This window comes from Apteryx mantelli, chromosome 8, assembly GCF_036417845.1.
Source record: "Apteryx mantelli isolate bAptMan1 chromosome 8, bAptMan1.hap1, whole genome shotgun sequence".
In the NCBI taxonomy this organism is placed as follows: Eukaryota; Metazoa; Chordata; class Aves; order Apterygiformes; family Apterygidae; genus Apteryx; species Apteryx mantelli.
In genome coordinates this window covers 464,422-608,600 of record NC_089985.1, presented here as the reverse complement: position 1 = coordinate 608,600, position 144,179 = coordinate 464,422, and positions in this window count along the sequence as shown.

Here is a 144,179-nt window from a genome sequence, read left to right as displayed (position 1 = left end):
AGTTTTTAGGTCCTAGCCTTTACACATGGGAGGAATTACAATCCATCTTAAGCATATTATTTACAGTGGAAGAAAGGGAAATGATCCGTAGGGCTGGGATGCGGATTTGGGATCAACAACACCAACAAGGTCCCGCGGCAGATATTAAATGGCCCACCCAACGGCCGGACTGGGACAATCAAAATGCTGAGCATCGGACACATATGTCCGATTTGAGAACCATAATAGTTCAGGGAATCAGGGAATCTGTTCCCAGGGGGCAAAATATTAATAAGGCCTTCATGGAACAACAAAAGAAGGATGAGACACCAACAGAATGGCTCGAAAGACTTAGAAAAAATCTGCAACTTTATTCCGGGGTAGACCCCAGTACCCCTGTGGGACAGGCTCTATTGAAAACACAGTTTGTAGCAAAGGCCTTTCCAGATATCAGAAAAAAGCTAGAGAAATTAGATAATTGGCAGGATAGGGGGCTGGACGAGTTGCTGAGGGAAGCTCAGAAAGTGCATGTGCGGAGGGAAGAGGAAACCCATCGGCGGCAGGCAAAGATTCTGGTGGCAGCAGTCCGAGAAGGGCAGAGAGGAATTCAGGCGCAACCCCCTAGGTCGTATAACAGACCTAAGAGAAAGTCACTTCACCAAGAAGGACAACCCAGAGAAGTTGTGACGGGGGACTTGAGGCAGGTTGAGTGTTTTTATTGCCAGAAAAAAGGGCATCTGAAGAGGAATTGTAAGAAGCGAATGCAGGATGAGCAAATGTTCCAAGAAGATTAGGGGGGTCAGGGGCTCTATCTGCTGGGGACTCATAAAGGAACCGAGCCCTTGATAAAACTGAAATTGGGTCCCCAGCGACAAGAAGTAGAATTCCTTGTGGATTCTGGGGCAGAAAGATCTACTGTCCAAACGGTACCCTGGGGGTGTAAACCATCCCCAGAGAAATTACAAGTGATAGGAGCTAAGGGAGAACCCTTTAAGGTCCCAGTAATTAAAAATGTGGAAATAGAATCAGACTCTCGACTAAGTGTTGGATCCTTTTTATTAGTTCCCGAAGCTGAATATAATTTACTGGGCCGAGATATGATGGTTGAATTAGGAGTCAATTTAGAAGTAGAGAATCAAGAATTAGTTATAAAATTATGCACCCTTACTATTGAAGATGAGGCCAAAATTAACCCTGAAGTTTGGTATACCCCAGAATCAGTAGGAAGACTAGATATTGCTCCCTTTGAAGTGAGTATACGAAATCCAGAAATCCCTGTTAGAGTCAAACAATATCCAATGTCACAGGAAGGGAGGCAAGGACTCCGACCAGTAATTCAGAGGCTAATAAATCAAAGGTTACTGGAGCCTTGTATGTCTCCCCATAATACCCCCACCCCATACTCCGTGTGTTGGCTGAAGAGCCTGTCTGCCCCATGTGCGGCTCCAGGCACAGAGCGATGAGACAGCCCCCGCCCTGGCAAGGAGCCCCCTTCCCGCATCAGCCCCTACACCGCCCCGGGAAGGCAGGATGAGACCCCGGCTGCTCCTGGGCTGAGCACCCTGCTTGGGGTCCCAGCAGGCGCTGCGAGAAGTGGGGTGCAGGCTTCCCCCTTCTCCCCGCTGGAGACGCTGCTGCCCTGGCCGGCGGTGGCAGCAGCCCCAGGCCCCCCCCAGCAGGCAGGTAGTGGGGTGACGGTGCCTCCCCCAGCCCAGCACCGCCTGTGCTGCTCCGCGCGCCGAGGCGGCTCGCTGTCTTCCTCTGCTTTAGTCTGGTGCTTGGAGCCGGGGCCCCACCTCAGCTCTGCCAAACAGAGACCTCCACTAGATGTAGCCATTCACCGAGTTAACCCTGGAGACAAGGTTTTAATTAAAAACCTGGAAAGACTCGTCCTTGACTCCCCGCTGGGAGGGATCTTTTCTTGTCTCACTTACCACAGACACTGCTATTCGCACCGCAGAGCGAGGATGGACATACGCTAGCAGAATTAAAGGACCGATTTCGGAATCATCGTGGGAAGCCTTTGGAAACCCGGACAATTTAAAAGTAACCTTCAAGAAGAAACCTGGAATCCTCGATAAGTGAGACCACCTTTTGTAAAACCTAACATAGTATTTGTTATAACCCCACATTGTATTTGTTATCCATTTGTGTGTTATGCATGTAGGGTTTGTGAAGGGAAGTAGTGGACTCATTGTTAGTACGGGTATCTCCCTAGCGGCATCTACCGCCTTTGTTACGACAAAATTGACTTATTGGACATTAAAAGATCATAAGAAAAGATTGGTAGAATGGTGGGAAGCCTTTGTTAAAAGGCCAATATTAAAAACACCAATTGTAGGTGGACCGTGCCGTATGTTGGGTGTCTCTCTTGAAAAAAACTGGGAAGCCTTTCAAATCAGAAAGGCACATAAAGGAGGTTCCCCTGAAGAATACGGCTGCTGTCGAGAAGACGGTACACCCTGCTGCTCTGAGCAAAAGAGTAGGCAGAGGAGACAGAGACGTACAGAAACTGTGGGGATCGAGGCCGACAAGCCACCTCCTAAGCAGGAATACCTAAAATTATAAGACCCAGACTTTTTAAAGTCCCAGAGACACCTGGCATCACGGATCGCCCCTCCAAGGCATTAAGAGTTTGTAAAGTATCCGTTAAACCAAGCCATGGGTCCACTACTCCTCTGGAAGATGATTGTGCTGGGCTTATTAGGAAGACGAATCAAAGGGGAACATAACGTACACCAACCCTTTAAATGGTCATTAATAAGGTGGGAAGATCAAAAAGTGATCCAAGTGCGAAGTGTACCCGGGAGCCCTACATTCACACCTACCTTGTGTGAATTGGTACCCACTGAGCCATGTTTGAGTCGAAGAGAGTTCGGGAAACCGTTTTACTTTTGTCCTAGTTCTAATCCTGGGCGAGGATACTGTAACTACCCAAACTCTTATTATTGTGCTTATTGGGGATGTGAAACTATAGCCTCTGATTGGGCCCCAGGAGCAGGGTCAGATAAGTTTTTATCAGTAAAATGGGGGCCTTCTGGGTGTACCCCCCCCAAAGAGGATTTCCAGCTGGGGTATCGGGGAAATCCCCACTATACCCCCCCGGGAACTTGTAAACATTTAGTGATAAATATCACCCGTCCAGAGGATCCGGGATGGTTTTTGGGAAAGACCTGGGGAGTCCGGTTCTGGGAGTCCGGGACCGATAGAGGTGGATTAATTTTCATAAAGAAAGAAAGTGTGCGACCCACTCCTCAAGCAATAGGGCCGAATCTAGTTGTTAAAGGGGTGGAATCAAGAATCAAACCCACGAGTATGATCATGAATTCGACAAGTATTCCTATGAACCACCCCACCCTGAAAGATACTGTTGTAATCTCGGAAAGTAAAGCCACAGAGAGGGTAGACAATCCTCTGTGGAAGGTTGTGCAAGCAACCTACAAAGTATTAAATGCTACAACCCCTAGTATAACTACCCATTGCTGGTTATGCTACGATATAAGACCCCCTTTTTATGAAGCAATAGGAGTAAATATGACATATACTTTAAGCAGGGATTCCGACTCACATTGTCAATGGGAAGATAAGAAGAAGGGGTTAACCATGGAACAGGTTACGGGAATGGGAATGTGTATTGGCAAGGTACCAAAATCAAAAAGAAAGTTGTGTGGATCTATAACATTGCAAACCTACACCTCCGAAATTGGATGGATTATTCCCACCAAAGGAACTAGATGGATATGCTCAAAAACGGGCCTAACTCCCTGTGTCTCCCTAAAGGTACTCAGTGGGTCCCCAGAATATTGTATACAAGTGGAAGTAGTTCCAAGGATCTTGTACCATCCAGAAAATGTGATGTACGATCATTGGGACACCGCTCACCCAGTCCGAGTAAAGAGGGAACCATTCACCGCAATTACTATAGCCACCTTACTGGGTCTTGGGGCAGTGGGAGCGGGAACCGGAATTTCCTCCTTAGTGATGCAACAGCAGAGCCTTAGCACTCTACGGGAAGCTGTGGATGAGGACTTAGAACGAATAGAAAAATCCATTACAGCTTTAGAAAAGTCGTTGACATCGCTATCAGAAGTAGTGTTACAGAACAGAAGAGGGATGGACCTCTTATTTTTGCAACAGGGAGGATTGTGTGCAGCCTTAGGAGAAGAATGTTGTTTTTACGCGGATCATACAGGAGTTGTCAGGGATACTATGGCAAAATTGAGAGAAGGCCTTGAAAAACGTAAAAAGGAAAGAGAAGCCCAGCAAGGGTGGTATGAATCATGGTTCAGTCGTTCTCCTTGGCTAACAACCTTATTGTCTGCAATAGCGGGTCCATTAACTTTGCTAGTACTCGTGTTGACCTTTGGGCCGTGTATAGTAAATAAAATAATTAACTTAGCAAAAAGCAGACTCGAAGCTGCCCACCTACTGTTGATAAAAAGTCAATATGAACAACTTAATGAAGATGAGAGTAAGCATAACCCTATGCTCTCCCTGGCACAGGAGGCTGTTGCTCGATTTGATGAACAAATTAGAGGGGACCAAAACAAAAAGGGGGGATTGTGATATGTGCTAATTTGTTGCATCAAAGTGAGAAACAGCCTTGGGAACATCTTGTATTGTGGTATGTACTAATTTGTTACATCAGTGAGAAACAGCCTTGGGAACATCTGTGGGAACATCCTACAGCCTGTGGTGGGGGGGCATGTACTCCGCCTGAGAAAATTGAGCTGAGCTAGCGAAGTAGCAATGTTAGTTTAGATAGCCTAATATGGCACACAATGCAGAGGAAGACTCCAGCCTTCATCCCCACGACCACCAGAGGGCTGAAGAAGACCCCCTAGCAACAGCCGGCGCAACCGCAGAAGTTACAGGAGGTGCCCCGTATACCCGGGACTGGAATCGCATATAAGGAGACTGTGAGGGGGGGTTGTGCGCGCCGTTGTTGGTGGAGCAGGAGACTCCCCCCCGGCCGCCCAGCGCTGTTTTGCTTACTTGTGACTTGCTCAATTATTAAATTGGAATTTATGCAACCCGGCCCGAGTGGTTGTCAATTTGTCACGTTTACCTATAACAGGTTACATCCATCTATTTTTCAAATTTGAACAGTTTTTCTTTTTTTTCATTGATTTTTCTTTATGCTCAGAAACTTTTACTACAGCTTGGGGCATTTTCCAGCCCCTGCTGGTTTCTGGTGTACTTAAAGATGCTGTTTTTTCGCATTCGAGGTCTTTTCTTGTTTTCTAACTCTGCCCCTGGGGCTCTTCTCTGCAGAGCCCGATCTCCACCCTGAGTCCTCCTGTGCCTCAGTGCCAGGCAGAGCAGTTATACTGGCCAGGGGGGGCAGAGCGTTTCTCACGGTCTTGTGAGAAACAAGCTGCCCAAGCCCGGTCCTGCTTTCCACCCAAAGCCTCCCCTGCTTCGCTCCCTCTCCTCTTTCACTTCTCTCTTTCACGTCTGTTTTTCTTCCACATGGTGGACTCCGATTGGCTGACAGAGCCGTCAGTGAAATCCAGACCCGCCCCCCTCCTCCTGCCAGCCAATAGGCAGGTCGCAAATCAGCAGCTGCCTATGGGAATGAGCTAGGGGAGGAGTCACAATGTTGCAGCGTCCAGATGGAGTGTTGTAAAGGTGAGGCTACAAACTGTCCATTTAATCGGGGAATGGGGGAACAGAAGAGAGAGCCAGACAGCTCCTGGGGGTCCCGGGCGATGCTGGGGGCCGTGCTGCTCTTGGGGATCTTGGACCAGGCTGGGTTTCTGTACAAAAGTCTGGAAAAGTCTTGATGCAAGCCCCTAGAGAAGAGGGATTTTCCTGAGCACTCAGAGAAACCCATGCAGGACCCAGGGATGTTGAGGGAAACCCATCTCACCCACCCCCAAGCCCACTGCTCTCCCTGGAGACCTTCCTGGATCCTCAGGCTGGGAACAGGAGGGGGTGTGGGGGCACAGCCATGTCCCAGACTAGCCTCCTTCAGGCCTTCAGATTCACAACATGTCACAGCTTCAAATGAGCTCTCTAAAGCAGCACTTCCCATGCCCCTGGTGTGGAGAGAAGACTTTGGGTAGACAAACAGGAGACACGGGAGAGAAAGGGCAAAGACACCAGGCTGCAGAGCTGGGGCTCCCAGCATCACAGAGGGGGTGCCACAGGCTCAAGAAGCAACCCAAAGAAGTAAAGGAGTCCTTCCTTTTGCAGTGACTTGGAAAGCCACATCTCTCACAGTATTCAAGGGGGATGGAGTCTCCCTTCTGCAAGATTTGCCCCAAAACTGTGCAGAGATTAGGAAGAGCAGGAAGGCTGGTTGTAGGGATGTTCTCAAACTTCAGCAGCTGCAGAGCTGGGAGCTGGTCATCTCACAAACTTGGGAGTGAGTCAAAATGCACGTCCTGAGGCATCGCACTGCCTCATAGGCTCTGCACCGGAGCCTGGACAGCAGCACTGCAGTGTGTGAGCATGTCCTGAGAAGCCCAGAGTCATAAAATGTGGGAGATCCAGGATGTCGGGGCTGTACAGACCCAGGAGAGCAAGGGTGCCTTTGGGGAGGAGGGCAGGGGGCTGAGGAGCGTACCCAGGGGAGAAGCACAGCCCCAAGGTGACACTGAAAAGCACAAGGACCAAATGAGGCCCAGGGATGAGAAATGGCTTCCTCAGGCTCAGCCAGAAGGAAAGATGGGCAAACTTCATGGGAAATGGGAAAACTTCCCCACATTTGCTACCTGGCCTCGCCCATGGCTTTGGAGCCTGGCAGGCTCCAGGGTCCTGGATAAGGGCCTCTGGATGACGTGTGTTAAGGCTATGTTTGCTCTTCTCTGGCATAGCATCTCTAGCTCAAGCACTGCCGACTGAGAAACCTTGCTGAGCACTTTTAAAAGCAGAGATCCTGCCTTGGTGCCTAAAGGAGGAAAGCTATGTCCTGTCCCACATTGTCCTGCATCCTGCTTCCACAAAAAGAGGGGCCCACAGCAGAAACCAGTTTTGAGGCTCACCAAAGCATTTCTCAGCCTGTGGCCATGCTTTGTGCTGGTTCATCCCACATGCTTTGGATCCTGTAAAAACGCCAACCCCCAAACCCCAGATTCCTGCACAGGTCTGCCCAGTGCAGTGACCTGTCAGTGCAGGGGCGCAGAAGTGACATCTCCAGTGCCCCATTTGAGATATTTCACAGTCTTTGACACTGTCTGGAGACATTCCTGAAGGATTTATCAGAAAATTATGGAAAATAACTGCAGTGAAGGGAAGTGATGGCTTTCCAGGACGTGAGGGGAAATCTCTCTGCTCTCTCCCTGGCTGTGCCATCTCCATGACGGTGACCTACTGAGCCCCCAGATGACACGAGCTGAGGTCACAATGGGACGTGCCACATCACAGGGAGGTCTCCCCGGTGTCGTGGGCGGGGACCCTCACTTCCCTGTGAGGCCCAGGCACTCCTGGGCACTGCTCACACCCTCCCCACGGCTGCCTTTCATAGTGGCTCCACGGCAAGGAGAGGGGACAGGAGGCAGTGGGACCACGTTGGGGCCCCTCACCAACAGACGGAGGAGCAGGGGCATGTTGGAAAGGAGTTTTGGGTAATGAGATGGGAAGAGCGTCCTGTTTCTCTGGCTGGAGAGGTGAAACGAGAGCAAGAGGGCAAGCGAGATGGAGGACTGCTGGATGGACACCATCAGCCAGGACCACAGCTCCTTGTCCCCTGCGCTCCTGCAGCTCTCCACCGAGGGTAAGGGCTTTGGGAGATCCTTCCCGAGGTGTCGCACAGAGACTGTTAACTGCCAAAACTGCTGTGGATCCCGGGCTGTGGGGGTGCCTGGACAGGGCTGGGGGCTGCTGCGAGAGCCCTGCCTGAGGGTCCCCTCTGGCTCGGGGGACAATGTGGCAGCCAGGACTGCTGGGTCCTGGGGATGGGGCTGTCCTGAGCCCCAAGGCTTCTGTGCGGCCAGCTCCATCGCCTCTTAGGGTGGGGGGGGGGGGCATGGGAATCCATGACAGGTTTCCCTGGGAGTGGGTCCTCTTTGGGGTCTGGCTCTGAGAGGAAAGGGGTCCTGCATCCCAGATGCTGAGGTGGCCTGCAGCTCCATGGGGCTCTCAAGACCCTGCTGGAAATGTCCGTATATGATAATAAAACCTTCACCTTTTAATAACCCCAAGTCCTCTGGGTGTTTGGGAAAAATCTCTCTTCCTTCCCCCTCGATCCTTTTATGCTTCCAGCTTGGCGCAGCATGTTTTGGGCTCAGAGATGCCACCTTCAGATGGCCACAGACCCTGTCTTCCTGCAAATTGGGCTCAAACCTCTGCACCCAAAAGAAAATACATTGGAGAGAGCAGCCTGGAAACAGGCGGAGGTGCAATCCTCATTCAACAGGTCCTGGCTGACACCAAGGTCTTTTCTCTGAGCTGGGTGGGCAGCGCTGGGGTGAGCCCAACACAGCCATCTCCCCCAGCACCCTCACGACCCCACACCACCGCTCCGTAGCCAAGCCCTAGGGCTGCCGTGGGCAGGCGGCCGGGGCAGGAGGGGCGAGAGGACACTGCCCTGCCCTGCCCTGCCCTGCCCTGGGGGCAGGAGGACGCTGCCTGAGGGCTCTGGTGCCACAGCCAGCCCCAGGGCCCCCACAGCGGCACCACGGAGGCCACCAGCACAGGCCCCAGTGCTGCCCCCCCCACACCCCGCACAGCCCCCAGGGCGCAGGGCGGCCAGCAGCCCCGCGGGGCCCCTGCCGCACAGCCCAGCCCCGCCGGGGCAGCGGCCGCACCCCGGGGCCCCGCACTGCCCGCCCACACAGCACCACGCTGCACGCAGGCCCCGCCGCGCCCCGCGCTGCCGCCCACAACATGGCGCCCGACCAAGGGGGAGGGGGCGGAGCTGGCCGCCAGGGCAGGAGGGCCCAGCGTTGCCATGGCATCGCCGCAGTGCAGCCCTTCTATTGGCTGTCAGGAGGAGGAGGGCGGGCATCGATTTCACTGATGGCTCTGCCAGCCAATTGCAGTCCAGCATGTGGGGAAAAAAAAGACGTCAAAGAGGTGGAAGAGGAGCGGGAGCAAAGCAGGCGAGAAGCGAGCGGGCGAGAGCGTTTGGTGGGGGCTGCGGGCGCGTTCAAATGGCGGCGGGTGCCCTCCCGCCGGGGCGGGGCAGCGGTGCTGGCTTTGCCGGGGCTGCTTTGCTGCAGGAGCTGCAGCAGGGGCTGGTGGGGCCGTGAGCAGGGGCCAGAGCGACGTGGGCCAGAGGGGGGAGCTGCCCTGCAGCCAGACGTGGCGGCCTGCCGCGAGCAGCTGGGCCGGGGCGGCTCGGTGGGGTTTGGGGGCAGGAAGCTCTGGCCCTGTGGTGGCTCTGGGATACCTGTTAAAGCATTTTCCTGAGCTGCTGCTGCCAGCGCAGCCCCAGGTGCTGCTTCGAGGTGCGTTTGGGAGGTGCTGGGCAAAGTGTGAGCAGGCTGCTGGTGTCGTCGCGAGGTGCCCTTCCCGATGGTGTCTTTTGTTGTGAAAACTGCATTTCCGAGTGGCTCTGAGAGAGGCTGTGCCCGCATGTGATGCCGTGCCTTAGCCGTTGTTTTTGCTCCCTGCCTCTTGCTTTGCACCGAGACCTGTGAGCCTGGCAGCAGGGTGAAGGGTGTTTGCAGAAGAGCTCTGTAAGTGTGAGCTGTTTTGCTTGTCAGGGGCCTTGAAAGTTGATGAACGGCCATTGCTTGCACTTGCTGTTGTTCTTTCCATGCTCCTAGGTCAGGGTGAAGAGTTGCTGAATTGTGTCTCTGCTGGTTTCACCAACTGAGATGCCCTGGCCTGAGTCCTTCCACGTGCCTCCAGTTGTCAGGGCCTAAAATAGGAGAATGCTTGTTGTCCTGGATGTGTGGAGGATTTTCTGGTTTTGTTCAGCACTGGGGAAGGAACCAGAGTTCTGAGTTGCGGGAAGGCTTCTCCCTGTGCCTGGGACACGAGGCCCTGCTGTCTTCAGTTTGATGATCGCTGCTCCCATGCAATCCTCCCGTTAGAAAATGTTGCCAAGAATTACTTGCAGGCTGTTCTGCAATTCTTAAATTTCATAGGCTAGGTGTTGATAATGCATAGCAGAAGCTAATCTTTTGGTGTAGTAACTGGTAGGCAATGGGTGTTTCAGAGCACTGTGAGTATTATGAGGCCATGATGTGAATCTGTGATGTGATGACACCTCTGTGTGAGCAGCTGACAGGTCAGGGGAAGATGCATGGCTTGGATGCTGGTGGTGAGGTCACTTCTGGGTTTGTTGCGTGTGCTCAGAGGAGGGATTGACCCCTGCAGAGCTCTACAGCAATACAGAAATGCAACTCATTAATCAAGCAGAAGTCGATATTCCACATCATCTGACACAAATTTTATTCCACTCCATCATCATGAGTTAGTACTGCTACATTTAAAATGCAGATGATGTTCTGTGGTGAGCATGGACATGGAGTTGGCCTTTCCACTTGTTGCTAAGTAGAAGCTTGCAGCGTCCTCCCGGTCAGCTAGGGAGTCCAGCTAGACTTTTGAGGCTGCTAAGTGAATGTAGTGCTGGTGTGAGCAGTGGTGTGAATAATCTCTTCTTGCCAGGGTGTGTGTGTGCTTTAGAAGTTGCCCCTGTCAAAAGAGCAGGGAGCTTGTGAGATTTTCCTGCAAGGTCTGCATGCTGTGTCTGTCTTTGAGGTGTCCAGCTGCTTTTATGACACGTTTAGAACTGTAACACTTTAGGGGTCTCTGATTTTCTGTGCACGTATGCAGTCATTGGAGAATGGGTGCAAAGGCTGTTGGAGGAGATGGAAGGAATGTCACCCCCCAAAAAGGGTATGGGCCACATTTTGAAAGAGATTTCTTGTTCAGAGAAGTTGAGGCACAAGCGAGAGGGAAAAGCTGGCCTGATCAGCCGCTGTGAGAGCACTTCTTCTCTGCTTCCTGGTGGGAAGGTGGGAAGTGAGCAGGCCCCGGGCTGTGAGTGGCTGTTCAGAGGCAGAGCCTGTTGCAAGGCCTTGGAGGACTAGAAAGGAATGGAAGGTCTGGAGAGTTGGGCTTTGTGTGTTGTGGGGTGCTTGGGGTGCCCTGTGTGCTGCCGTGTGTGGTGCTGTGGGCTGTGTGTCGCTGATGCAGAGGCGTGTGTTGGTTGCCAACCCTCTGTGAGGTGTGGAGGTACCGGCGTGTTACAGTGCGAGATGCCCTGTGGTGGAGCCGGGTGGTGGCGCCAGTGTTTTGCTGCTCAGCGTGGGAGGAGGTGTCTGGAGAGAGCAGTGCTCTGCTCCCAAGGCCCAGCCTGCCATCACGGTGTCCTTCTGGGAGACGTGGGTGAGGACTGTTGGTGACCGTGTTGCCTCCTTGGAGCATCGTGGTGCGAGGCAGGGCTGCTCCCAGTTTGGTGGTTTGTGTCAGCTGAGGTTCAGGCTTGCAGTTTCGGAAGGGTTTGATGCTTCCGTGAGTCTTTGGGATTTTACCGACTGCTGGCGAGAGTTCTCTTCTCCCTCCTTAAAGGCTTTCTGCTGAATCTGGACCCTCATTGCATCTTCCCATCTCAGACGCTAATCCATTCCAGTCCCTCAGCGAGATGGGTAGTTAATGAAAGCAGTCAGAGGCATTTCTGCACGTTGTGCCTACGCAGAGCCTTGCAGAGAGGGGAGATGCCCCCTCACAAGAAGTCAGGCCTGTGAGGGCGATGGGTGGCTCTGAGACACCTGTCCTTGTTGAGCGGTGGAGGCGGCATCTCCAAAGCCTCTGGTGCCTTTGGCAAGAGTCTCATAATAGCATATTCCTTGAGGCTGCAATGGGGGAGCCATGTGGAGGTAGCAGGGCTCCAACGCCCTGCTCCAGGCAGGTGCCAGTAGAGGAGGTATCTTGGGGCCTTTTCCAGTGAAGTTTTGATTACCTCCAAGGATGGAGATCTGGGAACCTCTCTGGATCCCTGTGCCGCAGTTTGGCCACCGTCACGGAGAAAAAGGTTTCTTCTTAATGTCTCAGAAGCATTTCCCATTGTCCGATTTGTCCCCGTTGCCTCCCATGCTACTAGTGTGCACCTCCAAGAAAATCCGGCTCCGTCTTCTCTGTGCCCTCCATAAGGTAGCTGTGCACAGCATGAAGATCCCCGTTGGCCTTCTCTTGTCTAGGCTGAACAAAGCCAGCTCTCGCAGCCTCTCCTTTTATGCCCCACGCTGCAGCCCCTGACCGTCTTGGTGTCCCTGTGCTGGACTCCCTGCAGTGTGTTAGCGCCTGTGCAGAACTGGAGAGCCCAAACAGGACCTGGTATACAGACATGGTGTCACCTGTGCCAAAAAGAGGGGTAGAACGTCTTGGTGGCCCTGCTGGCTGTGTTCTCACCAATAGAGCTGAGCACAGAGGGGAGACATTTGCCCCTGCCTGTTGCGACTCTGTAAGGCCAGCAGAACTGCCAGTAACACTCCGATTCTTTCTTTCTTTCTAGGTTGCTCCACTCATGGAGGTTCCCAGTGCAGTGCTAGAGGCGCTGAGGATGGAGGCAGGATGCCAGGCTGTGTCCCTGTACCTGTCAACATCTTGGCCAGCGTCGTGAGCCCTCTGTGAAAGCAGCTGCAAGTGACTGAGAAGAGGCTACGTGTGGATGCGAAGGCTTCCATAAATGCGCCTGTCTTCCCTGGGTGACTTGGGTTGTGGGTTCAGCTCCTGGTACCTCTGCTGTGCTGCAAATTCCGCCTCCCACAAGTGCTGTTATTGCCAGCCCGCTCAACAAATGCTACGGTGCCCCCTCCTTTTCCTAGGAGGTTGTGGTGCCATATAGGACGAGTCCAAGACCCTTATAATAGATGCCAGCATGTCTGGAGTGCCTTTGTGTGAGTGCCCCAAAGCGTCCATAGCTTGACCTGTGGAAGTCTCAGAGCTCTTGGGCTGCCGGCTCTGCGAGGGGTGAAGATGTGCCCAGGGCCAGGTTGCCCGTGACACCCAGCCCTCAGTGCTCTGTGAAGGCAGCTGTGGAGCGCGGACTGGTGCTGCAGAGGCTGCGCAGCCAGGAGAGCTGTCATTTCAGCAGCCGTCCAGTGTGGGGCTGTCTCATTGCTTGGGCCTCATTTCAAAGGCTCTGCACCCTTTTTCCCTTCCCCGTCCAAGCTCCTTGTCCAAGTAACTAAAGGAAAGGAAGGGAGGTTCCTTTGGGCTCAGGAGGCCTTCCGGACTCTCAAGTGTTTCTGTGTTGTATCTGTAACTTTTGTATTACTACAGAAAATCCCCATGTCCCCATCCCTAGCAGGAGGTTCGTGAGGGGATGGGGGTGGAAAGCAGCAGCCTGCTGTGCCCAAAGAAAGCAGGATCCTTCCCTCTGAAAAGAGCAGCATCACCCAAGGAGGCAGCTCTGTGCCTGATCTTGTGCTGCTCATTTGCACAGGCCTTGTGAGCCTAGAGTGCCTTGGCCACCTTGTGGTGTTACCGCAAGAGCTTGCCTGAGTGTCTGGATTGAGAAGCCAAGGGAAGGCAGCGAGCAGAGCAGTGGCTGGGGAGTGTGCAAGTGGCGAGTGTCCTGCATGCATCTCTTCTTGCTGGCACTTGGTTGTATCTAGCAGAAGAGGCAGCTGTGCGGGGCAGAGGCAGTGTGTTTGTAGAGTAGGTGGCAGAGCAGAGGTCTGGCGTCAGGTTGATGCCTGGTGCAGTGCCGAGTTGATCTGAGAGTGTCAGAAAGCCTTTGCAGTGCAGCTGCTCCCTCAGCTGATCTCTGTCCCTAGAAATGCACTAGAAATGGAAGTGGCATGCTGCTGCCATTGTGTAGGTGCTGCAGTGCGAAGGCTCCCAGCTCGGACTTGATGGTACTAAAGGAAAAGCGAGACCGATTGTTCCTTTTGTGATTTGTGTGCAGGGTGGCAGAGTGGAGCTGTCGCATGATCTGGAGAGAGTCTTGTCAGGAGATGAAAGCCTTTTGCAGAAGACTGTTCTGTACGGAATGATCACAGCGTAATCAAGGGACGTGCGAGTGGCCCAGGTGAGCTTCTCCTCTGTGAAGGTTTGCACTTTTGAGATCCCTTGTGACTCAGTCAAAGATAGGGCAGCAGCAGGCAGGTCGATGCCATTTGTGCTTGTGAGGTGAGTTGTGCCTCTGAAGCTGGTAGGCCAACAGCATGCCCATAGCTTTGGTGATGCTTGTGTCTCAGTGCCTCCTAAAGGGTGAGCAGGTCCGTTGCTGCTGTTGGTGCTTTTGTGGTGAGTTGTGCATCAGTATGTGACTGGCGATCAGCATGGACATTGCTGCTGTTTGTGCTTGTTGAGGTCAATTGTGCCTCAGTTGCAAAGAGGCCAGGAGCAGCTATTTGGCTTCATGGCTGCCTGTGAGGTCACTTCAGCATGAGCACCTGAGAGTCCACCTTGATGCATATTGCTGCTGTTTGTGTTTGTGCAGTTATTTGGCCTCAGTACCTGCTAGGCCACCAGCAGCCACGTTGCTACTTCTTTGTATCTGTGAGGCCACTTCTGCTGAGTGCTTGATAGGCCAGTGCTAGGTCCAGGGCTGCTGTTTTTGGTTGAGAGGTCACTTGTTCCTCTACTGCCTGATAGGCCAGTGCTGATCCTGTGGGTGGAGTTTGTGGTTGTGAGGTCACTTGTGGCCGAGTGCCTGATAGGCCAGTGCTGGTCCTGTGGGTGCAGTTTGTGGTTGTGAGGTCACTTGTGGCTCAGTGCCTGATAGAACAGTGCTGGTCATGTGGGTGGAGATTGTGTTTGTGATGTCACTTGTGGCTCAGTGCCTGATAGGCCAGTGCTGGTCATGTGGATAGAGTTTGTGGTTGTGATGTCACTTGTGGCTCAGTGCCTGATAGAACAGTGCTGGTGATGTGGGTGCAGTTTGTGTTTGTGATGTCACTTGTGTCTCAGGGCCTGATAGGCCAGTGTTGGTCACATGGCTGCAGTTTGTGTTTGTGATGTCACTTGTGGCTCAGGGCCTGATAGGCCAGTGCTGGTGATGTGGCTGCAGTTTGTGGTTGTGAGGTCACTTGTGGCTCAGTGCCTGATAGGCCAATGCTGGTCATGTGTGTGGAGTTTGTGGTTGTGATGTCACTTGTGGCTGAGTGCCTGATAGGCCACTGCTTGTCCTGTGGGTGGAGTTTGTGGTTGTGATGTCACTTGTGGCTCAGTGCCTGGTAGACCAGTGATTTTCATGTGGCTGCAGTTTGTGTTTGTGATGTCACTTGTGGCTCAGTGCCTGATAGGCCAATGCTGGTCATGTGTGTGGAGTTTGTGGTTGTGATGTCACTTGTGGCTGAGTGCCTGATAGGCCACTGCTTGTCCTGTGGGTGGAGTTTGTGGTTGTGATGTCACTTGTGGCTCAGTGCCTGGTAGACCAGTGATTTTCATGTGGCTGCAGTTTGTGTTTGTGATGTCACTTGTGGCTCAGTGCCTGATAGGCCAGTGCTGGTCATGTGGCTGCAATTTGTGGTTGTGATGTCACTTGTGGCTCAGTGCCTGATAGGCCAGTGCTGGTGATGTGGCTGCAGTTTGTGGTTGTGATGTCGCTTGTGGCTCAGTGCCTGATAGGCCAGTGCTGGTCATGTGGGTGCAGTTTGTGGTTGTCAGGTCACTTGTGGCTCAGAGCCTGATAGGCCAGTGTTGGTCACATGGCTGCAGTTTGTGGTTGTGATGTCACTTGTGGCTCAGTGCCTGATAGGCCAGTGCTGGTCCTGTGTGTGCAGTTTGTGGTTTTGTGTGACTTGTGGCTCAGTGCCTGATAGGCCAGTGCTGGTGATGTGGGTGGAGTTTGTGTTTGTGATGTCACTTGTGGCTCAGTGCCTGATAGGCCAGTGCTGGTCACGTGGGTGCAGTTTGTGTTTGTGATGTCACTTGTGGCTCAGTGCCTGATAGGCCAGTGCTGGTGATGTGGGTGGAGTTTGTGTTTGTGATGTCACTTGTGTCTCAGGGCCTGATAGGCCAGTGTTGGTCACATGGCTGCAGTTTGTGTTTGTGATGTCACTTGTGGCTCAGTGCCTGATAGGCCAGTGCTGGTCCTGTGTGTGCAGTTTGTGTTTGTGATGTCACTTGTGGCTCAGTGCCTGATAGGCCAGTGCTGGTCCTGTGGGTGCAGTTTGTGGTTGTGATGTCACTTGTGGCTCAGTGCCTGATAGGCCAGTGCTGGTGATGTGGGTGGAGTTTGTGTTTGTGATGTCACTTGTGGCTCAGTGCCTGGTAGACCAGTGATTTTCATGTGGCTGCAGTTTGTGTTTGTGATGTCACTTGTGGCTCAGTGCCTGATAGGCCAGTGCTGGTCCTGTGTGTGCAGATTGTGGTTTTGATGTCACTTGTGGCTCAGTGCCTGATAGGCCAGTGCTGGTCCTGTGTGTGCAGTTTGTGGTTTTGATGTCACTTGTGGCTCAGTGCCTGATAGGCCAGTGCTGGTGATGTGGCTGCAGTTTGTGGTTGTGATGTCACTTGTGGCTGAGTGCCTGATAGGCCAGTGCTGGTGATGTGGCTGCAGTTTGTGGTTGTGATGTCACTTGTGGCTCAGTGCCTGATAGGCCAGTGCTGGTCCTGTGTGTGCAGTTTGTGGTTTTGATGTCACTTGTGGCTCAGTGCCTGATAGGCCAGTGCTGGTGATGTGGGTGGAGTTTGTGTTTGTGATGTCACTTGTGGCTCAGTGCCTGATAGGCCAGTGCTGGTCACGTGGGTTCATTTTGTGGTTGTGATGTCGCTTGTGGCTCAGTGCCTGATAGGCCACTGCTGGTCATGTGGGTGGAGTTTGTGGTTGTGATGTCACTTGTGGCTCAGTGCCTGGTAGACCAGTGATTTTCATGTGGCTGCAGTTTGTGTTTGTGATGTCACTTGTGGCTCAGTGCCTGATAGGCCAGTGCTGGTCATGTGGGTTCATTTTGTGGCTGTGAGGTCACTTGTGGCTCAGTGCCTGATAGGCCAGTGCTGGTGATGTGGGTGGAGTTTGTGGTTGTGATGTCACTTGTGGCTCAGTGCCTGATAGGCCAGTGCTGGTCCTGTGTGTGCAGTTTGTGGTTGTGATGTCACTTGTGGCTCAGTGCCTGATAGGCCAGTGCTGGTGATGTGGGTGGAGTTTGTGTTTATGATGTCACTTGTGGCTCAGTGCCTGATAGGGCAGTGCTTGTCACGTGGGTGCAGTTTGAGGTTGTGATGTCACTTGTGGCTCAGTGCCTGATAGGCCAATGCTGTTCATGTGGGTGCAGTTTGTGTTTGTGATGTCACTTGTGGCTCAGGGCCTGATAGGCCAGTGCTGGTGATGTGGGTGGAGTTTGTGTTTGTGATGTCACTTGTGGCTCAGTGCCTGATGGGACATTGCTGGTCCTGTGGCTGCAGTTTGTGGTTGTGAGGTCACTTGTGGCTCAGTGCCTGATAGGCCAGTGCTGGTGATGTGGCTGCAGTTTGTGTTTGTGATGTCACTTGTGGCTCAGTGCCTGATAGGATATTGCTGGTCCTGTGTGTGCAGTTTGTGGTTGTGATGTCACTTGTGGCTCAGTGCCTGATAGGCCAATGCTGTTCATGTGGGTGCAGTTTGTGGTTGTGATGTCTCTTCTGGCTCAGTACCTGGTAGACCAGTGCTAGTCACGTGGCTGCAGTTTGTGTTTGTGATGTCACTTGTGGCTGAGTGCCTGATAGGATATTGCTGGTCCTGTGGCTGCAGTTTGTGTTTGTGAGGTCACTTGTGGCTGAGTGCCTGATAGGCCAGTGCTGGTCACGTGGGTTCATTTTGTGGTTGTGATGTCGCTTGTGGCTCAGTGCCTGATAGGCCACTGCTGGTCATGTGGGTGCAGTTTGTGTTTGTGATGTCACTTGTGGCTCAGTGCCTGATAGGCCAGTGCTGGTGATGTGGGTGCAGTTTGTGGTTGTGATGTCACTTGTGGCTCAGTGCCTGATAGGCCAGTGTTGGTCACATGGCTGCAGTTTGTGTTTGTGATGTCACTTGTGGCTCAGTGCCTGATAGGCCAGTGCTGGTCATGTGGATAGAGTTTGTGTTTGTGATGTCACTTGTGGCTCAGTGCCTGATAGGCCAGTGCTGGTCATGTGGGTGCAGTTTGTGTTTGTGATGTTACTTGTGGCTCAGTGCCTGATAGGCCAGTGCTGGTCATGTGGGTGCAGTTTGTGTTTGTGATGTCACTTGTGGCTGAGTGCCTGATAGGCCAGTGCTGATGATGTGGGTGGAGTTTGTGTTTATGATGTCACTTGTGACTCAGTGCCTGATAGGCCAGTGCTGGTGATGTGGGTGGAGTTTGTGTTTGTGATGTCACTTGTGGCTCAGTGCCTGATAGGCCAGTGCTGTTCATGTGGGTTCATTTTGTGGCTGTGAGGTCACTTGTGGCTCAGTGCATGATAGGCCAGTGTTGGTCACATGGCTGCAGTTTGTGGTTGTGATGTCACTTGTGGCTCAGAGCCTGATAGGCCAGTGCTGGTCCTGTGTGTTCAGTTTGTGTTTGTGATGTCACTTGTGGCTCAGAGCCTGATAGGCCAGTGCTGGTGATGTGGGTGCAGTTTGTGGTTGTGATGTCACTTGTGGCTCAGTGCCTGATAGGCCAGTGTTGGTCACATGGCTGCAGTTTGTGGTTGTGATGTCACTTGTGGCTCAGTGCCTGATAGGCCAGTGCTGTTCATGTGGGTGCAGTTTGTGTTTGTGATGTCACTTGTGGCTCAGTGCCTGATAGGCCAGTGCTGGTCACATGGCTGCAGTTTGTGTTTGTGATGTCACTTGTGGCTCAGTGCCTGATAGGCCAGTGCTGGTCATGTGGGTGGAGTTTGTGTTTGTGATGTCACTTGTGGCTCAGTGCCTGATGGGACATTGCTGGTCCTGTGGCTGCAGTTTGTGGTTGTGAGGTCACTTGTGGCTCAGTGCCTGATAGGCCACTGCTGGTCGTGTGGGTGGAGTTTGTGGTTGTGATGTCTCTTCTGGCTCAGTGCCTGGTAGACCAGTGCTAGTCACGTGGCTGCAGTTTGTGTTTGTGATGTCACTTGTGGCTCAGTGCCTGATAGGCCAGTGCTGGTCATGTGGGTGCAGTTTGTGGTTGTGATGTCACTTGTGGCTCAGTGCCTCATACGCCAGTGCTGTTCATGTGGGTGGAGTTTGTGGTTGTGATGTCACTTGTGGCTCAGTGCCTGATAGGCCAGTGCTGGTCACATGGCTGCAGTTTGTGGTTGTGATGTCACTTGTGGCTCAGTGCCTGATAGGCCAGTGCTGGTCCTGTGTGTGCAGTTTGTGTTTGTGATGTCACTTGTGGCTCAGTGCCTGATAGGCCAGTGCTGGTGATGTGGGTGCAGTTTGTGTTTATGATGTCACTTGTGGCTCAGTGCCTGATAGGCCAGTGCTGGTGATGTGGGTGGAGTTTGTGTTTGTGATGTCACTTGTGGCTCAGTGCCTGATAGGCCAGTGCTGGTGATGTGGGTCCATTTGTTGTTGTGATGTCATTTTCGGCTCAGTGCCTGATAGGCCACTGCTGGTCACGTGGGTGGAGTTTGTGTTTGTGATGTCACTTGTGGCTCAGGGCCTGATAGGCCAGTGCTGGTGATGTGGGTGGAGTTTGTGTTTGTGATGTCACTTGTGGCTCAGTGCCTGATAGGCCAGTGTTGGTCACATGGCTGCAGTTTGTGTTTGTGATGTCACTTGTGGCTCAGTGCCTGATAGGCCAGTGCTGGTCCTGTGTGTGCAGTTTGTGGTTTTGATGTCACTTGTGGCTCAGTGCCTGATAGACCAGTGCTGGTGATGTGGGTGGAGTTTGTGTTTGTGATGTCACTTGTGGCTCAGTGCCTGATTGGCCAGTGCTGGTCACGTGCGTGCAGTTTGTTGTTGTGATGTCATTTGCGGATCAGTGCCTGATAGGCCAGTGCTGGTCACGTGGGTGGAGTTTGTGTTTGTGATGTCACTTGTGGCTCAGTGCCTGATAGGCCAGTGCTGTTCATGTGGGTGCAGTTTGTGATTGTGATGTCACTTGTGGCTCAGTGCCTGATAGGCCAGTGCTGGTCACGTGGGTGCAGTTTGTTGTTGTGATGTCATTTGCGAATCAGTGCCTGAAAGGCGAGTGCTGGTCACGTGGGTGGAGTTTGTGTTTGTGATGTCACTTGTGGCTCAGTGCCTGATAGGCCAGTGCTGGTCATGTGGGTGCAGTTTGTGGTTGTGATGTCACTTGTGGCTCAGTGCCTGATAGGCCAGTGCTGGTGATGTGGGTGGAGTTTGTGTTTATGATGTCACTTGTGGCTCAGTGCCTGATAGGCCAGTGCTGGTGATGTGGGTGGAGTTTGTGTTTGTGATGTCACTTGTGGCTCAGAGCCTGATAGGCCAGTGCTGGTGATGTGGGTGCAGTTTGTTGTTGTGATGTCATTTGCGGATCAGTGCCTGATAGGCCACTGCTGGTCACGTGGGTGGAGTTTGTGTTTGTGATGTCACTTGTGGCTCAGTGCCTGATAGGCCAGTGCTGTTCATGTGGGTGGAGTTTGTGGTTGTGATGTCACTTGTGGCTCAGAGCCTGATAGGCCAGTGCTGGTCATGTGGGTGGAGTTTGTGTTTGTGATGTCACTTGTGGCTCAGTGCCTGATGGGACATTGCTGGTCCTGTGGCTGCAGTTTGTGGTTGTGATGTCACTTGTGGCTCAGTGCCTGATAGGCCACTGCTGGTCGTGTGGGTGGAGTTTGTGCTTGTGATGTCACTTGTGGCTCAGTGCCTGATAGGCCAGTGCTGGTCACGTGGGTGCAGTTTGTGTTTGTGATGTCACTTGTGGCTGAGTGCCTGATAGGCCAGTGTTGGTCACATGGCTGCAGTTTGTGTTTGTGATGTCACTTGTGGCTGAGTGCCTGATAGGCCAGTGTTGCTCACATGGCTGCAGTTTGTGTTTGTGATGTCACTTGTGGCTCAGTGCCTGATAGGCCAGTGCTGGTCACATGGCTGCAGTTTGTGGTTGTGATGTCACTTGTGGCTCAGTGCCTGATAGGCCAGTGCTGGTGATGTGGGTGGAGTTTGTGTTTATGATGTCACTTGTGGCTGAGTGCCTGATAGGCCAGTGCTGGTCATGTGGATAGAGTTTGTGTTTGTGATGTCACTTGTGGCTGAGTGCCTGATAGGATATTGCTGGTCCTGTGGCTGCAGTTTGTTGTTGTGATGTCACTTGTGGCTGAGTGCCTGATAGGCCACTGCTGGTCATGTGGGTGGAGTTTGTGGTTGTGATGTCTCTTCTGGCTCAGTGCCAGGTAGACCAGTGCTAGTCATGTGGCTGCAGTTTGTGTTTGTGATGTCACTTGTGGCTGAGTGCCTGATAGGATATTGCTGGTCCTGTGGCTGCAGATTGTGGTTGTGATGTCACTTGTGGCTCAGTGCCTGATAGGCCAGTGCTGGTCCTGTGGCTGCAGTTTGTGTTTGTGAGGTCACTTGTGGCTGAGTGCCTGATAGGCCAGTGCTGGTCACGTGTGTTCATTTTGTGGTTGTGATGTCGCTTGTGGCTCAGTGCCTGGTAGACCAGTGATTTTCATGTGGCTGCAGTTTGTGTTTGTGATGTCACTTGTGGCTCAGTGCCTGATAGGCCAGTGCTGTTCATGTGGGTGCAGTTTGTGTTTGTGATGTCACTTGTGGCTCAGTGCCTGATAGGCCAGTGATGGTCACATGGCTGCAGTTTGTGTTTGTGATGTCACTTGTGGCTCAGTGCCTGATAGGCCAGTGCTGGTGATGTGGGTGGAGTTTGTGTTTGTGATGTCACTTGTGGCTCAGTGCCTGATGGGACATTGCTGGTCCTGTGGCTGCAGTTTGTGGTTGTGAGGTCACTTGTGGCTCAGTGCCTGATAGGCCACTGCTGGTCGTGTGGGTGGAGTTTGTGGTTGTGATGTCTCTTCTGGCTCAGTGCCTGGTAGACCAGTGCTAGTCACGTGGCTGCAGTTTGTGTTTGTGATGTCACTTGTGGCTCAGTGCCTGATAGGCCAGTGCTGGTCCTGTGGCTGCAGATTGTGGTTGTGATGTCACTTGTGGCTCAGTGCCTGATAGGCCAGTGCTGGTCATGTGGGTGCAGTTTGTGGCTGTGAGGTCACTTGTGGCTCAGTGCCTGATAGGCCAGTGCTGGTGACGTGGGTGGAGTTTGTGTTTGTGATGTCACTTGTGGCTCAGTGCCTGATAGGCCAGTGCTGGTCATGTGGGTGCAGTTTGTGTTTGTGATGTCACTTGTGGCTCAGTGCCTGATAGGCCAGTGCTGGTCATGTGGGTGCAGTTTGTGTTTGTGATGTCACTTGTGGCTCAGTGCCTGATAGGCCAGTGTTGGTCACATGGCTGCAGTTTGTGTTTGTGATGTCACTTGTGGCTCAGTGCCTGATAGGCCAGTGCTGGTCATGTGGGTGCAGTTTGTGGTTGTGATGTCACTTGTGGCTCAGTGCCTCATGCGCCAGTGCTGTTCATGTGGGTGCAGTTTGTGGTTGTGATGTTACTTGTGGCTCAGTGCCTGATAGGCCAGTGCTGGTCATGTGGGTGCAGTTTGTGGTTGTGATGTCACTTGTGGCTCAGTGCCTGATAGGCCAGTGCTGGTCATGTGGGTGCAGTTTGTGGTTGTGATGTCACTTGTGGCTCAGTGCCTGATAGGCCAGTGCTGGTCACATGGCTGCAGTTTGTGGTTGTGATGTCACTTGTGGCTCAGTGCCTGATAGGCCAGTGCTGGTCCTGTGTGTGCAGTTTGTGTTTGTGATGTCACTTGTGGCTCAGTGCCTGATAGGCCAGTGCTGGTGATGTGGGTGCAGTTTGTGGTTGTGATGTCACTTGTGGCTCAGTGCCTGATAGGCCAGTGCTGGTGATGTGGGTGGAGTTTGTGTTTATGATGTCATTTGTGGCTCAGTGCCTGATAGGCCAGTGCTGGTGATGTGGGTGGAGTTTGTGTTTGTGATGTCACTTGTGGCTCAGAGCCTGATAGGCCAGTGCTGGTGATGTGGGTGCAGTTTGTTGTTGTGATGTCATTTGCGGATCAGTGCCTGATAGGCCAGTGCTGGTCACGTGGGTGGAGTTTGTGTTTGTGATGTCACTTGTGGCTCAGTGCCTGATAGACCAGTGCTGCTCACGTGGGTGCAGTTTGTTGTTGTGATGTCATTTGCGGATCAGTGCCTGATAGGCCAGTGCTGGTCATGTGGATAGAGTTTGTGTTTGTGATGTCACCTGTGGCTGAGTGCCTGATAGGCCAGTGCTGGTGATGTGGCTGCAGTTTGTGTTTGTGATGTCACTTGTGGCTCAGTGCCTGATAGGCCAGTGCTGGTGATGTGGGTGCAGTTTGTGGTTGTGATGTCACTTGTGGCTCAGTGCCTGATAGGCCAGTGCTGGTCATGTGGGTGCAGTTTGTGATTGTCAGGTCACTTGTGGCTCAGGGCCTGATAGGATAGTGTTGGTCACATGGCTGCAGTTTGTGTTTGTGATGTCACTTGTGGCTCAGTGCCTGATAGGCCAGTGCTGGTCCTGTGTGTGCAGTTTGTGGTTTTGATGTCACTTGTGGCTCAGTGCCTGATAGGCCAGTGCTGGTCATGTGGGTGCAGTTTGTGGTTGTGATGTCACTTGTGGCTCAGTGCCTGATAGGCCAGTGCTGGTCATGTGGGTGGAGTTTGTGGTTGTGATGTCACTTGTGGCTCAGTGCCTGATAGGCCAATGCTGGTCCTGTGTGTGCAGTTTGTGGTTTTGATGTCACTTGTGGCTGAGTGCCTGATAGGCCAGTGCTGGTCCTGTGGGTGGAGTTTGTGGTTGTGATGTCACTTGTGGCTCAGTGCCTGATAGGCCAGTGCTGCTCAAATGGCTGTTGTTTGTGTTTGTGATGTCACTTGTGGCTCAGTGCCTGATAGGCCAGTGCTGGTGATGTGGCTGCAGTTTGTGGTTGTGATGTCACTTGTGGCTGAGTGCCTGATAGGCCAGTGCTGGTCACGTGGGTTCATTTTGTGGTTGTGAGGTCACTTGTGGCTCAGTGCCTGATAGGCCAGTGCTGGTGATGTGGCTGCAGTTTGTGGTTGTGATGTCACTTGTGCCTCAGTGCCTGATAGGCCAGTGCTGGTCACGTGGGTGCAGTTTGTTGTTGTGATGTCATTTGCGGATCAGTGCCTGATAGGCCAGTGCTGGTCACGTGGGTGGAGTTTGTGTTTGTGATGTCACTTGTGGCTCAGTGCCTGATAGGCCAGTGCTGGTGATGTGGGTGGAGTTTGTGGTTGTGATGTCACTTGTGGCTCAGTGCCTGATAGGCCAGTGCTGGTCATGTGGGTGCAGTTTGTGTTTGTGATGTCACTTGTGGCACAGGGCCTGATAGGCCAGTGTTGGTCACATGGCTGCAGTGTGTGTTTGTGATGTCACTTGTGGCTCAGTGCCTGATAGGCCATTGCTGGTCATGTGGCTGCAGTTTGTGTTTGTGATGTCACTTGTGGCTCAGTGCCTGATAGGCCAGTGCTGGTGATGTGTGTGCAGTTTGTGTTTGTGATGTCACTTGTGGCTCAGTGCCTGATAGGCCAGTGCTGGTGATGTGGGTGCAGTTTGTGGTTGTGATGTCACTTGTGGCTCAGTGCCTGATAGGCCAGTGCTGGTCCTGTGTGTGCAGTTTGTGGTTGTGATGTCACTTGTGGCTGAGTGCCTGATAGGCCAGTGCTGGTGATGTGGGTGGAGTTTGTGGTTGTGATGTCACTTGTGGCTCAGTGCCTGATAGGCCAGTGCTGGTCATGTGGGTGCAGTTTGTGGTTGTGATGTCACTTGTGGCTGAGTGCCTGATAGACCAGTGCTGGTGATGTGGGTGGAGTTTGTGGTTGTGATGTCACTTGTGGCTCAGTGCCTGATAGGCCAGTGCTGGTCATGTGGGTGCAGTTTGTGTTTGTGATGTCACTTGTGGCTGAGTGCCTGATAGGCCAGTGTTGGTCACATGGCTGCAGTTTGTGTTTGTGATGTCACTTGTGGCTGAGTGCCTGATAGGCCAGTGCTGGTCATGTGGGTGCAGTTTGTGATTGTCAGGTCACTTGTGGCTCAGGGCCTGATAGGCCAGTGCTGGTGATGTGGGTGCAGTTTGTGGTTGTGATGTCACTTGTGGCTGAGTGCCTGATAGGGCAGTGCTGGTCCTGTGGGTTCATTTTGTGGTTGTGATGTCACTTGTGGCTCAGTGCCTGATAGGCCAGTGCTGGTGATGTGGGTGGAGTTTGTGTTTGTGATGTCACTTGTGGCTCAGTGCCTGATAGGCCAGTGCTGGTCACGTGGGTGCAGTTTGTGGTTGTGATGTCACTTGTGGCTGAGTGCCTGATAGGCCAGTGCTGGTCACGTGGGTGGAGTTTGTGTTTGTGATGTCACTTGTGGCTGAGTGCCTGATAGGCCAGTGCTGTTCATGTGGGTGCAGTTTGTGATTGTGATTTCACTTGTGGCTCAGTGCCTGATAGGCCAGTGCTGGTGATGTGGGTGGAGTTTGTGGTTGTGATGTCACTTGTGGCTCAGTGCCTGATAGGCCAGTGCTGGTCACATGGCTGCAGTTTGTGGTTGTGATGTCACTTGTGGCACAGGGCCTGATAGGCCAGTGTTGGTCACATGGCTGCAGTTTGTGGTTGTGATGTCACTTGTGGCTCAGTGCCTGATAGGCCAGTGCTGGTCACGTGGGTGCACTTTGTGGTTGTCAGGTCACTTGTGGCTCAGTGCCTTATAGGCCAGTGTTGGTCACATGGCTCCAGTTTGTGTTTGTGATGTCACTTGTGGCTCAGGGCCTGATAGGCCAGTGCTGTTCATGTGGGTGCAGTTTGTGGTTGTGATGTCACTTGTGGCTCAGTGCCTGATAGGCCAGTGCTTGTCACGTGGGTGCAGTTTGTTGTTGTGATGTCATTTGCGGATCAGTGCCTGATAGGCCAGTGCTGGTGATGTGTGTGCAGTTTGTGTTTGTGATGTCACTTGTGGCTCAGTGCCTGATAGGCCAGTGCTGGTGATGTGGGTGCAGTTTGTGGTTGTGATGTCACTTGTGGCTCAGTGCCTGATAGGCCAGTGCTGGTGATGTGGGTGGAGTTTGTGGTTGTGATGTCACTTGTGGCTCAGTGCCTGATAGGCCAGTGCTGGTCATGTGGGTGCAGTTTGTGGTTGTGATGTCACTTGTGGCTCAGTGCCTGATAGGCCAGTGCTGGTCATGTGGGTGGAGATTGTGTTTGTGATGTCACTTGTGGCTCAGTGCCTGATAGGCCAGTGTTGGTCCTGTGGGTGCAGTTTGTGATTGTGAGGTCACTTGTGGCTCAGTGCCTGATAGGCCAGTGTTGGTCACATGGCTGCAGTTTGTGGTTCTGATGTCATTTGTTGATCAGTGCCTGATAGGCCAGTGCTGGTGATGTGTGTGCAGTTTGTGTTTGTGATGTCACTTGTGGCTCAGTGCCTGATAGGCCAGTGCTGGTGATGTGGGTGCAGTTTGTGTTTGTGATGTCACTTGTGGCTCAGTGCCTGATAGGCCAGTGCTGGTCATGTGGGTGCAGTTTGTGATTGTCAGGTCACTTGTGGCTCAGGGCCTGATAGGCCAGTGTTGGTCACATGGCTGCAGTTTGTGTTTGTGATGTCACTTGTGGCTCAGTGCCTGATAGGCCAGTGCTGGTCATGTGGGTGGAGTTTGTGGTTGTGATGTCACTTGTGGCTCAGTGCCTGATAGGCCAGTGCTGGTCATGTGGGTGCAGTTTGTGGTTGTGATGTCACTTGTGGCTCAGGGCCTGATAGGCCAGTGTTGGTCACATGGCTGCAGTTTGTGTTTGTGATGTCACTTGTGGCTCAGTGCCTGATAGGCCAGTGCTGGTCATGTGGCTGCAGTTTATATTTGTGATGTCACTTGTGGCTGAGTGCCTGATAGGCCAGTGCTGGTCATGTGGGTGCAGTTTGTGGTTGTGAGGTCACTTGTGGCTCAGTGCCTGATAGGCCAAAGCTGTTCATGTGGGTGCAGTTTGTGGTTGTGATGTCACTTGTGGCTCAGTGCCTGATAGGCCAGTGCTGGTCATGTGGCTGCAGTTTGTGTTTGTGATGTCACTTGTGGCTCAGTGCCTGATAGGCCAGTGCTGGTCCTGTGTGTGCAGTTTGTGGTTTTGATGTCACTTGTGGCTCAGTGCCTGATAGGCCAGTGCTGGTGATATGGGTGGAGTTTGTGTTTATGATGTCACTTGTGGCTCAGTGCCTGATAGGCCAGTGCTGGTGATGTGGGTGGAGTTTGTGTTTGTGATGTCACTTGTGGCTCAGTGCCTGATAGGCCAGTGCTGGTCACGTGGGTGCAGTTTGTTGTTGTGATGTCATTTGCGGATCAGTGCCTGATAGGCCAGTGCTGGTCACGTGGGTGGAGTTTGTGTTTGTGATGTCACTTGTGGCTGAGTGCCTGATAGGCCAGTGCTGTTCATGTGGGTGCAGTTTGTGATTGTGATTTCACTTGTGGCTCAGTGCCTGATAGGCCAGTGCTGGTCATGTGGGTGCAGTTTGTGGTTGTGATGTCACTTGTGGCTCAGTGCCTGATAGGCCAGTGCTGGTCCTTTGGGTGCAGTTTGTGGTTGTGATGTCACTTGTGGCACAGGGCCTGATAGGCCAGTGTTGGTCATGTGGATAGAGTTTGTGGTTGTGATGTCACTTGTGGCTGAGTGCCTGATAGGCCAGTGCTGGTCACGTGGGTGCAGTTTGTTGTTGTGATGTCATTTGCGGATCAGTGCCTGATAGGCCAGTGCTGGTGATGTGGGTGGAGTTTGTGGTTGTGATGTCACTTGTGGCTCAGTGCCTGATAGGCCAGTGCTGGTCATGTGGCTGCAGTTTGTGGTTGTGATGTCACTTGTGGCTGAGTGCCTGATAGACCAGTGCTGGTGATGTGGGTGGAGTTTGTGGTTGTGATGTCTCTTCTGGCTCAGTGCCTGATAGGCCAGTGCTGGTCATGTGGGTGCAGTTTGTGGTTGTGATGTCACTTGTGGCTGAGTGCCTGATAGGCCAGTGCTGGTCATGTGGGTGCAGTTTGTGGTTGTGAGGTCACTTGTGGCTCAGTGCCTGATAGGCCAAAGCTGTTCATGTGGGTGCAGTTTGTGGTTGTGATGTCACTTGTGGCTGAGTGCCTGATAGGCCAGTGCTGGTGATGTGGCTGCAGTTTGTGTTTGTGATGTCACTTGTGGCTCAGTGCCTGATAGGCCAGTGCTGGTCCTGTGTGTGCAGTTTGTGGTTTTGATGTCACTTGTGGCTCAGTGCCTGATAGGCCAGTGCTGGTGATATGGGTGGAGTTTGTGTTTATGATGTCACTTGTGGCTCAGTGCCTGATAGGCCAGTGCTGGTGATGTGGGTGGAGTTTGTGTTTGTGATGTCACTTGTGGCTCAGTGCCTGATAGGCCAGTGCTGGTCACGTGGGTGCAGTTTGTTGTTGTGATGTCATTTGCGGATCAGTGCCTGATAGGCCAGTGCTGGTCACGTGGGTGGAGTTTGTGTTTGTGATGTCACTTGTGGCTGAGTGCCTGATAGGCCAGTGCTGTTCATGTGGGTGCAGTTTGTGATTGTGATTTCACTTGTGGCTCAGTGCCTGATAGGCCAGTGCTGGTCATGTGGGTGCAGTTTGTGGTTGTGATGTCACTTGTGGCTCAGTGCCTGATAGGCCAGTGCTGGTCCTTTGGGTGCAGTTTGTGGTTGTGATGTCACTTGTGGCACAGGGCCTGATAGGCCAGTGTTGGTCATGTGGATAGAGTTTGTGGTTGTGATGTCACTTGTGGCTGAGTGCCTGATAGGCCAGTGCTGGTCACGTGGGTGCAGTTTGTTGTTGTGATGTCATTTGCGGATCAGTGCCTGATAGGCCAGTGCTGGTGATGTGGGTGGAGTTTGTGGTTGTGATGTCACTTGTGGCTCAGTGCCTGATAGGCCAGTGCTGGTCATGTGGCTGCAGTTTGTGGTTGTGATGTCACTTGTGGCTGAGTGCCTGATAGACCAGTGCTGGTGATGTGGGTGGAGTTTGTGGTTGTGATGTCTCTTCTGGCTCAGTGCCTGATAGGCCAGTGCTGGTCATGTGGGTGCAGTTTGTGGTTGTGATGTCACTTGTGGCTCAGTGCCTGATAGGCCAGTGTTGGTCACGTGGGTGCAGTTTTTGTTTGTGATGTCACTTGTGGCTCAGTGCCTGATAGGCCAGTGCTGGTCATGTGGGTGCAGTTTGTGATTGTGATGTCACTTGTGGCTCAGAGCCTGATAGGCCAGTGCTGGTCATGTGGGTGGAGATTGTGTTTGTGATGTCAGTTGTGGCTGAGTGCCTGATAGGCCAGTGCTGGTGATGTGGCTGCAGTTTGTGGTTGTGATGTCACTTGTGGCTCAGTGCCTGATAGGCCAGTGCTTGTCACATGGCTGCAGTTTGTGTTTGTGATGTCACTTGTGGCTCAGTGCCTGATAGGCCAGTGCTGGTCATGTGGGTGGAGATTGTGTTTGTGATGTCAGTTGTGGCTGAGTGCCTGATAGGCCAGTGCTGGTGATGTGGCTGCAGTTTGTGGTTGTGATGTCACTTGTGGCTCAGTGCCTGATAGGCCAGTGCTTGTCACATGGCTGCAGTTTGTGTTTGTGATGTCACTTGTGGCTCAGTGCCTGATAGGCCAGTGCTGGTCACGTGGGTGCACTTTGTGGTTGTCAGGTCACTTGTGGCTCAGTGCCTTATAGGCCAGTGTTGGTCACATGGCTCCAGTTTGTGTTTGTGATGTCACTTGTGGCTCAGTGCCTGATTGGCCAGTGCTTGTCACGTGGGTGCAGTTTGTTGTTGTGATGTCATTTGCGGATCAGTGCCTGATAGGCCAGTGCTGGTCACGTGGGTGGAGTTTGTGTTTGTGATGTCACTTGTGGCTCAGTGCCTGATAGGCCAGTGCTGGTCATGTGTGTGCAGTTTGTGATTGTGATGTCACTTGTGGCTGAGTGCCTGATAGGCCAGTGCTGGTCATGTGGATAGAGTTAGTGGTTGTGATGTCACTTGTGGCTCAGTGCCTGATAGGCCAGTGCTGGTCACGTGGTTGCAGTTTGTTGTTGTGATGTCACTTGTGGCTCAGTGCCTGATAGGCCAGTGCTGGTCATGTGGGTGGAGTTTGTGTTTGTGATGTCACTTGTGGCTCAGTGCCTGATAGGCCAGTGCTGGTGATGTGGGTGCAGTTTGTGGTTGTGATGTCACTTGTGGCTCAGTGCCTGATAGGCCAGTGCTGGTCATGTGGGTGCAGTTTGTGGTTGTGATGTCAGTTGTGGCTGAGTGCCTGATAGGCCAGTGCTGGTTATGTGGCTGCAGTTTGTGTTTGTGATGTCACTTGTGGCTGAGTGCCTGATAGGCCAGTACTGGTCACATGGGTGCAGTCTGTGGTTGTGATGTCACTTGTGGCTCAGTGCCTGATAGGCCAGTGCTGGTGATGTGGGTGGAGTTTGTGTTTGTGATGTCACTTGTGGCTCAGTGCCTGATAGGCCGGTGCTGGTCATGTGGATAGAGTTTGTGGTTGTGATGTCACTTGTGGCTCAGTGCCTGATAGGCCAGTGCTGGTCACGTGGGTGCAGTTTGTTGTTGTGATGTCATTTGCGGATCAGTGCCTGATAGGCCAGTGCTGGTCATGTGGATAGAGTTTGTGGTTGTGATGTCACTTGTGGCTCAGTGCCTGATAGGCCAGTGTTGGTCACGTGGGTGCAGCTTGTGTTTGTGATGTCACTTGTGGCTCAGTGCCTGATAGGCCAGTGCTGGTGATGTGGGTGGAGTCTATGGTTGTGATGTCACTTGTGGCTCAGTGCCTGATAGGCCAGTGCTGGTCATGTGGGTGGAGTTTGTGTTTGTGATGTCTCTTCTGGCTCAGTGCCTGATAGGCCCGTGCTGCTCAAATGGCTGTTGTTTGTGGTTGTGATGTCACTTGTGGCTCAGTGCCTGATAGGCCAGTGCTGGTGATGTGGCTGCAGTTTGTGGTTGTGATGTCACTTGTGGCTCAGTGCCTGATAAGCCAATTCTGTTCATGTGGGTGCAGTTTGTGGTTGTGATGTCACTTGTGGCTCAGTGCCTGATAGGCCAGAGCTGGTCATGTGGGTGCAGTTTGTGGCTGTGAGGTCACTTGTGGCTCAGTGCCTGATGGGACATTGCTGGTCCTGTGGGTGCAGTTTGTGGTTGTGAGGTCACTTGTGGCTGAGTGCCTGATAGGCCAGTGCTGGTCACGTGGGTTCATTTTGTGGTTGTGAGGTCACTTGTGGCTCAGTGCCTGATAGGCCAGTGCTGGTGATGTGGGTGGAGTTTGTGTTTGTGATGTCACTTGTGGCTCAGTGCCTGATAGGCCAGTGCTGGTGATGTGGCTGCAGTTTGTGGCTGTGAGGTCACTTGTGGCTCAGTGCCTGATAGGCCAGGGCTGGTCATGTGGGTGGAGTTTGTGTTTGTGATGTCACTTGTGGCTCAGTGCCTGATAGGGCAGTGCTGGTCCTGTGGGTGCAGTTTTTGTTTGTGATGTCACTTGTGGCTCAGTGCCTGATAGGATATTGCTGGTCCTGTGGCTGCAGTTTGTGTTTGTGATGTCACTTGTGGCTCAGTGCCTGATAGGCCAGTGCTGGTGATGTGGCTGCAGTTTGTGTTTGTGATGTCACTTGTGGCTCAGTGCCTGATAGGCCAGTGCTGGTCACATGGCTGCAGTTTGTGTTTGTGATGTCACTTGTGGCTCAGTGCCTGATAGGCCAGTGGTAGTCATGTGGATAGAGTTTGTGTTTGTGATGTCACTTGTGGCTGAGTGCCTGATAGGCCAGTGCTGGTGATGTGGGTGGAGTTTGTGGTTGTGATGTCACTTGTGGCTCAGTGCCTGATAGGCCAGTGCTGGTCATGTGGCTGCAATTTGTGTTTGTGTTGTCACTTGTGGCTCAGTGCCTGATAGGCCAGTGCTGGTGATGTGTGTGCAGGTTTGTTTGTGATGTCACTTGTGGCTCAGTGCCTGATAGGCCAGTGCTGGTGATGTGGCTGCAGTTTGTGTTTGTGATGTCACTTGTGGCTCAGTGCCTGATAGGCCAGTGCTGGTGATGTGGGTGGAGTTTGTGGTTGTGAGGTCACTTGTGGCTGAGTGCCTGATAGGCCAGTGCTGGTCACATGGCTGCAGTTTGTGTTTGTGATGTCACTTGTGGCTCAGTGCCTGATAGGCCAGTGCTGGTGATGTGTGTGCAGTTTGTGTTTGTGATGTCACTTGTGGCTCAGTGCCTGATAGGCCAGTGTTGGTCACGTGGGTGCAGTTTGTGTTTGTGATGTCACTTGTGGCTCAGTGCCTGATAGGCCAGTGCTGGTGATGTGGCTGCAGTTTGTGCTTGTGATGTCACTTGTGGCTCAGTGCCTGATAGGCCAGTGCTGGTGATGTGGCTGCAGTTTGTGCTTGTGATGTCACTTGTGGCTCAGTGCCTGATAGGCCAGTGCTGGTCATGTGGGTGCAGTTTGTGTTTGTGATGTCACTTGTGGCTCAGTGCCTGATAGGCCAGTGTTGGTCCTGTGGGTGCAGTTTGTGATTGTGAGGTCACTTGTGGCTCAGTGCCTGATAGGCCAGTGTTGGTCACATGGCTGCAGTTTGTGGTTCTGATGTCATTTGTTGATCAGTGCCTGATAGGCCAGTGCTGGTGATGTGTGTGCAGTTTGTGTTTGTGATGTCACTTGTGGCTCAGTGCCTGATAGGCCAGTGCTGGTGATGTGGGTGCAGTTTGTGTTTGTGATGTCACTTGTGGCTCAGTGCCTGATAGGCCAGTGCTGGTCATGTGGGTGCAGTTTGTGATTGTCAGGTCACTTGTGGCTCAGGGCCTGATAGGCCAGTGTTGGTCACATGGCTGCAGTTTGTGTTTGTGATGTCACTTGTGGCTCAGTGCCTGATAGGCCAGTGCTGGTCATGTGGGTGGAGTTTGTGGTTGTGATGTCACTTGTGGCTCAGGGCCTGATAGGCCAGTGTTGGTCACATGGCTGCAGTTTGTGTTTGTGATGTCACTTGTGGCTCAGTGCCTGATAGGCCAGTGCTGGTCATGTGGCTGCAGTTTATATTTGTGATGTCACTTGTGGCTGAGTGCCTGATAGGCCAGTGCTGGTCATGTGGGTGCAGTTTGTGGTTGTGAGGTCACTTGTGGCTCAGTGCCTGATAGGCCAAAGCTGTTCATGTGGGTGCAGTTTGTGGTTGTGATGTCACTTGTGGCTCAGTGCCTGATAGGCCAGTGCTGGTCATGTGGCTGCAGTTTGTGTTTGTGATGTCACTTGTGGCTCAGTGCCTGATAGGCCAGTGCTGGTCCTGTGTGTGCAGTTTGTGGTTTTGATGTCACTTGTGGCTCAGTGCCTGATAGGCCAGTGCTGGTGATATGGGTGGAGTTTGTGTTTATGATGTCACTTGTGGCTCAGTGCCTGATAGGCCAGTGCTGGTGATGTGGGTGGAGTTTGTGTTTGTGATGTCACTTGTGGCTCAGTGCCTGATAGGCCAGTGCTGGTCACGTGGGTGCAGTTTGTTGTTGTGATGTCATTTGCGGATCAGTGCCTGATAGGCCAGTGCTGGTCACGTGGGTGGAGTTTGTGTTTGTGATGTCACTTGTGGCTGAGTGCCTGATAGGCCAGTGCTGTTCATGTGGGTGCAGTTTGTGATTGTGATTTCACTTGTGGCTCAGTGCCTGATAGGCCAGTGCTGGTCATGTGGGTGCAGTTTGTGGTTGTGATGTCACTTGTGCCTCAGGGCCTGATAGGCCAGTGCTGGTCACATGGCTGCAGTTTGTGTTTGTGATGTCACTTGTGGCACAGGGCCTGATAGGCCAGTGTTGGTCATGTGGATAGAGTTTGTGGTTGTGATGTCACTTGTGGCTGAGTGCCTGATAGGCCAGTGCTGGTCACGTGGGTGCAGTTTGTTGTTGTGATGTCATTTGCGGATCAGTGCCTGATAGGCCAGTGCTGGTGATGTGGGTGGAGTTTGTGGTTGTGATGTCACTTGTGGCTCAGTGCCTGATAGGCCAGTGCTGGTCATGTGGCTGCAGTTTGTGGTTGTGATGTCACTTGTGGCTGAGTGCCTGATAGACCAGTGCTGGTGATGTGGGTGGAGTTTGTGGTTGTGATGTCTCTTCTGGCTCAGTGCCTGATAGGCCAGTGCTGGTCATGTGGGTGCAGTTTGTGGTTGTGATGTCACTTGTGGCTCAGTGCCTGATAGGCCAGTGTTGGTCACGTGGGTGCAGTTTTTGTTTGTGATGTCACTTGTGGCTCAGTGCCTGATAGGCCAGTGCTGGTCATGTGGGTGCAGTTTGTGATTGTGATGTCACTTGTGGCTCAGAGCCTGATAGGCCAGTGCTGGTCATGTGGGTGGAGATTGTGTTTGTGATGTCAGTTGTGGCTGAGTGCCTGATAGGCCAGTGCTGGTGATGTGGCTGCAGTTTGTGGTTGTGATGTCACTTGTGGCTCAGTGCCTGATAGGCCAGTGCTTGTCACATGGCTGCAGTTTGTGTTTGTGATGTCACTTGTGGCTCAGTGCCTGATAGGCCAGTGCTGGTCATGTGGGTGGAGATTGTGTTTGTGATGTCAGTTGTGGCTGAGTGCCTGATAGGCCAGTGCTGGTGATGTGGCTGCAGTTTGTGGTTGTGATGTCACTTGTGGCTCAGTGCCTGATAGGCCAGTGCTTGTCACATGGCTGCAGTTTGTGTTTGTGATGTCACTTGTGGCTCAGTGCCTGATAGGCCAGTGCTGGTCACGTGGGTGCACTTTGTGGTTGTCAGGTCACTTGTGGCTCAGTGCCTTATAGGCCAGTGTTGGTCACATGGCTCCAGTTTGTGTTTGTGATGTCACTTGTGGCTCAGTGCCTGATTGGCCAGTGCTTGTCACGTGGGTGCAGTTTGTTGTTGTGATGTCATTTGCGGATCAGTGCCTGATAGGCCAGTGCTGGTCACGTGGGTGGAGTTTGTGTTTGTGATGTCACTTGTGGCTCAGTGCCTGATAGGCCAGTGCTGGTCATGTGTGTGCAGTTTGTGATTGTGATGTCACTTGTGGCTGAGTGCCTGATAGGCCAGTGCTGGTCATGTGGATAGAGTTAGTGGTTGTGATGTCACTTGTGGCTCAGTGCCTGATAGGCCAGTGCTGGTCACGTGGTTGCAGTTTGTTGTTGTGATGTCACTTGTGGCTCAGTGCCTGATAGGCCAGTGCTGGTCATGTGGGTGGAGTTTGTGTTTGTGATGTCACTTGTGGCTCAGTGCCTGATAGGCCAGTGCTGGTGATGTGGGTGCAGTTTGTGGTTGTGATGTCACTTGTGGCTCAGTGCCTGATAGGCCAGTGCTGGTCATGTGGGTGCAGTTTGTGGTTGTGATGTCAGTTGTGGCTGAGTGCCTGATAGGCCAGTGCTGGTTATGTGGCTGCAGTTTGTGTTTGTGATGTCACTTGTGGCTGAGTGCCTGATAGGCCAGTACTGGTCACATGGGTGCAGTCTGTGGTTGTGATGTCACTTGTGGCTCAGTGCCTGATAGGCCAGTGCTGGTGATGTGGGTGGAGTTTGTGTTTGTGATGTCACTTGTGGCTCAGTGCCTGATAGGCCGGTGCTGGTCATGTGGATAGAGTTTGTGGTTGTGATGTCACTTGTGGCTCAGTGCCTGATAGGCCAGTGCTGGTCACGTGGGTGCAGTTTGTTGTTGTGATGTCATTTGCGGATCAGTGCCTGATAGGCCAGTGCTGGTCATGTGGATAGAGTTTGTGGTTGTGATGTCACTTGTGGCTCAGTGCCTGATAGGCCAGTGTTGGTCACGTGGGTGCAGCTTGTGTTTGTGATGTCACTTGTGGCTCAGTGCCTGATAGGCCAGTGCTGGTGATGTGGGTGGAGTCTATGGTTGTGATGTCACTTGTGGCTCAGTGCCTGATAGGCCAGTGCTGGTCATGTGGGTGGAGTTTGTGTTTGTGATGTCTCTTCTGGCTCAGTGCCTGATAGGCCCGTGCTGCTCAAATGGCTGTTGTTTGTGGTTGTGATGTCACTTGTGGCTCAGTGCCTGATAGGCCAGTGCTGGTGATGTGGCTGCAGTTTGTGGTTGTGATGTCACTTGTGGCTCAGTGCCTGATAAGCCAATTCTGTTCATGTGGGTGCAGTTTGTGGTTGTGATGTCACTTGTGGCTCAGTGCCTGATAGGCCAGAGCTGGTCATGTGGGTGCAGTTTGTGGCTGTGAGGTCACTTGTGGCTCAGTGCCTGATGGGACATTGCTGGTCCTGTGGGTGCAGTTTGTGGTTGTGAGGTCACTTGTGGCTGAGTGCCTGATAGGCCAGTGCTGGTCACGTGGGTTCATTTTGTGGTTGTGAGGTCACTTGTGGCTCAGTGCCTGATAGGCCAGTGCTGGTGATGTGGGTGGAGTTTGTGTTTGTGATGTCACTTGTGGCTCAGTGCCTGATAGGCCAGTGCTGGTGATGTGGCTGCAGTTTGTGGCTGTGAGGTCACTTGTGGCTCAGTGCCTGATAGGCCAGGGCTGGTCATGTGGGTGGAGTTTGTGTTTGTGATGTCACTTGTGGCTCAGTGCCTGATAGGGCAGTGCTGGTCCTGTGGGTGCAGTTTTTGTTTGTGATGTCACTTGTGGCTCAGTGCCTGATAGGATATTGCTGGTCCTGTGGCTGCAGTTTGTGTTTGTGATGTCACTTGTGGCTCAGTGCCTGATAGGCCAGTGCTGGTGATGTGGCTGCAGTTTGTGTTTGTGATGTCACTTGTGGCTCAGTGCCTGATAGGCCAGTGCTGGTCACATGGCTGCAGTTTGTGTTTGTGATGTCACTTGTGGCTCAGTGCCTGATAGGCCAGTGGTAGTCATGTGGATAGAGTTTGTGTTTGTGATGTCACTTGTGGCTGAGTGCCTGATAGGCCAGTGCTGGTGATGTGGGTGGAGTTTGTGGTTGTGATGTCACTTGTGGCTCAGTGCCTGATAGGCCAGTGCTGGTCATGTGGCTGCAATTTGTGTTTGTGTTGTCACTTGTGGCTCAGTGCCTGATAGGCCAGTGCTGGTGATGTGTGTGCAGGTTTGTTTGTGATGTCACTTGTGGCTCAGTGCCTGATAGGCCAGTGCTGGTGATGTGGCTGCAGTTTGTGTTTGTGATGTCACTTGTGGCTCAGTGCCTGATAGGCCAGTGCTGGTGATGTGGGTGGAGTTTGTGGTTGTGAGGTCACTTGTGGCTGAGTGCCTGATAGGCCAGTGCTGGTCACATGGCTGCAGTTTGTGTTTGTGATGTCACTTGTGGCTCAGTGCCTGATAGGCCAGTGCTGGTGATGTGTGTGCAGTTTGTGTTTGTGATGTCACTTGTGGCTCAGTGCCTGATAGGCCAGTGTTGGTCACGTGGGTGCAGTTTGTGTTTGTGATGTCACTTGTGGCTCAGTGCCTGATAGGCCAGTGCTGGTGATGTGGCTGCAGTTTGTGCTTGTGATGTCACTTGTGGCTCAGTGCCTGATAGGCCAGTGCTGGTGATGTGGCTGCAGTTTGTGCTTGTGATGTCACTTGTGGCTCAGTGCCTGATAGGCCAGTGCTGGTCATGTGGGTGCAGTTTGTGTTTGTGATGTCACTTGTGGCTCAGTGCCTGATAGGCCAGTGTTGGTCCTGTGGGTGCAGTTTGTGATTGTGAGGTCACTTGTGGCTCAGTGCCTGATAGGCCAGTGTTGGTCACATGGCTGCAGTTTGTGGTTCTGATGTCATTTGTTGATCAGTGCCTGATAGGCCAGTGCTGGTGATGTGTGTGCAGTTTGTGTTTGTGATGTCACTTGTGGCTCAGTGCCTGATAGGCCAGTGCTGGTGATGTGGGTGCAGTTTGTGTTTGTGATGTCACTTGTGGCTCAGTGCCTGATAGGCCAGTGCTGGTCATGTGGGTGCAGTTTGTGATTGTCAGGTCACTTGTGGCTCAGGGCCTGATAGGCCAGTGTTGGTCACATGGCTGCAGTTTGTGTTTGTGATGTCACTTGTGGCTCAGTGCCTGATAGGCCAGTGCTGGTCATGTGGGTGGAGTTTGTGGTTGTGATGTCACTTGTGGCTCAGGGCCTGATAGGCCAGTGTTGGTCACATGGCTGCAGTTTGTGTTTGTGATGTCACTTGTGGCTCAGTGCCTGATAGGCCAGTGCTGGTCATGTGGCTGCAGTTTATATTTGTGATGTCACTTGTGGCTGAGTGCCTGATAGGCCAGTGCTGGTCATGTGGGTGCAGTTTGTGGTTGTGAGGTCACTTGTGGCTCAGTGCCTGATAGGCCAAAGCTGTTCATGTGGGTGCAGTTTGTGGTTGTGATGTCACTTGTGGCTCAGTGCCTGATAGGCCAGTGCTGGTCATGTGGCTGCAGTTTGTGTTTGTGATGTCACTTGTGGCTCAGTGCCTGATAGGCCAGTGCTGGTCCTGTGTGTGCAGTTTGTGGTTTTGATGTCACTTGTGGCTCAGTGCCTGATAGGCCAGTGCTGGTGATATGGGTGGAGTTTGTGTTTATGATGTCACTTGTGGCTCAGTGCCTGATAGGCCAGTGCTGGTGATGTGGGTGGAGTTTGTGTTTGTGATGTCACTTGTGGCTCAGTGCCTGATAGGCCAGTGCTGGTCACGTGGGTGCAGTTTGTTGTTGTGATGTCATTTGCGGATCAGTGCCTGATAGGCCAGTGCTGGTCACGTGGGTGGAGTTTGTGTTTGTGATGTCACTTGTGGCTGAGTGCCTGATAGGCCAGTGCTGTTCATGTGGGTGCAGTTTGTGATTGTGATTTCACTTGTGGCTCAGTGCCTGATAGGCCAGTGCTGGTCATGTGGGTGCAGTTTGTGGTTGTGATGTCACTTGTGCCTCAGGGCCTGATAGGCCAGTGCTGGTCACATGGCTGCAGTTTGTGTTTGTGATGTCACTTGTGGCACAGGGCCTGATAGGCCAGTGTTGGTCATGTGGATAGAGTTTGTGGTTGTGATGTCACTTGTGGCTGAGTGCCTGATAGGCCAGTGCTGGTCACGTGGGTGCAGTTTGTTGTTGTGATGTCATTTGCGGATCAGTGCCTGATAGGCCAGTGCTGGTGATGTGGGTGGAGTTTGTGGTTGTGATGTCACTTGTGGCTCAGTGCCTGATAGGCCAGTGCTGGTCATGTGGCTGCAGTTTGTGGTTGTGATGTCACTTGTGGCTGAGTGCCTGATAGACCAGTGCTGGTGATGTGGGTGGAGTTTGTGGTTGTGATGTCTCTTCTGGCTCAGTGCCTGATAGGCCAGTGCTGGTCATGTGGGTGCAGTTTGTGGTTGTGATGTCACTTGTGGCTCAGTGCCTGATAGGCCAGTGTTGGTCACGTGGGTGCAGTTTTTGTTTGTGATGTCACTTGTGGCTCAGTGCCTGATAGGCCAGTGCTGGTCATGTGGGTGCAGTTTGTGATTGTGATGTCACTTGTGGCTCAGAGCCTGATAGGCCAGTGCTGGTCACATGGCTGCAGTTTGTGTTTGTGATGTCACTTGTGGCTGAGTGCCTGATAGGCCAGTGCTGGTGATGTGGCTGCAGTTTGTGGTTGTGATGTCACTTGTGGCTCAGGGCCTGATAGGCCAGTACTGGTCACATGGGTGCAGTCTGTGTTTGTGATGTCACTTGTGGCTCAGTGCCTGATAGGCCAGTGCTGGTCATGTGGGTGGAGATTGTGTTTGTGATGTCAGTTGTGGCTGAGTGCCTGATAGGCCAGTGCTGGTGATGTGGCTGCAGTTTGTGGTTGTGATGTCACTTGTGGCTCAGTGCCTGATAGGCCAGTGCTTGTCACATGGCTGCAGTTTGTGTTTGTGATGTCACTTGTGGCTCAGTGCCTGATAGGCCAGTGCTGGTCATGTGGGTGGAGATTGTGTTTGTGATGTCAGTTGTGGCTGAGTGCCTGATAGGCCAGTGCTGGTGATGTGGCTGCAGTTTGTGGTTGTGATGTCACTTGTGGCTCAGTGCCTGATAGGCCAGTGCTTGTCACATGGCTGCAGTTTGTGTTTGTGATGTCACTTGTGGCTCAGTGCCTGATAGGCCAGTGCTGGTCACGTGGGTGCACTTTGTGGTTGTCAGGTCACTTGTGGCTCAGTGCCTTATAGGCCAGTGTTGGTCACATGGCTCCAGTTTGTGTTTGTGATGTCACTTGTGGCTCAGTGCCTGATAGGCCAGTGCTGGTCATGTGGATAGAGTTAGTGGTTGTGATGTCACTTGTGGCTCAGTGCCTGATAGGCCAGTGCTGGTCACGTGGTTGCAGTTTGTTGTTGTGATGTCACTTGTGGCTCAGTGCCTGATAGGCCAGTGCTGGTCATGTGGGTGGAGTTTGTGTTTGTGATGTCACTTGTGGCTCAGTGCCTGATAGGCCAGTGCTGGTGATGTGGGTGCAGTTTGTGGTTGTGATGTCACTTGTGGCTCAGTGCCTGATAGGCCAGTGCTGGTCATGTGGGTGCAGTTTGTGGTTGTGATGTCAGTTGTGGCTGAGTGCCTGATAGGCCAGTGCTGGTTATGTGGCTGCAGTTTGTGTTTGTGATGTCACTTGTGGCTGAGTGCCTGATAGGCCAGTACTGGTCACATGGGTGCAGTCTGTGGTTGTGATGTCACTTGTGGCTCAGTGCCTGATAGGCCAGTGCTGGTGATGTGGGTGGAGTTTGTGTTTGTGATGTCACTTGTGGCTCAGTGCCTGATAGGCCGGTGCTGGTCATGTGGATAGAGTTTGTGGTTGTGATGTCACTTGTGGCTCAGTGCCTGATAGGCCAGTGCTGGTCACGTGGGTGCAGTTTGTTGTTGTGATGTCATTTGCGGATCAGTGCCTGATAGGCCAGTGCTGGTCATGTGGATAGAGTTTGTGGTTGTGATGTCACTTGTGGCTCAGTGCCTGATAGGCCAGTGTTGGTCACGTGGGTGCAGCTTGTGTTTGTGATGTCACTTGTGGCTCAGTGCCTGATAGGCCAGTGCTGGTGATGTGGGTGGAGTCTATGGTTGTGATGTCACTTGTGGCTCAGTGCCTGATAGGCCAGTGCTGGTCATGTGGGTGGAGTTTGTGTTTGTGATGTCTCTTCTGGCTCAGTGCCTGATAGGCCCGTGCTGCTCAAATGGCTGTTGTTTGTGGTTGTGATGTCACTTGTGGCTCAGTGCCTGATAGGCCAGTGCTGGTGATGTGGCTGCAGTTTGTGGTTGTGATGTCACTTGTGGCTCAGTGCCTGATAAGCCAATTCTGTTCATGTGGGTGCAGTTTGTGGTTGTGATGTCACTTGTGGCTCAGTGCCTGATAGGCCAGAGCTGGTCATGTGGGTGCAGTTTGTGGCTGTGAGGTCACTTGTGGCTCAGTGCCTGATGGGACATTGCTGGTCCTGTGGGTGCAGTTTGTGGTTGTGAGGTCACTTGTGGCTGAGTGCCTGATAGGCCAGTGCTGGTCACGTGGGTTCATTTTGTGGTTGTGAGGTCACTTGTGGCTCAGTGCCTGATAGGCCAGTGCTGGTGATGTGGGTGGAGTTTGTGTTTGTGATGTCACTTGTGGCTCAGTGCCTGATAGGCCAGTGCTGGTGATGTGGCTGCAGTTTGTGGCTGTGAGGTCACTTGTGGCTCAGTGCCTGATAGGCCAGGGCTGGTCATGTGGGTGCAGTTTGTGTTTGTGATGTCACTTGTGGCTCAGTGCCTGATAGGGCAGTGCTGGTCCTGTGGGTGCAGTTTTTGTTTGTGATGTCACTTGTGGCTCAGTGCCTGATAGGATATTGCTGGTCCTGTGGCTGCAGTTTGTGTTTGTGATGTCACTTGTGGCTCAGTGCCTGATAGGCCAGTGCTGGTGATGTGGCTGCAGTTTGTGTTTGTGATGTCACTTGTGGCTCAGTGCCTGATAGGCCAGTGCTGGTCACATGGCTGCAGTTTGTGTTTGTGATGTCACTTGTGGCTCAGTGCCTGATAGGCCAGTGGTAGTCATGTGGATAGAGTTTGTGTTTGTGATGTCACTTGTGGCTGAGTGCCTGATAGGCCAGTGCTGGTGATGTGGGTGGAGTTTGTGGTTGTGATGTCACTTGTGGCTCAGTGCCTGATAGGCCAGTGCTGGTCATGTGGCTGCAATTTGTGTTTGTGTTGTCACTTGTGGCTCAGTGCCTGATAGGCCAGTGCTGGTGATGTGTGTGCAGGTTTGTTTGTGATGTCACTTGTGGCTCAGTGCCTGATAGGCCAGTGCTGGTGATGTGGCTGCAGTTTGTGTTTGTGATGTCACTTGTGGCTCAGTGCCTGATAGGCCAGTGCTGGTGATGTGGGTGGAGTTTGTGGTTGTGAGGTCACTTGTGGCTGAGTGCCTGATAGGCCAGTGCTGGTCACATGGCTGCAGTTTGTGTTTGTGATGTCACTTGTGGCTCAGTGCCTGATAGGCCAGTGCTGGTGATGTGTGTGCAGTTTGTGTTTGTGATGTCACTTGTGGCTCAGTGCCTGATAGGCCAGTGTTGGTCACGTGGGTGCAGTTTGTGTTTGTGATGTCACTTGTGGCTCAGTGCCTGATAGGCCAGTGCTGGTGATGTGGCTGCAGTTTGTGCTTGTGATGTCACTTGTGGCTCAGTGCCTGATAGGCCAGTGCTGGTGATGTGGCTGCAGTTTGTGTTTGTGATGTCACTTGTGGCTCAGTGCCTGATAGGCCAGTCCTGGTCCTGTGTGTGCAGTTTGTGGTTTTGATGTCACTTGTGGCTCAGTGCCTGATAGGGCAGTGCTGGTGATGTATGTGCAGTTTGTGTTTGTGATGTCACTTGTGGCTCAGTGCCTGATAGGCCAGTGCTGGTGATGTGGCTGCAGTTTGTGTTTGTGATGTCACCTGTGGCTGAGTGCCTGATAGGCCAGTGCTGGTGATGTGGCTGCAGTTTGTGTTTGTGATGTCACTTGTGGCTCAGTGCCTGATAGGCCACTGCTGGTCATGTGGGTGGAGTTTGTGGTTGTGATGTCTCTTCTGGCTCAGTGCCTGGTAGACCAGTACTAGTCACGTGGCTGCAGTTTGTGTTTGTGATGTCACTTGTGGCTCAGTGCCTGATAGGCCAGTGCTGGTGATGTGGGTGGAGTTTGTGTTTGTGATGTCACTTGTGGCTCAGTGCCTGATAGGCCAGTGCTGGTGATGTGTGTGCAGTTTGTGTTTGTGATGTCACTTGTGCCTCAGGGCCTGATAGGCCAGTGCTGGTGATGTGGGTGGAGTTTGTGGTTGTGAGGTGACTTGTGGCTGAGTGCCTGATAGGCCAGTGCTGGTCACGTGGGTTCATTTTGTGGTTGTGAGGTCACTTGTGGCTCAGTGCCTGATAGGCCAGTGCTGGTGATGTGGGTGCAGTTTGTGTTTGTGATGTCACTTGTGGCTTAGGGCCTGATAGGCCAGTGTTCGTCACATGGCTGCAGTTTGTGTTTGTGATGTCACTTGTGGCTCAGTGCCTGATAGGCCAGTGCTGGTCACATGGCTGCAGTTTGTGGTTGTGATGTCACTTGTGGCTCAGTGCCTGATAGGCCAGTGCTGGTCCTGTGTGTGCAGTTTGTGGTTTTGATGTCACTTGTGGCTCAGTGCCTGATAGGCCAGTGCTGGTGATGTATGTGCAGTTTGTGGTTGTGATGTCACTTGTGGCTCAGTGCCTGATAGGCCAGTGCTGGTGATGTGGCTGCAGTTTGTGTTTGTGATGTCACCTGTGGCTGAGTGCCTGATAGGCCAGTGCTGGTGATGTGGCTGCAGTTTGTGTTTGTGATGTCACTTGTGGCTCAGTGCCTGATAGGCCACTGCTGGTCATGTGGGTGGAGTTTGTGGTTGTGATGTCTCTTCTGGCTCAGTGCCTGGTAGACCAGTACTAGTCACGTGGCTGCACTTTGTGTTTGTGATGTCACTTGTGGCTCAGTGCCTGATAGGCCAGTGCTGGTGATGTGGGTGGAGTTTGTGGTTGTGATGTCACTTGTGGCTCAGTGCCTGATAGGCCAGTGCTGGTGATGTGGCTGCAGTTTGTGGTTGTGATGTCACTTGTGGCTCAGTGCCTGATAGGCCAGTGCTGGTGATGTGGCTGCAGTTTGTGTTTGTGATGTCACTTGTGGCTCAGTGCCTGACAGGGCCCTGCTGGTCCTGTGGGTGGAGTTTGTCTTTGTGTTGTCACTTGTGGCTGAGTGCCTGATAGGCCAGTGCTGGTCCTGTGGCTGCAGTTTGTTGTTGTGATGTCACTTGTGGCTGAGTGCCTGATAGGCCAGTGCTTGTCACATGGCTGCAGTTTGTGCTTGTGATGTCACTTGTGGCTCAGTGCCTGATAGGCCAGTGCTGGTCACGTGGGTTCATTTTGTGGTTGGGAGGTCACTTGTGGCTCAGTGCCTGATAGGCCAGTGCTGGTCATATGGGTGTAGTTTGTGTTTGTGATGTCACTTGTGGCTCAGTGCCTGATAGGCCAGTGCTGGTCCTGTGGCTGCAGTTTGTGTTTGTGATGTCACCTGTGGCTCAGGGCCTGATAGGTCAGTGCTGGTGATGTGGCTGCAGTTTGTGGTTGTGATGTCACTTGTGGCTCAGTGCCTGATAGGCCAGTGCTGGTCATGTGGGTGCAGTTTGTGTTTGTGATGTCACTTGTGGCTCAGTGCCTGCTAGGCCAGTGCTGGTCCTGTGGCTGCAGTTTGTGGTTGTGAGGTCACTTCTGGCTCAGTGCCTGATAGGCCAGTGCTGGTGATGTGGGTGGAGTTTGTGTTTGTGATGTCACTTGTGGCTCAGTGCCTGATAGGCCATGCTGGTCCTGTGAGTGGAGTTTGTGGTTGTGATGTCACTTGTGGCTCAGGGCCTGATAGTCCAGTGCTAGTCATTTGGGTGCAGTTTTTGTTTGTGATGTCACTTGTGGCTCAGGGCCTGATAGGCCAGTGCTGGTGATGTGGCTGCAGTTTGTGTTTGTGATGTCACTTGTGGCTCAGTGCCTGATAGGCCAGTGCTGCTCAAATGTCTGCTGGTTTTAACCTGTCAGGTTATTTCTGCCTTCAGCACCACATAATGCCATGGTAGGCGCATGGCTCCTCTTTGTCGTCGTGAGGTCATTGTGCCCCTGTACCTTATAGGGCAGCAGGAAGCACGTGGTGTCGATGCAGACCTGATTTCAGTTCTGCCTTTGCGTCTGATAGGCCAGTAGCAGGTACAAGGCTTTACAGCTTAGTTGGAAATCCCTTTTTCTCACTACCTGACTGAGAGCATAAGAAGGACCTTATTGCCAGCAATAATACTTAAAAACTTAGAAATATGACTCCTGCTCCTCATTACCAGTACCTGAGAGCAAAGAAAACAGAACAGATTATCTTATTTGTTTGGCACCCCAGATAGAACACAGCGAGGTTCTCATCTGGTGAGCACTGGCACTGGTCTTGCGTGCCTGCGTTTATTGGCCGTGGGCTCCCAGAGATCTACTTCAATGGGCACAGCAAATGCCCCGGGTGTGGGAGGACCCGGAAAAGGCAGCTCGACTGTTTTGTACAAGAGTAGAGGGACATCCCATTTGTTAGGGGGATGTTCAAGTATTGTTTCAACAGATATTTCAGCCAGGGGATAGAGAATGGATATTGAAAAAAGGATAGGGAATTGGCAGACTGAGATGATAACCGACAGCCTTGCCCACGAGGAGATCTGAATTGGGATTATAATAATACAAATGATTGGGCAGCGTGTCAAATGGCATGCCAAAATCTGGTTTTAGCTATACGAACTGCAGGGCAAATGGGTGTTATCTCAGAAAAGGTACTATCGTTAGCAAAAGTCTGAGGAACACTCGATTTTTGGAATATTTGCTTGTGGCAAATTATGCTCTTACGCTATGGAGGGATGTCTGTGGAAAATGTTAATGAAAGGCTGGCAGTGAGCCTATTGGTCCAGCAAGCGGCACCAGCTATCCATGAGTATTTCAGAAACCATGCTCCAGGGTGGCAGGGAGAGAATTTACAGAAGATTCACTGTATTACAGCAGCTGGACCTTTACTAGAAACATTTGAGAGCTGTGACAGTATGGGCACACATGTTACATGGTTGAGGGCTCATCTGTCACACAAGAGGAAGATCTCCATTTGGGTTATCTGATGGTTGCCTCTCTGGTCATCTACCAGTAATGTCTAGTCAGTGCCCACATGTACCACCAGCATGTGCTAATGTGCTTGAGGCACCACGTACAGGCAATGGCTTGTGATGTTCTTGAGCGAGAAACCTGGTCTGAAGGAGCCTCTGGAAATGAGGCAGCAGGCTGTGAGCTGGGGAGCTCTTCAGACAGCTTGAAGGCTGGTCACCTCTTCCAAAATGACCTTTGAAATTATGATTCATGACCAGGCAAACAGGACAGTGCCTGCCCTCACCTTTCCTGCCTTGTGCTCCAGACTGACTTGGGCACAAGTCCATCCTGAGCTGAAAACTCAGCAGTCCCGGGGGTGCAGCAGTGCACCCAGGCTCATCCACCTTGCTGAAGGGCTCGGCTTCTTTTCTCAAGCACGCCCCACACAAACCGAGCTGCGAGGCTCCTTAGGAGTGACTTACATCTCAGTAGCTCTGAAGTCAGGCAGAGGTTAAGGTCCTTTTCTGTCTGTGTAGCTAGGTCTGTAATTTAAGCGGAGCAGAAATTATACCCTATTATTAAGTCATCGGTTTGTCTTGGTAGGTGTGTTCTGACACTTTGTCTCTAGGTACTATCTATCTGGTTGATACAGTTTTCATCAGTTTACATTTTACATCCTCTTTACATGTGTTCACATGTGTTTGTTTGCATAGATACAGAGTTATTAGTTACATAGCAGCCTATTCTACATGGCTCAATATTCTCATACAAACTTCCTTTTCACCAGCACACAGGCAGGCCAGAGGACAACACCAACTCTCATTTATGTTCCACATGTCCACGTAAGGTGGAGGCTTTTGGAGTCTCCTGGGAAGCTCCATTTACAACATTACTACAGAACAGTCCAGCATATGCACAAGTTTTGTTGCTTGCCAATTCAGATGGATGGATAGGTATTGTTTTGAGTTTCCTTTTCCAGTTTCAAGGGCACTTAAGTGAAGATGAAGCACCTGAATGCTGTGCTTTCCCAAGCAACTGGATACTGTTATCACGAGGGCACCCTACCTGAACCTATTAACATTTGCTTAGCCGGAAAACAATACTGAAAACTTTTTTCTGAAGTGTTTTCGGAGTCAAGATTCACTCGGACCCAGCCTTCCCCACATTCTCACACACACAGGCTTACTCGACAGATCTGGAAGTTTGCCTAGGGGAATCAGTGCGGTGACTTTGAGATGGCTGTTTATATCCTGCGCCCAGTGTATGCAATGAGTGCAATGTAAAAGGCAATCAAGATGTGCTCACTAAAAGCATACCTTCCCACAGTCTGCCACTGCAAAGTAGAGTTGTTACATTGTTCAGCAGAGAAATCAGTTGAGCACTTCAACGCCTTAACTACAGTGTCAGCTCTTGCTTCATAAAGGCCAAAGCTTGAAAAATTACGAAGCTCAATCCCATCTTGTGTTTCAGCGACTTTAGGAAGACAACTGCCTCCATTTCCATCAGCAGACTTCAGGAGGAGTACAGCCTTCACTTTCCAGGCTTCTGAGAGTTGGCCTTACAGGAAGGTGTTTAAAAGATGAAACAGGTTACTCTCCAGCTGATGATGTCTTCCTGAACACGGAAACACAAACCCTAACTGGATGCGTTTACCATCAAAGGCTTTGCAAGTGCTTAACTTGGATGCTGTTGGTAAATTCCTTCTAAAATTGAATACTGAAATTCCAGCACGTCAAGAGTTTCTGGCAGCAAAGCAGGTCCCTTTTCTCACAGAAGGCTCCAGTAGTTCAGGGCTAAGCCCCCAGGTCAGGGGTCAGTGCTGGCCCTGGAAACAGTCCTCCATTTCCTCAGGATGGGGGGAGCCATGTCGCTCTCTGATGTCCAGGAGCCAAGGTGCAAAGGTTCCACCTTATCTTTCCAAAGAGGATGAGAAGAAAATGGATTTAGGATATAACAATTAACGTAGGCCTCCTCAAAGAGTTCAAAGCCTTCAGCCCAAGTAGCAGTACCTCAGACATTGACATCTTTGAGGCTCTACCTGAAGCCTTTCTTGCCGTTCCTTCAAATGACATCATCAAATATCACGACTCATGCTGTCCTGCTATCTAAAGCCTTGCAGCTTCTCCACAAACTTTTGCTGCTTCCTTCCCCACAGTCCATCTGCCTCCTCCCATTTCCACTTCATATCTTTAACAGTTCACTAAACTCAGTCCACTAGTCCATGGATCTGATCTATCTCCAGATAGACAAGCAGGACTTGATAGCAAAGCCTTTCATGCCTTCTTAAAAAGTTGCAAGTTATTGGATTTTTGTCTCCCAGAATTGGTCGGCAATAGCTGAGGAGAAAGGGTAAAGGTGGGAGGAAGAAAAAGGTATTCTGCATTTCCAGATAATACTTAAATACCAACTAGCAAAGCTAACCTGCTGTTGTTTAGAAAAGAATGTCAATGAATAAAGCGGCAAAACACTTGAAGGTTTTGGTTTCCTTATTTGCAGTACTTTTAACCTTATTGAAAGAGAAGAATTTACAGTTCTATTTCATCATGCTGTGAATTGAGTTTTCCTGATGATAGAGAATATATACAGCTAACTCTTAAATCTTCGGATATTGTGCCCACAAAGGGAAACCCCTGGTCTTTCAAGCAAAAGATTACAATTGACTTCTAACAGATAACCCTCTCCTGCTTATACACTAATCAAGGTCACATGTACAGGAAACACTCAAAGATGACAAAGCACCTTTTTAAACCAGGACACTTTTGGAGTATACTTTCCTTTGATCACACAAGTCACTAAGCCTTTAACTATGGCAAGGGATTCCCTCTACCTTGAATCTCCATATAGTTTGCATTTTAAAAATTCTTAAGAAATGGCTTTTTACTACTACTATAAAAGCTCAGTGTTGGCAGAAGTTTTTCAAGCACACAAATGTATTGATGCCTCAGTTTACCTAAAGATAAATTCAACAGAACCCATGTCCTAGGTTAAAGGAAGGCAAAGAAACCCCATCCTTGCCTCTATTTATACATTTTCTGTTGGGGGGGGGGTTCTTTCTGAATAGCCTACTGTAAAGCGCAGGGGCAGCAGAATTTTACATTAAACTATTTAGAGTTTATGCCTAACCTCTCCAAAGAAATCCAATTGCTCTTAAAGAATCAATTCTAAAAGTCCAATGGTAGAGAGCCCAGTTAAGAGCCACCGGTGCCAACAACTTACATATTATGCCAACGCATTACGTATTGCCACCATTTAGACTCTCTACAAGAGCAGGGAGGAGAATGCTTCAGAGTCAGGCACTTGCTCCTCCTCTTCAGTAGATTCCTGGGCAGAATGTTGCTCATCATCATCAGCGGAGGATGGGGAATCGCTGCTGTAGACTGCGTGTTTCCATCTGCAAGCAATTCAAAGGCAATAACAAAAACAAGATTAGGTCACACTAAGTCAAAAATCAAGTGCAGTCTACCCCAGAAGGTACTGTGAGATCTAGGAAGTTTCCAGCCCATTATATGTATTTGTCGTGCATCTGATTTCAAACTGCATTACATGTTCTTCCTTGGGAGAGCAAAATTCCATCTTTGTTGGGAAGTTAAAAAAAAAAAAAGGCACATGGTACTTATATGCAGCTTGACTTTGGCATATGATAGGCCAGAGCCTTGCAAAGTAACTGTAAAGCCTTGCAAAGCAGCTGTATTTGTGAATCTATTGCCCCTGATTTCCCCTGAACTTCGTATTCACAGCTGTTACCAAAAACAGCAGGACAAGTCAAGAAGGGAGCTCCTGAGAGAGCTTCAATTAATTACGATGCATACAGGATGATAATTATGATGCATACAGGTTTTGGCTTGAACCTTTTTATAGGTTTTTATTCCCCTTGTTCAAGTCTTGCACAGGCTGCGGAACATGGGCGAGGTACTGCCTTCACGAGGTATTGCATAATTACCCCTCTTCCTCAAGGCATGATCAGCTCAACTACTGCAACATCCTCTTCTGTCCTGAAGTACAGCCTTGCCCCACTCAGATCCATTCAGAAAGTTGCTCTAAAGGTCATCTTCTGAACTTATTCCCTTCATCACAAAGCGCATTCTCCTGAAACCCTTCAAGTGTCTTCTCTCACAGCAAACAGAGTTGCTAAGGCCTTTCATGAATTACCCTCCTTCCTACATTATCTCCCACTGAGTGCCCAGAAAACAGCTCTGAATTCTGAGCTGGCCCTGACAGCACCTCTCACTGACTAACCCCTCAATACAAAAATGCAGAAGCATGTTCTCTTCTTACCTGCCACCTTCACGCTTGGGAGAAGGTTTGCATATGCACCTGGCAGTCTTCCTTACCTCCTGAAAATTCTTGCTGGGCTGCTCAAAACCCATGAAAACTGTCAGGCTACTGCTGCAGTGAGAGCAGTGCTCATCATTCAGAGTAGGACTGCGTTTCCTTGTATTCCCACCTCTTGACAGCCATCTCTTGCTTTTTCTCTTGTGCTCGGTTATAAGCATTTGGGAAAAGGACTGTTTTTGTTTGCTGACTCTCTGTCCGGAGCTTACCGGCAGGGCCCTGGAGTCCCCGACTATGGCTTGTAAGCGCTAAGGCTATACAGAAATGTGAATAGATTAAAAAAATATCCAATAGCTCAACTCATTTCAGCTGTTTCAGAGGAGGCTTTTGGCCAGAACACAGTAAAGAAAATTGAAAGCCAGAACTAACCTGCACTGCCATCTTGAGTGTCAGCGATTTCCCCATCAGTTCTCCTCGGGAGTACGTATCCAAGTTTTCCTAATGAGAAGAAACAAGAAGGGTCAGTCACAAACACGCAGAAAATCTGACGTATGCACACTTGGTGCCTACACAGTAACTTTATCAAGGCTCTGCATGGACACAAAAGATGAGCACGCAGTTCTACGATGCCGGAAGCAAGGAAGCATTGCTGGAATCCAACCATCTAGTTTTACCTATTTTCACAAGAGGCACATTCACTTTTAGGCCTATATCTGTCAGTCTAAGAGAGATGAGAAAATGGATGCATATTTTAAGACAAGAAGAAAACCTGTACTTTTAAATTTACTTCATGGCCTACTTTGTCTCTCTGTTAACATGTTGATTCATGGCCCAGGACAAGTTTTTTTTTAAAAAAAAAACAAAAACCCCAGACATCCACAGAGATTCCTGAAGTATATGAATTTATCTTTGCTTTTTATCCTAGAGTTCACAGAATCACAGAATGGTTGAGGTTGGAAGGGACCTCTGGAGATCATCTAGTCCGACCCTCCTGCTCAGGAAGGGTCACTTAGCACATGTTGCCCAGGACTGTGTCCAGATGGCTTGAATATCTCCGAGGAAGGAGCCAACCACAGCAGGCATTGCCCACACCAAGGCACCTAGGACAGGAGCCTGGAAGGTCTTGAAGGTGGTGAGCTTCAAAGGGAGCTGAGCTGACAACACAAGGGGAAACAGATGACAACACGAATCAGGCAATCGGAACACCATGGTGTGCGTTCGACTGGCTGCAAGATGGCTGTTGGCATGCAAGCGTGCTTAAGGAAGGCAAAGCGTTAAGAGAAAAAGCACGAGTCAGCTTTCAAGGACAATTAGATGTACGGGGCTGCCAGTTTATGGGGGACAGTGCGGGCAGCTTCCTAACACTCACTGCTGAGCAGGAAGCCCGAACTCTGACAAACAGGCCTTTCAAATATCCTGTGAAAGTCCATGAGCACAGAAGCAAGGCAGCTGCTAGGGGTTTCATGTCGAGACTCCACACTGGACCAAATTAGGCCCCTAATTCCAGCAGCTACTCAAAAATAATTACAAAACCATATATCTGCATAATAACATCAGACACGTAAAAAGAAGTACTTGTGAACTATTCTTTAAATAACAAAGAGGGTTAAAAAAAAAAAAACTCTTTGGGGCAATAGTAAATGCGTACACATGACATTCTTACAAACTGCAGGATACAGAAGAAAATTGTTTGTCAGCAAACCAATTTAACCTGACCTCTCTGCAGGGCACAGTTCAGGACACCCTCACAAGTTACATACCTCCAATTTTCTAGAGAAGGTCCAGAAAAGAAACTACCTTGATAAAAACAGTGGAACGGGGCTTGTCCAGAAAAGATGTGATTTGCTTACTTGGTTTGGAAGCTCTGCCAGCATAAAACAAACAAACAAGAAAACCAAAAAACCATACACACACACCAAAGAGTTACAAAGGGATTAATTAAGAGTCTTGTCTAAACTCTACCTTAATTTAAGTAAAGGGCTCCTAAGGGTGCACAAGGAATTTATCTTCCACCGTTACTGCAAACGGCAGGACACTACAAAGGTCACCCCTAGGAGAAGGGCGTTCAGACTACGCCTAAAAGAGCCACTGGCACACTGAAGGCTCTCATTCACTTTCAACATGCATTTTCCCTTTCACAAAAACCTTACAAAGCCACTTCAGCCAGTAACTAGCCAGGAGAGTTGTTCCTCCCCCAACCCCCCTTTTTTTTCTTTCTTTCCAGAGAGAGCTTGTTGTATTCTACAGCTTCTGACAGAAGCTATATTAGCATAAATGCTCCAGCTGATTTAGACTTCCTCGACCAAAAGATCTTAGACTTTCGGCTGAAATGCTCTCGCTGCTGCCCATGGGGAGAGGCACAGAGCCAGAAAACAATGCCTAGAGTCCAGGGCACTCTGCTGACGCGGGCATCTCTCCTGCTGGCACTAGAAATAGAGCATCCCGTCACATTCGCTTCGCACAGATTATATGTGACCTCACAACCACAAATTGCAGGCACATGACCAGCACTGGCCTATCAGGCACTCAGCCACAAGTGACATCACAACCACAAAATGAACCCACGTGACCAGCACTGGCCTATCAGGCACTGAGCCACAAGTGACATCATAAACACAAACTCCACCCACATCACCAGCACTGGCCTATCAGGCACTGAGCCACAAGTGACATCAAAACCACAAACTGCACACACAGGACCAGCACTGGCCTATCAGGCACTGAGCCACAAGTGACATCACAACCACAAACTGCAGCCACATGACCAGCACTGGCCTATCAGGCACTGAGCCACAAGTGACATCACAAACACAAACTGCACACACAGGACCAGCACTGGCCTATCAGGCACTGAGCCACAAGTGACATCACAAACACAAACTGCAGCCCTGTGACCAACACTGGCCTATCAGGCCCTGAGCCACAAGTGACATCACAACAACAAACTGCACCCATGTGACCAGCACCGGCCTATCAGGCACTGAGCCACAAGTGACATCACAACGACAAACTCTATCCACACGACCAGCACCGGCCTATCAGGCACTGAGCCACAAGTGACATCACAATCACAAACTGCACCCACATGAACAGCATTGGCCTATCAGGCACTGAGCCACAAGTGACATCACAACCACAAACTGCACACACATGAACAGCATTGGCCTATCAGGCACTGAGCCACAAGTGACATCACAAACACAAACTCCACCCACATCACCAGCACTGGCCTATCAGGCACTGAGCCACAAGTGACATCAAAACCACAAACTGCACACACAGGACCAGCACTGGCCTATCAGGCACTGAGCCACAAGTGACATCACAAACACAAACTCCACCCACGTGACCAGCACTGGCCTATCAGGCACTCAGCCACAAGTGACATCACAAATATAAACTGCAGCCACATGACCAGCACTGGCCTATCAGGCACTGAGCCACAAGTGACATCACAAAAACACAAACTGCAGACATGTGACCAGCACTGACCTGTCAGGCACTGAGCCACAAGTGACATCACAAACACAAACTCCACCCACATCACCAGCACTGGCCTATCAGGCACTGAGCCACAAGTGACATCACAACCACAAACTGCACCCACATCACCAGCACTGGCCTATCAGGCACTGAGCCACAAGTGACATCACAAACACAAACTACACCCACGTGACCAGCACTGGCCTATCAGGCACTGATCCGCAAATGACATCACAACAACAAACTGCACCCACGTGACCAGCACTGGCCTATCAGGCACTGAGCCACAAGTGACATCACAAACACAAACTGCAGCCACATCACCAGCACTGGCCTATCAGGCCCTGAGCCACAAGTGACATCACAACCACAAACTGCACCCACATGAACAGCACTGGCCTATCAGGCACTGAGCCACAAGTGACATCACAACCACAAACTGCAGCCACATGACCAGCACTGGCCTATCAGGCACTCAGCCACAAGTGACATCACAAATATAAACTGCAGCCACATGACCAGCACTGGCCTATCAGGCACTGAGCCACAAGTGACATCACAAACACAAACTGCAGCCATGTGACCAACACTGGCCTATCAGGCACTGAGCCACAAGTGACATCACAACCACAAACTGCAGCCACATCACCAGCACTGGCCTATCAGGCACTGAGCCACAAGTGACATCACAACCACAAACTCCACCCACGTGACCAGCACTGCCCTATCAGGCACTGATCCGCAAATGACATCACAACAACAAACTGCACCCACATGAACAGCACTGGCCTATCAGGCACTGAGCCACAAGTGATATCACAAACACAAACTCCACCCACATCACCAGCACTGGCCTATCAGGCACTGAGCCACAAGTGACATCATAAACACAAACTCCACCCACATCACCAGCACTGGCCTATCAGGCACTGAGCCACAAGTGACATCACAACCACAAACTCCACCCACATCACCAGCACTGGCCTATCAGGCACTGAGCCACAAGTGACATCACAACCACAAACTCCACCCACATCACCAGCACTGGCCTATCAGGCACTGAGCCACAAGTGACCTCACAACCACAAACTGCACCCACATCACCAGCACTGGCCTATCAGGCACTGAGCCACAAGTGACATCACAATCACAAACTGCACCCACATGAACAGCACTGGCCTATCAGGCACTGAGCCACAAGTGACATCACAAACACAAACTCCACCCACGTGACCAGCACTGGCCTATCAGGCACTGATCCGCAAATGACATCACAACAACAAACTGCACCCACGTGACCAGCACTGGCCTATCAGGCACTGAGCCACAAGTGACATCAAAACCACAAACTGCACACACAGGACCAGCACTGGCCTATCAGGCAGTGAGCCACAAGTGACATCACAAACACAAACTGCAGCCATGTGACCAACACTGGCCTATCAGGCTCTGAGCCACAAGTGACCTGACAACCACAAACTGCACCCACATGAACAGCACTGGCCTATCAGGCACTGATCCACAAATGACATCACAACCACAAACTGCAGCCATGTGACCAACACTGGCCTATCAGGCACTGAGCCACAAGTGACATCACAACCACAATCTCCACCCACATGACCAGCACTGTTCTATCAGGCACTGAGCCACAAGTGACATCACAAACACAAACTCCACCCACATCATCAGCACTGTTCTATCAGGCACTGAGCCACAAGTGACCTCACAATCACAAACTGCACCCACAGGACCAGCACTGGCCTATCAGGCACTGAGCCACAAGTGACCTCACAACCACAAACTGCACCCACATGACTACCACTGGCCTATCAGGCACTCGGCCACAAGTGACCTCACAACCACAAACTCCACCCACAGGATCAGCACTGGCCTATCAGGCAGTAGAGGAACAAGTGACCTCTCAACCAAAAACAGCAGCCCTGGACCTAGCACTGGCCTATCAAGCACTCAGCAGAAGTGGCCTCACAGATACAAAGAAGTAGCAACGTGGCTGCTGGTGGCCTAGCAGGTACTGAGGCCAAATAACTGCACAAACACAAACAGCAGCAATATGCATCAAGGTGGACTCTCAGGTGCTCATGCTGAAGTGACCTCACAGGCAGCCATGAAGCCAAATAGCTGCTCCTGGCCTCTTTGCAACTGAGGCACAATTGACCTCAACAAGCACAAACAGCAGCAATGTCCATGCTGATCGCCAGTCACATACTGATGCACAACTCACCACAAAAGCACCAACAGCAGCAACGGACCTGCTCACCCTTTAGGAGGCACTGAGACACAAGCATCACCAAAGCTATGGGCATGCTGTTGGCCTACCAGCTTCAGAGGCACAACTCACCTCACAAGCACAAATGGCATCGACCTGCCTGCTGCTGCCCTATCTTTGACTGAGTCACAAGGGATCTCAAAAGTGCAAACCTTCACAGAGGAGAAGCTCACCTGGGCCACTCGCGTGTCCCTTGATTACGCTGTGATCATTCCGTACAGAACAGTCTTCTGCAAAAGGCTTTCATCTCCTGGCAAGACTCTCTCCAGATCATGCGACAGCTCCACTCTGCCACCCTGCACACAAATCACAAAAGGAACAATTGGTCTCGCTTTTCCTTTAGTACCATCAAGTCCGAGCTGGGAGCCTTCGCACTGCAGCACCTACACAATGGCAGCAGGATGCCACTTCCATTTCTAGTGCATTTCTAGGGACAGAGATCAGCTGAGGGAGCAGCTGCACTGCAAAGGCTTTCTGACACTCTCAGATCAACTCGGCACTGCACCAGGCATCAACCTGATGCCAGACCTCTGCTCTGCCACCTACTCTACAAACACACTGCCTCTGCCCCACACAGCTGCCTCTTCTGCTAGATACAACCAAGTGCCAGCAAGAAGAGATGCATGCAGGACACTCGCCACTTGCACACTCCCCAGCCACTGCTCTGCTCGCTGCCTTCCCTTGGCTTCTCAATCCAGACACTCAGGCAAGCTCTTGCGGTAACACCACAAGGTGGCCAAGGCACTCTAGGCTCACAAGGCCTGTGCAAATGAGCAGCACAAGATCAGGCACAGAGCTGCCTCCTTGGGTGATGCTGCTCTTTTCAGAGGGAAGGATCCTGCTTTCTTTGGGCACAGCAGGCTGCTGCTTTCCACCCCCATCCCCTCACGAACCTCCTGCTAGGGATGGGGACATGGGGATTTTCTGTAGTAATACAAAAGTTACAGATACAACACAGAAACACTTGAGAGTCCGGAAGGCCTCCTGAGCCCAAAGGAACCTCCCTTCCTTTCCTTTAGTTACTTGGACAAGGAGCTTGGACGGGGAAGGGAAAAAGGGTGCAGAGCCTTTGAAATGAGGCCCAAGCAATGAGACAGCCCCACACTGGACGGCTGCTGAAATGACAGCTCTCCTGGCTGCGCAGCCTCTGCAGCACCAGTCCGCGCTCCACAGCTGGCTTCACAGAGCACTGAGGGCTGGGTGCCACGGGCAACCTGGCCCTGGGCACATCTTCACCCCTCGCAGAGCCGGCAGCCCAAGAGCTCTGAGACTTCCACAGGTCAAGCTATGGACGCTTTGGGGCACTCACACAAAGGCACTCCAGACATGCTGGCATCTATTATAAGGGTCTTGGACTCGTCCTATATGGCACCACAACCTCCTAGGAAAAGGAGGGGGCACCGTAGCATTTGTTGAGCGGGCTGGCAATAACAGCACTTGTGGGAGGCGGAATTTGCAGCACAGCAGAGGTACCAGGAGCTGAACCCACAACCCAAGTCACCCAGGGAAGACAGGCGCATTTATGGAAGCCTTCGCATCCACACGTAGCCTCTTCTCAGTCACTTGCAGCTGCTTTCACAGAGGGCTCACGACGCTGGCCAAGATGTTGACAGGTACAGGGACACAGCCTGGCATCCTGCCTCCATCCTCAGCGCCTCTAGCACTGCACTGGGAACCTCCATGAGTGGAGCAACCTAGAAAGAAAGAAAGAATCGGAGTGTTACTGGCAGTTCTGCTGGCCTTACAGAGTCGCAACAGGCAGGGGCAAATGTCTCCCCTCTGTGCTGAGCTCTATTGGTGAGAACACAGCCAGCAGGGCCACCAAGACGTTCTACCCCTCTTTTTGGCACAGGTGACACCATGTCTGTATACCAGGTCCTGTTTGGGCTCTCCAGTTCTGCACAGGCGCTAACACACTGCAGGGAGTCCAGCACAGGGACACCAAGACGGTCAGGGGCTGCAGCGTGGGGCATAAAAGGAGAGGCTGCGAGAGCTGGCTTTGTTCAGCCTAGACAAGAGAAGGCCAACGGGGATCTTCATGCTGTGCACAGCTACCTTATGGAGGGCACAGAGAAGATGGAGCCGGATTTTCTTGGAGGTGCACACTAGTAGCATGGGAGGCAACAGGGACAAATCGGACAATGGGAAATGCTTCTGAGACATTAAGAAGAAACCTTTTTCTCCGTGACGGTGGCCAAACTGCGGCACAGGGATCCAGAGAGGTTCCCAGATCTCCATCCTTGGAGGTAATCAAAACTTCACTGGAAAAGGCCCCAAGATACCTCCTCTACTGGCACCTGCCTGGAGCAGGGCGTTGGAGCCCTGCTACCTCCACATGGCTCCCCCATTGCAGCCTCAAGGAATATGCTATTATGAGACTCTTGCCAAAGGCACCAGAGGCTTTGGAGATGCCGCCTCCACCGCTCAACAAGGACAGGTGTCTCAGAGCCACCCATCGCCCTCACAGGCCTGACTTCTTGTGAGGGGGCATCTCCCCTCTCTGCGAGGCTCTGCGTAGGCACAACATGCAGAAATGCCTCTGACTGCTTTCATTAACTACCCATCTCGCTGAGGGACTGGAATGGATTAGCGTCTGAGATGGGAAGATGCAATGAGGGTCCAGATTCAGCAGAAAGCCTTTAAGGAGGGAGAAGAGAACTCTCTCCAGCAGTCGGTAAAATCCCAAAGACTCACGGAAGCATCAAACCCTTCCGAAACTGCAAGCCTGAACCTCAGCTGACACAAACCACCAAACTGGGAGCAGCCCTGCCTCGCACCACGATGCTCCAAGGAGGCAACACGGTCACCAACAGTCCTCACCCACGTCTCCCAGAAGGACACCGTGATGGCAGGCTGGGCCTTGGGAGCAGAGCACTGCTCTCTCCAGACACCTCCTCCCACGCTGAGCAGCAAAACACTGGCGCCACCACCCGGCTCCACCACAGGGCATCTCGCACTGTAACACGCCGGTACCTCCACACCTCACAGAGGGTTGGCAACCAACACACGCCTCTGCATCAGCGACACACAGCCCACAGCACCACACACGGCAGCACACAGGGCACCCCAAGCACCCCACAACACACAAAGCCCAACTCTCCAGACCTTCCATTCCTTTCTAGTCCTCCAAGGCCTTGCAACAGGCTCTGCCTCTGAACAGCCACTCACAGCCCGGGGCCTGCTCACTTCCCACCTTCCCACCAGGAAGCAGAGAAGAAGTGCTCTCACAGGGGCTGATCAGGCCAGCTTTTCCCTCTCGCTTGTGCCTCAACTTCTCTGAACAAGAAATCTCTTTCAAAATGTGGCCCATACCCTTTTTGGGGGGTGACATTCCTTCCATCTCCTCCAACAGCCTTTGCACCCATTCTCCAATGACTGCATACGTGCACAGAAAATCAGAGACCCCTAAAGTGTTACAGTTCTAAACGTGTCATAAAAGCAGCTGGACACCTCAAAGACAGACACAGCATGCAGACCTTGCAGGAAAATCTCACAAGCTCCCTGCTCTTTTGATGGGGCAACTTCTAAAGCACACACACACCCTGGCAAGAAGAGATTATTCACACCACTGCTCACACCAGCACTACATTCACTTAGCAGCCTCAAAAGTCTAGCTGGACTCCCTAGCTGACTGCGAGGACGCTGCAAGCTTCTACTTAGCAACAGTGGAAAGGCCAACTCCATGTCCATGCTCACCACAGAACATCATCTGCATTTTAAATGTAGCAGTACTAACTCATGATGATGGAGTGGAATAAAATTTGTGTCAGATGATGTGGAATATCGACTTCTGCTTGATTAATGAGTTGCATTTCTGTATTGCTGTAGAGCTCTGCAGGGGTCAATCCCTCCTCTGAGCACACGCAACAAACCCAGAAGTGACCTCACCACCAGCATCCAAGCCATGCATCTTCCCCTGACCTGTCAGCTGCTCACACAGAGGTGTCATCACATCACAGATTCACATCATGGCCTCATAATACTCACAGTGCTCTGAAACACCCATTGCCTACCAGTTACTACACCAAAAGATTAGCTTCTGCTATGCATTATCAACACCTAGCCTATGAAATTTAAGAATTGCAGAACAGCCTGCAAGTAATTCTTGGCAACATTTTCTAACGGGAGGATTGCATGGGAGCAGCGATCATCAAACTGAAGACAGCAGGGCCTCGTGTCCCAGGCACAGGGAGAAGCCTTCCCGCAACTCAGAACTCTGGTTCCTTCCCCAATGCTGAACAAAACCAGAAAATCCTCTACACATCCAGGACAACAAGCATTCTCCTATTTTAGGCCCTGACAACTGGAGGCACGTGGAAGGACTCAGGCCAGGGCATCTCAGTTGGTGAAACCAGCAGAGACACAATTCAGCAACTCTTCACCCTGACCTAGGAGCATGGAAAGAACAACAGCAAGTGCAAGCAATGGCCGTTCATCAACTTTCAAGGCCCCTGACAAGCAAAACAGCTCACACTTACAGAGCTCTTCTGCAAACACCCTTCACCCTGCTGCCAGGCTCACAGGTCTCGGTGCAAAGCAAGAGGCAGGGAGCAAAAACAACGGCTAAGGCACGGCATCACATGCGGGCACAGCCTCTCTCAGAGCCACTCGGAAATGCAGTTTTCACAACAAAAGACACCATCGGGAAGGGCACCTCGCGACGACACCAGCAGCCTGCTCACACTTTGCCCAGCACCTCCCAAACGCACCTCGAAGCAGCACCTGGGGCTGCGCTGGCAGCAGCAGCTCAGGAAAATGCTTTAACAGGGATCCCAGAGCCACCACAGGGCCAAAGCTTCCTGCCCCCAAACCCCACCGAGCCGCCCCGGCCCAGCTGCTCGCGGCAGGCCGCCACGTCTGGCTGCAGGTCAGCTCCCCCCTCTGGCCCACGTCGCTCTGGCCCCTGCTCACGGCCCCACCAGCCCCTGCTGCAGCTCCTGCAGCAAAGCAGCCCCGGCAAAGCCAGCACCGCTGCCCCGCCCCGGCGGGAGGGCACCCGCCGCCATTTGAACGCGCCCGCAGCCCCCACCAAACGCTCTCGCCCGCTCGCTTCTCGCCTGCTTTGCTCCCGCTCCTCTTCCACCTCTTTGACGTCTTTTTTTTCCCCACATGCTGGACTGCAATTGGCTGGCAGAGCCATCAGTGAAATCGATGCCCGCCCTCCTCCTCCTGACAGCCAATAGAAGGGCTGCACTGCGGCGATGCCATGGCAACGCTGGGCCCTCCTGCCCTGGCGGCCAGCTCCGCCCCCTCCCCCTTGGTCGGGCGCCATGTTGTGGGCGGCAGCGCGGGGCGCGGCGGGGCCTGGGTGCAGCGTGGTGCTGTGTGGGCGGGCAGTGCGGGGCCCCGGGGTGCGGCCGCTGCCCCGGCGGGGCTGGGCTGTGCGGCAGGGGCCCTGCGGGGCTGCTGGCCGCCCTGCGCCCTGGAGGCTTTGCGGGGCGTGGGGGGGGGCAGCACTGGGGCCTGTGCTGGTGGCAGCCCTGGCGCCAGCGTGGGGGCCCTGGGGCTGGTCGTCTGAAACAGGGGATGGACTTAAAACTAGGAGACTGACAGAACTCCTACCACTTTCCAAATTAAGTGTTGGACTGACTGGTGCAGAACCTCTCCAAGTGGGTATTTCAGACAGTTCTAGAGATTTCTAGAGGCAGATCCTGCTGTGCCTGGACCAATTCCTGTGCTTAAATGTGGTGAGTACCACCTCAGGTGGAGTATCTGGCTGTTTCAGAATCTCTGCAGCAGCTCCTGCTGCAGAACTGATTAAACTGTAAATACTTAAGGCCCTTGAAAATCGACAGTACAAACTGCTCCTGCAAATGAAGAAGCGGCTATGTAGGACAGTCTTTTGTGCATTCTTAGGAGAGTTAGGAGATGCTTTGATATGCAACTTAAGGTAATCAGTAGCAATGGCTCATGCATATGCTGGAGAGGTCACACAGGACCACAAGCCAGCTGGACTATAAAAATTCCCCAGAAGAACAGTTCGGGGAGTCTCATCTGATCCAGTGGAAGCCACTGTTGGAAGGACCCTGGCAAAGGAGACTGCCACCACCATCTGGACAGTAACCAACCATCCCGTTCAAGAGATTTGATGCCCCTTGTGAGTGTTACCTGTGACACGCCAATAGAGGGGTGTCTGTGATTCTTTTGAATTCGGGGGTTATTTGCACTGAACTCCAAGAGATCATCATTTGTCAAGTATGAGAATTTATTAGAGATAAGAGCTTATAACAAACCTGGTAGTTTGCCTGGATTCTCCTCATCACGCCATTGACATCCACAGGCCAGCTGATGGTCGGTCAGAGTCCACACCAACTTCTGTGGCTTACTCTTTTCTATAGCGAGTCAAAACAACGCCAGACCGCAGTTACACAAAAGCTGTATGGCCTCAGTCAATAACAGCATGCACATCAACAGGTAACCTAGTGCTCAGCCCACAGCACTGTTCAGTTAGTAACAACTTGCCCACTAACAGGTCTTTCTGTGGGGAATGGTTCCACAGCACCTAGATGTTTATGGGGTGAGTCTGTGGTGTCACTTCTCCTCTGTCTGGAATTGTCAGTCGTGGGGTCGTTAGACGGTTGCCCCCAGGCTGCAGCAACCCCACAGTGTGGTGGCTCCAGCCGTGATGCACCCGGGGTTCCTTAACTCCTGGGATCACCCCAGAGCAAACCCCTCTTCTGTGGGCTGCACCATCCAGAGTCCCACGCTTGCCTGTGTGGCGCCTGTCACTCCACCCCTTGACACCGCCAGACACACGCATTTATTTCAGAAGTCAGCTAATTCCCCTTGGTGTGCAGTGGGCGGCTTTTGGGTAAGCACAGTGTACTGGGGAAATGCGCACTGCTATTAATAGACGCCAAAAGCAAAGCATGCCCATTTGCAGTAACACGTAAACAACTGTTAAAAATAACAGTCTTAATCCTAATAGCAACATGATTGGTCTGGCCTATTGACCCAAATTCGGTGAATCCGAGTGTTGTTCCAGCTCCATATCTTAACACAGAAATCTTATTTCCTTTAATTGCAGGCATTTCTTTCCTGCACCGAAAGATCAGTTTGTTCCCCAAGCTGGAATAGTTCCCTTTAGAGGAGCTTCAAATAGAGTTGGTCACCTTTTTTTTATTACTCTTTTTCCGTATTTCCCTGTCTTCTCTATAGGAAACAGACAACTTTAACTTCAGATCAACAGCTGTTACATTTATGCTTAATTTTACCATCTTTTTCTCTTTCTTTCCTTTCCTTTCATCAAGGGAAGGTGTTAGCCCCTTCCTTAGGATCATCAATTTTTACAAACACTAGAATACAGCCGTTGAGTTTCGTTATCAGCCTGGTATGTGTATCCCCTCATTCTTAGGTCTGCCATCTTCCTTTGATGTTACTTCTCTCCTGGCTCCTAGGTTCATTCTATTATTTAGATACTTTTAAAAAACACATTACTTAGCCTAACAATTCTACCACTCTTTCTGGCTGCTTCTTTTCAAGTTGTTGCTCTTCAGAGGGTCACTCTGTAGAACCCAAACAAAAAGAAAAGCCTACCAAGGCCATTAGGTTGTTATAGTTTGGTTTTAACTGTAACTGCTGAAGCTACTTCTTTTAAGGTTACTCGGTTATGTGATATGTGCTAATTTGTTGCATCAAAGTGAGAAACAGCCTTGGGAACATCTTGTATTGTGGTATGTACTAATTTGTTACATCAGTGAGAAACAGCCTTGGGAACATCTGTGGGAACATCCTACAGCCTGTGGTGGGGGGGCATGTACTCCGCCTGAGAAAATTGAGCTGAGCTAGCGAAGTAGCAATGTTAGTTTAGATAGCCTAATATGGCACACAATGCAGAGGAAGACTCCAGCCTTCATCCCCACGACCACCAGAGGGCTGAAGAAGACCCCCTAGCAACAGCCGGCGCAACCGCAGAAGTTACAGGAGGTGCCCCGTATACCCGGGACTGGAATCGCATATAAGGAGACTGTGAGGGGGGTTGTGCGCGCCGTTGTTGGTGGAGCAGGAGACTCCCCCCCGGCCGCCCAGCGCTGTTTTGCTTACTTGTGACTTGCTCAATTATTAAATTGGAATTTATGCAACCCGGCCCGAGTGGTTGTCAATTTGTCACGTTTACCTATAACAATTTGGTGCCGTGACTCGGATGCAGGCTTCCCTGGTTTCGGGACTCTGACTCGGGGGGGGCGCCCCATCCCGTTTTCGGATGGCCCCTGAGTGGGTAGTTCCCCTACCATAACCTGTATTTCCGAACCCTAAATCAGGACAAGTAAGCAAAAGAACTGCAGTACCCCGTAAACTTTGTGCACGAAGATCCGAACGAAGACTCAGGACTGAGTGAGTATATGTATGCGGTTCCGTTCGGTTGGGGTGGGATACCCGGAGCACGTGAGACGTCCCCAGGGAACGGAGTGAGCGCGGATCCTCCAGGAGAGGGGGTCCTTAGCGCGGACCCTCCAGGAGAGGGGGTCCTTGTGTAACTGGGGACGGTGTGAGTGCGGACCCTCCAGGAGAGGGGGTCCTTAGTGCGGATCCTCCAGGAGAGGGGATCCTTATGTAGCGGGGGACTGAAAAGGGGCACCCGACGGCCGACTAGGCGGCCCTCCGCGAAGGGACAACCGTCCTAGCAGTAGAGACTCGGGTGGTGTGAGTGCGGTCCCCTGCGGAGAGAAAGAGAGTTGTAAAAGAGAGTGACTGAGGTGGGTGCTCCGGAAGATGGGACAGAAAAAGAGCAAGTCTTCTGATCCCATAGAGGGCTTTACGGTATGGTTACCGGATATACCACCCGATAGCCCTTTAGGATTAATGATTAAATATTGGAACGATTGGCCCTCCCGAGAAGGCAAAAGCCGAGAAAAAATGGTATATTACTGCATGCAAGTATGGGGTGGGAAGCAGATTAGAAGAGACCACCTTTATTGGCCAGTATACGGGTCTTTTGAAAATTGGATATGTCAGACTCTAAATATATATGTGAATTCAAAGGAGCCCTTTAGTCCAGAAGAAAGTGAGTATGCTAGTTTATGGATAAGACCAGATACTCGGACCATGATATTTACCCTGAAAGAGAAAGGTCCGAGGAAGAAAAGCAAAATACTGGAGGAACTTCTCGTTTCTCCTCCCCCCTGTATTCCCTCAGCTCCGGCTCAAAACCCAACACCAGCCCCTCCTCGTAGCCCCTCTCCAACGACCCCAGACCGGGATCTAGACCCTCCTAGTTCCCCAGAAGAAACCCGAAGGGTCACGAGGAGTCAAACGAGGGGAGGTGGGCGATCTGATCAGCTGTACCCCTTGCGAGAACTCCCCATGGGAGGACCGCAGCCGGGGATGGGATTTGTGTCTATGCCCCTGAGTTCAGGGGACGTACGGGATTTTAAGAAAGAAATGGGGAATTTATTAGAAGATCCTTTAGGGGTGGCTGAAAAATTAGATCAGTTTTTAGGTCCTAGCCTTTACACATGGGAGGAATTACAATCCATCTTAAGCATATTATTTACAGTGGAAGAAAGGGAAATGATCCGTAGGGCTGGGATGCGGATTTGGGATCAACAACACCAACAAGGTCCCGCGGCAGATATTAAATGGCCCACCCAACGGCCGGACTGGGACAATCAAAATGCTGAGCATCGGACACATATGTCCGATTTGAGAACCATAATAGTTCAGGGAATCAGGGAATCTGTTCCCAGGGGGCAAAATATTAATAAGGCCTTCATGGAACAACAAAAGAAGGATGAGACACCAACAGAATGGCTCGAAAGACTTAGAAAAAATCTGCAACTTTATTCCGGGGTAGACCCCAGTACCCCTGTGGGACAGGCTCTATTGAAAACACAGTTTGTAGCAAAGGCCTTTCCAGATATCAGAAAAAAGCTAGAGAAATTAGATAATTGGCAGGATAGGGGGCTGGACGAGTTGCTGAGGGAAGCTCAGAAAGTGCATGTGCGGAGGGAAGAGGAAACCCATCGGCGGCAGGCAAAGATTCTGGTGGCAGCAGTCCGAGAAGGGCAGAGAGGAATTCAGGCGCAACCCCCTAGGTCGTATAACAGACCTAAGAGAAAGTCACTTCACCAAGAAGGACAACCCAGAGAAGTTGTGACGGGGGACTTGAGGCAGGTTGAGTGTTTTTATTGCCAGAAAAAAGGGCATCTGAAGAGGAATTGTAAGAAGCGAATGCAGGATGAGCAAATGTTCCAAGAAGATTAGGGGGGTCAGGGGCTCTATCTGCTGGGGACTCATAAAGGAACCGAGCCCTTGATAAAACTGAAATTGGGTCCCCAGCGACAAGAAGTAGAATTCCTTGTGGATTCTGGGGCAGAAAGATCTACTGTCCAAACGGTACCCTGGGGGTGTAAACCATCCCCAGAGAAATTACAAGTGATAGGAGCTAAGGGAGAACCCTTTAAGGTCCCAGTAATTAAAAATGTGGAAATAGAATCAGACTCTCGACTAAGTGTTGGATCCTTTTTATTAGTTCCCGAAGCTGAATATAATTTACTGGGCCGAGATATGATGGTTGAATTAGGAGTCAATTTAGAAGTAGAGAATCAAGAATTAGTTATAAAATTATGCACCCTTACTATTGAAGATGAGGCCAAAATTAACCCTGAAGTTTGGTATACCCCAGAATCAGTAGGAAGACTAGATATTGCTCCCTTTGAAGTGAGTATACGAAATCCAGAAATCCCTGTTAGAGTCAAACAATATCCAATGTCACAGGAAGGGAGGCAAGGACTCCGACCAGTAATTCAGAGGCTAATAAATCAAAGGTTACTGGAGCCTTGTATGTCTCCCCATAATACCCCCACCCCATACTCCGTGTGTTGGCTGAAGAGCCTGTCTGCCCCATGTGCGGCTCCAGGCACAGAGCGATGAGACAGCCCCCGCCCTGGCAAGGAGCCCCCTTCCCGCATCAGCCCCTACACCGCCCCGGGAAGGCAGGATGAGACCCCGGCTGCTCCTGGGCTGAGCACCCTGCTTGGGGTCCCAGCAGGCGCTGCGAGAAGTGGGGTGCAGGCTTCCCCCTTCTCCCCGCTGGAGACGCTGCTGCCCTGGCCGGCGGTGGCAGCAGCCCCAGGCCCCCCCCAGCAGGCAGGTAGTGGGGTGACGGTGCCTCCCCCAGCCCAGCACCGCCTGTGCTGCTCCGCGCGCCGAGGCGGCTCGCTGTCTTCCTCTGCTTTAGTCTGGTGCTTGGAGCCGGGGCCCCACCTCAGCTCTGCCAAACAGAGACCTCCACTAGATGTAGCCATTCACCGAGTTAACCCTGGAGACAAGGTTTTAATTAAAAACCTGGAAAGACTCGTCCTTGACTCCCCGCTGGGAGGGATCTTTTCTTGTCTCACTTACCACAGACACTGCTATTCGCACCGCAGAGCGAGGATGGACATACGCTAGCAGAATTAAAGGACCGATTTCGGAATCATCGTGGGAAGCCTTTGGAAACCCGGACAATTTAAAAGTAACCTTCAAGAAGAAACCTGGAATCCTCGATAAGTGAGACCACCTTTTGTAAAACCTAACATAGTATTTGTTATAACCCCACATTGTATTTGTTATCCATTTGTGTGTTATGCATGTAGGGTTTGTGAAGGGAAGTAGTGGACTCATTGTTAGTACGGGTATCTCCCTAGCGGCATCTACCGCCTTTGTTACGACAAAATTGACTTATTGGACATTAAAAGATCATAAGAAAAGATTGGTAGAATGGTGGGAAGCCTTTGTTAAAAGGCCAATATTAAAAACACCAATTGTAGGTGGACCGTGCCGTATGTTGGGTGTCTCTCTTGAAAAAAACTGGGAAGCCTTTCAAATCAGAAAGGCACATAAAGGAGGTTCCCCTGAAGAATACGGCTGCTGTCGAGAAGACGGTACACCCTGCTGCTCTGAGCAAAAGAGTAGGCAGAGGAGACAGAGACGTACAGAAACTGTGGGGATCGAGGCCGACAAGCCACCTCCTAAGCAGGAATACCTAAAATTATAAGACCCAGACTTTTTAAAGTCCCAGAGACACCTGGCATCACGGATCGCCCCTCCAAGGCATTAAGAGTTTGTAAAGTATCCGTTAAACCAAGCCATGGGTCCACTACTCCTCTGGAAGATGATTGTGCTGGGCTTATTAGGAAGACGAATCAAAGGGGAACATAACGTACACCAACCCTTTAAATGGTCATTAATAAGGTGGGAAGATCAAAAAGTGATCCAAGTGCGAAGTGTACCCGGGAGCCCTACATTCACACCTACCTTGTGTGAATTGGTACCCACTGAGCCATGTTTGAGTCGAAGAGAGTTCGGGAAACCGTTTTACTTTTGTCCTAGTTCTAATCCTGGGCGAGGATACTGTAACTACCCAAACTCTTATTATTGTGCTTATTGGGGATGTGAAACTATAGCCTCTGATTGGGCCCCAGGAGCAGGGTCAGATAAGTTTTTATCAGTAAAATGGGGGCCTTCTGGGTGTACCCCCCCCAAAGAGGATTTCCAGCTGGGGTATCGGGGAAATCCCCACTATACCCCCCCGGGAACTTGTAAACATTTAGTGATAAATATCACCCGTCCAGAGGATCCGGGATGGTTTTTGGGAAAGACCTGGGGAGTCCGGTTCTGGGAGTCCGGGACCGATAGAGGTGGATTAATTTTCATAAAGAAAGAAAGTGTGCGACCCACTCCTCAAGCAATAGGGCCGAATCTAGTTGTTAAAGGGGTGGAATCAAGAATCAAACCCACGAGTATGATCATGAATTCGACAAGTATTCCTATGAACCACCCCACCCTGAAAGATACTGTTGTAATCTCGGAAAGTAAAGCCACAGAGAGGGTAGACAATCCTCTGTGGAAGGTTGTGCAAGCAACCTACAAAGTATTAAATGCTACAACCCCTAGTATAACTACCCATTGCTGGTTATGCTACGATATAAGACCCCCTTTTTATGAAGCAATAGGAGTAAATATGACATATACTTTAAGCAGGGATTCCGACTCACATTGTCAATGGGAAGATAAGAAGAAGGGGTTAACCATGGAACAGGTTACGGGAATGGGAATGTGTATTGGCAAGGTACCAAAATCAAAAAGAAAGTTGTGTGGATCTATAACATTGCAAACCTACACCTCCGAAATTGGATGGATTATTCCCACCAAAGGAACTAGATGGATATGCTCAAAAACGGGCCTAACTCCCTGTGTCTCCCTAAAGGTACTCAGTGGGTCCCCAGAATATTGTATACAAGTGGAAGTAGTTCCAAGGATCTTGTACCATCCAGAAAATGTGATGTACGATCATTGGGACACCGCTCACCCAGTCCGAGTAAAGAGGGAACCATTCACCGCAATTACTATAGCCACCTTACTGGGTCTTGGGGCAGTGGGAGCGGGAACCGGAATTTCCTCCTTAGTGATGCAACAGCAGAGCCTTAGCACTCTACGGGAAGCTGTGGATGAGGACTTAGAACGAATAGAAAAATCCATTACAGCTTTAGAAAAGTCGTTGACATCGCTATCAGAAGTAGTGTTACAGAACAGAAGAGGGATGGACCTCTTATTTTTGCAACAGGGAGGATTGTGTGCAGCCTTAGGAGAAGAATGTTGTTTTTACGCGGATCATACAGGAGTTGTCAGGGATACTATGGCAAAATTGAGAGAAGGCCTTGAAAAACGTAAAAAGGAAAGAGAAGCCCAGCAAGGGTGGTATGAATCATGGTTCAGTCGTTCTCCTTGGCTAACAACCTTATTGTCTGCAATAGCGGGTCCATTAACTTTGCTAGTACTCGTGTTGACCTTTGGGCCGTGTATAGTAAATAAAATAATTAACTTAGCAAAAAGCAGACTCGAAGCTGCCCACCTACTGTTGATAAAAAGTCAATATGAACAACTTAATGAAGATGAGAGTAAGCATAACCCTATGCTCTCCCTGGCACAGGAGGCTGTTGCTCGATTTGATGAACAAATTAGAGGGGACCAAAACAAAAAGGGGGGATTGTGATATGTGCTAATTTGTTGCATCAAAGTGAGAAACAGCCTTGGGAACATCTTGTATTGTGGTATGTACTAATTTGTTACATCAGTGAGAAACAGCCTTGGGAACATCTGTGGGAACATCCTACAGCCTGTGGTGGGGGGGCATGTACTCCGCCTGAGAAAATTGAGCTGAGCTAGCGAAGTAGCAATGTTAGTTTAGATAGCCTAATATGGCACACAATGCAGAGGAAGACTCCAGCCTTCATCCCCACGACCACCAGAGGGCTGAAGAAGACCCCCTAGCAACAGCCGGCGCAACCGCAGAAGTTACAGGAGGTGCCCCGTATACCCGGGACTGGAATCGCATATAAGGAGACTGTGAGGGGGGGTTGTGCGCGCCGTTGTTGGTGGAGCAGGAGACTCCCCCCCGGCCGCCCAGCGCTGTTTTGCTTACTTGTGACTTGCTCAATTATTAAATTGGAATTTATGCAACCCGGCCCGAGTGGTTGTCAATTTGTCACGTTTACCTATAACAGGTTACATCCATCTATTTTTCAAATTTGAACAGTTTTTCTTTTTTTTCATTGATTTTTCTTTATGCTCAGAAACTTTTACTACAGCTTGGGGCATTTTCCAGCCCCTGCTGGTTTCTGGTGTACTTAAAGATGCTGTTTTTTCGCATTCGAGGTCTTTTCTTGTTTTCTAACTCTGCCCCTGGGGCTCTTCTCTGCAGAGCCCGATCTCCACCCTGAGTCCTCCTGTGCCTCAGTGCCAGGCAGAGCAGTTATACTGGCCAGGGGGGGCAGAGCGTTTCTCACGGTCTTGTGAGAAACAAGCTGCCCAAGCCCGGTCCTGCTTTCCACCCAAAGCCTCCCCTGCTTCGCTCCCTCTCCTCTTTCACTTCTCTCTTTCACGTCTGTTTTTCTTCCACATGGTGGACTCCGATTGGCTGACAGAGCCGTCAGTGAAATCCAGACCCGCCCCCCTCCTCCTGCCAGCCAATAGGCAGGTCGCAAATCAGCAGCTGCCTATGGGAATGAGCTAGGGGAGGAGTCACAATGTTGCAGCGTCCAGATGGAGTGTTGTAAAGGTGAGGCTACAAACTGTCCATTTAATCGGGGAATGGGGGAACAGAAGAGAGAGCCAGACAGCTCCTGGGGGTCCCGGGCGATGCTGGGGGCCGTGCTGCTCTTGGGGATCTTGGACCAGGCTGGGTTTCTGTACAAAAGTCTGGAAAAGTCTTGATGCAAGCCCCTAGAGAAGAGGGATTTTCCTGAGCACTCAGAGAAACCCATGCAGGACCCAGGGATGTTGAGGGAAACCCATCTCACCCACCCCCAAGCCCACTGCTCTCCCTGGAGACCTTCCTGGATCCTCAGGCTGGGAACAGGAGGGGGTGTGGGGGCACAGCCATGTCCCAGACTAGCCTCCTTCAGGCCTTCAGATTCACAACATGTCACAGCTTCAAATGAGCTCTCTAAAGCAGCACTTCCCATGCCCCTGGTGTGGAGAGAAGACTTTGGGTAGACAAACAGGAGACACGGGAGAGAAAGGGCAAAGACACCAGGCTGCAGAGCTGGGGCTCCCAGCATCACAGAGGGGGTGCCACAGGCTCAAGAAGCAACCCAAAGAAGTAAAGGAGTCCTTCCTTTTGCAGTGACTTGGAAAGCCACATCTCTCACAGTATTCAAGGGGGATGGAGTCTCCCTTCTGCAAGATTTGCCCCAAAACTGTGCAGAGATTAGGAAGAGCAGGAAGGCTGGTTGTAGGGATGTTCTCAAACTTCAGCAGCTGCAGAGCTGGGAGCTGGTCATCTCACAAACTTGGGAGTGAGTCAAAATGCACGTCCTGAGGCATCGCACTGCCTCATAGGCTCTGCACCGGAGCCTGGACAGCAGCACTGCAGTGTGTGAGCATGTCCTGAGAAGCCCAGAGTCATAAAATGTGGGAGATCCAGGATGTCGGGGCTGTACAGACCCAGGAGAGCAAGGGTGCCTTTGGGGAGGAGGGCAGGGGGCTGAGGAGCGTACCCAGGGGAGAAGCACAGCCCCAAGGTGACACTGAAAAGCACAAGGACCAAATGAGGCCCAGGGATGAGAAATGGCTTCCTCAGGCTCAGCCAGAAGGAAAGATGGGCAAACTTCATGGGAAATGGGAAAACTTCCCCACATTTGCTACCTGGCCTCGCCCATGGCTTTGGAGCCTGGCAGGCTCCAGGGTCCTGGATAAGGGCCTCTGGATGACGTGTGTTAAGGCTATGTTTGCTCTTCTCTGGCATAGCATCTCTAGCTCAAGCACTGCCGACTGAGAAACCTTGCTGAGCACTTTTAAAAGCAGAGATCCTGCCTTGGTGCCTAAAGGAGGAAAGCTATGTCCTGTCCCACATTGTCCTGCATCCTGCTTCCACAAAAAGAGGGGCCCACAGCAGAAACCAGTTTTGAGGCTCACCAAAGCATTTCTCAGCCTGTGGCCATGCTTTGTGCTGGTTCATCCCACATGCTTTGGATCCTGTAAAAACGCCAACCCCCAAACCCCAGATTCCTGCACAGGTCTGCCCAGTGCAGTGACCTGTCAGTGCAGGGGCGCAGAAGTGACATCTCCAGTGCCCCATTTGAGATATTTCACAGTCTTTGACACTGTCTGGAGACATTCCTGAAGGATTTATCAGAAAATTATGGAAAATAACTGCAGTGAAGGGAAGTGATGGCTTTCCAGGACGTGAGGGGAAATCTCTCTGCTCTCTCCCTGGCTGTGCCATCTCCATGACGGTGACCTACTGAGCCCCCAGATGACACGAGCTGAGGTCACAATGGGACGTGCCACATCACAGGGAGGTCTCCCCGGTGTCGTGGGCGGGGACCCTCACTTCCCTGTGAGGCCCAGGCACTCCTGGGCACTGCTCACACCCTCCCCACGGCTGCCTTTCATAGTGGCTCCACGGCAAGGAGAGGGGACAGGAGGCAGTGGGACCACGTTGGGGCCCCTCACCAACAGACGGAGGAGCAGGGGCATGTTGGAAAGGAGTTTTGGGTAATGAGATGGGAAGAGCGTCCTGTTTCTCTGGCTGGAGAGGTGAAACGAGAGCAAGAGGGCAAGCGAGATGGAGGACTGCTGGATGGACACCATCAGCCAGGACCACAGCTCCTTGTCCCCTGCGCTCCTGCAGCTCTCCACCGAGGGTAAGGGCTTTGGGAGATCCTTCCCGAGGTGTCGCACAGAGACTGTTAACTGCCAAAACTGCTGTGGATCCCGGGCTGTGGGGGTGCCTGGACAGGGCTGGGGGCTGCTGCGAGAGCCCTGCCTGAGGGTCCCCTCTGGCTCGGGGGACAATGTGGCAGCCAGGACTGCTGGGTCCTGGGGATGGGGCTGTCCTGAGCCCCAAGGCTTCTGTGCGGCCAGCTCCATCGCCTCTTAGGGTGGGGGGGGGGGGCATGGGAATCCATGACAGGTTTCCCTGGGAGTGGGTCCTCTTTGGGGTCTGGCTCTGAGAGGAAAGGGGTCCTGCATCCCAGATGCTGAGGTGGCCTGCAGCTCCATGGGGCTCTCAAGACCCTGCTGGAAATGTCCGTATATGATAATAAAACCTTCACCTTTTAATAACCCCAAGTCCTCTGGGTGTTTGGGAAAAATCTCTCTTCCTTCCCCCTCGATCCTTTTATGCTTCCAGCTTGGCGCAGCATGTTTTGGGCTCAGAGATGCCACCTTCAGATGGCCACAGACCCTGTCTTCCTGCAAATTGGGCTCAAACCTCTGCACCCAAAAGAAAATACATTGGAGAGAGCAGCCTGGAAACAGGCGGAGGTGCAATCCTCATTCAACAGGTCCTGGCTGACACCAAGGTCTTTTCTCTGAGCTGGGTGGGCAGCGCTGGGGTGAGCCCAACACAGCCATCTCCCCCAGCACCCTCACGACCCCACACCACCGCTCCGTAGCCAAGCCCTAGGGCTGCCGTGGGCAGGCGGCCGGGGCAGGAGGGGCGAGAGGACACTGCCCTGCCCTGCCCTGCCCTGCCCTGGGGGCAGGAGGACGCTGCCTGAGGGCTCTGGTGCCACAGCCAGCCCCAGGGCCCCCACAGCGGCACCACGGAGGCCACCAGCACAGGCCCCAGTGCTGCCCCCCCCACACCCCGCACAGCCCCCAGGGCGCAGGGCGGCCAGCAGCCCCGCGGGGCCCCTGCCGCACAGCCCAGCCCCGCCGGGGCAGCGGCCGCACCCCGGGGCCCCGCACTGCCCGCCCACACAGCACCACGCTGCACCCAGGCCCCGCCGCGCCCCGCGCTGCCGCCCACAACATGGCGCCCGACCAAGGGGGAGGGGGCGGAGCTGGCCGCCAGGGCAGGAGGGCCCAGCGTTGCCATGGCATCGCCGCAGTGCAGCCCTTCTATTGGCTGTCAGGAGGAGGAGGGCGGGCATCGATTTCACTGATGGCTCTGCCAGCCAATTGCAGTCCAGCATGTGGGGGAAAAAAAGACGTCAAAGAGGTGGAAGAGGAGCGGGAGCAAAGCAGGCGAGAAGCGAGCGGGCGAGAGCGTTTGGTGGGGGCTGCGGGCGCGTTCAAATGGCGGCGGGTGCCCTCCCGCCGGGGCGGGGCAGCGGTGCTGGCTTTGCCGGGGCTGCTTTGCTGCAGGAGCTGCAGCAGGGGCTGGTGGGGCCGTGAGCAGGGGCCAGAGCGACGTGGGCCAGAGGGGGGAGCTGCCCTGCAGCCAGACGTGGCGGCCTGCCGCGAGCAGCTGGGCCGGGGCGGCTCGGTGGGGTTTGGGGGCAGGAAGCTCTGGCCCTGTGGTGGCTCTGGGATACCTGTTAAAGCATTTTCCTGAGCTGCTGCTGCCAGCGCAGCCCCAGGTGCTGCTTCGAGGTGCGTTTGGGAGGTGCTGGGCAAAGTGTGAGCAGGCTGCTGGTGTCGTCGCGAGGTGCCCTTCCCGATGGTGTCTTTTGTTGTGAAAACTGCATTTCCGAGTGGCTCTGAGAGAGGCTGTGCCCGCATGTGATGCCGTGCCTTAGCCGTTGTTTTTGCTCCCTGCCTCTTGCTTTGCACCGAGACCTGTGAGCCTGGCAGCAGGGTGAAGGGTGTTTGCAGAAGAGCTCTGTAAGTGTGAGCTGTTTTGCTTGTGTCATGCTGTCATGCTATGAAGGTTCGATAGCAACGACTAAGACAGTAATATAATAATAATAAAAAAGATGTTTATTTCCTCACACAAGTTCTTGGATTAGTAACATCCATTAAAATAATGCGATTACTAATTTAGAAAGGATAACACAAAACCATCAGTTACTAATTTAGAAAGGATAACCTGAAACCGTCGATTACTGCGTTATTAATTGGAAGGACTGCTTATCCCTACTTGAAAGCTTTCTTGTTCACTCTCCTAGTGAGAGGGCTCTCAACCTTGAGGAGTTCCCTTAACCCAGCGTCCCAGGAAAAGGGGAGGGGGGGGAATACTCACGGTCGAGCCGGAGAGGATGGTCAGGTCACGTTCCCGTCCCTGCTCAAACTCTCCTAGCTCCCAAGTCTCTTTTTATACGGCTGGGGCTCTGGGCAAACAACGCTTTTGCTGACCTCTGCGAGTTTCACAATCCCAGGACTGTTTGTTTGTCTGCTTGGGAGGACCCTGCTAGCGAGGCAAGACCACAGGACCTCCGTATTGTTTCTTCCCTCCCCGGGGGTCCGTGCAGATTCCAGGTGTCAGACTTCTTCAGTCTTGTTAATGCTTCCATTCCGCAGCCTTGCGCATATCAGTCCTTGCGCATATCGGTTGGTAGACGACTTTAGTCCTGTTAAGTCCTCTGTTCAACAGCTTTGTGCACCTCAGCTCTTGTGCTATCAGTTCTTCTGCATATCAATTGACAAACTTCAGTCCTGTTAACTCTTCACTCGCCCGTCAGCTTGTCGGGGCCTTGAAAGTTGATGAACGGCCAGTGCTTGCACTTGCCATTGTTCTTTCCATGCTCCTAGGTCAGGGTGAAGAGTTGCTGAATTGTGTCTCTGCTGGTTTCACCAACTGAGATGCCCTGGCCTGAGTCCTTCCACGTGCCTCCAGTTGTCAGGGCCTAAAATAGGAGAATGCTTGTTGTCCTGGATGTGTAGAGGATTTTCTGGTTTTGTTCAGCATTGGGGAAGGAACCAGAGTTCTGAGTTGCGGGAAGGCTTCTCCCTGTGCCTGGGACACGAGGCCCTGCTGTCTTCAGTTTGATGATCGCTGCTCCCATGCAATCCTCCCGTTAGAAAATGTTGCCAAGAATTACTTGCAGGCTGTTCTGCAATTCTTAAATTTCATAGGCTAGGTGTTGATAATGCATAGCAGAAGCTAATCTTTTGGTGTAGTAACTGGTAGGCAATGGGTGTTTCAGAGCACTGTGAGTATTATGAGGCCATGATGTGAATCTGTGATGTGATGACACCTCTGTGTGAGCAGCTGACAGGTCAGGGGAAGATGCATGGCTTGGATGCTGGTGGTGAGGTCACTTCTGGGTTTGTTGCGTGTGCTCAGAGGAGGGATTGACCCCTGCAGAGCTCTACAGCAATACAGAAATGCAACTCATTAATCAAGCAGAAGTCGATATTCCACATCATCTGACACAAATTTTATTCCACTCCATCATCATGAGTTAGTACTGCTACATTTAAAATGCAGATGATGTTCTGTGGTGAGCATGGACATGGAGTTGGCCTTTCCACTGTTGCTAAGTAGAAGCTTGCAGCGTCCTCGCAGTCAGCTAGGGAGTCCAGCTAGACTTTTGAGGCTGCTAAGTGAATGTAGTGCTGGTGTGAGCAGTGGTGTGAATAATCTCTTCTTGCCAGGGTGTGTGTGTGCTTTAGAAGTTGCCCCATCAAAAGAGCAGGGAGCTTGTGAGATTTTCCTGCAAGGTCTGCATGCTGTGTCTGTCTTTGAGGTGTCCAGCTGCTTTTATGACACGTTTAGAACTGTAACACTTTAGGGGTCTCTGATTTTCTGTGCACGTATGCAGTCATTGGAGAATGGGTGCAAAGGCTGTTGGAGGAGATGGAAGGAATGTCACCCCCCAAAAAGGGTATGGGCCACATTTTGAAAGAGATTTCTTGTTCAGAGAAGTTGAGGCACAAGCGAGAGGGAAAAGCTGGCCTGATCAGCCCCTGTGAGAGCACTTCTTCTCTGCTTCCTGGTGGGAAGGTGGGAAGTGAGCAGGCCCCGGGCTGTGAGTGGCTGTTCAGAGGCAGAGCCTGTTGCAAGGCCTTGGAGGACTAGAAAGGAATGGAAGGTCTGGAGAGTTGGGCTTTGTGTGTTGTGGGGTGCTTGGGGTGCCCTGTGTGCTGCCGTGTGTGGTGCTGTGGGCTGTGTGTCGCTGATGCAGAGGCGTGTGTTGGTTGCCAACCCTCTGTGAGGTGTGGAGGTACCGGCGTGTTACAGTGCGAGATGCCCTGTGGTGGAGCCGGGTGGTGGCGCCAGTGTTTTGCTGCTCAGCGTGGGAGGAGGTGTCTGGAGAGAGCAGTGCTCTGCTCCCAAGGCCCAGCCTGCCATCACGGTGTCCTTCTGGGAGACGTGGGTGAGGACTGTTGGTGACCGTGTTGCCTCCTTGGAGCATCGTGGTGCGAGGCAGGGCTGCTCCCAGTTTGGTGGTTTGTGTCAGCTGAGGTTCAGGCTTGCAGTTTCGGAAGGGTTTGATGCTTCCGTGAGTCTTTGGGATTTTACCGACTGCTGGAGAGAGTTCTCTTCTCCCTCCTTAAAGGCTTTCTGCTGAATCTGGACCCTCATTGCATCTTCCCATCTCAGACGCTAATCCATTCCAGTCCCTCAGCGAGATGGGTAGTTAATGAAAGCAGTCAGAGGCATTTCTGCATGTTGTGCCTACGCAGAGCCTCGCAGAGAGGGGAGATGCCCCCTCACAAGAAGTCAGGCCTGTGAGGGCGATGGGTGGCTCTGAGACACCTGTCCTTGTTGAGCGGTGGAGGCGGCATCTCCAAAGCCTCTGGTGCCTTTGGCAAGAGTCTCATAATAGCATATTCCTTGAGGCTGCAATGGGGGAGCCATGTGGAGGTAGCAGGGCTCCAACGCCCTGCTCCAGGCAGGTGCCAGTAGAGGAGGTATCTTGGGGCCTTTTCCAGTGAAGTTTTGATTACCTCCAAGGATGGAGATCTGGGAACCTCTCTGGATCCCTGTGCCGCAGTTTGGCCACCGTCACGGAGAAAAAGGTTTCTTCTTAATGTCTCAGAAGCATTTCCCATTGTCCGATTTGTCCCCGTTGCCTCCCATGCTACTAGTGTGCACCTCCAAGAAAATCCGGCTCCGTCTTCTCTGTGCCCTCCATAAGGTAGCTGTGCACAGCATGAAGATCCCCGTTGGCCTTCTCTTGTCTAGGCTGAACAAAGCCAGCTCTCGCAGCCTCTCCTTTTATGCCCCACGCTGCAGCCCCTGACCGTCTTGGTGTCCCTGTGCTGGACTCCCTGCAGTGTGTTAGCGCCTGTGCAGAACTGGAGAGCCCAAACAGGACCTGGTATACAGACATGGTGTCACCTGTGCCAAAAAGAGGGGTAGAACGTCTTGGTGGCCCTGCTGGCTGTGTTCTCACCAATAGAGCTGAGCACAGAGGGGAGACATTTGCCCCTGCCTGTTGCGACTCTGTAAGGCCAGCAGAACTGCCAGTAACACTCCGATTCTTTCTTTCTTTCTAGGTTGCTCCACTCATGGAGGTTCCCAGTGCAGTGCTAGAGGCGCTGAGGATGGAGGCAGGATGCCAGGCTGTGTCCCTGTACCTGTCAACATCTTGGCCAGCGTCGTGAGCCCTCTGTGAAAGCAGCTGCAAGTGACTGAGAAGAGGCTACGTGTGGATGCGAAGGCTTCCATAAATGCGCCTGTCTTCCCTGGGTGACTTGGGTTGTGGGTTCAGCTCCTGGTACCTCTGCTGTGCTGCAAATTCCGCCTCCCACAAGTGCTGTTATTGCCAGCCCGCTCAACAAATGCTACGGTGCCCCCTCCTTTTCCTAGGAGGTTGTGGTGCCATATAGGACGAGTCCAAGACCCTTATAATAGATGCCAGCATGTCTGGAGTGCCTTTGTGTGAGTGCCCCAAAGCGTCCATAGCTTGACCTGTGGAAGTCTCAGAGCTCTTGGGCTGCCGGCTCTGCGAGGGGTGAAGATGTGCCCAGGGCCAGGTTGCCCATGGCACCCAGCCCTCAGTGCTCTGTGAAGCCAGCTGTGGAGCGCGGACTGGTGCTGCAGAGGCTGCGCAGCCAGGAGAGCTGTCATTTCAGCAGCCGTCCAGTGTGGGGCTGTCTCATTGCTTGGGCCTCATTTCAAAGGCTCTGCACCCTTTTTCCCTTCCCCGTCCAAGCTCCTTGTCCAAGTAACTAAAGGAAAGGAAGGGAGGTTCCTTTGGGCTCAGGAGGCCTTCCGGACTCTCAAGTGTTTCTGTGTTGTATCTGTAACTTTTGTATTACTACAGAAAATCCCCATGTCCCCATCCCTAGCAGGAGGTTCGTGAGGGGATGGGGGTGGAAAGCAGCAGCCTGCTGTGCCCAAAGAAAGCAGGATCCTTCCCTCTGAAAAGAGCAGCATCACCCAAGGAGGCAGCTCTGTGCCTGATCTTGTGCTGCTCATTTGCACAGGCCTTGTGAGCCTAGAGTGCCTTGGCCACCTTGTGGTGTTACCGCAAGAGCTTGCCTGAGTGTCTGGATTGAGAAGCCAAGGGAAGGCAGCGAGCAGAGCAGTGGCTGGGGAGTGTGCAAGTGGCGAGTGTCCTGCATGCATCTCTTCTTGCTGGCACTTGGTTGTATCTAGCAGAAGAGGCAGCTGTGTGGGGCAGAGGCAGTGTGTTTGTAGAGTAGGTGGCAGAGCAGAGGTCTGGCATCAGGTTGATGCCTGGTGCAGTGCCGAGTTGATCTGAGAGTGTCAGAAAGCCTTTGCAGTGCAGCTGCTCCCTCAGCTGATCTCTGTCCCTAGAAATGCACTAGAAATGGAAGTGGCATCCTGCTGCCATTGTGTAGGTGCTGCAGTGCGAAGGCTCCCAGCTCGGACTTGATGGTACTAAAGGAAAAGCGAGACCAATTGTTCCTTTTGTGATTTGTGTGCAGGGTGGCAGAGTGGAGCTGTCGCATGATCTGGAGAGAGTCTTGCCAGGAGATGAAAGCCTTTTGCAGAAGACTGTTCTGTACGGAATGATCACAGCGTAATCAAGGGACATGCGAGTGGCCCAGGTGAGCTTCTCCTCTGTGAAGGTTTGCACTTTTGAGATCCCTTGTGACTCAGTCAAAGATAGGGCAGCAGCAGGCAGGTCGATGCCATTTGTGCTTGTGAGGTGAGTTGTGCCTCTGAAGCTGGTAGGCCAACAGCATGCCCATAGCTTTGGTGATGCTTGTGTCTCAGTGCCTCCTAAAGGGTGAGCATGTCCGTTGCTGCTGTTGGTGCTTTTGTGGTGAGTTGTGCATCAGTATGTGACTGGCGATCAGCATGGACATTGCTGCTGTTTGTGCTTGTTGAGGTCAATTGTGCCTCAGTTGCAAAGAGGCCAGGAGCAGCTATTTGGCTTCATGGCTGCCTGTGAGGTCACTTCAGCATGAGCACCTGAGAGTCCACCTTGATGCATATTGCTGCTGTTTGTGTTTGTGCAGTTATTTGGCCTCAGTACCTGCTAGGCCACCAGCAGCCACGTTGCTACTTCTTTGTATCTGTGAGGCCACTTCTGCTGAGTGCTTGATAGGCCAGTGCTAGGTCCAGGGCTGCTGTTTTTGGTTGAGAGGTCACTTGTTCCTCTACTGCCTGATAGGCCAGTGCTGATCCTGTGGGTGGAGTTTGTGGTTGTGAGGTCACTTGTGGCCGAGTGCCTGATAGGCCAGTGGTAGTCATGTGGGTGCAGTTTGTGGTTGTGAGGTCACTTGTGGCTCAGTGCCTGATAGGCCAGTGCTGGTCATATGGGTGCAGTTTGTGGTTGTGATGTCACTTGTGGCTGAGTGCCTGTTAGGCCAGTGCTGGTCCTGTGGGTGCAGTTTGTGGTTGTGAGGTCACTTGTGGCCGAGTGCCTGATAGGCCAGTGGTAGTCATGTGGGTGCAGTTTGTGGTTGTGAGGTCACTTGTGGCTCAGTGCCTGATAGGCCAGTGCTGGTCCTGTGGGTGCAGTTTGTGATTGTGATGTCACTTGTGGCTGAGTGCCTGATGGGACATTGCTGGTGATGTGGCTGCAGTTTGTGGTTGTGAGGTCACTTGTGGCTCAGTGCCTGATAGGCCAGTGCTGCTCACGTGGGTTCATTTTGTGGTTGTGAGGTCACTTGTGGCTCAGTGCCTGATAGGCCAGTGCTGGTCATATGGGTGCAGTTTGTGGTTGTGATGTCACTTGTGGCTTAGGGCCTGATAGGCCAGTGCTGGTCACGTGGGTGGAGTTTGTGTTTGTGATGTCACTTGTGGCTCAGTGCCTGATAGGCCAGTGCTGGTCCTGTGGGTGCAGTTTGTGGTTGTGATGTCACTTGTGGCTCAGTGCCTGATAGGCCAGTGCTGGTCCTGTGGGTCCAGTTTGTGGTTGTGATGTCACTTGTGGCTCAGTGCCTGATAGGCCAGTGCTGGTGATGTGGCTGCAGTTTGTGGTTTTGATGTCACTTGTGACTCAGTGCCTGATAGGCCAGTGCTGGTCATGTGGGTGCAGTTTGTGGTTGTGATGTCACTTGTGGCTCAGAGCCTGATAGGCCAGTGTTGGTCACATGGCTGCAGTTTGTGTTTGTGATGTCACTTGTGGCTCAGTGCCTGATAGGCCAGTGCTGGTGATGTGGGTGCAGTTTGTGGCTGTGAGGTCACTTGTGGCTCAGTGCCTGATGGGACATTGCTGGTCCTGTGGCTGCAGTTTGTGGTTGTGATGTCACTTGTGGCTCAGTGCCTGATAGGTCATGCTGGTCCTGTGGGTGGTGTTTGTGTTTGTGATGTCACTTGTGGCTCAGTGCCTGACAGGCCACTGCTGGTCATGTGGGTGGAGTTTGTGGTTGTGATGTCACTTGTGGCTCAGTGCCTGGTAGACCAGTGATTTTCATGGGGCTGCAGTTTGTGTTTGTGAGGTCACTTGTCGCTCAGTGCCTGATAGGCCAGTGCTGGTGATGTGGGTGCAGTTTGTGTTTGTGATGTCACTTGTGGCTCAGTGCCTGATAGGACATTACTGGTCCTGTGGGTGCAGTTTGTGGTTGTGATGTCACTTGTGGCTGAGTGCCTGATAGGCCAGTGCTGGTCACGTGGGTTCATTTTGTGGTTGTGAGGTCACTTGTGGCTGAGTGCCTGATAGGCCAGTGCTCGTCCTGTGGCTGCAGTTTGTGGTTGTGATGTCACTTGTGGCTCAGTGCCTGATAGGCCAGTGCTGGTCATGTGGGTGCAGTTTGTGGTTGTGATGTCACTTGTGCCTCAGGGCCTGATAGGCCAGTGCTGGTCACATGGCTGCAGTTTGTGTTTGTGATGTCACTTGTGGCTCAGTGCCTGATAGGCCAGTGCTGGTGATGTGTGTGCAGTTTGTGTTTGTGATGTCACTTGTGGCTCAGTGCCTGATAGGCCAGTGCTGGTCACATGGCTGCAGTTTGTGGTTGTGATGTCACTTGTGGCTCAGTGCCTGATAGGACATTGCTGGTCCTGTGTGTGCAGTTTGTGGTTTTGATGTCACTTGTGGCTCAGTGCCTGATAGGCCAGTGCTGGTGATGTGGGTGCAGTTTGTGTTTGTGATGTCACTTGTGGCTCAGTGAGTGCTAGGCCAGTGCTGGTGATGTGGGTGCAGCTTGTTGTTGTGATGTCATTTGCGGATCAGTGCCTGATAGGCCAGTGCTGGTCACGTGGGTGGAGTTTGTGTTTGTGATGTCACTTGTGGCTCAGTGCCTGATAGGCCAGTGCTGGTCACATGGCTGCAGTTTGTGGTTGTGAGGTCCCTTGTGGCTCAGTGCCTGATAGGCCAGTGCTGGTGGTGTGGGTGCAGTTTGTGTTTGTGATGTCACTTGTGGCTCAGTGCCTGATAGGCCAGTGCTTGTCCTGTGGGTGCACTTTGTGCTTGTGATGTCACCTGTGGCTGAGTGCCTGATAGGCCAGTGCTGGTGATGTGGCTGCAGTTTGTGTTTGTGATGTCACTTGTGGCTCAGTGAGTGCTAGGCCAGTGCTGGTGATGTGGGTGCAGCTTGTTGTTGTGATGTCATTTGCGGATCAGTGCCTGATAGGCCAGTGCTGGTCACGTGGGTGGAGTTTGTGTTTGTGATGTCACTTGTAGCTCAGTGCCTGATAGGATATTGCTGGTCCTGTGGCTGCAGTTTGTGTTTGTGATGTCACTTGTGGCTCAGTGCCTGATAGGCCAGTGCTGGTCACGTGGCTGCAGTTTGTGTTTGTGATGTCACTTGTGGCTCAGTGCCTGATAAGCCAGTGCTGGTCCTGTGGGTGGAGTTTGTGGTTGTGATGTCACTTGTGGCTCAGTGCATGATAGGCCAGTGCTGGTCATGTGGGTGGAGTTTGTGTTTGTGATGTCACTTGTGGCTCAGTGCCTGATAGGCCAGTGCTGGTGATGTGGGTGGAGTTTGTGGTTGTGATGTCACTTGTGGCTGAGTGCCTGATAGGATATTGCTGGTCCTGTGGCTGCAGTTTGTGTTTGTGATGTCACTTGTGGCTCAGTGCCTGCAGGGCCCTGCTGGTCCTGTGGGTGGAGTTTGTCTTTGTGTTGTCACTTGTGGCTGAGTGCCTGATAGGCCAGTGCTGGTCCTGTGGGTGGAGTTTGTGGTTGTGAGGTCACTTGTGGCTCAGTGCCTTATAGGCCAGTGCTGGTCATGTGGGTGCAGTTTGTGGTTGTGAGGTCACTTGTGGCTCAGTGCCTGATAGGCCAGCGTTGGTCACATGGCTGCAGTTTGTGTTTGTGATGTCACTTGTGGCTCAGTGCCTGATAGGCCAGTGCTGGTGATGTGGGTGCAGTTTGTGGCTGTGATGTCACTTGTGGCTCAGTGCCTGATGGGACATTGCTGGTCCTGTGGCTGCAGTTTGTGTTTGTGATGTCACTTGTGGCTCAGTGCCTGATAGGCCAGTGCTGGTCATGAGGGTGCAGTTTGTGGTTGTGATGTCACTTGTGGCTTAGGGCCTGATAGGCCAGTGCTGGTCACGTGGGTGGAGTTTGTGTTTGTGATGTCACTTGTGGCTCAGTGCCTGATAGGCCAGTGCTGGTGATGTGGGTGCAGTTTGTGGTTGTGATGTCACTTGTGGCTTAGGGCCTGATAGGCCAGTGCTGGTCACATGGCTGCAGTTTGTGTTTGTGATGTCACTTGTGGCTCAGTGCCTGATAGGCCAGTGCTGGTGATGTGTGTGCAGTTTGTGTTTGTGATGTCACTTGTGGCTCAGTGCCTGATAGGCCAGTGCTGGTCACATGGCTGCAGTTTGTGGTTGTGATGTCACTTGTGGCTCAGTGCCTGATAGGACATTGCTGGTCCTGTGTGTGCAGTTTGTGGTTTTGATGTCACTTGTGGCTCAGTGCCTGATAGGCCAGTGCTGGTGATGTGGGTGCAGTTTGTGTTTGTGATGTCACTTGTGGCTCAGTGAGTGCTAGGCCAGTGCTGGTGATGTGGGTGCAGCTTGTTGTTGTGATGTCATTTGCGGATCAGTGCCTGATAGGCCAGTGCTGGTCACGTGGGTGGAGTTTGTGTTTGTGATGTCACTTGTGGCTCAGTGCCTGATAGGCCAGTGCTGGTCACATGGCTGCAGTTTGTGGTTGTGAGGTCCCTTGTGGCTCAGTGCCTGATAGGCCAGTGCTGGTGGTGTGGGTGCAGTTTGTGTTTGTGATGTCACTTGTGGCTCAGTGCCTGATAGGCCAGTGCTTGTCCTGTGGGTGCACTTTGTGCTTGTGATGTCACCTGTGGCTGAGTGCCTGATAGGCCAGTGCTGGTGATGTGGCTGCAGTTTGTGTTTGTGATGTCACTTGTGGCTCAGTGAGTGCTAGGCCAGTGCTGGTGATGTGGGTGCAGCTTGTTGTTGTGATGTCATTTGCGGATCAGTGCCTGATAGGCCAGTGCTGGTCACGTGGGTGGAGTTTGTGTTTGTGATGTCACTTGTAGCTCAGTGCCTGATAGGATATTGCTGGTCCTGTGGCTGCAGTTTGTGTTTGTGATGTCACTTGTGGCTCAGTGCCTGATAGGCCAGTGCTGGTCACGTGGCTGCAGTTTGTGTTTGTGATGTCACTTGTGGCTCAGTGCCTGATAAGCCAGTGCTGGTCCTGTGGGTGGAGTTTGTGGTTGTGATGTCACTTGTGGCTCAGTGCATGATAGGCCAGTGCTGGTCATGTGGGTGGAGTTTGTGTTTGTGATGTCACTTGTGGCTCAGTGCCTGATAGGCCAGTGCTGGTGATGTGGGTGGAGTTTGTGGTTGTGATGTCACTTGTGGCTGAGTGCCTGATAGGATATTGCTGGTCCTGTGGCTGCAGTTTGTGTTTGTGATGTCACTTGTGGCTCAGTGCCTGCAGGGCCCTGCTGGTCCTGTGGGTGGAGTTTGTCTTTGTGTTGTCACTTGTGGCTGAGTGCCTGATAGGCCAGTGCTGGTCCTGTGGGTGGAGTTTGTGGTTGTGAGGTCACTTGTGGCTCAGTGCCTTATAGGCCAGTGCTGGTCATGTGGGTGCAGTTTGTGGTTGTGAGGTCACTTGTGGCTCAGTGCCTGATAGGCCAGCGTTGGTCACATGGCTGCAGTTTGTGTTTGTGATGTCACTTGTGGCTCAGTGCCTGATAGGCCAGTGCTGGTGATGTGGGTGCAGTTTGTGGCTGTGATGTCACTTGTGGCTCAGTGCCTGATGGGACATTGCTGGTCCTGTGGCTGCAGTTTGTGTTTGTGATGTCACTTGTGGCTCAGTGCCTGATAGGCCAGTGCTGGTGATGTGGGTGCAGTTTGTGTTTGTGATGTCACTTGTGGCTTAGGGCCTGATAGGCCAGTGCTGGTCATGTGGGTGGAGTTTGTGTTTGTGATGTCACTTGTGGCTCAGTGCCTGATAGGCCAGTGCTGTTCATGTGGGTGGAGTTTGTGTTTGTGATGTCACTTGTGGCTGAGTGCCTGATAGGCCAGTGCTGGTCACATGGCTGCAGTTTGTGTTTGTGATGTCACTTGTGGCTCAGTGCCTGATAGGCCAGTGCTGGTCATGTGGGTGGAGTTTGTGGTTGTGATGTCACTTGTGGCTCAGTGCCTGATAGGCCAGTGCTGGTCATGTGGCTGCAGTTTGTGGTTGTGATGTCACTTGTGGCTGAGTGCCTGATAGGCCAGTGCTGGTGATGTGGCTGCAGTTTGTGGCTGTGAGGTCACTTGTGGCTCAGTGCCTGATAGGCCAGTGCTGGTGATGTGGCTGCAGTTTGTGATGTCACTTGTGGCTCAGTGCCTGACAGGGCCCTGCTGGTCCTGTGGGTGGAGTTTGTCTTTGTGTTGTCACTTGTGGCTGAGTGCCTGATAGGCCAGTGCTGGTCCTGTGGCTGCAGTTTGTTGTTGTGATGTCACTTGTGGCTCAGTGCCTGATAGGCCAGTACTGGTCACATGGGTGCAGTCTGTGGTTGTGATGTCACTTGTGGCTCAGTGCCTGATATGCCAGTGCTGGTGATGTGGGTGGAGTTTGTGTTTGTGATGTCACTTGTGGCTCAGTGCCTGATAGGCCAGTGCTGGTCCTGAGGCTGAAATTTGTGATTGTGCGGTCACTTGTTGCTCAGTGCCTGATAGGCCAGTGCTGGTGATGTGGGTGCAGTTTGTGTTTGTGATGTCACTTGTGGCTCAGTGCCTGATAGGACATTGCTGGTCCTGTGGCTGCAGTTTGTGGTTGTGAGGTCACTTGTGGCTCAGTGCCTGATGGGACATTGCTTGTCCTGTGGCTGCATTTTGTGTTTGTGATGTCATTTGTGGCTCAGTGCCTGATAGGCCAGTGCTCTTCATGTGGGTTTAGTTTGTGGTTGTGATGTCACTTGTGGCTCAGTGCCTGATGGGACATTGTTGGTCCTGTGGCTGCAGTTTGTATTTGTGATGTCACTTGTGGCTCAGTGCCTGATAGGCCAGTGCTGGTCACATGGCTGCAATTTGTGGTTGTGATGTAACTTGTGGATCAGTGCCTGATAGGCCAGTGCTGGTCCTGTGTGTGCAGTTTGTGGTTTTGATGTCACTTGTGGCTCAGTGCCTGATAGGCCAGTGCTGGTCATGTGGGTGCAGTTTGTGTTTGTGATGTCACTTGTGGCTCAGTGCCTGATAGGCCAGTGCTGGTCACGTGGGTGCAGTTTGTGTTTGTGATGTCACTTGTGGCTCAGTGCCTGATAGGCCAGTGCTGTTCATGTGGGTGGAGTTTGTGTTTGTGATGTCACTTGTGGCTCAGTGCCTGATAGGCCAGTGCTGGTCACATGGCTGCAGTTTGTGTTTGTGATGTCACTTGTGGCTCAGTGCCTGATAGGCCAGTGCTGGTCATGTGGGTGGAGTTTGTGGTTGTGATGTCACTTGTGGCTGAGTGCCTGATAGGCCAGTGCTGGTCATGTGGCTGCAGTTTGTGGTTGTGATGTCACTTGTGGCTGAGTGCCTGATAGGCCAGTGCTGGTGATGTGGCTGCAGTTTGTGGCTGTGAGGTCACTTGTGGCTCAGTGCCTGATAGGCCAGTGCTGGTGATGTGGCTGCAGTTTGTGATGTCACTTGTGGCTCAGTGCCTCATGGGACATTGCTGGTCCTGTGGCTGCAGTTTGTGGTTGTGAGGTCACTTGTGGCTGAGTGCCTGATAGGCCAGTGCTGGTGATGTGGCTGAAGTTTGTGGTTGTGATGTCACTTGTGGCTCAGTGCCTGATAGGCCAGTGCTGGGCACGTGGGTTCATTTTGTGTTTGTGAGGTCACCTGTGGCTCAGGATCTGTTAGGCCACTGCTGGTCACGTGGCTGCAGTTTGTGGTTTTGAGGTCACTTGTGGCTGAGTGCCTGATAGGCCAGTGCTGGTCATGTGCCTGCAATTTGTGGTTGTGAGGTCACATATAATCTGTGCGAAGCGAATGTGACGGGATGCTCTATTTCTAGTGCCAGCAGGAGAGATGCCCGCGTCAGCAGAGTGCCCTGGACTCTAGGCATTGTTTTCTGGCTCTGTGCCTCTCCCCATGGGCAGCAGCGAGAGCATTTCAGCCGAAAGTCTAAGATCTTTTGGTCGAGGAAGTCTAAATCAGCTGGAGCATTTATGCTAATATAGCTTCTGTCGGAAGCTGTAGAATACAACAAGCTCTCACTGGAAAGAAAGAAAAAAAAAGGGGGTTGGGGGAGGAACAACTCTCCTGGCTAGTTACTGGCTGAAGTGGCTTTGTAAGGTTTTTGTGAAAGGGAAAATGCATGTTGAAAGTGAATGAGAGCCTTCAGTGTGCCAGTGGCTCTTTTAGGCGTAGTCTGAACGCCCTTCTCCTAGGGGTGACCTTTGTAGTGTCCTGCCGTTTGCAGTAACGGTGGAAGATAAATTCCTTGTGCACCCTTAGGAGCCCTTTACTTAAATTAAGGTAGAGTTTAGACAAGACTCTTAATTAATCCCTTTGTAACTCTTTGGTGTGTGTGTATGGTTTTTTGGTTTTCTTGTTTGTTTGTTTTATGCTGGCAGAGCTTCCAAACCAAGTAAGCAAATCACATCTTTTCTGGACAAGCCCCGTTCCACTGTTTTTATCAAGGTAGTTTCTTTTCTGGACCTTCTCTAGAAAATTGGAGGTATGTAACTTGTGAGGGTGTCCTGAACTGTGCCCTGCAGAGAGGTCAGGTTAAATTGGTTTGCTGACAAACAATTTTCTTCTGTATCCTGCAGTTTGTAAGAATGTCATGTGTACGCATTTACTATTGCCCCAAAGAGTTTTTTTTTTTTTAACCCTCTTTGTTATTTAAAGAATAGTTCACAAGTACTTCTTTTTACGTGTCTGATGTTATTATGCAGATATATGGTTTTGTAATTATTTTTGAGTAGCTGCTGGAATTAGGGGCCTAATTTGGTCCAGTGTGGAGTCTCGACATGAAACCCCTAGCAGCTGCCTTGCTTCTGTGCTCATGGACTTTCACAGGATATTTGAAAGGCCTGTTTGTCAGAGTTCGGGCTTCCTGCTCAGCAGTGAGTGTTAGGAAGCTGCCCGCACTGTCCCCCATAAACTGGCAGCCCCGTACATCTAATTGTCCTTGAAAGCTGACTCGTGCTTTTTCTCTTAACGCTTTGCCTTCCTTAAGCACGCTTGCATGCCAACAGCCATCTTGCAGCCAGTCGAACGCACACCATGGTGTTCCGATTGCCTGATTCGTGTTGTCATCTGTTTCCCCTTGTGTTGTCAGCTCAGCTCCCTTTGAAGCTCACCACCTTCAAGACCTTCCAGGCTCCTGTCCTAGGTGCCTTGGTGTGGGCAATGCCTGCTGTGGTTGGCTCCTTCCTCGGAGATATTCAAGCCATCTGGACACAGTCCTGGGCAACATGTGCTAAGTGACCCTTCCTGAGCAGGAGGGTCGGACTAGATGATCTCCAGAGGTCCCTTCCAACCTCAACCATTCTGTGATTCTGTGAACTCTAGGATAAAAAGCAAAGATAAATTCATATACTTCAGGAATCTCTGTGGATGTCTGGGGTTTTTGTTTTTTTTTTAAAAAAAAACTTGTCCTGGGCCATGAATCAACATGTTAACAGAGAGACAAAGTAGGCCATGAAGTAAATTTAAAAGTACAGGTTTTCTTCTTGTCTTAAAATATGCATCCATTTTCTCATCTCTCTTAGACTGACAGATATAGGCCTAAAAGTGAATGTGCCTCTTGTGAAAATAGGTAAAACTAGATGGTTGGATTCCAGCAATGCTTCCTTGCTTTCGGCATCGTAGAACTGCGTGCTCATCTTTTGTGTCCATGCAGAGCCTTGATAAAGTTACTGTGTAGGCACCAAGTGTGCATACGTCAGATTTTCTGCGTGTTTGTGACTGACCCTTCTTGTTTCTTCTCATTAGGAAAACTTGGATACGTACTCCCGAGGAGAACTGATGGGGAAATCGCTGACACTCAAGATGGCAGTGCAGGTTAGTTCTGGCTTTCAATTTTCTTTACTGTGTTCTGGCCAAAAGCCTCCTCTGAAACAGCTGAAATGAGTTGAGCTATTGGATATTTTTTTAATCTATTCACATTTCTGTATAGCCTTAGCGCTTACAAGCCATAGTCGGGGACTCCAGGGCCCTGCCGGTAAGCTCCGGACAGAGAGTCAGCAAACAAAAACAGTCCTTTTCCCAAATGCTTATAACCGAGCACAAGAGAAAAAGCAAGAGATGGCTGTCAAGAGGTGGGAATACAAGGAAACGCAGTCCTACTCTGAATGATGAGCACTGCTCTCACTGCAGCAGTAGCCTGACAGTTTTCATGGGTTTTGAGCAGCCCAGCAAGAATTTTCAGGAGGTAAGGAAGACTGCCAGGTGCATATGCAAACCTTCTCCCAAGCGTGAAGGTGGCAGGTAAGAAGAGAACATGCTTCTGCATTTTTGTATTGAGGGGTTAGTCAGTGAGAGGTGCTGTCAGGGCCAGCTCAGAATTCAGAGCTGTTTTCTGGGCACTCAGTGGGAGATAATGTAGGAAGGAGGGTAATTCATGAAAGGCCTTAGCAACTCTGTTTGCTGTGAGAGAAGACACTTGAAGGGTTTCAGGAGAATGCGCTTTGTGATGAAGGGAATAAGTTCAGAAGATGACCTTTAGAGCAACTTTCTGAATGGATCTGAGTGGGGCAAGGCTGTACTTCAGGACAGAAGAGGATGTTGCAGTAGTTGAGCTGATCATGCCTTGAGGAAGAGGGGTAATTATGCAATACCTCGTGAAGGCAGTACCTCGCCCATGTTCCGCAGCCTGTGCAAGACTTGAACAAGGGGAATAAAAACCTATAAAAAGGTTCAAGCCAAAACCTGTATGCATCATAATTATCATCCTGTATGCATCGTAATTAATTGAAGCTCTCTCAGGAGCTCCCTTCTTGACTTGTCCTGCTGTTTTTGGTAACAGCTGTGAATACGAAGTTCAGGGGAAATCAGGGGCAATAGATTCACAAATACAGCTGCTTTGCAAGGCTTTACAGTTACTTTGCAAGGCTCTGGCCTATCATATGCCAAAGTCAAGCTGCATATAAGTACCATGTGCCTTTTTTTTTTTTTTAACTTCCCAACAAAGATGGAACTTTGCTCTCCCAAGGAAGAACATGTAATGCAGTTTGAAATCAGATGCACGACAAATACATATAATGGGCTGGAAACTTCCTAGATCTCACAGTACCTTCTGGGGTAGACTGCACTTGATTTTTGACTTAGTGTGACCTAATCTTGTTTTTGTTATTGCCTTTGAATTGCTTGCAGATGGAAACACGCAGTCTACAGCAGCGATTCCCCATCCTCCGCTGATGATGATGAGCAACATTCTGCCCAGGAATCTACTGAAGAGGAGGAGCAAGTGCCTGACTCTGAAGCATTCTCCTCCCTGCTCTTGTAGAGAGTCTAAATGGTGGCAATACGTAATGCGTTGGCATAATATGTAAGTTGTTGGCACCGGTGGCTCTTAACTGGGCTCTCTACCATTGGACTTTTAGAATTGAATCTTTAAGAGCAATTGGATTTCTTTGGAGAGGTTAGGCATAAACTCTAAATAGTTTAATGTAAAATTCTGCTGCCCCTGCGCTTTACAGTAGGCTATTCAGAAAGAACCCCCCCCCCAACAGAAAATGTATAAATAGAGGCAAGGATGGGGTTTCTTTGCCTTCCTTTAACCTAGGACATGGGTTCTGTTGAATTTATCTTTAGGTAAACTGAGGCATCAATACATTTGTGTGCTTGAAAAACTTCTGCCAACACTGAGCTTTTATAGTAGTAGTAAAAAGCCATTTCTTAAGAATTTTTAAAATGCAAACTATATGGAGATTCAAGGTAGAGGGAATCCCTTGCCATAGTTAAAGGCTTAGTGACTTGTGTGATCAAAGGAAAGTATACTCCAAAAGTGTCCTGGTTTAAAAAGGTGCTTTGTCATCTTTGAGTGTTTCCTGTACATGTGACCTTGATTAGTGTATAAGCAGGAGAGGGTTATCTGTTAGAAGTCAATTGTAATCTTTTGCTTGAAAGACCAGGGGTTTCCCTTTGTGGGCACAATATCCGAAGATTTAAGAGTTAGCTGTATATATTCTCTATCATCAGGAAAACTCAATTCACAGCATGATGAAATAGAACTGTAAATTCTTCTCTTTCAATAAGGTTAAAAGTACTGCAAATAAGGAAACCAAAACCTTCAAGTGTTTTGCCGCTTTATTCATTGACATTCTTTTCTAAACAACAGCAGGTTAGCTTTGCTAGTTGGTATTTAAGTATTATCTGGAAATGCAGAATACCTTTTTCTTCCTCCCACCTTTACCCTTTCTCCTCAGCTATTGCCGACCAATTCTGGGAGACAAAAATCCAATAACTTGCAACTTTTTAAGAAGGCATGAAAGGCTTTGCTATCAAGTCCTGCTTGTCTATCTGGAGATAGATCAGATCCATGGACTAGTGGACTGAGTTTAGTGAACTGTTAAAGATATGAAGTGGAAATGGGAGGAGGCAGATGGACTGTGGGGAAGGAAGCAGCAAAAGTTTGTGGAGAAGCTGCAAGGCTTTAGATAGCAGGACAGCATGAGTCGTGATATTTGATGATGTCATTTGAAGGAACGGCAAGAAAGGCTTCAGGTAGAGCCTCAAAGATGTCAATGTCTGAGGTACTGCTACTTGGGCTGAAGGCTTTGAACTCTTTGAGGAGGCCTACGTTAATTGTTATATCCTAAATCCATTTTCTTCTCATCCTCTTTGGAAAGATAAGGTGGAACCTTTGCACCTTGGCTCCTGGACATCAGAGAGCGACATGGCTCCCCCCATCCTGAGGAAATGGAGGACTGTTTCCAGGGCCAGCACTGACCCCTGACCTGGGGGCTTAGCCCTGAACTACTGGAGCCTTCTGTGAGAAAAGGGACCTGCTTTGCTGCCAGAAACTCTTGACGTGCTGGAATTTCAGTATTCAATTTTAGAAGGAATTTACCAACAGCATCCAAGTTAAGCACTTGCAAAGCCTTTGATGGTAAACGCATCCAGTTAGGGTTTGTGTTTCCGTGTTCAGGAAGACATCATCAGCTGGAGAGTAACCTGTTTCATCTTTTAAACACCTTCCTGTAAGGCCAACTCTCAGAAGCCTGGAAAGTGAAGGCTGTACTCCTCCTGAAGTCTGCTGATGGAAATGGAGGCAGTTGTCTTCCTAAAGTCGCTGAAACACAAGATGGGATTGAGCTTCGTAATTTTTCAAGCTTTGGCCTTTATGAAGCAAGAGCTGACACTGTAGTTAAGGCGTTGAAGTGCTCAACTGATTTCTCTGCTGAACAATGTAACAACTCTACTTTGCAGTGGCAGACTGTGGGAAGGTATGCTTTTAGTGAGCACATCTTGATTGCCTTTTACATTGCACTCATTGCATACACTGGGCGCAGGATATAAACAGCCATCTCAAAGTCACCGCACTGATTCCCCTAGGCAAACTTCCAGATCTGTCGAGTAAGCCTGTGTGTGTGAGAATGTGGGGAAGGCTGGGTCCGAGTGAATCTTGACTCCGAAAACACTTCAGAAAAAAGTTTTCAGTATTGTTTTCCGGCTAAGCAAATGTTAATAGGTTCAGGTAGGGTGCCCTCGTGATAACAGTATCCAGTTGCTTGGGAAAGCACAGCATTCAGGTGCTTCATCTTCACTTAAGTGCCCTTGAAACTGGAAAAGGAAACTCAAAACAATACCTATCCATCCATCTGAATTGGCAAGCAACAAAACTTGTGCATATGCTGGACTGTTCTGTAGTAATGTTGTAAATGGAGCTTCCCAGGAGACTCCAAAAGCCTCCACCTTACGTGGACATGTGGAACATAAATGAGAGTTGGTGTTGTCCTCTGGCCTGCCTGTGTGCTGGTGAAAAGGAAGTTTGTATGAGAATATTGAGCCATGTAGAATAGGCTGCTATGTAACTAATAACTCTGTATCTATGCAAACAAACACATGTGAACACATGTAAAGAGGATGTAAAATGTAAACTGATGAAAACTGTATCAACCAGATAGATAGTACCTAGAGACAAAGTGTCAGAACACACCTACCAAGACAAACCGATGACTTAATAATAGGGTATAATTTCTGCTCCGCTTAAATTACAGACCTAGCTACACAGACAGAAAAGGACCTTAACCTCTGCCTGACTTCAGAGCTACTGAGATGTAAGTCACTCCTAAGGAGCCTCGCAGCTCGGTTTGTGTGGGGCGTGCTTGAGAAAAGAAGCCGAGCCCTTCAGCAAGGTGGATGAGCCTGGGTGCACTGCTGCACCCCCGGGACTGCTGAGTTTTCAGCTCAGGATGGACTTGTGCCCAAGTCAGTCTGGAGCACAAGGCAGGAAAGGTGAGGGCAGGCACTGTCCTGTTTGCCTGGTCATGAATCATAATTTCAAAGGTCATTTTGGAAGAGGTGACCAGCCTTCAAGCTGTCTGAAGAGCTCCCCAGCTCACAGCCTGCTGCCTCATTTCCAGAGGCTCCTTCAGACCAGGTTTCTCGCTCAGGAACATCACAAGCCATTGCCTGTACGTGGTGCCTCAAGCACATTAGCACATGCTGGTGGTACATGTGGGCACTGACTAGACATTACTGGTAGATGACCAGAGAGGCAACCATCAGATAACCCAAATGGAGATCTTCCTCTTGTGTGACAGATGAGCCCTCAACCATGTAACATGTGTGCCCATACTGTCACAGCTCTCAAATGTTTCTAGTAAAGGTCCAGCTGCTGTAATACAGTGAATCTTCTGTAAATTCTCTCCCTGCCACCCTGGAGCATGGTTTCTGAAATACTCATGGATAGCTGGTGCCGCTTGCTGGACCAATAGGCTCACTGCCAGCCTTTCATTAACATTTTCCACAGACATCCCTCCATAGCGTAAGAGCATAATTTGCCACAAGCAAATATTCCAAAAATCGAGTGTTCCTCAGACTTTTGCTAACGATAGTACCTTTTCTGAGATAACACCCATTTGCCCTGCAGGTCGTATAGCTAAAACCAGATTTTGGCATGCCATTTGACACGCTGCCCAATCATTTGTATTATTATAATCCCAATTCAGATCTCCTCGTGGGCAAGGCTGTCGGTTATCATCTCAGTCTGCCAATTCCCTATCCTTTTTTCAGTATCCATTCTCTATCCCCTGGCTGAAATATCTGTTGAAACAATACTTGAACATCCCCCTAACAAATGGGATGTCCCTCTACTCTTGTACAAAACAGTCGAGCTGCCTTTTCCGGGTCCTCCCACACCCGGGGCATTTGCTGTGCCCATTGAAGTAGATCTCTGGGAGCCCACGGCCAATAAACGCAGGCACGCAAGACCAGTGCCAGTGCTCACCAGATGAGAACCTCGCTGTGTTCTATCTGGGGTGCCAAACAAATAAGATAATCTGTTCTGTTTTCTTTGCTCTCGGGTACTGGTAATGAGGAGCAGGAGTCATATTTCTAAGTTTTTAAGTATTATTGCTGGCAATAAGGTCCTTCTTATGCTCTCAGCCAGGTGGTGAGAAAAAGGGATTTCCAACTAAGCTGTAAAGCCTTGTACCTGCTACTGGCCTATCAGACGCAAAGGCAGAACTGAAATCAGGTCTGCATCGACACCACGTGCTTCCTGCTGCCCTATAAGGTACAGGGGCACAATGACCTCACGACGACAAAGAGGAGCCATGCGCCTACCATGGCATTATGTGGTGCTGAAGGCAGAAATAACCTGACAGGTTAAAACCAGCAGACATTTGAGCAGCACTGGCCTATCAGGCACTGAGCCACAAGTGACATCACAAACACAAACTGCAGCCACATCACCAGCACTGGCCTATCAGGCCCTGAGCCACAAGTGACATCACAAACACAAACTGCAGCCACAGGACCAGCACTGGCCTATCAGGCACTGAGCCACAAGTGACATCACAAACACAAACTGCACCCACAGGAAATGCAGTGCCTATCAGGCACTCAGCCGCAAGTGACATCACAAACACAAACTCCACCCACAGGAGCAGCATGGCCTCTCATGCACTGAACCACAAGTGACATCACAACCACAAACTGCAGCCACATCACCAGCACTGGCCTATCAGGCACTGAGCCACAAGTGACCTCACAATCACAAACTGCACCCACATGAACAGCACTGGCCTATCAGGCACTGAGCCACAAGTGACATCACAAACACAAACTGCACACACATGACGAGCACTGGCCTATCAGGCACTGAACCACAAGTGACATCACAAATACAAACTGCAGACATGTGACCAGCACTGACCTATCAGGCGCTGAGCCACAGCTGACATCACAAACAGAAACTGCACACACATCACAAGCATGGCCTATCAGGCACTGAGCCACAAGTGACATCACAACCACAAACTGCACCGACAGGACCAGCATGGCCTCTCAGGCACTGAGCCACAAGTGACCTCACAAACACAAACTGCACCCATATCACCAGCACTGGCCTATCAGGCACTGAGCCACAAGTGACATCACAACCACAAACTCCACCCAAAGGACCAGCAATGTCCCATCAGGCACTGAGCCACAAGTGACATCACAAACACAAACTGCAGCCACATCACCAGCACTGGCCTATCAGGCACTGAGCCACAAGTGACATCACAAACACAAATTGCAGCCACATCACCAGCACTGGCCTATCAGGCACTCAGCCACAAGTGACATCACAACCACAGAGTGTAGCCACATGACCAGCACTGGCCTATCAGGCACTGAGCCACAAGTGACCTCACAACGACAAAATGAACCCACGTGACCAGCACTGGCCTATCAGGCACTGAGCCACAAGTGACATCACAAACACAAACTGCACCCACATCACCAGCACTGGCCTATCAGGCACTGAGCCACAAGTGACATCAAAACCACAAACTGCACACACAGGACCAGCACTGGCCTATCAGGCACTCAGCCACAAGAGACATCACAACCACAAACTGCACCCACATCACCAGCACTGGCCTATCAGGCACTGAGCCACAAGTGACATCACAACCACAAACTGCAGCCACATCACCAGCACTGGCCTATCAGGCACTGAGCCACAAGTGACATCACAACCACAAACTGCAGCCACATGACCAGCACTGGCCTATCAGGCACTGAGCCACAAGTGACATCACAAACACAAACTCCACCCACGTGACCAGCACTGGCCTATCAGGCCCTAAGCCACAAGTGACCTCACAACCACAAACTGCACCCATATGACCAGCACTGGCCTATCAGGCACTGAGCCACAAGTGACATCACAAACACAAAATGAACCCACGTGAGCAGCACTGGCCTATCAGGCACTCAGCCACAAGTGACCTCACAACCACAAACTGCAGCCACATCACCAGCAATGTCCCATCAGGCACTCAGCCACAAGTGACATCACAGCCACAAACTGCACCCACATCACCAGCACTGGCCTATCAGGCACTGAGCCACAAGTGACATCACAACCACAAACAACAGCCATTTGAGCAGCACTGGCCTATCAGGCACTCAGCCACAAGTGACATCACAAACACAAACTCCACCCACATCACCAGCACTGGCCTATCAGGCACTGAGCCACAAGTGACATCACAAACACAAACTCCACCCACATGACCAGCACTGGCCTATCAGGCACTGAGCCACAAGTGACATCACAACCACAAACTGCAGCCACATCACCAGCAATGTCCCATCAGGCACTCAGCCACAAGTGACATCACAGCCACAAACTGCACCCACATCACCAGCACTGGCCTATCAGGCACTGAGCCACAAGTGACCTCACAACCACAAACAACAGCCATTTGAGCAGCACTGGCCTATCAGGCACTGAGCCACAAGTGACATCACAACCACAAACTGCACCCACATCACCAGCACTGGCCTATCAGGCACTGAGCCACAAGTGACATCACAAACACAAACTCCACCCACATGACCAGCACTGGCCTATCAGGCACTGAGCCACAAGTGACATCACAACCACAAACTCCACCCACAGGACCAGCACTGGCCTATCAGGCACTGAGCCACAAGTGAAATCACAAACACAAACTGCAGCCACATGACCAGCACTGGCCTATCAGGCACTGAGCCACAAGTGACATCACAAACACAAACTGCAGCCACAGGACCAGCAATATCCTATCAGGCACTGAGCCACAAGTGACATCACAAACACAAACTGCAGCCACAGGACCAGCAATATCCTATCAGGCACTGAGCCACAAGTGACATCACAAACACAAACTGCAGCCACGTGACTAGCACTGGTCTACCAGGCACTGAGCCAGAAGAGACATCACAACCACAAACTCCACCCACATCACCAGCACTGGCCTATCAGGCACTGAGCCACAAGTGACATCACAAACAGAAACTGCAGCCACATCACCAGCACTGGCCTATCAGGCACTCAGCCACAGGTGACATCACAAACACAAAGTGCACCCACATGACAAGCACTGGCCTATCAGGCACTGAGCCACAAGTGACATCACAAACACAAACTGCACCCACATGAACAGCATTGGCCTATCAGGCACTCAGCCACAAGTGACCTCACAACAACAAACTGCACCCACGTGACCAGCACTGGCCTATCAGGCACTGAGCCACAAGTGACATCACAACCACAAACTGCACCCACATGACCAGCACTGGCCTATAAGGCACTGAGCCACAAGTGACCTCACAACCACAAACTCCACCCACATGACCAGCACTGGCCTATCAGGCACTGAGCCACAAGTGACATCACAAACACAAACTGCAGCCATGTGACCAACGCTGGCCTATCAGGCACTGAGCCACAAGTGACCTCACAATCACAAACTGCACCCACATGACCAGCACTGGCCTATCAGGCACTGAGCCACAAGTGACATCACAACCACAAAATGAAGCCACAGGACCAGCACTGGCCTATCAGGCACTCAGCCACAAGTGACATCACAACCACAAACTGCACCCACATCACCAGCACTGGCCTATCAGGCACTGAGCGACAAGTGACCTCACAAACACAAACTGCAGCCCCATGAAAATCACTGGTCTACCAGGCACTGAGCCACAAGTGACATCACAACCACAAACTCCACCCACATGACCAGCAGTGGCCTGTCAGGCACTGAGCCACAAGTGACATCACAAACACAAACACCACCCACAGGACCAGCATGACCTATCAGGCACTCAGCCACAAATGACATCACAACCACAAACTGCAGCCACAGGACCAGCAATGTCCCATCAGGCACTGAGCCACAAGTGACATCACAAACACAAACTGCAGCCACATCACCAGCACTGGCCTATCAGGCACTGAGCCACAAGTGACATCACAAACACAAATTGCAGCCACATCACCAGCACTGGCCTATCAGGCACTCAGCCACAAGTGACATCACAACCACAGAGTGTAGCCACATGACCAGCACTGGCCTATCAGGCACTGAGCCACAAGTGACCTCACAACGACAAAATGAACCCACGTGACCAGCACTGGCCTATCAGGCCCTGAGCCACAAGTGACATCACAAACACAAACTCCACCCACATCACCAGCACTGGCCTATCAGGCACTGAGCCACAAGTGACATCAAAACCACAAACTGCACACACAGGACCAGCACTGGCCTATCAGGCACTCAGCCACAAGAGACATCACAACCACTAACTGCACCCACATCACCAGCACTGGCCTATCAGGCACTGAGCCACAAGTGACATCACAACCACAAACTGCAGCCACATCACCAGCACTGGCCTATCAGGCACTGAGCCACAAGTGACATCACAACCACAAACTGCACCCACAGGACCAGCACTGGCCTATCAGGCACTGAGCCACAAGTGACATCACAAACACAAACTCCACCCACGTGACCAGCACTGGCCTATCAGGCCCTAAGCCACAAGTGACCTCACAACCACAAACTGCACCCATATGACCAGCACTGGCCTATCAGGCACTGAGCCACAAGTGACATCACAAACACAAAATGAACCCACGTGAGCAGCACTGGCCTATCAGGCACTCAGCCACAAGTGACCTCACAACCACAAACTGCAGCCACATCACCAGCAATGTCCCATCAGGCACTCAGCCACAAGTGACATCACAGCCACAAACTGCACCCACATCACCAGCACTGGCCTATCAGGCACTGAGCCACAAGTGACATCACAAACACAAACTCCACCCACATCACCAGCACTGGCCTATCAGGCACTCAGCCACAAGTGACATCACAAACACAAACTCCACCCACATCACCAGCACTGGCCTATCAGGCACTGAGCCACAAGTGACATCACAACCACAAACTGCAGCCACATGACCAGCACTGGCCTATCAGGCACTGAGCCACAAGTGACATCACAACCACAAACTGCAGCCACAGGACCAGCACTGGCCTATCAGGCACTGAGCCACAAGTGAAATCACAACCACAAACTCCACCCACAGGACCAGCACTGGCCTATCAGGCACTGAGCCACAAGTGACATCACAAACACAAACTGCAGCCACAGGACCAGCAATATCCTATCAGGCACTGAGCCACAAGTGACATCACAAACACAAACTGCAGCCACAGGACCAGCAATATCCTATCAGGCACTGAGCCACAAGTGACATCACAAACACAAACTGCAGCCACGTGACTAGCACTGGTCTACCAGGCACTGAGCCAGAAGAGACATCACAACCACAAACTCCACCCACATCACCAGCACTGGCCTATCAGGCACTCAGCCACAAGTGACATCACAAACAGAAACTGCAGCCACATCACCAGCACTGGCCTATCAGGCACTCAGCCATAGGTGACATCACAAACACAAAGTGCACCCACATGACAAGCACTGGCCTATCAGGCACTGAGCCACAAGTGACATCACAAACACAAACTGCAGCCACAGGACCAGCAATATCCTATCAGGCACTGAGCCACAAGTGACATCACAAACACAAACTGCAGCCACGTGACTAGCACTGGTCTACCAGGCACTGAGCCAGAAGAGACATCACAACCACAAACTCCACCCACATCACCAGCACTGGCCTATCAGGCACTGAGCCACAAGTGACATCACAAACAGAAACTGCAGCCACATCACCAGCACTGGCCTATCAGGCACTCAGCCACAGGTGACATCACAAACACAAAGTGCACCCACATGACAAGCACTGGCCTATCAGGCACTGAGCCACAAGTGACATCACAAACACAAACTGCACCCACATGAACAGCATTGGCCTATCAGGCACTCAGCCACAAGTGACCTCACAACAACAAACTGCACCCACGTGACCAGCACTGGCCTATCAGGCACTGAGCCACAAGTGACATCACAACCACAAACTGCACCCACATGACCAGCACTGGCCTATAAGGCACTGAGCCACAAGTGACCTCACAACCACAAACTCCACCCACAGGACCAGCACTGGCCTATCAGGCACTCAGCCACAAGTGACATCACAGCCACAAACTGCACCCACATCACCAGCACTGGCCTATCAGGCACTGAGCCACAAGTGACATCACAAACACAAACTGCAGCCATGTGACCAACGCTGGCCTATCAGGCACTGAGCCACAAGTGACCTCACAATCACAAACTGCACCCACATGACCAGCACTGGCCTATCAGGCACTGAGCCACAAGTGACATCACAACCACAAAATGAAGCCACAGGACCAGCACTGGCCTATCAGGCACTCAGCCACAACTGACATCACAACCACAAACTGCACCCACATCACCAGCACTGGCCTATCAGGCACTGAGCGACAAGTGACCTCACAAACACAAACTGCAGCCCCATGAAAATCACTGGTCTACCAGGCACTGAGCCACAAGTGACATCACAACCACAAACTCCACCCACATGACCAGCAGTGGCCTGTCAGGCACTGAGCCACAAGTGACATCACAAACACAAACACCACCCACAGGACCAGCATGACCTATCAGGCACTCAGCCACAAATGACATCACAACCACAAACTGCAGCCACAGGACCAGCAATGTCCCATCAGGCACTGAGCCACAAGTGACATCACAAACACAAACTGCAGCCACATCACCAGCACTGGCCTATCAGGCACTGAGCCACAAGTGACATCACAAACACAAATTGCAGCCACATCACCAGCACTGGCCTATCAGGCACTCAGCCACAAGTGACATCACAACCACAGAGTGTAGCCACATGACCAGCACTGGCCTATCAGGCACTGAGCCACAAGTGACCTCACAACGACAAAATGAACCCACGTGACCAGCACTGGCCTATCAGGCCCTGAGCCACAAGTGACATCACAAACACAAACTCCACCCACATCACCAGCACTGGCCTATCAGGCACTGAGCCACAAGTGACATCAAAACCACAAACTGCACACACAGGACCAGCACTGGCCTATCAGGCACTCAGCCACAAGAGACATCACAACCACAAACTGCACCCACATCACCAGCACTGGCCTATCAGGCACTGAGCCACAAGTGACATCACAACCACAAACTGCAGCCACATCACCAGCACTGGCCTATCAGGCACTGAGCCACAAGTGACATCACAACCACAAACTGCACCCACAGGACCAGCACTGGCCTATCAGGCACTGAGCCACAAGTGACATCACAAACACAAACTGCAGCCACATCACCAGCACTGGCCTATCAGGCACTGAGCCACAAGTGACATCACAAACACAAATTGCAGCCACATCACCAGCACTGGCCTATCAGGCACTCAGCCACAAGTGACATCACAACCACAGAGTGTAGCCACATGACCAGCACTGGCCTATCAGGCACTGAGCCACAAGTGACCTCACAACGACAAAATGAACCCACGTGACCAGCACTGGCCTATCAGGCCCTGAGCCACAAGTGACATCACAAACACAAACTCCACCCACATCACCAGCACTGGCCTATCAGGCACTGAGCCACAAGTGACATCACAAACACAAACTCCACCCACATGACCAGCACTGGCCTATCAGGCACTCAGCCACAAGTGACATCACAAACACAAACTCCACCCACATCACCAGCACTGGCCTATCAGGCACTGAGCCACAAGTGACATCACAACCACAAACTGCAGCCACATGACCAGCACTGGCCTATCAGGCACTGAGCCACAAGTGACATCACAACCACAAACTGCAGCCACAGGACCAGCACTGGCCTATCAGGCACTGAGCCACAAGTGAAATCACAACCACAAACTCCACCCACAGGACCAGCACTGGCCTATCAGGCACTGAGCCACAAGTGACATCACAAACACAAACTGCAGCCACAGGACCAGCAATATCCTATCAGGCACTGAGCCACAAGTGACATCACAAACACAAACTGCAGCCACAGGACCAGCAATATCCTATCAGGCACTGAGCCACAAGTGACATCACAAACACAAACTGCAGCCACGTGACTAGCACTGGTCTACCAGGCACTGAGCCAGAAGAGACATCACAACCACAAACTCCACCCACATCACCAGCACTGGCCTATCAGGCACTCAGCCACAAGTGACATCACAAACACAAATTGCAGCCACATCACCAGCACTGGCCTATCAGGCACTCAGCCATAGGTGACATCACAAACACAAAGTGCACCCACATGACAAGCACTGGCCTATCAGGCACTGAGCCACAAGTGACATCACAAACACAAACTGCACCCACATGAACAGCATTGGCCTATCAGGCACTCAGCCACAAGTGACCTCACAACAACAAACTGCACCCACGTGACCAGCACTGGCCTATCAGGCACTGAGCCACAAGTGACATCACAACCACAAACTGCACCCACATGACCAGCACTGGCCTATAAGGCACTGAGCCACAAGTGACCTCACAACCACAAACTCCACCCACAGGACCAGCACTGGCCTATCAGGCACTCAGCCACAAGTGACATCACAGCCACAAACTGCACCCACATCACCAGCACTGGCCTATCAGGCACTGAGCCACAAGTGACATCACAAACACAAACTGCAGCCATGTGACCAACGCTGGCCTATCAGGCACTGAGCCACAAGTGACCTCACAATCACAAACTGCACCCACATGACCAGCACTGGCCTATCAGGCACTGAGCCACAAGTGACATCACAACCACAAAATGAAGCCACAGGACCAGCACTGGCCTATCAGGCACTCAGCCACAAGTGACATCACAACCACAAACTGCACCCACATCACCAGCACTGGCCTATCAGGCACTGAGCGACAAGTGACCTCACAAACACAAACTGCAGCCCCATGAAAATCACTGGTCTACCAGGCACTGAGCCACAAGTGACATCACAACCACAAACTCCACCCACATCACCAGCAGTGGCCTGTCAGGCACTGAGCCACAAGTGACATCACAAACACAAACACCACCCACAGGACCAGCATGACCTATCAGGCACTCAGCCACAAATGACATCACAACCACAAACTGCAGCCACAGGACCAGCAATGTCCCATCAGGCACTGAGCCACAAGTGACATCACAAACACAAACTGCAGCCACATCACCAGCACTGGCCTATCAGGCACTGAGCCACAAGTGACATCACAAACACAAATTGCAGCCACATCACCAGCACTGGCCTATCAGGCACTCAGCCACAAGTGACATCACAACCACAGAGTGTAGCCACATGACCAGCACTGGCCTATCAGGCACTGAGCCACAAGTGACCTCACAACGACAAAATGAACCCACGTGACCAGCACTGGCCTATCAGGCCCTGAGCCACAAGTGACATCACAAACACAAACTCCACCCACATCACCAGCACTGGCCTATCAGGCACTGAGCCACAAGTGACATCAAAACCACAAACTGCACACACAGGACCAGCACTGGCCTATCAGGCACTCAGCCACAAGAGACATCACAACCACAAACTGCACCCACATCACCAGCACTGGCCTATCAGGCACTGAGCCACAAGTGACATCACAACCACAAACTGCAGCCACATCACCAGCACTGGCCTATCAGGCACTGAGCCACAAGTGACATCACAACCACAAACTGCACCCACAGGACCAGCACTGGCCTATCAGGCACTGAGCCACAAGTGACATCACAAACACAAACTCCACCCACGTGACCAGCACTGGCCTATCAGGCCCTAAGCCACAAGTGACCTCACAACCACAAACTGCACCCATATGACCAGCACTGGCCTATCAGGCACTGAGCCACAAGTGACATCACAAACACAAAATGAACCCACGTGAGCAGCACTGGCCTATCAGGCACTCAGCCACAAGTGACCTCACAACCACAAACTGCAGCCACATCACCAGCAATGTCCCATCAGGCACTCAGCCACAAGTGACATCACAGCCACAAACTGCACCCACATCACCAGCACTGGCCTATCAGGCACTGAGCCACAAGTGACATCACAACCACAAACAACAGCCATTTGAGCAGCACTGGCCTATCAGGCACTCAGCCACAAGTGACATCACAAACACAAACTCCACCCACATCACCAGCACTGGCCTATCAGGCACTGAGCCACAAGTGACATCACAAACACAAACTCCACCCACATGACCAGCACTGGCCTATCAGGCACTGAGCCACAAGTGACATCACAACCACAAACTGCAGCCACAGGACCAGCACTGGCCTATCAGGCACTGAGCCACAAGTGAAATCACAACCACAAACTCCACCCACAGGACCAGCACTGGCCTATCAGGCACTGAGCCACAAGTGACATCACAAACACAAACTGCAGCCACATGACCAGCACTGGCCTATCAGGCACTGAGCCACAAGTGACATCACAAACACAAACTCCACCCACATCACCAGCACTGGCCTATCAGGCACTGAGCCACAAGTGACATCAAAACCACAAACTGCACACACAGGACCAGCACTGGCCTATCAGGCACTCAGCCACAAGAGACATCACAACCACAAACTGCACCCACATCACCAGCACTGGCCTATCAGGCACTGAGCCACAAGTGACATCACAAACAGAAACTGCAGCCACATCACCAGCACTGGCCTATCAGGCACTGAGCCACAAGTGACATCACAACCACAAACTGCAGCCACATCACCAGCACTGGCCTATCAGGCACTGAGCCACAAGTGACATCACAACCACAAACTGCACCCACAGGACCAGCACTGGCCTATCAGGCACTGAGCCACAAGTGACATCACAAACACAAACTCCACCCACGTGACCAGCACTGGCCTATCAGGCCCTAAGCCACAAGTGACCTCACAACCACAAACTGCACCCATATGACCAGCACTGGCCTATCAGGCACTGAGCCACAAGTGACATCACAAACACAAAATGAACCCACGTGAGCAGCACTGGCCTATCAGGCACTCAGCCACAAGTGACCTCACAACCACAAACTGCAGCCACATCACCAGCAATGTCCCATCAGGCACTCAGCCACAAGTGACATCACAACCACAAACTGCACCCACATGAACAGCACTGGCCTAGCAGGCACTGAGCCACAAGTGACATCACAAACACAAACTGCAGCCATGTGACCAGCACTGGCCTATCAGGCACTGAGCCACAGGTGACATCACAACAACAAACTGCACCCACATGACCAGCACTGGCCTATCAGGCACTGAGCCACAAGTGACATCACAACCACAAACTGCAGCCACATCACCAGCACTGGCCTATCAGGCACTCAGCCACAAGTGACATCACAACCACAAACTGCACCCACATCACCAGCACTGGCCTATCAGGCACTGAGCGACAAGTGACCTCACAAACACAAACTGCAGCCCCATGAAAATCACTGGTCTACCAGGCACTGAGCCACAAGTGACATCACAACCACAAACTCCACCCACATGACCAGCAGTGGCCTGTCAGGCACTGAGCCACAAGTGACATCACAAACACAAACACCACCCACAGGTCCAGTATGACCTATCAGGCACTCAGCCACAAATGACATCACAACCACAAACTGCAGCCACAGGACCAGCAATGTCCCATCAGGCACTGAGCCACAAGTGACATCACAAACACAAACTGCACCCACGTGACCAGCACTGGCCTATCAGGCACTCAGCCACAAGTGACATCACAAACACAAATTGCAGCCACATCACCAGCACTGGCCTATCAGGCACTCAGCCACAAGTGACATCACAACCACAGAGTGTAGCCACATGACCAGCACTGGCCTATCAGGCACTGAGCCACAAGTGACCTCACAACGACAAAATGAACCCACGTGACCAGCACTGGCCTATCAGGCCCTGAGCCACAAGTGACATCACAAACACAAACTCCACCCACATCACCAGCACTGGCCTATCAGGCACTGAGCCACAAGTGACATCAAAACCACAAACTGCACACACAGGACCAGCACTGGCCTATCAGGCACTCAGCCACAAGAGACATCACAACCACAAACTGCACCCACATCACCAGCACTGGCCTATCAGGCACTGAGCCACAAGTGACATCACAACCACAAACTGCAGCCACATCACCAGCACTGGCCTATCAGGCACTGAGCCACAAGTGACATCACAACCACAAACTGCACCCACAGGACCAGCACTGGCCTATCAGGCACTGAGCCACAAGTGACATCACAAACACAAACTCCACCCACGTGACCAGCACTGGCCTATCAGGCCCTAAGCCACAAGTGACCTCACAACCACAAACTGCACCCATATGACCAGCACTGGCCTATCAGGCACTGAGCCACAAGTGACATCACAAACACAAAATGAACCCACGTGAGCAGCACTGGCCTATCAGGCACTCAGCCACAAGTGACCTCACAACCACAAACTGCAGCCACATCACCAGCAATGTCCCATCAGGCACTCAGCCACAAGTGACATCACAACCACAAACTGCACCCACATGAACAGCACTGGCCTAGCAGGCACTGAGCCACAAGTGACATCACAAACACAAACTGCAGCCATGTGACCAGCACTGGCCTATCAGGCACTGAGCCACAAGTGACATCACAACAACAAACTGCACCCACATGACCAGCACTGGCCTATCAGGCACTGAGCCACAAGTGACATCACAACCACAAACTGCAGCCACATCACCAGCACTGGCCTATCAGGCACTCAGCCACAAGTGACATCACAACCACAAACTGCACCCACATCACCAGCACTGGCCTATCAGGCACTGAGCGACAAGTGACCTCACAAACACAAACTGCAGCCCCATGAAAATCACTGGTCTACCAGGCACTGAGCCACAAGTGACATCACAACCACAAACTCCACCCACATGACCAGCAGTGGCCTGTCAGGCACTGAGCCACAAGTGACATCACAAACACAAACACCACCCACAGGTCCAGTATGACCTATCAGGCACTCAGCCACAAATGACATCACAACCACAAACTGCAGCCACAGGACCAGCAATGTCCCATCAGGCACTGAGCCACAAGTGACATCACAAACACAAACTGCACCCACGTGACCAGCACTGGCCTATCAGGCACTCAGCCACAAGTGACATCACAAACACAAACTGCAGCCACAGGACCAGCACTGGCCTATCAGGCACTGAGCCACAAGTGACCTCACAACGACAAAATGAACCCACGTGACCAGCACTGGCCTATCAGGCACTGAGCCACAAGTGACATCACAAACACAAACTCCACCCACATCACCAGCACTGGCCTATCAGGCACTGAGCCACAAGTGACATCAAAACCACAAACTGCACCCACAGGACCAGCACTGGCCTATCAGGCACTCAGCCACAAGAGACATCACAAACACAAACTCCACCCACATCACCAGCACTGGCCTATCAGGCACTGAGCCACAAGTGACATCACAACCACAAACTGCACCCACAGGACCAGCACTGGTCTATCAGGCACTCAGCCACAAGTGACCTCACAACCACAAACTGCAGCCACATCACCAGCAATGTCCCATCAGGCACTCAGCCACAAGTGACATCACAGCCACAAACTGCACCCACATCACCAGCACTGGCCTATCAGGCACTGAGCCACAAGTGACATCACAAACACAAACTCCACCCACATGACCAGCACTGGCCTATCAGGCACTGAGCCACAAGTGACATCACAAACACAAACTGCAGCCACATGACCAGCACTGGCCTATCAGGCACTGAGCCACAAGTGACATCACAAACACAAACTGCATCCACAGGACCAGCAATATCCTATCAGGCACTGAGCCACAAGTGACATCACAAACACAAACTGCAGCCACGTGACTAGCACTGGTCTACCAGGCACTGAGCCAGAAGAGACATCACAACCACAAACTCCACCCACATCACCAGCACTGGCCTATCAGGCACTGAGCCACAAGTGACATCACAAACACAAACTGCAGCCACAGGACCAGCACTGGCCTATCAGGCACTGAGCCACAAGTGACATCACAAACACAAACTGCAGCCACATCACCAGCACTGGCCTATCAGGCACTGAGCCACAAGTGACATCACAAACACAAACTGCACCCACATCACCAGCACTGGCCTATCAGGCACTGAGCCACAAGTGACATCACAAACACAAACTGCAGCCACATCACCAGCACTGGCCTATCAGGCACTGAGCCACAAGTGACATCACAACCACAAACTCTATCCACATGACCAGCACTGGCCTATCAGGCACTGAGCCACAAGTGACATCACAACCACAAACACCACCCACAGGACCAGCAATGTCCTATCAGGCACTGAGCCACAAGTGACATCACAACCACAAACTGCAGCCATGTGACCAGCACTGGCCTATCAGGCACTGAGCCACAAGTGACATCACAAACACAAACTCCACCCACATCACCAGCACTGGCCTCTCAGGCACTGAGCCACAAGTGACCTCACAAACACAAACTGCAGCCACAGGACCAGCACTGGCCTATCAGGCACTGAGCCACAAGTGACATCACAACCACAAACTCCACCCACATGACCAGCACTGGCCTATCATGCACTGAGCCACAAGTGACATCACAACCACAAACTCCACCCACAGGACCAGCACTGGCTTATCAGGCACTGAGCCAGAAGCGACATCACAAACACAAACTGCAGCCACGTGACCAGCACTGGCCTATCAGGCACTGAGCCACAAGTGACATCACAAACACAAACTGCAGCCATGTGACCAACACTGGCCTATCAGGCACTGAGCCACAAGTGACCTGACAACCACAAAGTGCACCCACATGACCAGCACTGGCCTATCAGGCACTGAGCCACAAGTGACATCACAACCACAAACTGCAGCCACATCACCAGCACTGGCCTATCAGGCACTGAGCCACAAGTGACATCACAAACACAAACTGCACCCACACCACCAGCACTGGCCTATCAGGCACTGAGCTACAAGGGACCTCACAACCACAAACTGCAGCCATGTGACCAGCACTGGCCTATCAGGCACTGAGCCACAAGTGACATCACAAACACAAACTCCACCCACGTGACCAGCACTGGCCTATCAGGCACTGATCCGCAAATGACATCACAACAACAAGCTGCACCCACATCACCAGCACTGGCCTAGCACTCACTGAGCCACAAGTGACATCACAAACACAAACTCCACCCACATGAACAGCATTGGCCTATCAGGCACTGAGCCACAAGTGACATCACAAACACAAACAACAGCCATTTGAGCAGCACTGGCCTATCAGGCACTCAGCCACAAGTGACATCACAACCACAAACTGCACCCACATCACCAGCACTGGCCTATCAGGCCCTGAGGCACAAGTGACATCACAACCACAAACTGCACCCACATCACCAGCACTGGCCTATCAGGCACTGAGCCACAAGTGACATCACAACCACAAACTGCAGCCACAGGACGAGCACTGGCCTATCAGGCACTGAGCCACAAGTGACATCACAACCACAAAATGAACCCACGTGACCAGCACTGGCCTATCAGGCACTCAGCCACAAGTGACCTCACAACCACAAACTGCACCCACAGGACCAGCAATGTCCTATCAGGCACTGAGCCACAAGTGACATCACAAACACAAACTGCACCCACATCACCAGCACTGGCCTATCAGGCACTGAGCGACAAGTGACCTCACAAACACAAACTGCAGCCCCATGAAAATCACTGGTCTACCAGGCACTGAGCCACAAGTGACATCACAACCACAAACTCCACCCACATGACCAGCAGTGGCCTGTCAGGCACTGAGCCACAAGTGACATCACAAACACAAACACCACCCACAGGACCAGCATGACCTATCAGGCACTCAGCCACAAGTGACATCACAACCACAAACTGCAGCCACAGGACCATCAATGTCCCATCAGGCACTGAGCCACAAGTGACCTCACAGCCACAAACTGCACCCACATCACCAGCACTGGCCTATCAGGCACTGAGCCACAAGTGACATCACAAACACAAACTGCAGCCATGTGACCAACACTGGCCTATCAGGCTCTGAGCCACAAGTGACATCACAACCACAAACTGCACCCACATGACCAGCACTGGCCTATCAGGCACTGAGTCACAAGTGACATCAAAACCACAAACTGCACCCACATGAACAGCATTGGCCTATCAGGCACTGAGCCACAAGTGACATCACAAACACAAACTCCACCCACGTGACCAGCACTGGCCTATCAGGCCCTAAGCCACAAGTGACATCACAACCACAAACTGCACCCATATGACCAGCACTGGCCTATCAGGCACTGAGCCACAAGTGACCTCACAACCACAAAATGAACCCACGTGAGCAGCACTGGCCTATCAGGCACTCAGCCACAAGTGACCTCACAACCACAAACTGCAGCCACATCACCAGCAATGTCCCATCAGGCACTCAGCCACAAGTGACATCACAGCCACAAACTGCACCCACATCACCAGCACTGGCCTATCAGGCACTGAGCCACAAGTGACATCACAAACACAAACAACAGCCATTTGAGCAGCACTGGCCTATCAGGCACTCAGCCACAAGTGACATCACAACCACAAACTCCACCCACATCACCAGCACTGGCCTATCAGGCCCTGAGCCACAAGTGACATCACAACCACAAACTCCACCCACATGACCAGCACTGGCCTATCAGGCACTGAGCCACAAGTGACATCACAAACACAAACTCCACCCACAGGACCAGCACTGGCCTATCAGGCACTGAGCCACAAGTGACATCACAAACACAAACTCCACCCACGTGACCAACACTGGCCTATCAGGCTCTGAGCCACAAGTGACCTGACAACCACAAACTGCAGCCACATGAACAGCACTGGCCTATCAGGCACTGAGCCACAAGTGACATCACAAACACAAACTGCAGCCACATGACCAGCACTGGCCTATCAGGCACTGAGCCACAAGTGACATCACAAACACAAACTGCAGCCACAGGACCAGCAATATCCTATCAGGCACTCAGCCACAAGTGACATCACAAACACAAACTGCAGCCACAGGACCAGCAATATCCTATCAGGCACTGAGCCACAAGTCACATCACAAACACAAACTGCATCCACAGGACCAGCAATATCCTATCAGGCACTCAGCCACAAGTGACATCACAACCACAAACTCCACCCACATGACCAGCACTGGCCTATCAGGCACTGAGCCACAAGTGACATCACAAACACAAACTGCACGCACATCACCAGCACTGGCCTATCAGGCACTGAGCCACAAGTGACATCACACACACAAACTCCACCCACATCACCAGCACTGGCCTATCAGGCACTGAGCCACAAGTGACCTCACAACCACAAACAACAGCCATTTGAGCAGCACTGGCCTATCAGGCACTGAGCCACAAGTGACATCACAACCACAAACTGCACACAGGACCAGCACTGGCCTATCAGGCACTGAGCCACAAGTGACATCACAAACACAAACTCCACCCACATGAACAGCACTGGCCTATCATGCACTGAGCCACAAGTGACATCACAACCACAAACTCCACCCACAGGACCAGCACTGGCCTATCAGGCACTGAGCCACAAGTGAAATCACAAACACAAACTGCAGCCACATGACCAGCACTGGCCTATCAGGCACTGAGCCACAAGTGACATCACAAACACAAACTGCAGCCACAGGACCAGCAATATCCTATCAGGCACTGAGCCACAAGTGACATCACAAACACAAACTGCAGCCACAGGACCAGCAATATCCTATCAGGCACTGAGCCACAAGTGACATCACAAACACAAACTGCAGCCACGTGACTAGCACTGGTCTACCAGGCACTGAGTCACAAGTGACATCACAACCACAAACTCCACCCACATGACCAGCACTGGCCTATCAGGCACTGAGCCACAAGTGACATCACAAACACAAACTGCAGCCATGTGACCAGCACTGGCCTATCAGGCACTGAGCCACAAGTGACATCACAAACACAAACTGCAGCCACATCACCAGCACTGGCCTATCAGGCACTGAGCCACAAGTGACATCACAAACACAAACTGCACCCATATGACCAGCACTGGCCTATCAGGCACTGAGCCACAAGTGACCTCACAACCACAAAATGAACCCACGTGAGCAGCACTGGCCTATCAGGCACTCAGCCACAAGTGACCTCACAACCACAAACTGCAGCCACATCACCAGCAATGTCCCATCAGGCACTCAGCCACAAGTGACATCACAGCCACAAACTGCACCCACATCACCAGCACTGGCCTATCAGGCACTGAGCCACAAGTGACCTCACAACCACAAACAACAGCCATTTGAGCAGCACTGGCCTATCAGGCACTGAGCCACAAGTGACATCACAACCACAAACTGCACACAGGACCAGCACTGGCCTATCAGGCACTGAGCCACAAGTGACATCACAAACACAAACTCCACCCACATGAACAGCACTGGCCTATCATGCACTGAGCCACAAGTGACATCACAACCACAAACTGCAGCTACAGGACCAGCACTGGCCTATCAGGCACTGAGCCACAAGTGACATCACAAACACAAACTGCACCCACATCACCAGCACTGGCCTATCAGGCACTGAGCCACAAGTGACATCACAAACACAAACTGCACCCACATCACCAGCACTGGCCTATCAGGCACTGAGCCACAAGTGACATCACAACCACAAACAACAGCCATTTGAGCAGCACTGGCCTATCAGGCACTCAGCCACAAGTGACATCACAACCACAAACTCCACCCACATGACCAGCACTGGCCTATCAGGCACTGAGCCACAAGTGACATCACAAACACAAACTGCAGCCATGTGACCAGCACTGGCCTATCAGGCACTGAGCCACAAGTGACATCACAAACACAAACTCCACCCACATGACCAGCACTGGCCTATCAGGCACTGAGCCACAAGTGACATCAAAACCACAAACTGCACACACAGGACCAGCACTGGCCCTGCAGGCACTGATCCACAAGTGACATCACAACCACAAATTCCAGCCATGTGACCAGCACTGGCCTATCAGGCACTGAGCCACAAGTGACATCACAACCACAAACTGCAGCCACATCACCAGCACTGGCCTATCAGGCACTGAGCCACAAGTGACATCACAACCACAAACTGCAGCCATGTGACAAGCACTGGCCTATCAGGCACTGAGCCACAAGTGACATCACAAACACAAACTCCACCCACATCACCAGCACTGGCCTATCGGGCACTGAGGCACAAGTGACATCACAAACACAAACTGCAGCCATGTGACCAACACTGGCCTATCAGGCCCTAAGCCACAAGTGACATCACAACCACAAACTGCACCCACAGGACCAGCACTGGCCTATCAGGCACTGAGCCACAAGTGACATCACAAACACAAACTCCACCCACGTGACCAGCACTGGCCTATCAGACCCTAAGCCACAAGTGACATCACAACCACGAACTGCACCCATATGACAAGCACTGGCCTATCAGGCACTGAGCCACAAGTGACCTCACAACCACAAAATGAACCCACGTGAGCAGCACTGGCCTATCAGGCACTCAGCCACAAGTGACCTCACAACCACAAACTGCAGCCACAGGACCAGCAATGTCCCATCAGGCACTCAGCCACAAGTGACCTCACAACCACAAACTGCACCCACATGACCAGCACTGGCCTATAAGGCACTGAGCCACAAGTGACCTCACAACCACAAACTGCACCCACAGGACCAGCACTGGCCTATCAGGCACTGAGCCACAAGTGACATCACAAACACAAACTCCACCCACATCACCAGCACTGGCCTATCAGGCACTGAGCCACAAGTGACCTCACAATCACAAATTTCAGCCACATGACCAGCACTGGCCTATCAGGCACTGAGCCACAAGTGACATCACAAACACAAACTCCACCCACGTCACCAGCACTGGCCTATCAGGCCCTAAGCCACAAGTGACCTCACAACCACAAACTGCACCCATATGACCAGCACTGGCCTATCAGGCACTGAGCCACAAGTGACATCACAAACACAAAATGAACCCACGTGAGCAGCACTGGCCTATCAGGCACTCAGCCACAAGTGACCTCACAACCACAAACTGCAGCCACATCACCAGCAATGTCCCATCAGGCACTCAGCCACAAGTGACATCACAGCCACAAACTGCACCCACATCACCAGCACTGGCCTATCAGGCACTGAGCCACAAGTGACCTCACAACCACAGACTGCACCCATGTGACCAGCACTGGCCTATCAGGCACTGAGCCACAAGTGACATCACAACCACAAACTCCACCCACATGACCAGCACTGGCCTATCAGGCACTGAGCCACAAGTGACATCACAACCACAAACTGCAGCCACATGACCAGCACTGGCCTATCAGGCACTGAGCCACAAGTGACATCACAAACACAAACTGCAGCCACAGGACCAGCAATATCCTATCAGGCACTGAGCCACAAGTGACATCACAAACACAAACTGCAGCCACGTGACTAGCACTGGTCTACCAGGCACTGAGCCAGAAGAGACATCACAACCACAAACTCCACCCACATCACCAGCACTGGCCTATCAGGCACTGAGCCACAAGTGACATCACAAACACAAACTGCAGCCACAGGACCAGCACTGGCCTATCAGGCACTGAGCCACAAGTGACATCACAAACACAAACTGCAGCCACATCACCAGCACTGGCCTATCAGGCACTGAGCCACAAGTGACATCACAAACACAAACTGCACCCACATCACCAGCACTGGCCTATCAGGCACTGATCCGCAAATGACATCACAACAACAAGCTGCACCCACATCACCAGCACTGGCCTATCAGGCACTGAGCCACAAGTGACATCACAACCACAAACTGCACACACAGGACCAGCACTGGCCTATCAGGCACTGAGCCACAAGTGACATCACAACCACAAACTGCACACACAGGACCAGCACTGGCCTATCAGGCACTGAGCCACAAGTGACATCACAACCACAAACTGCACACACAGGACCAGCACTGGCCTATCAGGCACTGAGCCACAAGTGACATCACAACCACAAACTGCAGCCATGTGACCAGCACTGGCCTATCAGGCACTGAGCCACAAGTGACATCACAACCACAAACTGCAGCCACATCACCAGCACTGGCCTCTCAGGCACTGAGCCACAAGTGACCTCACAAACACAAACTGCAGCCACAGGACCAGCACTGGCCTATCAGGCACTGAGCCACAAGTGACATCACAACCACAAACTCCACCCACATGACCAGCACTGGCCTATCATGCACTGAGCCACAAGTGACATCACAACCACAAACTCCACCCACAGGACCAGCACTGGCTTATCAGGCACTGAGCCAGAAGCGACATCACAAACACAAACTGCAGCCACGTGACCAGCACTGGCCTATCAGGCACTGAGCCACAAGTGACATCACAAACACAAACTGCACACACAGGACCAGCAATATCCTATCAGGCACTGAGCTACAAGTGACATCACAAACAGAAACTCCACCCACGTGACCAGCACTGGCCTATCAGGCACTGATCCGCAAATGACATCACAACAACAAGCTGCACCCACATCACCAGCACTGGCCTATCAGGCACTGAGCCACAAGTGACATCACAAACACAAACTGCACCCACACCACCAGCACTGGCCTATCAGGCACTGAGCTACAAGGGACCTCACAACCACAAACTGCAGCCATGTGACCAGCACTGGCCTATCAGGCACTGAGCCACAAGTGACATCACAAACACAAACTCCACCCACGTGACCAGCACTGGCCTATCAGGCACTGATCCGCAAATGACATCACAACAACAAGCTGCACCCACATCACCAGCACTGGCCTAGCACTCACTGAGCCACAAGTGACATCACAAACACAAACTCCACCCACATGAACAGCATTGGCCTATCAGGCACTGAGCCACAAGTGACATCACAAACACAAACTGCAGCCATGTGACCAGCACTGGCCTATCAGGCCCTGAGGCACAAGTGACATCACAACCACAAACTGCACCCACATCACCAGCACTGGCCTATCAGGCACTGAGCCACAAGTGACATCACAACCACAAACTGCAGCCACAGGACGAGCACTGGCCTATCAGGCACTGAGCCACAAGTGACATCACAACCACAAAATGAACCCACGTGACCAGCACTGGCCTATCAGGCACTCAGCCACAAGTGACCTCACAACCACAAACTGCACCCACAGGACCAGCAATGTCCTATCAGGCACTGAGCCACAAGTGACATCACAAACACAAACTGCACCCACATCACCAGCACTGGCCTATCAGGCACTGAGCGACAAGTGACATCACAAACACAAACTGCAGCCCCATGAAAATCACTGGTCTACCAGGCACTGAGCCACAAGTGACATCACAACCACAAACTCCACCCACATGACCAGCAGTGGCCTGTCAGGCACTGAGCCACAAGTGACATCACAAACACAAACACCACCCACAGGACCAGCATGACCTATCAGGCACTCAGCCACAAGTGACATCACAACCACAAACTGCAGCCACAGGACCATCAATGTCCCATCAGGCACTGAGCCACAAGTGACCTCACAGCCACAAACTGCACCCACATCACCAGCACTGGCCTATCAGGCACTGAGCCACAAGTGACCTCACAACCACAAACAACAGCCATTTGAGCAGCACTGGCCTATCAGGCACTGAGCCACAAGTGACATCACAACCACAAACTGCACACAGGACCAGCACTGGCCTATCAGGCACTGAGCCACAAGTGACATCACAAACACAAACTCCACCCACATGAACAGCACTGGCCTATCATGCACTGAGCCACAAGTGACATCACAACCACAAACTCCACCCACAGGACCAGCACTGGCCTATCAGGCACTGAGCCACAAGTGAAATCACAAACACAAACTGCAGCCACATGACCAGCACTGGCCTATCAGGCACTGAGCCACAAGTGACATCACAAACACAAACTGCAGCCACAGGACCAGCAATATCCTATCAGGCACTGAGCCACAAGTGACATCACAAACACAAACTGCAGCCACAGGACCAGCAATATCCTATCAGGCACTGAGCCACAAGTGACATCACAAACACAAACTGCAGCCACGTGACTAGCACTGGTCTACCAGGCACTGAGTCACAAGTGACATCACAAACACAAACTCCACCCACATGACCAGCACTGGCCTATCAGGCACTGAGCCACAAGTGACATCACAAACACAAACTGCAGCCATGTGACCAGCACTGGCCTATCAGGCACTGAGCCACAAGTGACATCACAAACACAAACTGCAGCCACATCACCAGCACTGGCCTATCAGGCACTGAGCCACAAGTGACATCACAAACACAAACTGCACCCATATGACCAGCACTGGCCTATCAGGCACTGAGCCACAAGTGACCTCACAACCACAAAATGAACCCACGTGAGCAGCACTGGCCTATCAGGCACTCAGCCACAAGTGACCTCACAACCACAAACTGCAGCCACATCACCAGCAATGTCCCATCAGGCACTCAGCCACAAGTGACATCACAGCCACAAACTGCACCCACATCACCAGCACTGGCCTATCAGGCACTGAGCCACAAGTGACCTCACAACCACAAACAACAGCCATTTGAGCAGCACTGGCCTATCAGGCACTGAGCCACAAGTGACATCACAACCACAAACTGCACACAGGACCAGCACTGGCCTATCAGGCACTGAGCCACAAGTGACATCACAAACACAAACTCCACCCACATGAACAGCACTGGCCTATCATGCACTGAGCCACAAGTGACATCACAACCACAAACTGCAGCTACAGGACCAGCACTGGCCTATCAGGCACTGAGCCACAAGTGACATCACAACCACAAACTCCACCCACATCACCAGCACTGGCCTATCAGGCACTGAGCCACAAGTGACATCACAAACAGAAACTGCAGCCACATCACCAGCACTGGCCTATCAGGCACTCAGCCACAAGTGACATCACAACCACAAACTGCACCCACATTACCAGCACTGGCCTATCAGGCACTGAGCCACAAGTGACATCACAGCCACAAACTGCACCCACATCACCAGCACTGGCCTATCAGGCACTGAGCCACAAGTGACCTCACAACCACAAACAACAGCCATTTGAGCAGCACTGGCCTATCAGGCACTGAGCCACAAGTGACATCACAACCACAAACTGCACACAGGACCAGCACTGGCCTATCAGGCACTGAGCCACAAGTGACATCACAAACACAAACTCCACCCACATGAACAGCACTGGCCTATCATGCACTGAGCCACAAGTGACATCACAACCACAAACTCCACCCACAGGACCAGCACTGGCCTATCAGGCACTGAGCCACAAGTGAAATCACAAACAGAAACTGCAGCCACATCACCAGCACTGGCCTATCAGGCACTGAGCCACAAGTGACATCACAAACACAAACTGCAGCCACAGGACCAGCAATATCCTATCAGGCACTGAGCCACAAGTGACATCACAAACACAAACTGCAGCCACAGGACCAGCAATATCCTATCAGGCACTGAGCCACAAGTGACATCACAAACACAAACTGCAGCCACGTGACTAGCACTGGTCTACCAGGCACTGAGTCACAAGTGACATCACAAACACAAACTCCACCCACATGACCAGCACTGGCCTATCAGGCACTGAGCCACAAGTGACATCACAAACACAAACTGCAGCCATGTGACCAGCACTGGCCTATCAGGCACTGAGCCACAAGTGACATCACAAACACAAACTGCAGCCACATCACCAGCACTGGCCTATCAGGCACTGAGCCACAAGTGACATCACAAACACAAACTGCACCCATATGACCAGCACTGGCCTATCAGGCACTGAGCCACAAGTGACCTCACAACCACAAAATGAACCCACGTGAGCAGCACTGGCCTATCAGGCACTCAGCCACAAGTGACCTCACAACCACAAACTGCAGCCACATCACCAGCAATGTCCCATCAGGCACTCAGCCACAAGTGACATCACAGCCACAAACTGCACCCACATCACCAGCACTGGCCTATCAGGCACTGAGCCACAAGTGACCTCACAACCACAAACAACAGCCATTTGAGCAGCACTGGCCTATCAGGCACTGAGCCACAAGTGACATCACAACCACAAACTGCACACAGGACCAGCACTGGCCTATCAGGCACTGAGCCACAAGTGACATCACAAACACAAACTCCACCCACATGAACAGCACTGGCCTATCATGCACTGAGCCACAAGTGACATCACAACCACAAACTGCAGCTACAGGACCAGCACTGGCCTATCAGGCACTGAGCCACAAGTGACATCACAACCACAAACTCCACCCACATCACCAGCACTGGCCTATCAGGCACTGAGCCACAAGTGACATCACAAACAGAAACTGCAGCCACATCACCAGCACTGGCCTATCAGGCACTCAGCCACAAGTGACATCACAACCACAAACTGCACCCACATTACCAGCACTGGCCTATCAGGCACTGAGCCACAAGTGACATCACAAACACAAACTGCAGCCACATGACCAGCACTGGCCTATCAGGCACTCAGCCACAAGTGACATCACAAACACAAACTCCACCCACATGACCAGCACTGGCCTATCAGGCACTGAGCCACAAGTGACATCAAAACCACAAACTGCACACACAGGACCAGCACTGGCCCTGCAGGCACTGATCCACAAGTGACATCACAACCACAAATTGCAGCCATGTGACCAGCACTGGCCTATCAGGCACTGAGCCACAAGTGACATCACAACCACAAACTGCAGCCACATCACCAGCACTGGCCTATCAGGCACTGAGCCACAAGTGACATCACAACCACAAACTGCAGCCATGTGACAAGCACTGGCCTATCAGGCACTGAGCCACAAGTGACATCACAAACACAAACTCCACCCACATCACCAGCACTGGCCTATCGGGCACTGAGGCACAAGTGACATCACAAACACAAACTGCAGCCATGTGACCAACACTGGCCTATCAGGCCCTAAGCCACAAGTGACATCACAACCACAAACTGCACCCACAGGACCAGCACTGGCCTATCAGGCACTGAGCCACAAGTGACATCACAAACACAAACTCCACCCACGTGACCAGCACTGGCCTATCAGACCCTAAGCCACAAGTGACATCACAACCACGAACTGCACCCATATGACAAGCACTGGCCTATCAGGCACTGAGCCACAAGTGACATCACAAACACAAAATGAACCCACGTGAGCAGCACTGGCCTATCAGGCACTCAGCCACAAGTGACCTCACAACCACAAACTGCAGCCACAGGACCAGCAATGTCCCATCAGGCACTCAGCCACAAGTGACCTCACAACCACAAACTGCACCCACATGACCAGCACTGGCCTATAAGGCACTGAGCCACAAGTGACCTCACAACCACAAACTCCACCCACAGGACCAGCACTGGCCTATCAGGCACTCAGCCACAAGTGACAACACAAAGACAAACTCCACCCACAGGACCAGCAGGGCCCTGCAGGCACTGAGCCACAAGTGACCTCACAACCACAAACTCCACCCACATGACCAGCACTGGCCTATCAGGCACTGAGCCACAAGTGACATCACAACCACAAACTCCACCCACATGACCAGCACTGGCCTATCAGGCACTGAGCCACAAGTGACATCAAAACCACAAACTGCACACACAGGACCAGCAATGTCCTATCAGGCACTGAGCCACAAGTGACATCACAACCACAAACTGCAGCCATGTGACCAGCACTGGCCTATCAGGCACTGAGCCACAAGTGACATCACAAACACAAACTGCACACACATCACCAGCACTGGCCTATCAGGCACTGAGCCACAAGTGACATCACAAACACAAACTGCAGCCATGTGACCAGCACTGGCCTATCAGGCCCTGAGGCACAAGTGACATCACAACCACAAACTGCACCCACATGACCAGCACTGGCCTATCAGGCACTGAGCCACAAGTGACATCACAACCACAAACTGCAGCCCCAGGACGAGCACTGGCCTATCAGGCACTGAGCCACAAGTGACCTCACAACCACAAAATGAACCCACGTGAGCAGCACTGGCCTATCAGGCACTCAGCCACAAGTGACCTCACAACCACAAACTGCACCCACAGGACCAGCACTGGCCTATCAGGCACTGAGCCACAAGTGACATCACAAACACAAACTGCACCCACATCACCAGCACTGGCCTATCAGGCACTGAGCGACAAGTGACCTCACAAACACAAACTGCAGCCCCATGAAAATCACTGGTCTACCAGGCACTGAGCCACAAGTGACATCACAACCACAAACACCACCCACAGGACCAGCATGACCTATCAGGCACTGAGCCACAAGTGACCTCACAACCACAAACTGCAGCCACAGGACCAGCAATGTCCCATCAGGCACTGAGCCACAAGTGACCTCACAGCCACAAACTGCACCCACATGACCAGCACTGGCCTATCAGGCACTGAGCAACAAGTGACATCACAAACACAAACTGCAGCCATGTGACCAACACTGGCCTATCAGGCTCTGAGCCACAAGTGACATCACAACCACAAACTGCACCCACATGACCAGCACTGGCCTATCAGGCACTGAGTCACAAGTGACATCAAAACCACAAACTGCACCCACATGAACAGCATTGGCCTATCAGGCACTGAGCCACAAGTGACATCACAACCACAAACTGCAGCCACATCACCAGCACTGGCCTATCAGGCACTGAGCCACAAGTGACATCACAACCACAAACTGCACCCATATGACCAGCACTGGCCTATCAGGCACTCGGCTACAAGTGACCTCACAACCACAAACTCCACCCACAGGATCAGCACTGGCCTATCAGGCAGTAGAGGAACAAGTGACCTCTCAACCAAAAACAGCAGCCCTGGACCTAGCACTGGCCTATCAAGCACTCAGCAGAAGTGGCCTCACAGATACAAAGAAGTAGCAACGTGGCTGCTGGTGGCCTAGCAGGTACTGAGGCCAAATAACTGCACAAACACAAACAGCAGCAATATGCATCAAGGTGGACTCTCAGGTGCTCATGCTGAAGTGACCTCACAGGCAGCCATGAAGCCAAATAGCTGCTCCTGGCCTCTTTGCAACTGAGGCACAATTGACCTCAACAAGCACAAACAGCAGCAATGTCCATGCTGATCGCCAGTCACATACTGATGCACAACTCACCACAAAAGCACCAACAGCAGCAACGGACCTGCTCACCCTTTAGGAGGCACTGAGACACAAGCATCACCAAAGCTATGGGCATGCTGTTGGCCTACCAGCTTCAGAGGCACAACTCACCTCACAAGCACAAATGGCATCGACCTGCCTGCTGCTGCCCTATCTTTGACTGAGTCACAAGGGATCTCAAAAGTGCAAACCTTCACAGAGGAGAAGCTCACCTGGGCCACTCGCATGTCCCTTGATTACGCTGTGATCATTCCGTACAGAACAGTCTTCTGCAAAAGGCTTTCATCTCCTGGCAAGACTCTCTCCAGATCATGCGACAGCTCCACTCTGCCACCCTGCACACAAATCACAAAAGGAACAATTGGTCTCGCTTTTCCTTTAGTACCATCAAGTCCGAGCTGGGAGCCTTCGCACTGCAGCACCTACACAATGGCAGCAGGATGCCACTTCCATTTCTAGTGCATTTCTAGGGACAGAGATCAGCTGAGGGAGCAGCTGCACTGCAAAGGCTTTCTGACACTCTCAGATCAACTCGGCACTGCACCAGGCATCAACCTGATGCCAGACCTCTGCTCTGCCACCTACTCTACAAACACACTGCCTCTGCCCCACACAGCTGCCTCTTCTGCTAGATACAACCAAGTGCCAGCAAGAAGAGATGCATGCAGGACACTCGCCACTTGCACACTCCCCAGCCACTGCTCTGCTCGCTGCCTTCCCTTGGCTTCTCAATCCAGACACTCAGGCAAGCTCTTGCGGTAACACCACAAGGTGGCCAAGGCACTCTAGGCTCACAAGGCCTGTGCAAATGAGCAGCACAAGATCAGGCACAGAGCTGCCTCCTTGGGTGATGCTGCTCTTTTCAGAGGGAAGGATCCTGCTTTCTTTGGGCACAGCAGGCTGCTGCTTTCCACCCCCATCCCCTCACGAACCTCCTGCTAGGGATGGGGACATGGGGATTTTCTGTAGTAATACAAAAGTTACAGATACAACACAGAAACACTTGAGAGTCCGGAAGGCCTCCTGAGCCCAAAGGAACCTCCCTTCCTTTCCTTTAGTTACTTGGACAAGGAGCTTGGACGGGGAAGGGAAAAAGGGTGCAGAGCCTTTGAAATGAGGCCCAAGCAATGAGACAGCCCCACACTGGACGGCTGCTGAAATGACAGCTCTCCTGGCTGCGCAGCCTCTGCAGCACCAGTCCGCGCTCCACAGCTGCCTTCACAGAGCACTGAGGGCTGGGTGCCACGGGCAACCTGGCCCTGGGCACATCTTCACCCCTCGCAGAGCCGGCAGCCCAAGAGCTCTGAGACTTCCACAGATCAAGCTATGGACGCTTTGGGGCACTCACACAAAGGCACTCCAGACATGCTGGCATCTATTATAAGGGTCTTGGACTCGTCCTATATGGCACCACAACCTCCTAGGAAAAGGAGGGGGCACCGTAGCATTTGTTGAGTGGGCTGGCAATAACAGCACTTGTGGGAGGCGGAATTTGCAGCACAGCAGAGGTACCAGGAGCTGAACCCACAACCCAAGTCACCCAGGGAAGACAGGCGCATTTATGGAAGCCTTCGCATCCATACGTAGCCTCTTCTCAGTCACTTGCAGCTGCTTTCACAGAGGGCTCACGACGCTGGCCAAGATGTTGACAGGTACAGGGACACAGCCTGGCATCCTGCCTCCATCCTCAGCGCCTCTAGCACTGCACTGGGAACCTCCATGAGTGGAGCAACCTAGAAAGAAAGAAAGAATCGGAGTGTTACTGGCAGTTCTGCTGGCCTTACAGAGTCGCAACAGGCAGGGGCAAATGTCTCCCCTCTGTGCTGAGCTCTATTGGTGAGAACACAGCCAGCAGGGCCACCAAGACGTTCTACCCCTCTTTTTGGCACAGGTGACACCATGTCTGTATACCAGGTCCTGTTTGGGCTCTCCAGTTCTGCACAGGCGCTAACACACTGCAGGGAGTCCAGCACAGGGACACCAAGACGGTCAGGGGCTGCAGCGTGGGGCATAAAAGGAGAGGCTGCGAGAGCTGGCTTTGTTCAGCCTAGACAAGAGAAGGCCAACGGGGATCTTCATGCTGTGCACAGCTACCTTATGGAGGGCACAGAGAAGACGGAGCCGGATTTTCTTGGAGGTGCACACTAGTAGCATGGGAGGCAACGGGGACAAATCGGACAATGGGAAATGCTTCTGAGACATTAAGAAGAAACCTTTTTCTCCGTGACGGTGGCCAAACTGCGGCACAGGGATCCAGAGAGGTTCCCAGATCTCCATCCTTGGAGGTAATCAAAACTTCACTGGAAAAGGCCCCAAGATACCTCCTCTACTGGCACCTGCCTGGAGCAGGGCGTTGGAGCCCTGCTACCTCCACATGGCTCCCCCATTGCAGCCTCAAGGAATATGCTATTATGAGACTCTTGCCAAAGGCACCAGAGGCTTTGGAGATGCCGCCTCCACCGCTCAACAAGGACAGGTGTCTCAGAGCCACCCATCGCCCTCACAGGCCTGACTTCTTGTGAGGGGGCATCTCCCCTCTCTGCAAGGCTCTGCGTAGGCACAACGTGCAGAAATGCCTCTGACTGCTTTCATTAACTACCCATCTCGCTGAGGGACTGGAATGGATTAGCGTCTGAGATGGGAAGATGCAATGAGGGTCCAGATTCAGCAGAAAGCCTTTAAGGAGGGAGAAGAGAACTCTCGCCAGCAGTCGGTAAAATCCCAAAGACTCACGGAAGCATCAAACCCTTCCGAAACTGCAAGCCTGAACCTCAGCTGACACAAACCACCAAACTGGGAGCAGCCCTGCCTCGCACCACGATGCTCCAAGGAGGCAACACGGTCACCAACAGTCCTCACCCACGTCTCCCAGAAGGACACCGTGATGGCAGGCTGGGCCTTGGGAGCAGAGCACTGCTCTCTCCAGACACCTCCTCCCACGCTGAGCAGCAAAACACTGGCGCCACCACCCGGCTCCACCACAGGGCATCTCGCACTGTAACACGCCGGTACCTCCACACCTCACAGAGGGTTGGCAACCAACACACGCCTCTGCATCAGCGACACACAGCCCACAGCACCACACACGGCAGCACACAGGGCACCCCAAGCACCCCACAACACACAAAGCCCAACTCTCCAGACCTTCCATTCCTTTCTAGTCCTCCAAGGCCTTGCAACAGGCTCTGCCTCTGAACAGCCACTCACAGCCCGGGGCCTGCTCACTTCCCACCTTCCCACCAGGAAGCAGAGAAGAAGTGCTCTCACAGCGGCTGATCAGGCCAGCTTTTCCCTCTCGCTTGTGCCTCAACTTCTCTGAACAAGAAATCTCTTTCAAAATGTGGCCCATACCCTTTTTGGGGGGTGACATTCCTTCCATCTCCTCCAACAGCCTTTGCACCCATTCTCCAATGACTGCATACGTGCACAGAAAATCAGAGACCCCTAAAGTGTTACAGTTCTAAACGTGTCATAAAAGCAGCTGGACACCTCAAAGACAGACACAGCATGCAGACCTTGCAGGAAAATCTCACAAGCTCCCTGCTCTTTTGACAGGGGCAACTTCTAAAGCACACACACACCCTGGCAAGAAGAGATTATTCACACCACTGCTCACACCAGCACTACATTCACTTAGCAGCCTCAAAAGTCTAGCTGGACTCCCTAGCTGACCGGGAGGACGCTGCAAGCTTCTACTTAGCAACAAGTGGAAAGGCCAACTCCATGTCCATGCTCACCACAGAACATCATCTGCATTTTAAATGTAGCAGTACTAACTCATGATGATGGAGTGGAATAAAATTTGTGTCAGATGATGTGGAATATCGACTTCTGCTTGATTAATGAGTTGCATTTCTGTATTGCTGTAGAGCTCTGCAGGGGTCAATCCCTCCTCTGAGCACACGCAACAAACCCAGAAGTGACCTCACCACCAGCATCCAAGCCATGCATCTTCCCCTGACCTGTCAGCTGCTCACACAGAGGTGTCATCACATCACAGATTCACATCATGGCCTCATAATACTCACAGTGCTCTGAAACACCCATTGCCTACCAGTTACTACACCAAAAGATTAGCTTCTGCTATGCATTATCAACACCTAGCCTATGAAATTTAAGAATTGCAGAACAGCCTGCAAGTAATTCTTGGCAACATTTTCTAACGGGAGGATTGCATGGGAGCAGCGATCATCAAACTGAAGACAGCAGGGCCTCGTGTCCCAGGCACAGGGAGAAGCCTTCCCGCAACTCAGAACTCTGGTTCCTTCCCCAGTGCTGAACAAAACCAGAAAATCCTCCACACATCCAGGACAACAAGCATTCTCCTATTTTAGGCCCTGACAACTGGAGGCACGTGGAAGGACTCAGGCCAGGGCATCTCAGTTGGTGAAACCAGCAGAGACACAATTCAGCAACTCTTCACCCTGACCTAGGAGCATGGAAAGAACAACAGCAAGTGCAAGCAATGGCCGTTCATCAACTTTCAAGGCCCCTGACAAGCAAAACAGCTCACACTTACAGAGCTCTTCTGCAAACACCCTTCACCCTGCTGCCAGGCTCACAGGTCTCGGTGCAAAGCAAGAGGCAGGGAGCAAAAACAACGGCTAAGGCACGGCATCACATGCGGGCACAGCCTCTCTCAGAGCCACTCGGAAATGCAGTTTTCACAACAAAAGACACCATCGGGAAGGGCACCTCGCGACGACACCAGCAGCCTGCTCACACTTTGCCCAGCACCTCCCAAACGCACCTCGAAGCAGCACCTGGGGCTGCGCTGGCAGCAGCAGCTCAGGAAAATGCTTTAACAGGGATCCCAGAGCCACCACAGGGCCAAAGCTTCCTGCCCCCAAACCCCACCGAGCCGCCCCGGCCCAGCTGCTCGCGGCAGGCCGCCACGTCTGGCTGCAGGGCAGCTCCCCCCTCTGGCCCACGTCGCTCTGGCCCCTGCTCACGGCCCCACCAGCCCCTGCTGCAGCTCCTGCAGCAAAGCAGCCCCGGCAAAGCCAGCACCGCTGCCCCGCCCCGGCGGGAGGGCACCCGCCGCCATTTGAACGCGCCCGCAGCCCCCACCAAACGCTCTCGCCCGCTCGCTTCTCGCCTGCTTTGCTCCCGCTCCTCTTCCACCTCTTTGACGTCTTTTTTTCCCCCACATGCTGGACTGCAATTGGCTGGCAGAGCCATCAGTGAAATCGATGCCCGCCCTCCTCCTCCTGACAGCCAATAGAAGGGCTGCACTGCGGCGATGCCATGGCAACGCTGGGCCCTCCTGCCCTGGCGGCCAGCTCCGCCCCCTCCCCCTTGGTCGGGCGCCATGTTGTGGGCGGCAGCGCGGGGCGCGGCGGGGCCTGGGTGCAGCGTGGTGCTGTGTGGGCGGGCAGTGCGGGGCCCCGGGGTGCGGCCGCTGCCCCGGCGGGGCTGGGCTGTGCGGCAGGGGCCCCGCGGGGCTGCTGGCCGCCCTGCGCCCTGGGGGCTGTGCGGGGTGTGGGGGGGGCAGCACTGGGGCCTGTGCTGGTGGCCTCCGTGGTGCCGCTGTGGGGGCCCTGGGGCTGGCTGTGGCACCAGAGCCCTCAGGCAGCGTCCTCCTGCCCCCAGGGCAGGGCAGGGCAGGGCAGGGCAGTGTCCTCTCGCCCCTCCTGCCCCGGCCGCCTGCCCACGGCAGCCCTAGGGCTTGGCTAGGTAGCGGTGGTGTGGGGTCGTGAGGGTGCTGGGGGAGATGGCTGTGTTGGGCTCACCCCAGCGCTGCCCACCCAGCTCAGAGAAAAGACCTTGGTGTCAGCCAGGACCTGTTGAATGAGGATTGCACCTCCGCCTGTTTCCAGGCTGCTCTCTCCAATGTATTTTCTTTTGGGTGCAGAGGTTTGAGCCCAATTTGCAGGAAGACAGGGTCTGTGGCCATCTGAAGGTGGCATCTCTGAGCCCAAAACATGCTGCGCCAAGCTGGAAGCATAAAAGGATCGAGGGGGAAGGAAGAGAGATTTTTCCCAAACACCCAGAGGACTTGGGGTTATTAAAAGGTGAAGGTTTTATTATCATATACGGACATTTCCAGCAGGGTCTTGAGAGCCCCATGGAGCTGCAGGCCACCTCAGCATCTGGGATGCAGGACCCCTTTCCTCTCAGAGCCAGACCCCAAAGAGGACCCACTCCCAGGGAAACCTGTCATGGATTCCCATGCCCCCCCCCCCCACCCTAAGAGGCGATGGAGCTGGCCGCACAGAAGCCTTGGGGCTCAGGACAGCCCCATCCCCAGGACCCAGCAGTCCTGGCTGCCACATTGTCGCCCGAGCCAGAGGGGACCCTCAGGCAGGGCTCTCGCAGCAGCCCCCAGCCCTGTCCAGGCACCCCCACAGCCCGGGATCCACAGCAGTTTTGGCAGTTAACAGTCTCTGTGCGACACCTCGGGAAGGATCTCCCAAAGCCCTTACCCTCGGTGGAGAGCCGCAGGAGCGCAGGGGACAAGGAGCTGTGGTCCTGGCTGATGGTGTCCATCCAGCAGTCCTCCATCTCGCTTGCCCTCTTGCTCTCGTTTCACCTCTCCAGCCAGAGAAACAGGACGCTCTTCCCATCTCATTACCCAAAACTCCTTTCCAACATGCCCCTGCTCCTCCGTCTGTTGGTGAGGGGCCCCAACGTGGTCCCACTGCCTCCTGTCCCCTCTCCTTGCCGTGGAGCCACTACGAAAGGCAGCCGTGGGGAGGGTGTGAGCAGTGCCCAGGAGTGCCTGGGCCTCACAGGGAAGTGAGGGTCCCCGCCCACGACACCGGGGAGACCTCCCTGTGATGTGGCACGTCCCATTGTGACCTCAGCTCGTGTCATCTGGGGGCTCTGTAGGTCACTGCCATGGAGATGGCACAGCCAGGGAGAGAGCAGAGAGATTTCCCCTCACGTCCTGGAAAGCCATCACTTCCCTTCACTGCAGTTATTTTCCATAATTTTCTGATAAATCCTTCAGGAATGTCTCCAGACAGTGTCAAAGACTGTGAAATATCTCAAATGGGGCACTGGAGATGTCACTTCTGCGCCCCTGCACTGACAGGTCACTGCACTGGGCAGACCTGTGCAGGAATCTGGGGTTTGGGGGTTGGCGTTTTTACAGGATCCAAAGCATGTGGGATGAACCAGCACAAAGCATGGCCACAGGCTGAGAAATGCTTTGGTGAGCCTCAAAACTGGTTTCTGCTGTGGGCCCCTCTTTTTGTGGAAGCAGGATGCAGGACAATGTGGGACAGGACATAGCTTTCCTCCTTTAGGCACCAAGGCAGGATCTCTGCTTTTAAAAGTGCTCAGCAAGGTTTCTCAGTCGGCAGTGCTTGAGCTAGAGATGCTATGCCAGAGAAGAGCAAACATAGCCTTAACACACGTCATCCAGAGGCCCTTATCCAGGACCCTGGAGCCTGCCAGGCTCCAAAGCCATGGGCGAGGCCAGGTAGCAAATGTGGGGAAGTTTTCCCATTTCCCATGAAGTTTGCCCATCTTTCCTTCTGGCTGAGCCTGAGGAAGCCATTTCTCATCCCTGGGCCTCATTTGGTCCTTGTGCTTTTCAGTGTCACCTTGGGGCTGTGCTTCTCCCCTGGGTACGCTCCTCAGCCCCCTGCCCTCCTCCCCAAAGGCACCCTTGCTCTCCTGGGTCTGTACAGCCCCGACATCCTGGATCTCCCACATTTTATGACTCTGGGCTTCTCAGGACATGCTCACACACTGCAGTGCTGCTGTCCAGGCTCCGGTGCAGAGCCTATGAGGCAGTGCGATGCCTCAGGACGTGCATTTTGACTCACTCCCAAGTTTGTGAGATGACCAGCTCCCAGCTCTGCAGCTGCTGAAGTTTGAGAACATCCCTACAACCAGCCTTCCTGCTCTTCCTAATCTCTGCACAGTTTTGGGGCAAATCTTGCAGAAGGGAGACTCCATCCCCCTTGAATACTGTGAGAGATGTGGCTTTCCAAGTCACTGCAAAAGGAAGGACTCCTTTACTTCTTTGGGTTGCTTCTTGAGCCTGTGGCACCCCCTCTGTGATGCTGGGAGCCCCAGCTCTGCAGCCTGGTGTCTTTGCCCTTTCTCTCCCGTGTCTCCTGTTTGTCTACCCAAAGTCTTCTCTCCACACCAGGGGCATGGGAAGTGCTGCTTTAGAGAGCTCATTTGAAGCTGTGACATGTTGTGAATCTGAAGGCCTGAAGGAGGCTAGTCTGGGACATGGCTGTGCCCACAGACCCCCTCCTGTTCCCAGCCTGAGGATCCAGGAAGGTCTCCAGGGAGAGCAGTGGGCTTGGGGGTGGGTGGGATGGGTTTCCCTCAACATCCCTGGGTCCTGCATGGGTTTCTCTGAGTGCTCAGGAAAATCCCTCTTCTCTAGGGGCTTGCATCAAGACTTTTCCAGACTTTTGTACAGAAACACAGCCTGGTCTGGGATCCCCAAGAGCAGCACGGCCCCCAGCATCGCCCGGGACCCCCAGGAGCTGTCTGGCTCTCTCTTCTGTTCCCCCATTCCCCGATTAAATGGACAGTTTGTAGCCTCACCTTTACAACACTCCATCTGGACGCTGCAACATTGTGACTCCTCCCCTAGCTCATTCCCATAGGCAGCTGCTGATTTGCGACCTGCCTATTGGCTGGCAGGAGGAGGGGGGCGGGTCTGGATTTCACTGACGGCTCTGTCAGCCAATCGGAGTCCACCATGTGGAAGAAAAACAGACGTGAAAGAGAGAAGTGAAAGAGGAGAGGGAGCGAAGCAGGGGAGGCTTTGGGTGGAAAGCAGGACCGGGCTTGGGCAGCTTGTTTCTCACAAGACCGTGAGAAACGCTCTGCCCCCCCTGGCCAGTATAACTGCTCTGCCTGGCACTGAGGCACAGGAGGACTCAGGGTGGAGATCGGGCTCTGCAGAGAAGAGCCCCAGGGGCAGAGTTAGGAAACAAGAAAAGACCTCGAATGCGAAAAAACAGCATCTTTAAGTACACCAGAAACCAGCAGGGGCTGGAAAATGCCCCAAGCTGTAGTAAAAGTTTCTGAGCATAAAGAAAAATCAATGAAAAAAAAGAAAAACTGTTCAAATTTGAAAAATAGATGGATGTAACCGAGTAACCTTAAAAGAAGTAGCTTCAGCAGTTACAGTTAAAACCAAACTATAACAACCTAATGGCCTTGGTAGGCTTTTCTTTTTGTTTGGGTTCTACAGAGTGACCCTCTGAAGAGCAACAACTTGAAAAGAAGCAGCCAGAAAGAGTGGTAGAATTGTTAGGCTAAGTAATGTGTTTTTTAAAAGTATCTAAATAATAGAATGAACCTCGGAGCCAGGAGACAAGTAACATCAAAGGAAGATGGCAGACCTAAGAATGAGGGGATACACATACCAGGCTGATAACGAAACTCAACGGCTGTATTCTAGTGTTTGTAAAAATTGATGATCCTAAGGAAGGGGCTAACACCTTCCCTTGATGAAAGGAAAGGAAAGAAAGAGAAAAAGATGGTAAAATTAAGCATAAATGTAACAGCTGTTGATCTGAAGTTAAAGTTGTCTGTTTCCTATAGAGAAGACAGGGAAATACGGAAAAAGAGTAATAAAAAAAAGGTGACCAACTCTATTTGAAGCTCCTCTAAAGGGAACTATTCCAGCTTGGGGAACAAACTGATCTTTCGGTGCAGGAAAGAAATGCCTGCAATTAAAGGAAATAAGATTTCTGTGTTAAGATATGGAGCTGGAACAACACTCGGATTCACCGAATTTGGGTCAATAGGCCAGACCAATCATGTTGCTATTAGGATTAAGACTGTTATTTTTAACAGTTGTTTACGTGTTACTGCAAATGGGCATGCTTTGCTTTTGGCGTCTATTAATAGCAGTGCGCATTTCCCCAGTACACTGTGCTTACCCAAAAGCCGCCCACTGCACACCAAGGGGAATTAGCTGACTTCTGAAATAAATGCGTGTGTCTGGCGGTGTCAAGGGGTGGAGTGACAGGCGCCACACAGGCAAGCGTGGGACTCTGGATGGTGCAGCCCACAGAAGAGGGGTTTGCTCTGGGGTGATCCCAGGAGTTAAGGAACCCCGGGTGCATCACGGCTGGAGCCACCACACTGTGGGGTTGCTGCAGCCTGGGGGCAACCGTCTAACGACCCCACGACTGACAATTCCAGACAGAGGAGAAGTGACACCACAGACTCACCCCATAAACATCTAGGTGCTGTGGAACCATTCCCCACAGAAAGACCTGTTAGTGGGCAAGTTGTTACTAACTGAACAGTGCTGTGGGCTGAGCACTAGGTTACCTGTTGATGTGCATGCTGTTATTGACTGAGGCCATACAGCTTTTGTGTAACTGCGGTCTGGCGTTGTTTTGACTCGCTATAGAAAAGAGTAAGCCACAGAAGTTGGTGTGGACTCTGACCGACCATCAGCTGGCCTGTGGATGTCAATGGCGTGATGAGGAGAATCCAGGCAAACTACCAGGTTTGTTATAAGCTCTTATCTCTAATAAATTCTCATACTTGACAAATGATGATCTCTTGGAGTTCAGTGCAAATAACCCCCGAATTCAAAAGAATCACAGACACCCCTCTATTGGCGTGTCACAGGTAACACTCACAAGGGGCATCAAATCTCTTGAACGGGATGGTTGGTTACTGTCCAGATGGTGGTGGCAGTCTCCTTTGCCAGGGTCCTTCCAACAGTGGCTTCCACTGGATCAGATGAGACTCCCCGAACTGTTCTTCTGGGGAATTTTTATAGTCCAGCTGGCTTGTGGTCCTGTGTGACCTCTCCAGCATATGCATGAGCCATTGCTACTGATTACCTTAAGTTGCATATCAAAGCATCTCCTAACTCTCCTAAGAATGCACAAAAGACTGTCCTACATAGCCGCTTCTTCATTTGCAGGAGCAGTTTGTACTGTCGATTTTCAAGGGCCTTAAGTATTTACAGTTTAATCAGTTCTGCAGCAGGAGCTGCTGCAGAGATTCTGAAACAGCCAGATACTCCACCTGAGGTGGTACTCACCACATTTAAGCACAGGAATTGGTCCAGGCACAGCAGGATCTGCCTCTAGAAATCTCTAGAACTGTCTGAAATACCCACTTGGAGAGGTTCTGCACCAGTCAGTCCAACACTTAATTTGGAAAGTGGTAGGAGTTCTGTCAGTCTCCTAGTTTTAAGTCCATCCCCTGTTTCAGACGACCAGCCCCAGGGCCCCCACGCTGGCGCCAGGGCTGCCACCAGCACAGGCCCCAGTGCTGCCCCCCCCCACGCCCCGCAAAGCCTCCAGGGCGCAGGGCGGCCAGCAGCCCCGCAGGGCCCCTGCCGCACAGCCCAGCCCCGCCGGGGCAGCGGCCGCACCCCGGGGCCCCGCACTGCCCGCCCACACAGCACCACGCTGCACCCAGGCCCCGCCGCGCCCCGCGCTGCCGCCCACAACATGGCGCCCGACCAAGGGGGAGGGGGCGGAGCTGGCCGCCAGGGCAGGAGGGCCCAGCGTTGCCATGGCATCGCCGCAGTGCAGCCCTTCTATTGGCTGTCAGGAGGAGGAGGGCGGGCATCGATTTCACTGATGGCTCTGCCAGCCAATTGCAGTCCAGCATGTGGGGGAAAAAAAGACGTCAAAGAGGTGGAAGAGGAGCGGGAGCAAAGCAGGCGAGAAGCGAGCGGGCGAGAGCGTTTGGTGGGGGCTGCGGGCGCGTTCAAATGGCGGCGGGTGCCCTCCCGCCGGGGCGGGGCAGCGGTGCTGGCTTTGCCGGGGCTGCTTTGCTGCAGGAGCTGCAGCAGGGGCTGGTGGGGCCGTGAGCAGGGGCCAGAGCGACGTGGGCCAGAGGGGGGAGCTGCCCTGCAGCCAGACGTGGCGGCCTGCCGCGAGCAGCTGGGCCGGGGCGGCTCGGTGGGGTTTGGGGGCAGGAAGCTTTGGCCCTGTGGTGGCTCTGGGATCCCTGTTAAAGCATTTTCCTGAGCTGCTGCTGCCAGCGCAGCCCCAGGTGCTGCTTCGAGGTGCGTTTGGGAGGTGCTGGGCAAAGTGTGAGCAGGCTGCTGGTGTCGTCGCGAGGTGCCCTTCCCGATGGTGTCTTTTGTTGTGAAAACTGCATTTCCGAGTGGCTCTGAGAGAGGCTGTGCCCGCATGTGATGCCGTGCCTTAGCCGTTGTTTTTGCTCCCTGCCTCTTGCTTTGCACCGAGACCTGTGAGCCTGGCAGCAGGGTGAAGGGTGTTTGCAGAAGAGCTCTGTAAGTGTGAGCTGTTTTGCTTGTCAGGGGCCTTGAAAGTTGATGAACGGCCATTGCTTGCACTTGCTGTTGTTCTTTCCATGCTCCTAGGTCAGGGTGAAGAGTTGCTGAATTGTGTCTCTGCTGGTTTCACCAACTGAGATGCCCTGGCCTGAGTCCTTCCACGTGCCTCCAGTTGTCAGGGCCTAAAATAGGAGAATGCTTGTTGTCCTGGATGTGTGGAGGATTTTCTGGTTTTGTTCAGCATTGGGGAAGGAACCAGAGTTCTGAGTTGCGGGAAGGCTTCTCCCTGTGCCTGGGACACGAGGCCCTGCTGTCTTCAGTTTGATGATCGCTGCTCCCATGCAATCCTCCCGTTAGAAAATGTTGCCAAGAATTACTTGCAGGCTGTTCTGCAATTCTTAAATTTCATAGGCTAGGTGTTGATAATGCATAGCAGAAGCTAATCTTTTGGTGTAGTAACTGGTAGGCAATGGGTGTTTCAGAGCACTGTGAGTATTATGAGGCCATGATGTGAATCTGTGATGTGATGACACCTCTGTGTGAGCAGCTGACAGGTCAGGGGAAGATGCATGGCTTGGATGCTGGTGGTGAGGTCACTTCTGGGTTTGTTGCGTGTGCTCAGAGGAGGGATTGACCCCTGCAGAGCTCTACAGCAATACAGAAATGCAACTCATTAATCAAGCAGAAGTCGATATTCCACATCATCTGACACAAATTTTATTCCACTCCATCATCATGAGTTAGTACTGCTACATTTAAAATGCAGATGATGTTCTGTGGTGAGCATGGACATGGAGTTGGCCTTTCCACTTGTTGCTAAGTAGAAGCTTGCAGCGTCCTCCCGGTCAGCTAGGGAGTCCAGCTAGACTTTTGAGGCTGCTAAGTGAATGTAGTGCTGGTGTGAGCAGTGGTGTGAATAATCTCTTCTTGCCAGGGTGTGTGTGTGCTTTAGAAGTTGCCCCTGTCAAAAGAGCACAGAATCACAGAATCACTGAGGTTGGAAGGGACCTCTGGAGATCATCTAGTCCAACCCCCCTGCTCCACCAGGGTCACCTAGAGCACATTGCACAGGATTGCATCCAGGCGGCTTTTGAATATCTCCAGAGAAGGAGACTCCACCACCTCTCTGGGCAACCTGTTCCAGTGCTCTGTCACCCTCACAGTGAAAAAGTTTTTCCTCATGTTAAGATGGAAGTGTCTGTGTTTCAGTTTGTGCCCATTGCCTCGCGTCCTGTCGCTCGGCACCACTGAAAAGAGTCTGGACCCATCCTCTCGACACCCTCCCTTCAGATACTTATACACATTGATAAGATCTCCTCTCAGCCTTCTCTTCTCCAAGCTAAACAGGCCAAGCTCTCTCAGCCTTTCCTCATAAGAGAGATGCTCCAGTCCCCTAATCATCTTTGTGGCCCTTCGCTGCACTTGCTCCAGTAGTGCCACATCCCTCTTGTACTGGGGAGCCCAGAACTGGACGCAGTACTCCAGATGTGGCCTCACCAGGGCTGAGTAGAGGGGGAGAATCACTTCCCTCGACCTGCTGGCAACACTCTTTCTGATGCAGCCCAGGATCCCATTGGCCTTCTTGGCCACAAGTGCACATTGCTGCCTCATACTTAACTTGGTGTCCACCAGCACTCCCAGGTCCTTCTCAGCAGAGCTGCTTTCCAGCAGGTCAACCCCCAACCTGTACTGCTGCATGGGGTTATTCCTCCCCAGGTGCAGGACCCTGCACTTCCCTTTGTTGAATTTCATGAGGTTCCCCTCTGCCCACCTCTCCAGCCTGTCCAAGTCTCTTTGAATGGCAGCACAGCCCTCTGGCGTATCGGCCACTCCTCCCAGTTTTGTATCATCAGCAAACTTGCTGAGTGTGCACTCTGTGCCTTCATCCAGGTCATTGATGAAGAAGTTGAACAAGACTGGACCCAGTACTGACCCCTGGGGGACACCGCTAGCTACAGGCCTCCAACTAGACTCTGTACCACTGATCACAACTCTCTGAGCTCTGCCATTCAGCCAGGTCTCAATCCACCTCACTGTCCACTCATCTAACCCACACTTCCTGAGCTTGTCTATGAGGATGCTATGGGAGACAGTGTCAAAAGCCTTGCTGAAGTCTAGGTAGACAACATCCACTGCTCTCCCCTCATCTACCCAGCCAGTCATTCCATCATAGAAGGCTATCAGATTGGTTAGGCATGATTTCCCCTTGGTGAAGCCATGCTGACTACTCCTGATCACCTTCTTTTCCTCCACATGCGTGGAGATGGCTTCCAGGATGAGCTGCTCCATCACCTTTCCAGGGATGGAGGTGAGGCTGACTGGCCTGTAGTTCCCTGGGTCCTCCTTCTTGCCCTTTTTGAAGACTGGGGTGACATTGGCTTTCTTCCAGTCCTCGGGCACCTCTCCTGTTCTCCATGACCTTTCAAAGATGATGGAGAGTGGCTTAGCAATAACATCCGCCAGCTCCCTCAGCACTCGTGGGTGCATCCCATCAGGGCCCATGGATTTGTGGGTGTCAAGTTTGCTTAAATGATCTCTAACCCACTCCTCCTCCACCAAGGGAAAGTCTTCCTCTCTCCAGACTTTCTCTCTTGCCTCCAGGGTCTGGGGCTCCTGAGGGCTGGCCTGACCAGTAAAGACTGAAGCAAAGAAGGCATTCAGTAACTCTGCCTTCTCTGCATCCTTCGTCACCAGGGCACCCACTCCATTCAGCAAAGGGCCCACATTTTCCCTAGTCTTCCTCTTGCTGCTGATGTATTTGCAGGGAGCTTGTGAGATTTTCCTGCAAGGTCTGCATGCTGTGTCTGTCTTTGAGGTGTCCAGCTGCTTTTATGACACGTTTAGAACTGTAACACTTTAGGGGTCTCTGATTTTCTGTGCACGTATGCAGTCATTGGAGAATGGGTGCAAAGGCTGTTGGAGGAGATGGAAGGAATGTCACCCCCCAAAAAGGGTATGGGCCACATTTTGAAAGAGATTTCTTGTTCAGAGAAGTTGAGGCACAAGCGAGAGGGAAAAGCTGGCCTGATCAGCCGCTGTGAGAGCACTTCTTCTCTGCTTCCTGGTGGGAAGGTGGGAAGTGAGCAGGCCCCGGGCTGTGAGTGGCTGTTCAGAGGCAGAGCCTGTTGCAAGGCCTTGGAGGACTAGAAAGGAATGGAAGGTCTGGAGAGTTGGGCTTTGTGTGTTGTGGGGTGCTTGGGGTGCCCTGTGTGCTGCCGTGTGTGGTGCTGTGGGCTGTGTGTCGCTGATGCAGAGGCGTGTGTTGGTTGCCAACCCTCTGTGAGGTGTGGAGGTACCGGCGTGTTACAGTGCGAGATGCCCTGTGGTGGAGCCGGGTGGTGGCGCCAGTGTTTTGCTGCTCAGCGTGGGAGGAGGTGTCTGGAGAGAGCAGTGCTCTGCTCCCAAGGCCCAGCCTGCCATCACGGTGTCCTTCTGGGAGACGTGGGTGAGGACTGTTGGTGACCGTGTTGCCTCCTTGGAGCATCGTGGTGCGAGGCAGGGCTGCTCCCAGTTTGGTGGTTTGTGTCAGCTGAGGTTCAGGCTTGCAGTTTCGGAAGGGTTTGATGCTTCCGTGAGTCTTTGGGATTTTACCGACTGCTGGCGAGAGTTCTCTTCTCCCTCCTTAAAGGCTTTCTGCTGAATCTGGACCCTCATTGCATCTTCCCATCTCAGACGCTAATCCATTCCAGTCCCTCAGCGAGATGGGTAGTTAATGAAAGCAGTCAGAGGCATTTCTGCACGTTGTGCCTACGCAGAGCCTTGCAGAGAGGGGAGATGCCCCCTCACAAGAAGTCAGGCCTGTGAGGGCGATGGGTGGCTCTGAGACACCTGTCCTTGTTGAGCGGTGGAGGCGGCATCTCCAAAGCCTCTGGTGCCTTTGGCAAGAGTCTCATAATAGCATATTCCTTGAGGCTGCAATGGGGGAGCCATGTGGAGGTAGCAGGGCTCCAACGCCCTGCTCCAGGCAGGTGCCAGTAGAGGAGGTATCTTGGGGCCTTTTCCAGTGAAGTTTTGATTACCTCCAAGGATGGAGATCTGGGAACCTCTCTGGATCCCTGTGCCGCAGTTTGGCCACCGTCACGGAGAAAAAGGTTTCTTCTTAATGTCTCAGAAGCATTTCCCATTGTCCGATTTGTCCCCGTTGCCTCCCATGCTACTAGTGTGCACCTCCAAGAAAATCCGGCTCCGTCTTCTCTGTGCCCTCCATAAGGTAGCTGTGCACAGCATGAAGATCCCCGTTGGCCTTCTCTTGTCTAGGCTGAACAAAGCCAGCTCTCGCAGCCTCTCCTTTTATGCCCCACGCTGCAGCCCCTGACCGTCTTGGTGTCCCTGTGCTGGACTCCCTGCAGTGTGTTAGCGCCTGTGCAGAACTGGAGAGCCCAAACAGGACCTGGTATACAGACATGGTGTCACCTGTGCCAAAAAAGAGGGGTAGAACGTCTTGGTGGCCCTGCTGGCTGTGTTCTCACCAATAGAGCTCAGCACAGAGGGGAGACATTTGCCCCTGCCTGTTGCGACTCTGTAAGGCCAGCAGAACTGCCAGTAACACTCCGATTCTTTCTTTCTTTCTAGGTTGCTCCACTCATGGAGGTTCCCAGTGCAGTGCTAGAGGCGCTGAGGATGGAGGCAGGATGCCAGGCTGTGTCCCTGTACCTGTCAACATCTTGGCCAGCGTCGTGAGCCCTCTGTGAAAGCAGCTGCAAGTGACTGAGAAGAGGCTACGTATGGATGCGAAGGCTTCCATAAATGCGCCTGTCTTCCCTGGGTGACTTGGGTTGTGGGTTCAGCTCCTGGTACCTCTGCTGTGCTGCAAATTCCGCCTCCCACAAGTGCTGTTATTGCCAGCCCACTCAACAAATGCTACGGTGCCCCCTCCTTTTCCTAGGAGGTTGTGGTGCCATATAGGACGAGTCCAAGACCCTTATAATAGATGCCAGCATGTCTGGAGTGCCTTTGTGTGAGTGCCCCAAAGCGTCCATAGCTTGATCTGTGGAAGTCTCAGAGCTCTTGGGCTGCCGGCTCTGCGAGGGGTGAAGATGTGCCCAGGGCCAGGTTGCCCGTGGCACCCAGCCCTCAGTGCTCTGTGAAGGCAGCTGTGGAGCGCGGACTGGTGCTGCAGAGGCTGCGCAGCCAGGAGAGCTGTCATTTCAGCAGCCGTCCAGTGTGGGGCTGTCTCATTGCTTGGGCCTCATTTCAAAGGCTCTGCACCCTTTTTCCCTTCCCCGTCCAAGCTCCTTGTCCAAGTAACTAAAGGAAAGGAAGGGAGGTTCCTTTGGGCTCAGGAGGCCTTCCGGACTCTCAAGTGTTTCTGTGTTGTATCTGTAACTTTTGTATTACTACAGAAAATCCCCATGTCCCCATCCCTAGCAGGAGGTTCGTGAGGGGATGGGGGTGGAAAGCAGCAGCCTGCTGTGCCCAAAGAAAGCAGGATCCTTCCCTCTGAAAAGAGCAGCATCACCCAAGGAGGCAGCTCTGTGCCTGATCTTGTGCTGCTCATTTGCACAGGCCTTGTGAGCCTAGAGTGCCTTGGCCACCTTGTGGTGTTACCGCAAGAGCTTGCCTGAGTGTCTGGATTGAGAAGCCAAGGGAAGGCAGCGAGCAGAGCAGTGGCTGGGGAGTGTGCAAGTGGCGAGTGTCCTGCATGCATCTCTTCTTGCTGGCACTTGGTTGTATCTAGCAGAAGAGGCAGCTGTGTGGGGCAGAGGCAGTGTGTTTGTAGAGTAGGTGGCAGAGCAGAGGTCTGGCATCAGGTTGATGCCTGGTGCAGTGCCGAGTTGATCTGAGAGTGTCAGAAAGCCTTTGCAGTGCAGCTGCTCCCTCAGCTGATCTCTGTCCCTAGAAATGCACTAGAAATGGAAGTGGCATCCTGCTGCCATTGTGTAGGTGCTGCAGTGCGAAGGCTCCCAGCTCGGACTTGATGGTACTAAAGGAAAAGCGAGACCAATTGTTCCTTTTGTGATTTGTGTGCAGGGTGGCAGAGTGGAGCTGTCGCATGATCTGGAGAGAGTCTTGCCAGGAGATGAAAGCCTTTTGCAGAAGACTGTTCTGTACGGAATGATCACAGCGTAATCAAGGGACATGCGAGTGGCCCAGGTGAGCTTCTCCTCTGTGAAGGTTTGCACTTTTGAGATCCCTTGTGACTCAGTCAAAGATAGGGCAGCAGCAGGCAGGTCGATGCCATTTGTGCTTGTGAGGTGAGTTGTGCCTCTGAAGCTGGTAGGCCAACAGCATGCCCATAGCTTTGGTGATGCTTGTGTCTCAGTGCCTCCTAAAGGGTGAGCAGGTCCGTTGCTGCTGTTGGTGCTTTTGTGGTGAGTTGTGCATCAGTATGTGACTGGCGATCAGCATGGACATTGCTGCTGTTTGTGCTTGTTGAGGTCAATTGTGCCTCAGTTGCAAAGAGGCCAGGAGCAGCTATTTGGCTTCATGGCTGCCTGTGAGGTCACTTCAGCATGAGCACCTGAGAGTCCACCTTGATGCATATTGCTGCTGTTTGTGTTTGTGCAGTTCTTTGGCCTCAGTACCTGCTAGGCCACCAGCAGCCACGTTGCTACTTCTTTGTATCTGTGAGGCCACTTCTGCTGAGTGCTTGATAGGCCAGTGCTAGGTCCAGGGCTGCTGTTTTTGGTTGAGAGGTCACTTGTTCCTCTACTGCCTGATAGGCCAGTGCTGATCCTGTGGGTGGAGTTTGTGGTTGTGAGGTCACTTGTGGCCGAGTGCCTGATAAGCCAGTGGTAGTCATGTGGGTGCAGTTTGTGGTTGTGAGGTCACTTGTGGCTCAGTGCCTGATAGGCCAGTGCTGGTCATGAGGGTGCAGTTTGTGATTGTGAGGTCACTTGTGGCTCAATGCCTGATAGAACAGTGCTGATGATGTGGGTGGAGTTTGTGTTTGTGATGTCACTTGTGGCTCAGTGCCTGATAGGCCAGTGCTGGTGATGTGGCTGCAGTTTATATTTGTGATGTCACTTGTGGCTCAGTGCCTGATAGAACAGTGCTGGTGATGTGTGTGCAGTTTGTGTTTGTGATATCACTTGTGGCTCAGTGCCTGATAGGCCATTGCTGGTCACATGGCTGCAGTTTGTGGTTGTGATGTCATTTGTGGATCAGTGCCTGATAGGCCAGTGCTGGTGATGTGGGTGGAGTTTGTGGTTGTGATGTCACTTGTGGCTCAGTGCCTGATAGGCCAATGCTGATCATGTGTGTGGAGTTTGTGGTTGTGATGTCACTTGTGGCTGAGTGCCTGATAGGCCAGTGCTGGTCCTGTGTGTGCAGTTTGTGTTTGTGATGTCATTTGTGGCTCAGTGCCTGATAGGCCAGTGCTCTTCATGTGGGTTTAGTTTGTGGTTGTGATGTCACTTGTGGCTCAGTGCCTGATGGGACATTGTTGGTCCTGTGGCTGCAGTTTGTATTTGTGATGTCACTTGTGGCTCAGTGCCTGATAGGCCAGTGCTGGTCACATGGCTGCAGTTTGTGTTTGTGATGTCACTTGTGGCTCAGTGCCTGATAGGCCAGTGCTGGTGATGTGGGTGCGGTTTGTGTTTGTGAGGTCACTTGTGGCTCAGTGCCTGAGAGGCCATGCTGGTCCTGTGGGTGCAGTTTGTGGTTGTGATGTCACTTGTGGCTCAGTGCCTGATAGGCCAGTGCTGGTGATGTGGGTGCGGTTTGTGTTTGTGAGGTCACTTGTGGCTCAGTGCCTGAGAGGCCATGCTGGTCCTGTGGGTGCAGTTTGTGGTTGTGATGTCACTTGTGGCTCAGTGCCTGATAGGCCATGCTTGTGATGTGTGTGCAGTTTCTGTTTGTGATGTCAGCTGTGGCTCAGCGCCTGATAGGTCAGTGCTGGTCACATGTCTGCAGTTTGTATTTGTGATGTCACTTGTGGTTCAGTGCCTGATAGGCCAGTGTTCGTCCTGTGGCTGCAGTTTGTGTTTGTGAGGTCACTTGTGGCTCAGTGCCTGATAGGCCAGTGCTGGTGATGTGGGTGGAGTTTGTGGTTGTGATGTCACTTGTGGTTCAGTGCATGAGAGGCCATGCTGCTCCTGTGGGTGTAGTTTGTGTTTGTGATGTCACTTGTGGCTGAGTGCCTGATAGGCCAGTGCTGGTCCTGTGGCTGAAATTTGTGATTGTGAGGTCACTTGCGGCTGAGTGCCTGATAGGCCAGTGCTGGTCATGTGGGTTCAGTTTGTGTTTGTGATGTCACTTGTGGCTCAGTGCCTGATAGGCCAGTGCTGGTCCTGTGGCTGCAGTTTGTGGTTGTGACGTCACTTCTGGCTCAGTGCCTGATCGGCCAGTGCTGGTGATCTGGCTGCAGTTTGTGTTTGTGATGTCACTTGTGGCT